We start from the raw sequence: 144,179 nt of genomic DNA, 5'->3' as shown, positions 1-144,179 counted from the left end.
GAGTGACTCCCTAAGAGAGGAGATAGCAGAGATAGTAACCCATAGTTACTGTTTCCAGGATAACAGCAACAACTATTAACGCCAATATTAATATTGGCTACAATTAGTGTTGTGATGTGTCCTAATAGTAGGTCTGTCTTATTGCTCATACTGACCTTACATTTGCTATTGAAGCAATTGCTATAATTACTACTCTGAGTTGCCTGTCAGTCACGGATCAAGTTGGAAAAGGTGAAGAAAATAATGAAACTAATCTTATTAATCCCCCTTTTGATTTGTTTTCAAGTGTTTGGTTGGTATAACTGCTTGGCCCTTCAGGTGCCATCTTAATTAGGTAACATGGTATTTTGAGCTCCTGTGACTGTCATGAAGGAATCCAAGATCTGTCGAAACTCATATAGTTACAATTGGCCTGGTGTGATATTTCTAGGAGAATTACTGCTGTGAAGCACTTAATAATTACACACACAAACAATTTGGCATCTTCCCTTTGTCTGCCCGCTTTGGAGTCAAAGAGCGCGGTAAAATGGATTCCGTGTTTCGAAGCAAAGTGACTGTAAAAGTTAATGTTCTGTTGAAGGTTACTTGGGGATGAAGATGCGTACGTGTGCACTTCTGCCTAAGCGGTCAGACGGAAAATAAAAACAGTACGTAATGAGACAGATGCCAGGATACTGGGAAGATCGTTTCAGTAGCTCTTCCCCTCCTAAGGTGCTATGCACACTTCCTGCATCTGTGTCTTGTTGTTTAACAGCTGCCCAAACAGCAGGTAATGGCAATTTCAGACATGGTGTTTTTTTTTATAAATTCTACTGTGCCCAACCCTCCCATTCCGTGAGGTAAGGATCTGGATGAATGTTTAACACATTTGTGGCCATATCAGCATTTGTCTGCTTGTTGCTGTGGTCTAGGAGGTACGGTAACCCTCCCATTCCGTGAAGTAAGGATCTGGATGAATGTTTAACACATTTGTGGCCAGATCAGCACTCGTCTCCGCTTGTTGCAGTGGTCTAGGAGGTACGGGAGGGTTAGGGTTCATGGAAATGCCACTTGACGGGTGACAAGGGAAAGACCAGGTCATGATACACAGGGCAACTTTCTGAGCAATGTTGCTGATCAGTATTGCCCGGGAATTGTTCCGATGATATTGGCCAACAAATTTCTATTTGAAAAAACTGAGCGGCAGTGAACTACCTTTTTGCAATCATACAGACCCAGGTAAGCTGCCCTCTGTCCCACCTGGTTGGCAATTGCCCGGCAATATTGCTCAAAAAGTTACTTTGTATATCATCACTTAAAGGGTCAGTCAGGAGGTGGCAGTCGCTTCAGTGCAGCCTTCCTCCGATATTCACGTGTGCAGAGAGCACATCCTCTGCTGGCCTGCCTGTGGGGTGCTGATCGCCCCCTGCTGGTAGGCCATGGACTCCCAGCAGGCTGTCGCCTCATATGGAATGCTTTTCTTTGCTCTTGCCGGGAATGTCTTTCACTCCCTACCACTGGCATCGTGCGGCACATATTTACGCTTGTTTTTTTTTTTTACTTGCCCCAAATACATACATAATAAACACATTGCCATTTCAATAGCTTTGTGAGGTGTCATATAGTTGGCAATTAATCATGCTTAATCATTAGCAAGTAAGATTAAATAAGAAGCTAAGAATAAGTGAATAAAGGCTGTGATCACATATTCATGCATATCCCAACCACTTACCTAGAATAGGGTAACTGTCAATCTGGAAGCATAGAACTCAGGTACAGCCTTGTACATGTCCTCACGGTGCGATTCTGGGACATGACAGGAAACCCCCACTACCCAGGAAAGCATTAAATCTCGGGATACACACAGACTGAGGGTAAGATTTAAACTATAAACCCCAAAGAGCTGATGTTGCTACCGCTGTAGCCATCATACTGCCCAATGCATCAGCCAATGCAAGGGTGTTACTTAAATCCACACAAAGTTGGGAAAGTTGCTCACAAAAGTAAGCCATCACAGAGAGAGGTGGAAAGTTCAGGTCCCAGAAAGTACACATCCAGACCAAGGTTTTGTTTCAACCAACCAAGTGAGTATAAAGAGTCACAGTCAACAAAACCTTGGTCTAGATCTGTACTTTCTGGACCTGAACTTTCTACCTTTGTCTTTAATGGATCACTTTTGTGAGTAACTTCCCCAACACTGAACACACACACTTTCAAATCACCACCAGCAGCTAATCTGTCTGAAATGATTGCCTGTTTACCATTATTCCAATAATGCTAACTCCAGAAATCAGTAGCATAAGTCCGATACAATCTTCTTTCTAAACCGGAACTGCCTGGATGTAATCAGGAAAGTTCAGGAGCAGCATATGGTGCTTAAAGCTTATGACCATGCCAGCCACGTGGCCTCCATTTTATTAAAAATGAGGAACCAAGCTAAATGTGTGATTAATGTAATTGTTCATACTTTATATAGACGAACCCCTTCAGTTAATGGGCAACGCGCCTCTGTCTTGCATCTCTTGCTGTGCCAGATTCAGTCTAATATTAGCATTCTCCACTTCACTCCTTCTGCACTTTGTAATAATACTTCAGAGCCCGGATGGCCCAATATACGTTCAAGAATTTCAATAAACTGTGCTGCTCGCGGCGGAGACGGCAGATTGACAGAGGAAATAGTTCCTGAAAATGTCAGGTGGACTTTCTAAAAGACTGATGGATTTAAACAGAATGTTACCCAATATATGTGTGAAATAACACACACAAAACAATAATAAAAAGTGTCCTTGAGAGAAGCTAAGAATAAAGGTGCTAAGCTTGAAGCTAAGGCTTTCTCATCTTTATTTTAGTGTATTCCTCTGATTTATTCACCACCTTGGGGCACCATGAGGGGCTTTAAGGGTCCTTTCATTGTGGAGTAACTGGATCCAGGCCAGGAATGAAAAAGCCTTTCAGATGCCCACATTGTGAGCAAGGGCCGCTTGGATTTATGGCCCAGCTTTAGGTCCCGTTGCAGAACGGGAGCTTGGGTCCCCGCGATGGCTGCGGGCATGTGCTCCGGGAGGAGTTTACGGCAAGGCCACAGATGAAATACCGCAGTCTGTGTAAGTCACGGCCAGCCTTTTGCGAAGGGATCGACAAAAAAAGAGGCGGGATTAACCGGGGTCACGCACAAGTGCAGAAACTAGACCGGTGCCAGCATGTTTTGATTCTTTTTCTACCTTTGATCTAAGTTTGGACGGACGATTCGTAAAATAAGAGATCAAGCAGGGGGAGACGGAAATATTTCTAATGGCAATTTAAAAAATCATCTGACCCAAACGCCTCCAGGGTAAGTTTCATTACCTGTAGGATATAATTAATTGAGCAGTGACTACAAATTCACTACCAGATGTGTGCATTTCCGGTACTTTACTAAGGAATTTGTGGAGAGGGGTAGAATTTTGCATATAATCCATATTCAAATTGTAGCGCCACTGGTGTAGGACTGCATTTATGTTAAACCAGAACTTTCATGGAAAATTACATTGCCCATATGGGTCATCCATGGGGAAAATGTGAAATTATGGCTAACTAATCCTGCCCCCTCCCCAATCCCCTCTGCAGAGTTTTCAGAACTTCTCACATATCCTCAAGCAAGAGTTGATCTGGACCATAAGAAGATTACGCTAACTCTCTAACCCTTTCCTGAAGTACAGATTAAGAGGGGGGCAGGGAGACGTTGCTATAAAAGGGTTGGGGGCCTCACAGATGGAAGCCAGTAGTGCATCTCTGTCATTATCTTTATGCTTAGTTGACACTTTTATTGGACGTTCAAGTGGATGTTTTACTGAAGCGACTCAGGTTAAGCTCCCTACCCATGGATTCAGCAGCGGGCTATCTCCCTGAACCTGAACAGCTAACATGCAGCCTGTGTCTTTAACCACCCAGCCACACGCCAATCACTCAGAACGTACAAGAAAATAATCAGCTCCGTATCGGAAAAACTGGAATAATTACTCCAAGGGCTGGTCATGGGAGTTCAGCACAGCCATACAAAAACTTACTGTTTGTCATGATGTCAGTTGCCTTTATTTTTGTAGCTTTTCTTTCCCTGGTTTCAGTCCACAATCTATGATTTTTAAGCCTGTCTGTAATAACCAGTACCATCATTTCAGTACATCAAATGATTATCTGTAATAAATAGCACACGATGTTAAGGGCTACACGTGATGGATTTATAAAATGTTATCCATCGTTGTAGTGTCCTCCAAACAGAACTGCTATGTAGTTCAGCGAGTTAGGCCTCGCGGAAGGTCACTGGTTTGTATCCCATCCTCAGCATTTTCATTGGGTGCTTTAGCAAGGCCCTTAATACTCCATGGATGCCCGATTAATGGCATGTGACCCACGTGAGTCTCAAAAGACAGCATGAAGGGATATGTGGAAAGAAGCATTCTAATGTACGCATGCAAATGGAAAATAAAGCATAATTTCAAAAGTAAGCACACTCATCTTCAATATCACTAACATGGTAGAGAATTACAAATTCTTTCAGTTTAGTACAACATTGTCTGTAGTTAAAGAACAGCATACTTTAAGCAAATATATAGAAATAGCAGAAATCTTTGATTGGTTAGTTGTGATGAAGGGTCCATACATTAAAAGCAATAAAAGACAACACACTCTTCACTAGTGGGATTTCATTTGTTTTTCTAATATTTTGCATGCCCAGACATGATTGCATGAGATCCAGGCCTAGGATAGATGCAACTGTAGCACAAACTTTGGGAGAGGTATTCTGCCATTCTTCACAGATGATTCTTTTCACCTTTGTGCTTGAAGGGCTGCATTTTTTTACTTGGAGATTCTTCAGATTCGAGTTCTATAACATCCAAATCAGATGATATACTTGAACACTATATTAAAAACTCTTGTTTGCTTTGTGTGTTTAGGATCATTGCTGTGTTGGAACATTCCTTTCTTGCCTAGTGTCAAGACTGGGAATCATCTTTTCATTCAGTATTTTGGAGTACACACTAGCATTAATGCTTCCCTCTATAAAAGTAATTTCCCCTGCACCTGCTGAACTCAGGCAGGCCCATACTACCACACTCTTCCCTCCCCATGTTTTTACATTTGGCATCATGCAGTCATTGTAATAGTCTAGCCAGGGTCCAAACATAAAATGGCCTCCAAGCCAAATATGATGAAGCCCATCTGACCCAGCAAGCAGTTTATCGTAGCTTCATCTGACCAGAGAAGGTGTCGCCGATATTCACCAGGCCTCTTTTCATTTTCTTTGGCAAACCTTTATTCCTACAGTTTTGTGCCTATTTGCTAGCGACGGTTCTCCTCTTGGACGCCATCCATGGAGGTTAACTTCATGTAAGGCTTGGCGCACTGGCTGGACACTCACCGAGAGGCCAATTTCTGAAAATAAATCTTGTGCTACGCTGGAGGAATAAAAGTCGTAATGAATTCAAAGGAGCCATAAGTGAAAAATGTGGTGTTAACAGCTTGTTTTGGACACTGCGTTGGAAATTGCATCATGCGTGTAAGTCACTTTTGTTTCACTAAGTGTTATGTGTCATGTTAGTCTGTCATTTCAATATGGCCTGTCCAATCTGACTGTTTTCAAACATCCATAACAGAATCAAATGAAAATGGATGCAGTTATTCTAATATGACACTGTTTTGAATTATTTAACATTTCAATGATATCAAACAGGGCTTTACTCACTTTTGTTGTATGCTGCATATATTGTCTCATAGCAAGGTGAGAGGCAGAGGACACACACAATGATGAAGGAGAGCCAAAATTCTCAGTGTCAAATCACGTCATCTTCAGGAAATGGTTAGGAGCAAGCAACAGCAATTACTTTTGGCTCTATGATCAAGACCCACCCATGACTCAGCACCTTCGGATATGTATGTGGTACATTGTTAGGCTAATCTTTATGATTATGTATGACAGTTAACATTTGCCTGTCTGTAGATCTGCCAGTCTTACTACAACATGATCATCATCTGGGGTTTAAAAACCAGAAGTCCAACACAAGGAGTAAATGCAGTAATAATTCCACACAAATTAATTTCTAGCAAGAGCTGGAAGACATTGGAGATGCTTCTTGGAAGCATCTTTTCATCCAGATCGCAGAGAATTACCGGAATTTAATCTTGCGGTCATGCAGCTTCTCTGCATCATGCAGATTCAGCACTTTCTTGGCTATTTCTGTAGGTGAAAAAAAGGCACGGATATGTTTCTGATGTGAGCATGAAATGTATGATTCTGGTAACTTGTAACAGCAGTAAATTTAGAGCAAAATCAGCATTTAAAACGCTGTATCCATTCCCTCGGCGCCCAACAATAGGAAGTCACCCAAGCATCCCTAATGCCCTTTGTACACGCTTCCATTTGGGGGATGCCAGCAGGATGCAGCTGCCAGAGGCTAATTGTTCCAGAGGAGGATGGGATCCACTCTCCCAGCACAGTGCAAAGCCTGTGTCATGAGCAGGAGGACTGTGACTGCTGAGCTATGCTCCTGAGCTCCTCTCAGAAGCCCAGAGGATGACCGCCCAGAGGGACTGCCGCCTCCCGTCAAAACCACCAGTGACCCAGGAGACATGTCCAGCTGGCTCATCTGCCCTTACGAGTCTTTTCCCAACTTTATCTAAATAAACGCTGCCTCCCCCGGGGGTTTCATCTATGTCTCCTGTGCCTCCTCGCCTGCCACATAATCCTGTCACGTTCACCCTGAAATATGTCTTTATATACGACCTGGTTATGCAGCATATTCGCAAAGAAAAAAAGAGAGTCGGGCAGCAAGTTCACGAGCGAATTATGCAATGTGCAGCACTGTCGCGACTTGAGGGATGAAGGACTCCAGGGCAGGTATGATGACGAAACAAAAAGGGGTTTGTTGAGCTAAATAACTAAAGCCTGAAAACAAACAGGACCGCGAGGGATGCAGAACGGAAGGACAGGAAACAGGGAAGGGCACAAGCAGACTGGAGGAACAACATTAATGACCGGATTGGGGCTGACGAGACAAACAGGTACTTATATACAAGGACTAACAAGGGGTAACAAGTACCAGAAGTTGTTCATAAAGACTACATTAGGGAGGAGACAGGAGGGTCAGGCGTGGAGGACGTGAGAAGAACAAGTACCTCACATTAGTTATATGCAACTTTTTAGTGCAATGTAAGCAAGGCTCCCGCCATTAAGTCAAGATTCTGCCTACAATATTAGCCTGCTTGGTAAAACTTATTTAGAACTGGGATCTAAAAGCAGATATACGTTAAAAAAAAAATAAGATGTGACCACTAATTAGTTTGTCCTGGGTATGACGTCAAACTGCTTCCGGCCTTGCCAGTGGTCCTCCAACTTGCAGGGTTGGTGGCGGGATTGGCACTCCAGCCTCCATAAAAAAATTCACAGAGCTCCAGTAAAGCAGACAGGACTCATTTCTGTTCTCTGTGGGAGTATCTCTGCTGCAGTCGCCCACAGGAAGGCTGCACGCATCATGAAGGGGGTGGGGGGAGCCCTCGGGGGCGTCAAAACCGCCAGAGAGCCAGTGGGGTCAGGCCTGTCGGGGACTGGAACTGGTGTGATGCTGAGGCATCTCCCACTGCACAGCAGCACTTGGGTTCTAATCTGAGGTGCCCCATCAGGGTCGACACATGGATCATCTTTGTCTCTTTCAGCATGATGACCATCTTCCTCTTCCGTCAGAAGAGCTTTGTAAACTCCGCATTTCAGTGGCGGCACTCTCTCCGCCATCAGGGAGAGGCCAGATCTCTGTAGGTGGGTACACCTATTATTGGTCTGGTCACTCCGATGGCTGTCATACTTAGAGACTAGCTGTTGCTGTAGTGCATTAGGCTAAGACACTCTCCAGTACCAGTGCATGCTCCCCAATCTGACCTGACCTGATGATTGGTTTGCTAATTCTTATAAATATACATCTATATATTTTGCAGTTAGTCATTTTACAAAAATAACCAAGTCCTTCTTATTATTAGTATGGCAGACCACCACCATTTCAGTTCATTTGGTCGCGTAGACCCCTGTGCCTCCTGCATTATAATAAGACATGCTGTCAAACCGAAATTGTTGTCAGTTCATGATGGAATATTTTTCTTGGAAATGATAATAAACTAGTCAAACCTCCAGTCATTTGTTCACCATGAAGAGAAATAGTGAGAGAAATAATAAGTTCGGACCCTAGGCATGAATGCTCTACCACAATATGGAAAGGTCTGATGCAGTCTGACTCTCATGAATATATTTGTAAAAGGTCAATCTTACGCACGACAGACAGATCATACACATGTATGTGCATCAGCTGTGTTAAGTGTAATGCTGTAAAATGGAAAGAAGCTTCAGAATCAGTTGCCTTGTATGCAGCCTTAAATCTTAAGCTTTGAGATGTGATCCCCCATCAGAGGGCTGTGACATTACAAATGCATCCATTCTCTCTAACCGCTTGTCCTGTTCAGGGTCATGATGACTCTTGAATCTACAGGGACAAGGCAGGGAACAAGCCAGGATGGGGCACCAACCCATCGCCTTGCAGACTCACACACCGTTCACACATTTAGAAATTCCAAATGACCTCAGTATGTAGTTGGACTTTGGGGGCGAAACCAGACAACCTACGATAACATGGGGACAAACATGCAAAGTCTACACTGGGACCCTGGCACAGACTTTTACCCAGAGGTGCGAGGCAACAGTTCTAATCACTGCATCACCATGCCGCCCCACAAGTCCTTCTCTGGGAATTCAAAACATGAGTTGTGGGAAAAAAAATGCAGCCTGGAAATGGTAAACATCAAGTAGAGCAAGGTCATAATCATCATCATCATCATCATCATCATCATCACTGCATTTCCAACTCCTCATCGTTGTTGTTTGCTCATCAAAGGCAGAGAGAGGCAGGGCTGTCAGGTTGGGGTGCAGCCTGCACAACAGGACACTGGGCCAATGCAAGCAGCAGCGAATTGTAAGCATACCTGAAAGGCAGTGGTGGGGGTGTGTGGGGGGTGATGGATCGAGTGGTTCAGTTGAGTCCCCCTGATAATGTCAGTAGACTTACCTTTATATGTGTGACAAATACACAAAATAACTTAAGGGGATGGTGTGAGGATGTGATATTTTCAAGGGGGATGTGTTCTGCCATTTTTTTTTCCCCACGGGGGTGGGGGGGGGGACATCATCCACGAGTATCCCATGACAACTCGAGCTTGCTTGCAGGGCACATACACAAAACGACAAGCATAAACTATAAGCATTTGGGACACCCTCATAGACCTACATGTCTTTGGATTGCCGTGGGTATGGGAGTGTCCCTGGCCAGCAGGGGGCGAACATGCAAACTTCACAGAGTGTCCCTGGCCAGCAGGGGGCGAACATGCAAACTTCACTGACAGAGCAAAGGCAGGATTACAATGTCAGATTCTGAAGGTGTGAGGCAGCAGTGCTACCCACAATGCCCCAGCACCATCATTGGCGGCGTGCCACCATGCCACCACAAATCATAATACAGATGGCTGAGAACAGGCAGAAAATTAAACTTGAAATCGTATACCCCAGTCTGTGGCATTTCCAACTTCTATGGACAGAAATTATGCTGACTTATTCTAAACCTTAATATAACCCCTTTGAAAATGATATTAATATACAAAGAAAATCTGTTGACATATGCACAAGAAAATGTAATATATAGTATAATTACCTATAAATTGTAATGTCTGCCATCCACAGCTCAGAGATTGTAAGTACCTATGAGGGTCCAGGAAACTTATTCTCTGTTAATGTTCAGGGCTGGTGATTCTGATTTTTAGTAATCGTTACTTTAGGACTATCAATAATGAGATGTATATTTCATGTCCATGCAGTACTTCAGTATGAGGTAATTCATAAAAGCACTAGTTAGAAATGTAACCAGTTGAACCATTGTTTATTAGACGTTTGCCCATCCGTCCACCATCCCTGAGCACTTATCTAGGGCCATGACGTGCCTATGGGACGCACGTGACCCCAGTGCATTGCAGGCTGCACACTCACACATGATTTAGAGACAATTTCAACAGCACACACACAGAACAGGACAGCCTGCAGGTGTTAATGTGACCCCCCCTCCCCCCCCCCCAAGCTAAAATGCAGCCCATGGGAGCTGCAAACTGTTAATTTTGGATAATGATGTGTCTCTCTTCCAAACATGAGCAGGAATGTATATTCTTGGGCATTGGCTGCAGTATTATAATTAAAAGCACTTGCAGATGCAAGGGAAGGTCAGCACCTCCAATTTTTCACTGTGTCCATGGAAACAACGAGGGCTTGGGCTGTCTGTACGTTGTTATGTACTACCTTCACCATTAAACTTCCATACATAGTCTTTGGCTGTCCACCTGAAAAGGTGGCCATCAGTTTTTCTATACTGAAGTGGGGAAAAAGCAGTGGATTGCAAATGAAAATGTTTCCCAACCCTGTGGATTTCAAAGCCGACCTTGGTGCTTCTTACTCGTATTCTTAGGAGCGAAATGAGAGAAGTGAAATGGGCTTGCTTTGTGGGAACACCATGCTCAGGTTCTCTCAGGCATTTGAAAAAGAGCTGCATTGTAGCATTTTGTGTATTGCAACATGTTAACCTGAGTTGATAGTGTGGGAGATAAGAAGAGAAGAGCCGAAAGACTAAATTGACAGCTGCAGTATGAAAATTACAAATTGCCTTGTTCCTAACTGAACACGATGTTGAACATCTGAGATATTACTCATTATGTAATAGCATGCAGCTTATGCGGAGGTTGTTTATTAAGTTGCTCAGTACCTGAAAGCCAGAGTAGAAACTGAATGATATTTTATTCCCTCATGGGGAAATTCTCTATTTGCCTGTCCCATCCTGCTGTGCATTAGAGTGAAGGGCAGCCATCTACGGTGTCTGTGGGGCTGGGGGTTAAGGACCTTGCTCAAGGGCCCACGGACATCTAAGTATCTGACTGAGGTCAGGCTCCAACCAGCAACCCCCAATCACAGACGTTTGCCCACGAAGCCGCACACTGGCATCAAGGGGCAGTGGCTTTGTTCGTAAGATGCACGGCATAGTGATATTTCACTTAAGTTTATCGGAATATTATTGTAAGGAAACTGCTGCTCGGAAATGTGCAGCTTTTTTTAACACTTGTCGATGGGAATTTCAGAATTAGCAATCGCGAAATAAATGAGTGATATCAAGGGATTGTTCTGTGTAATACAGAGAAGCTGACCTCACATAAGAGCGGCCTGATGTTCAGCTGAGGGGGGCTGTCTATTTGCTCTTGCTTTTTGCATTCTGAACAACCAGAGGCATACGAATTTGGGAGGATGGGAGGTGGACCCCCAAATTTTAATTTGGCTTCATTCTATCCCCCCCCCCCCATCAATAGAACTTTGCCTTTAAATTATTACGTTGTGTCACCTCCCCCCCATATCAAATGCCCTTGGCTTTAACCCACCATAGCAAACAAACAAACACTTGGACTTGCACTGAAAAAACCTTCCCATAGGTCTGAGAGCAGGCAGATAGAGGTCAGTGTGTCTTCATGATCGGACGTTCAGCTGAAGCTGCCCTCCTCACTGTTCCTGAGATTTCTCACAGCTGAAGGCATCTTCTTACCTTTTCTCATGGACCCCTGTGGAGGTTTGAACACAATAAATCATCAGATCATCCTCACACACATAACTGAACTTGGAATGGAAGGCCCTCTCTGTTGGGTCCTCTCAGTGCTCAGTCCTGGTTTCTCTCAGGTCCTCTCAGTGCTCAGTCCTGGTTTCCCTCATCTTCTCCATATATGCTAAACTCATGGGTTCTCTCATACCTTCTTCTAGCTTTGCATGAAATTGCTATTCTGATGACATGCTATCCTGTTCCCCTACTGACCCTTACTGCGTTATTGCATTTCTCTGACAGCCCCTCCTCCGACAACAATCCAAACCCTCTAGCTGACAACAACCTGTTATCATATAACCTATCAAATGCTGCGTTTCTCTATATCCCAGCCAGTTCACCAGGTGCTGCACATTTTCTGTTTCTCAATATGCTCTTTATTTGTATTTCCACGCTGGTTATTTCATGTAAAGGCTTAGTATTTGGCTACAATAGAGCAGAGAAGTAGAGATAAAGCTGATCCATCTCTGTAGGCACAGGGCCTGAGGAATAGACTCACACATGCTCATCCTGAGAGAGCAGCATGCAGTGCAGGGAAGTCTCATATGCAGAAGGTATAAAGCCTGAATGTACATTGAATACAGCAACAAGATGGGATCTTAGTGCTTGGATGGGATACTAATGAACAGGACCTTACACCTCCGTGGGTTATACTTCAGTTACGTATGTTTATAGTTCATGTATAAGAGACAGGTCTGATTTAGTTACTATCAGTAGTATATACCAGTGTTTCTCAAATTGGTCTCCAGGGACTAGAGTTGGGTAATTCAGGTCCAGAGAGTAAAGTCCAGACTGGGATTTAGTTTCAACCAACCATGCCTTCGAATACTCAACTGGTTGGTTGAAACAAAATCTTGGTCTGGACCTTTACTCTCTGTATCTGAATTACCCAACTCTGCGAAGGACCCCCCCCCAGGTATTTGGGAGGGTGCAGAAATGTGGACTAGGTTGAGAAACACTTTTATAGACCATTAGAGATGGGTTTTTATAAATCAGAAAAAAAGGGGACTGCATGCTAACTGGGGACTGCATACTAACTAGGACTGCATCCTAACTGGGACTGCATGCTAACTAGGGACTGCATCCTAACTGGGGACTGCATGCTAACTAGGGACTGCATCCTAACTGGGACTGCATGCTAACTAGGGACTGCATCCTGACTGGGACTGCATGCTAACTGGGGACTTCATCCTAACTGGGGACTGCATGCTAACTGGGGACTGCATGCTAACTGGGGACTGCATGCTAACTTGGGACTGCATCCTAACTAGGGACTGCATCCTAACTGGGGACTTCATCCTAACTGGGGACTGCACGCTAACTAGGGACTGCAGGCTAACTGGGGACTGCATCCTAACTGGGGACTGCATGCTAACTGGGGACTGCATGCTAACTGGAGACTGCATGCTAACTGGGGACTTCATCCTAACTGGGGACTGCACGCTAACTAGGGACTGCAGGCTAACTGGGGACTGCATGCTAACTGGGGACTGCATGCTAACTAGGGACTGCATGCTAACTGGGGACTGCATGCTAACCGGGGACTGCTTCCAAAAATACATTTTGGATGAGCAAATACAGCAAATAATAATTATTCTTATTAATTCACACTAAAATATGCAATTTTTATGCATGAATTTTCATATTCTAAATAACTATATCATTCTAATGGATTACACTACGGACCCAGTCGTCCTCCCGCAGTCCAAAACATGTACTTAGGTTAAGTGGCATCTATAAATTGCCCATAATGTATGAATGTGTGTGTTTCTGTAATAGACTGGCAGTCAAGTGTCTTCATCGGTATAAACAGACTGAGCATAAATCAATTACATTATTGAAACTCTTAACAAATTAGAATACATGCAGTTTTTTTTCAACCGCAGACATTTTAACACGAAAGATCTCTTTTACACCACTGAAAAATCAGGGTTGGAAAGTCAAGGCACCTGTTAATGTTGCTGAAGTACTAGGCCTTAGCATGGAAATAACTCTCCAGAAAGACCTATGGTATAAACTATGAATGTAAAGGTTTCCCTTCATAGTACTGGTGTGAAATAAACATGTGTGCTAATTGAAATAAGCAAAGTTATCCTTACAAGGTCTTAGCAGTACACTGAATGCGAGCTGCTGTGTACACATGCTGGCGTACCGACGCAGCCGCTGCCTAAATACCAGGACCTTTTTACAGCCAGGCAGTCTGCACTCGCAGCCAGGCAGTCTGCACTCGCAGCCAGGCAGTCTGCACTTCCACGCCGCTGCTGGAAAGGTCATGCCATAAGTCCACAAATTCTCCGCATGCACTCCCTCCATTCTGCTGTGAATCACAGCTCCTGCTGCCCCCACAGTAGTCCCCTTTTTTCCTGTCCTTTTTCACATCTGCGTTCTGTTGCATGACGCTCCTTTGCACCGTAAATCCTCCGATATCCTTTGATGTTCAGCAGTAGAAACAGGGCACCGGCACTTTCTCATTTTCGGGGCATTCTCAGCTGGTTTAAAGTGCAGCTAATCACGGGAACCATTCGGGAAGCATGACTGCTCGACACTACACTTTAGTTACAGCTTTTGAGGATGGGACCCTGCCTGTAGGACTTCATGAAGGTTGATGACCAGCAGTGGGTTTGTCTCACGTGGATTTCACACTTGGGGTCATACCAGCCTGAATACAAATGCTGAAAGTTTATTCCATCTGGGCACAACTGATAAAACTGGCTTCTGCAATGCCTATGTATAATGCCATGCATATAGTTTACATAATATATTAAAATGCATTACGTGCATTGTTTTTCAAAACTGTTAAGACCTCTGCCAATGGCACCTCCTTACACAATGATTCATGCCTTTTTCAAACCGTTTAATTTGGGGATTGAATACTCAAAACTGCTAAAAACAAATAATGAAAAATAAATCATCATGACAGTGTGGACAACTATTCTACACATTCTTAAGAAGTTTGATTTTGGTTTTGGCTTGTGCTTGCTGCTGAAATGTGCATTTCGCCATGGAAGGTTTTCACATGCACTGTTTCTGAGGACTTCATTTCCTTTGCTTCTCTGTACAAGAAATTCACTTCCTGCTGTGAAGGGAAACTTCCACATCTCAAACCGCCTTGCATGCCAGTGCATGTGAGTGTGACTGAAAGCGAGGGCGGGGTCATGGTGGAAATGCGTCACCTGACTACCAACATGTGAGCGACCAATGAACAGAGAAGAAACAAATAAGGTAACTCAAGTAATTTATGTCAGTTGACAAATCATTGCTGCTTCAAGCTCCATCCCCACAGCCACCTGACAACAACCACACGATCCCAAGTTCAAAACACATTTGTCGTCCAAAACTAAAAAGGACGACTGAAAAAAACACAAGCTCACCCTACATAGCATTGACACAAAACATACCAAAGTGCGGCCATCTACGGTCTGTACGGTCTGCAGCACCATCAAACGATGATCCAGGGGCAGTGATATATCCATCTGGCACTGAAAAATCCATTTTAGTGAAGTTTAAAATCCATTTCAAGTTCAAAAGTACTAGCAGTAAGTATTTGCCTTAAACCCCAAGCCATTAAAGTGCAATTTTATCTGTTTTACAGACAGGGAATGAAATATTAAGCATAAATAAAGTAATATATTTACTATTATAGTTGGGATTTTCTGGGTTTTGATGTGAATACAGAATGATTGCCTTATACTCTCTGATCTTTGCAGGTCTAATTTGTTCCTCTGTACAGTTATCTCTCTGAGATACATTATCATGCTTACTGCATTTCATCCATCAAACAGCTCAGACTATCAGAAAACAGAGTTATAAGCACTGCAAAACTATACATCCATAATACATTTCCCGGCCACAAAGTGCATACATGGATAATTGCATACGTATAGAAATGCTGCTTCACTGCATTGACTGAGCATTCATAATTCATTTGAGTTCTTGCATTTTTAACTGTGTAATGTTACACAGAAAAAAAACATTTCCTGGAAGAGAACGATCAACTTCTAAAAATGGGTGGGGGAGTGAGCTCCTGTAGGGCTGTTGTCTTTGCCAAAAACAAGATTTTATGAAGCATTCAAAGTTTCCATCCAATCATCTTCCAACAGTTTATCCCTGTCAACATTGCGGTCAGCTGCAGCCTATTTAGAATTTCAAATGACTTAATTCATGTGAGTAAGTAAGTATAAACTTATCAAAGGCTAGCTGAAAGGATCGCATATCATTTGGAAACATTATATTTTTACTGAATACAAAACTAAATATTTTCATTAACCCCTGATATTAACAAAATCGGAGCTAAACTCATTATTGACTTCATATCGTGAAAAGCAATTGAAAACATTCGTCAGTCATTTTTAACGTGATTTAAATATGCACTTATAACATAACCCCAAAGCCCTGATCCAGAACCTATTTCTAACCACAATTACACTAAACAGGCCTGAAAACAGGTAATCTATTAGCACCTACGTACTTAATTTCCCAGAAGATTTAACTCTGAAGAAATACTGCTGTATTTAAATCCAGAACGGTGTCCCTAAATCTGCATGGATTTGCTGACTCTAGCTTGCTATTTGTGAGTGGCCTGCATGTAGGCAAATGGCACCCTATCCAAGGTCTGTTTCCCACTGTTTAGGCACACCATAACCTGTATTTCATAAGTAGCTGGGAATAGTAGTGTGGGATAGAAGAGGTACAAGGTGTTTTAATGTATCTAGCACCCTAAAATACATATACAGTATACACATATACAGTATTTATATATATATATATATATATATATATATATATATATGGATATATATGTATGTGTGTGTGTGTGTGCGGGTGTGTGTGTGAGTGGGTATACCTATCCTTATGGGGACACAATGTCCCCATAACGTGATAAATATCTGTTTTTTTTTCCCTTTTCCTGGTCCCCATAAGGGAAAACTCTCTTTTATAAAAATCAGTGACTGCTATGAAAAAACTAAAAATGAAAAAAAATATTTGGTTACTTGGTTACTTATGGTTATGGTTAGGGCAGGGTGGGGCTTAAGGTTGTCATAGTTAGCGTTAGCATGTTTCCCATACAAGTGAATGAGTGGGCCCATAAGGATAGGTATACCCTACATGTGTGTGTGTGTGCGTGCGTGTGTGTGTGTGTGTGTGTGTGTGTGTGTGTGTGTGTGTGTGTGTGTGTTTTTATCTATTATGTTTATATGGGGACTTGTATGATTAATTAGAAACATTTACTCATGATTGTATTAGTGACATATAAGTCCAAAGCACACACAGCAGAACTAGCAATATCAGCAGAGCTAAAATAAAATTAATGTGATGCAAACTACTCAGGCAGTTTGATTATTTTCAACATCTAAAAATAAGACTTTCTCCTCATATAAACTCTTATATTCCAATCAGTTTGCCGCAACTAACAGAACATCAGTTACCTTGACAACAGGATGCGAAGGAAGCAAATAAGAGCTGTACCCATTTCAACTCAGATTCTTTAAAAGAGAAAATGTATGAATACAGCAGCATCTATGTATGTATGTTTACAAAATGGCATTCTGTCTGTAAGAAAAATTTAAAACTAGGTTAGAAAATAAGATTCTATTTCAAGATTCGATTAATTTGCAATGAAAGCTGATTGCTGCTTTACATACCTTGGGCTGGGACTGTCTTACACCTACTGTATGACAGCGTGTTGCTGCCACTTCCACGGAGTAGGTAGAGTACAGTGTGGAGTAGCACTTTATTGGACATGCATGAAATGTAACATCATGCATTTAGACTAAAAGGTCGAATTATGCTTTATCTACCCACATGCTCCTTTGCCTCACTTTACTAGATCAGCTGAGTGATTTCTTCAAACACCCAGTGAACTTTCAGCCAGCTATATTTAACAAGACATTCTTTGTGCCAATCAGGCTCATGCTGAACACTGCAGACTGACAGACCTTTTCTTCTGTATCATTCTCTTGCAAAGTGCCTCTGACATCACTGTAAATTTTCCGTTCTCTGTCTCTATGTATTGCCGTGCTTTTAATAAAAACGCTCGTTTCATAAATGCACCCCATAACTAATGCCACAATAGACCTCAACTTTTCTTTCCGTTTTCAACTTTTAATGCTTTGGTTTTTCTCTTACCTTCACGACCCATTTGATTCATAGTTTTATTTTTTCTTTTCAAAACAAAAACCTGTGCCCAACTTTTTGCAAGCCACTACAAGGGGTGTCCACTCTTGGAAAATGTCAGATGGCTTCGTAACAGTGTATTACAGAAGCGGTACTATTATGTCTAAATGAATACTCCTACAGTGCAAAGCCCATCTCCCAGGTGAATTGGAAACTTGTAAGTGCTTGTAGGCATTTGATAATGAATGAAAGCGTCAAGTCTAATAGCACCAGTGAGAAAATTGGCAGAAAGTAAAGGAAGACACGGCAGAGCGCACAGAGTGTAATTTGGTTGCTTGTAGCTCGTTTTTAAATGGGAGAAGCCTCAGAAAGCCTGCATTGATGCCTGTCATAAAAATACTCACAGCAGCCATACTTTCTATCCACTACCTTCATGCTTGCTTTTTTCTGCTTTTTCAGTTGATTCCCCTGTGCACAAAACTTTCGCCATTGTTAGCTTTGCAGTCTGAAAGCCCCTCCGTATTCCATCCACCCTATTCCTGTAGACATTCATCACTTCCCAGAGGCAGCAACACATCGAGGGCTCCGTCAGAGACTGGCTCATGTCTTTTCTCCTTTCTTCTTCAGTCTAATGGAAAAGCGTGTGTGACGACAAGCCGTAACCCTGAATCAAGTCTATGCATCTCCCCATGGTTTCACTGGACTCACTACGGTTCTCATTAGGTTAAATGTTTCCCCTTTTAGGTTTGATTACATGTAGAAGAACAAAAACACACAACATCACTTAAGATCCGCCTTGGCATAGAAACATCAACGTAAAGAGGAAGCACTGATGTATGAAGCATATAAAATGAACAAATGTCAGTATATTCAAACTGCAGTCACTGACACTAACGCCATCACTTTGCAACTCTGAACTGATTAAATTGATGCGAGTAAAAGGGCACGTAGAAGAATCTATAACACTGTGCAGTCAGGAGGTACCTAATAAAGAGCAGTAATGCTCCACAAATCTCGCAAACTGTAGTGATACTGAAGATCTTACTCTCAGTGTCCACCTAAAGATCTTAGAGCGATTGACATTCCTCGCTTTGCATCCCTATGTGCGGTAAAAGGCAGCAGCAAATGAAATCACCACCATCTATGTAATAATGCAGCACTACGTCACATGATTCAGGGCACAGTGATCTGGCAAAAATCACTGCTTGGCTTTTCACCTGTCCAGATACAAATAAATAATGGAAGCTATTTTCAGTGCATGATTTTCCGTGCTATTACATTTCAAAAAAAGCAAAACTGCACAGACAGATCTGTTGCTTTGTTTTACACATAATTTTCATCAGTTTTTGCCCATTGTCTATGAGAAAAGCATTTTGGCTTTGAAATGAAGAATAAAACCAGTACAGTGAACAGATAACCGACTATCATAAGCGAGGGACTGAATTAAGGCTCCGCAGGAAACTATGAATGCTTGAAGGAAGAGCAGGTGTTTATGTGTCTGAGGGAGAGAATAAGATTGGGAGAGTTTTCCAGTTTTCCGCAAAGTTGTGCCAAACCTCTCCATTAGTATTAAATTATATCCTGTTTGATTAGGACTCTGTCCCGAGGATATTTCAGGGGCTGGTGCTAACAGCTAAAATGCAGCAGGAATTCATCTGCTTAAAGAAATGTACATTGTCTCACGGATGGGAAAGTGGTTGCCATGTAGACATTTTAATCCTCTTTAATGCATTTTCAGAAGCATTGTCGGAAGATAAAGTAATTATTTACAGTTATTAACCACGATTACCACTGGTGCTGAAACATCCACTTTACATGTTTATTTACTTGTGAAATTTGAGTTTATACTAACTAATATGTTTATAAGAAAAGAATTTGCAGGCTCTTTCAAGGCTTACCAGGATGTGAGACAGTAAGGAGTGTGATAATCCACCCCGTCTGCCCAAGCGCACACAGACACAGCATGTAATTTCGCTGTCTTTGTTCATCACTTCCTCCTAATGCGTCTCGCTGTGAGCCCTCATCACCTTCCTGAGACAGTCCGCGCCTCCTGCCACGTCCCGATTCTTTGTACCTGCCTCCGTGTCCCCGGGGAACTTAGAGATCCGCTCACGGCCAGAACCGGGGTTTTTGGTTCACGTCGGGCGTGAAGGCCCCCGTAATGCCCCTTTGTGCCGGGTACTGCTAATGACCAGCACCAAGTCGGGCCCCAGCGCTGTGAACAAAGCCCCCCACGCCGCCCGTCTCGCTGGGCCCCTCTCTGAGGCCCACGTCTACTTTCTGTCACGCTCCACCAGGAGTCCACGTTTCTCATTTGGCTTTGCGCTCCGTGGACCAGCTCGGATACACGGCCATCCTGCCTATAATGAGATTTAAGGAACATCAAAGTATCTTTCCTTAAAGGGGTATAAAAAATAAGGGGTTTGAAATGCAAATCCATTACCGCAAAAAGACGTGCGGGCGAGTCATCCTCCCTAAAAGGAATTCGATAAACACGTCAGCGAGGGTAAAAAAAAAAAACAAATGATGCTCACCAATGACTTTGATAAATTTGAATGAAGAATTTCATCACAATGCTAGATTATGGACCTGAAGTGGCATACTGGGGTTAAAACATGAAAGTGTCAGAGTTGGTGATGGACTAATGCGAGAGTGATTCTCTGCGTGATGCAGGCTGGCATTGCTGGTAGGCAACATCCACGAGGAAATTAGAATTACCAACATGTACAGTAATCCTTGACAGGCACATGGATTAAACTTCACGGTCAATTTTGCACCATCTTAAATGTGGAATTAACCTGCAAAATGGAAATCTAGGTTATTCGTTCGCAAGGTCATCTGGGAGACACCGCAGCCATGACTCACAAAAGGGAAAATAATAAATGTGAAGCTGGTTTTTGAAACTTCTTTTTATTAGAAAAATTACTCCCTTTTCGTTTTTTCAACAGTGTCTGGGCGGAACTGGAGGCAACCATAACGTGGTGGCGGCAATTCCTGCTGAGTTTTCCTTAAGAGTAGAAGACGGCTCAGCTTTGCCACTGGTCGGCGTGGGAAAGGGCCAGGCTGATGTCCGGAGGTGCTCCTGGTCTGTGTGTGTGCTCTCAGCTGAAGATATACCGTTAAGCCCGGTGTCTTCGGGGGAAAACGTCCAAGTACACATGCTCCACAATTCTTTTTCAACTCAATCTTCACTGAACAAATAGACATGTTTCCTTCTGCTCGTGCTCCGGGGTCCTTTGAAGGACTGAGGTGAATGTTGTTTAGTCCAGCAGCCTGCTAGAGCTTCAGGCTACGAGGGATTGATTATTTACTGTGGAGGTTTGGCCTGTTAACCCTATTATATGCTATTTCATCATAGGGCCGCAGACATCCTCCTCATTGCTCAAAGTTACAACTGCTGGTCTACACAGAGGCCAAGTGACATGTCCTGAATAAGAAAAATCTACAGCAAGAAATATTATAATAATGACATTTAAGTGAAGGCTGTTTACTAGTTTGGCAGATGCATCGTTCTTCTGTAAATAAGTTAATTAATTATCACTACAGCTATAAATACATAGAAACATCAAAGTTATCGCTTAAAAATTAAACAAAAATCATTTAAAACTTTTTATACTGAATTAGTCTTTCAGATGAATATGTTGGAAATTTATCTCATCGCACCAATCTTGTTTTGTTTGAATAATTATTTTGCGGAACCACTTTTTAGGTGATTTTTAATACCCTAAGCACTCGACCTTGGCAGACCAATCACAAGCTCAATTTTAGTGCCAAAACATATTAATATTTATTTAAACCTAATTTTAACCAGCCATAATCTTTTAAACATGCACTGTGACTCTAGCTACGTGTTCATTCGGCTTTCTCTGAATTACCACAGTCCGGTAAAGCCTATAGCACTATAGTAAGTCCGTATGTCTGTGTCTAATTATAGGTCTGTTTAACTTCAAAAAAAGTGACAAAGGAATGAGAAAATGACAGCCAAGTTGTGACCAGCGACACCCCACCCATGCCTCAAAACCCAGGAACTTAACAGCGACTGGAAAAGCAAAGTGCTTTGCCCAGCATGGATCTGACAAGCAACAAAGCAATGCTATTACAGGGAAATAAAGGTCACTAGAATTACTTCCCTCAAAACTGAAACTCTATGTAAGAGCACATGCCTGTCATTTATATTTCCTATAACTGACTCCCTTTCAAAAATCACATGCTTCAAGTCCAACTTAAGCAGGTCTGACCTGACTTCCAGGTTCGTCTGACCCAGACTTCCACCAGGTATCGGATCTGAGGGAGCCCCCACGTGCAGCTAAATCTGAGCAGCAACATGCATTAAGCAGTCACTGCCTAACAAACAAAGCTAGGCCATTGTTTGACTGGAAGAAGCATCAAAGATTCTTAAACGATCAATAATTAAATAAAAACATTTATCTAGGAACTAGTTTCAACTTCATTTGGATAAACAGGAGGTAGGTTTAAGCTGCATTAACTGCATGTAATGGGAAACAAGATTTACCTAATACACAGCAACCACAGGTAGCATTTAAACGGAAAACAGCAATGCAAGAGATTGAATCAAGGCCAGATCAAAGTGATTAAATCCACAAACATGTTGATGCAAATTAAAGTCAAAAGCTGACACGTATTCCAAAGCTTCCATGAAAAGTGCATCTGTGTATTTTAACGCCTGCATTCTTGTTATGTTTTTCAAGAAAAACTGTTAATCATTCAAAGAGTGGAAATCAACATGTCACTGAAGTCCTGCTGCATTTCTCACAATTTTATCTAAATGTAAATAATGAAACAATTACCTTGCTTCAGGAAATGGTCTTACCACAGACTTATCACATGGCCATTGACTGTCCAATGCAAAGCCTGGCCCAAAATCTGATCAGTTAATCAGCTATTTGCCTAATTAATATACACTAGCACAACAATTTGTTATATGAAAAACATAGTTTCATTTGGGTCTATGCCTGGTCTGAAATGTAAGTGCAGAGTTAATGTTTAACAAATAAACTGATAACACTTTAATTGGGCGGCACAGATATTCACTGTAGTAGTAACTGAGTTACTACTGAAGTACAAATCGTGAACAAATATAGTAGTTACTTGATATAAAAGATGCATCACGATTCATTAATAATGAACAAACATGAGATCAGTATTTCACTTGTGTTGTTCATTACTTGTTCCTTCAGTCGTTCATAAATGTTTACAGAATTAACAAACACATTAACAAATACAGTAATCACCTGAAATAAATAATGCTATAGCTACAAATATTATACAAAATAATAAATATAATAACTGCTTGATTCATAAATGAAAGACTAACATGAGATTAGTATGTACCTTACACTTAGTTTGTGGTTAATTAATTCATTAGTAATAGTTTAATAGTACAATATGTGTGCCCCCTCAAGAAAAGTGTTACCAATTTACTTAATTCTTCTTAATGGATCTCCGTCAGGGGCGGCATGGTGGTGCAGTGGTTAGCACTGTTGCCTCACACCTCTGGGACCTGGGTCTCCTCCTGAGTCCCATGTGTGTGGAGTTTGCATCTTCTCCCCATGTCGTCGTGGGGTTTCCTCCGGGTACTCCGGTTTCCCCTCGCAGTCCAAAAACATGCCGAGGCTAATTGGACTTGCTAAATTGCCCGTAGGTGTGCGTGTGTGAGTGTGCCCTGCGATGGACTGGCTCCCCATCCTGGGTTGTTCCCTGCCACGTGCCCATTGCTTTCGGGATAGGCTCCGGATCCCCTGTAGGATAAGCGGTTTGGATGGATGGATGGATGGATGGATGGATCTTTGTGCCATTGATCACAAATCATGTCATCAGCTGACTAGTTGCCCTTGGGCCCTTGATCAAGGCCTTTAAATCCCCCTAAAAAATGTTACATAAGCCCCTGCATTATGATTGTGGCCCTGCATTGTATATGTATATGTATGTCCCATGTGTATATATGTTTATGTGTCTCCTGTATGGTAACTTCAATTATTAAGTACTCCCTCAGGGCAGGAAATGTTCCGCCTGCTTTCAGAACTGCAGTCATCACCCCTGCTCTTAAGAAACCCACACTGGATCTAGACATTCTCACTAACTACACGTCCGTCTCCCACCACTCTTCTCTTTCTAAGACAAAGGAAAATGTGGTTGCTGCCCAGCTCCAGGAACATCTCTAGTTCAACAGTCTCTTTCAGAAGTTTCAGCTTGGCTTCTGGTAGGTCCACTGTATCGAAACAGCGCTGCTCCAGGTCACAAATGACCTACTGATGTCTGCTGATTCTAATTCCCCCTCTTTTCTAATCTCACTTGATTTGACAGCTGCATCTGACACCTTTGATCATAAAATCCTCATCAACATGCGGACCCTCTGGATCGGCACTGAGTTGCTTTCAGTCCTACCTGTCAGAATGATCTGAGTATGTAGCCCTGGGAGGATGCAAGTTTGACACGCATACTGTCACCTATGTGGTTCCTCAAGGATCAGTTCTCGGCCTCATTCCATTTAGCATTTTCATGCTGCCGCTTGGTTAACATTGGGATTTCTTTCCATTGTTAAGGTGATGACACTATAATCTATATGATGACTGCCTCTAGCTCATCTGCAGCAACATCGTCTCTAACCACCTGCCTTGAGGAGATCAAAGCCTGGATGAAACTCGACTTTCTGCAGTTAAACAGTTCAGAAACAGAAGTTTCTTTCTATAAATCATGTCACATTTTCTGGTCACGACATTCCCATATCCTCTTCAGTAACCAACTAGGGCGTCAGGTTTGACCCCCACTTCACATTCCACAACAATATAAGATATCTTTGAAAAATCTCCTTCCTTCCTCTTAAGAATATAGCCAAGCTTTGCCATACCCTCAACTGCAGATTCTGAGAAAGTCACCCATGCCTTTATCTCTTCAACCTGGACTATTGTAATGCTCCTCTCTTCGAGATCTTTGACTACAGGATTCAGAAGCTCCAATACACCCAAAACAATGCAGCCAGAATTCCGATCAGAGTGCAATAGCACCACCATATCACTCCAGTGTTGCAACAACTTCATTGGCTTCCTGTTTCCTTTAGGACAGATTATAAAATTCTATACTTAACCCACCAGTGCATCCATGGGACAGCACCCCCCCCCCCCCCCCCCATACCTCATAGAACTTCTCACTAAGAAAACTTGCTATCGAAACCGCAGGACCCACAACGGTTGACGCCTCCCTGCTCCCAGGACCAAACTCATCTCTACGGGGGACAGAGCATTTTGTTCTGCTGCATGCTCCCCACCTGCGGAACTCCCTCCCAGATCACTTACCGTCTCCTCAGTCTCTGCCCGTTTTCGAATCTTAAAACCTTTTTACTAAGGATTTCTGATTTCATTTATTTATTTGTTTGCTTGTGTTTTCCTTTTTTTTAATGAATTATCTTATCTATTATTTTATTTTAACTTTATGTCAGCACTTTGAGATTTTGTTCTTTATAAATTGAATGTATTATTATTATAATAATTATTAATATGTGTCAAAAGGAAAGCAGGATGGAATTCCTATGAAGAATTTCAATGCACCTATATGCATACTTTGGCACCATTGCCTTCCTTTGAGCATTGCATGGCTAGAGGGAGCTGCACCCAATCACAGGAACAGCTGCTTCTAGTGTGATGACTAATGGGACCAGCGGATCCTTCCTCCGCCCACACTGATGGCAGATACAGTAAATGGAAGCCTGCACTCATTACTTCCACACAGGTCTGGTTGTGCTGCCTGGTGATTGAAAACATCGTTCCCCATTCATGCACAAGAGCAAAGTGTGTTTTGAGACTCGTTTCCAAATGCACCGACAGAGAAACATGCCTTACAGTCTATCAGCCACATTCACAAATAGGGAGGATATGGACAGTCGCATGGGAGGAAAGAGTGATACATAGACTGACATGAAAACATATTCAGGGCTGACATCATTTTAAACCCAACTTTGAGACATTGTAAGAAACTCTGAAGGCTGTATTTCTGAGATTTCTGTTTTCTTCTTCTTTGATAAAAATGCACATATTCCCCTGGAACAAATACAGAGGAAAAATAAATTAGCCTCAGTTCTGGCTGAGAAAGAATTTCAGAAAAGTTGTCAGTGTTTCGCCTGACTTACGCTCGCTCACTGCTTTGCTCCATCACACTGCTGTGTGCAAAATAATTACGAGCACCAAGCAGGGTACAAACAAGGGTGTCAGCATGAATCCCTATGGGAGAAAATTTACCTTTAGAACCTCGCACAGAAAAAGGAACATTCTCACCGAAGGATGCAAAAATAGAGCACCTTTTTTGGCAGGGTTCAGAGGTGGGTGAATTTTATCTGGATTGCATCCTTGTCAAAGCTTGACAAACAGGAGTTCATGACCCAGTGATAGAAAGGAAAACCGTGAATGTGATCCAATCATCCTCATCCAAAACATCCATCCAACTACTTATGCAGTGGAAGATCACGGTAACAGCCAAAACGAATATTATTTTAAGGTAATTTGCCATGTGGAGTATTTTACATAAAATGTGCTTTCATAATATACAGCATTGACTTTCCACAACTATGTTTATTAAAAGTTAATCACTTACTGTTAGATGGAAAATTTAATAGCCTGTTATATATTTGTTCTGCCTTAGGCATTATCTATTTTTTCAGATTCCCTCATCTACTGCTGGGTCACCCTGAATGTTATGGTAGCCTGTCACAGGGCACATGCATATGTAACAAGGGCAATTTACACACACTTATCCTACTTTTAACCCACATGGGCAGTGAGAGGAAACCAGAGCTCACAGGGGAAGCCCACACACAACTGCAGCAGGAATTGAACCCTTAACCCTGAAGGCATAAGACCACAATAAACAAACACAGCAAATTGCAATTTTTCCCTTCTTCGTCATGCCGGTGACTGAATTGCCATGGACACTTCTGTTTTGATCACTCCAAGGATGATGAGGGTGGTTCCCGTGACCTAACCCTGACCCAGACGTACGGGGCTGACTCCTATATAATGAAAACAGCACGCCTTGCCTGGGGCTCCATGTGAATGGGGTTTTGTGAGATCGGTCCATCGGTCGTGTTTCCATTTTCCTGTCTTTAGACTGCTGGAATGCTTTGTGCCCATGCAGCATTTTGAATGAGACTTTAGCGTCATGTAATTCTTAAAACACTGCAGAGACACGACACTGGGCTTCCTGACAGTGACATTTTCCTATGTGCCCTCACCCAGCCAGTTTTGTTTTTTTGTGAATCCCTGAGGGTGACTTTGCCTGATTCAGAGACAAAGCAGCCGCATCTCTAACCAACGAAGAAAGACTGTTGTGACTCTTTCGGAATGCAGATGAGACTGGAAGGAGGTTTACAGGCAGAAACGTGTTGAGATGAAGCACTTTTACCTTCGCATGTCTTTTTCTGTAGATGAATCCTAGTGTTTATATCAATCATAGAGTACATGTTTGGATTTTCAAAGTACCAAATTAGTGGAATTTGACTGCATATTGTTCTGTATGCTATGTCCCCCCTGTCCCACCCACCTGACCCTCCTGTCTTCACCCTGACGTGCCCCTCATGAGCCATGCTTGTTGCTTGTTACCCCTCGTTGGCCTTTGTATTTAAATACCTGTATGTCTCGTCAGTTAATTTAGTCCACGAACATGTTGGCTTCAAATGATGTATATCAGTTTAACCAAGAGCAATTCAAATGCCTACCTCAAATTTTATTATAAACTTCAAACATCAGCGCTATACAGGACAAAAAAAAATCACCACTGTTATTAAGCAGAGGCTCAGTGATCTCTCGTTGTAGGTCATACGTCACCTTGTCTTTCAGCTGTAGTCACAAATGTTTCCATGGATGTGATATTTCAAGCAACCAAGGAACAAATTCTCACAAGGAAAAAAATCAGTCGTGCGGTTGTCATAAGCACAATTTCTTAAGAACGTGATTGATAATTGGGACCTGATGTAATTGTATCTCTCTACAGTAACATGTTATGACATTTATCACCTTAGTTCTCCCATCAAAATAAGTTCCCCCGTCAGCAAGAACTAAAACGCCTCAGGGTTCCGTCTTAGCAACTCAAAGTACATTGACTATAGTATGATCTCAACCCACCCTTAAAGCAATCTTGATTACTCCATTAGCAGATAATTGAGCATATGGTAAAAAGGAGGATATCCAGTCAGTGTAATGATTAAGGCCTGGGGTTGTTGTAATACCCTTGAGATTCTTACCTTCCTTACAGCTTGGGTAAAATATTTTAGTTGTCTGAACAAATTGTTTTCCGACTACTGCTTCATACTGCACCGCTGGGGAAGATGGTAGTGCAGGAGGTAGTGCTATCATTCGGCAACTGGAGGGTTGCAGGTTCAAGCCCTGGTTCCTCCTGACCCCATCCAAGTGTCCTTGAGCAAGACACTGAACCCCAAATTGCTCCCGGTGAGCTGGTTGGCTCCTTGCGTGGCAGCCTCCGCTACCGGTGTTTGTGTATGGATGGGTGAATGTGAGGCATGAAATGTAAAGCCCTTTGAGTACTCGTAAGAGTATAAAAGCGCTATACCTGTATAGAATGCAGTTCATTTACCAGACCACAGTCATGTAGTTAATGATTTTAACGAAACGAAAAAGATCCCATATGATTCTCTTATCTTAATATGGTCTCATTTTTACATTTAGTAGAATATCTTTGGTCCCTTAATGAATCTTTTCTAAATGTGTATGAAGAAAAATCCACTTTTTTCTATTTGTTCGTGGGCTGCACAATAGCATACACCGTGGAACTGCACAATGGCGACACATATTGATTTAATAAAGTGATCACTGTTCTCTTACTCTTTTTATCATTGTGTAATTTGTCCAGAAAACTATGCTGGTTAACTGTAAAGGGACTGTTGTTTATATGCCCAAAGTGTTTCTTCATTTCTGTTCCTGATAAAAATTAATAACTCAATAGAAACAAATAATTGCTATTGTGCAGCCAGTTTGTTACTCACTCCTGTACTGCTCCTTGTTCTGGCCCATGTAAAGAATATTACTGTATTTTATAACTAAAGGGTGCCTTAGCGGCTCAATAGTTATTCCTGTCTCCTATTTGGCATGGAAATCGTCAAGTGAATTGGTGCCTCTAAAAGTCCAACAGTGAGTTACTTTGTGTATGAATGTATATGCCTGTGATAGACTGGCTTCCCACGGACGACACCCTTTCATATATTTCTGTGTCATCACAAATGAAACCCCGGTACAAAGTCAAGAACATATTGAAGGTCTTTTAACAGAAACATTAATTAATTATTAAAATAATTATTCAATTAAATTTATTATTAAATTAAATGTTAATATGTTATACATACATCAGTGTTTCCTAACCTCCTTGGGAACCCACAGGCAGTCCATGTTTTTGCTCCCTCCCAGCTCCCTGCCAGACAGTCCATGTTTTTGCTCCCTCCCAGCTCCCTGCCAGACAGTCCATGTTTTTGCTCCCTCCCAGCTCCCTGCCAGACAGTCCATGTTTTTGCTCCCTCCCAGCTCCCTGCCAGACAGTCCATGTTTTTGCTCCCTCCCAGCTCCCTGCCAGACAGTCCATGTTTTTGCTCCCTCCCAGCTCCCTGCCAGACAGTCCACATTTCTGAATCCTTCCCAGTTCCCTTTCAGGAGCAAAAACATGGCCTGTCGGAGGGTGTCCCCGAGGACTGTGTTGAGAAACACTGGTCTATAATACTGATAGTAAATATATCAGACCTGAACTATGAATATACCTAACTGCAGTAAACACTGTCATACATCATGCACAGCATTATTGTAGCATGGTGGCTCAGTGGGCAGCACAGTGGTCTCATGCTTCCAGGTTGTGGATTTGACTCCCACCCCCTCACTGTGTATGCGGAGTTTGCGTTTTCTCCCACTATTCATGCTGGCTTCAGGCACTCCAGTTTTCCGCCAGTACCGCAGCATAACTATGCCCTGTGCTGGACCAGCATCCCGTCCAGTGTCCCCACTGCCTTTGGCACTGTCTTTCCTGGAATACACACCAAGGTCACTGTGACCCTATATGGACCGTAAATGCTTATGAACTATGGATCTATGGCAGGCAGCATAGGGTGGAAGGCTGGGGTACACCTCAGATGGAATAGCAGTCAGATGGATGGATATTTACATAAAATATCGTAAACAGCTAAAATACAATAGCTGGACTTGAAAATTCTGTCTTTAAATAATAGTTTCTTGTCTTAGGGATATTTGTGGGTTGTCTTGAATCTATGCACTTGTGAAGGTGAGACTGTGGAGGAGACACCATCTGAACGTTTAGTTCTCTGAAAATGTCATGGTGGGGGGGGTTTTATTAGAGTTAGCACTGCGAGAGACTGAAGGATCAGACATAACCCTTTACCTTCTTACCTTCCTGTAAGTGGTAACTGCAGTCAGTTCCACTCTCCGCATGACACCTACCTTCAGTCTGTCATAGACCCCTCCAGTTTGACTCAGCTGCCGTTCCCCCCCCCCAGTCCGCTGCAGATGGCTGACTGCCCAGACAACAGGAAACCCCCCAGGCTCAAGTCCGGACCCAGCCCTCTCAGCCTCTGACTCCTCCCTTCCTCTCTTGTGACATCACAGACTTGCTCCTCCCTCCTGCACATCTCATTATATTTTCTTGCATTCTTGTTAGGAATTCCCCTCTACTCCTTCCTTTTGTCCCCACTTTGTTACCTAGGCAACTCCATACACAACCTTAGTGGAGTTGGGGCAGGCAGGCCACTCTTCAGGAAGCAGTTCTTAATCAGTATGGCTATATGCCAATCTTGCCCTACTGTCTTTCCCCGGCACAGCAATGACATACTGGCTACTGGCGCAAGTACAAATGGCTCAGTCTTTCTGGGATAGTTTCTTGTTCATTAAGGTAGCATGGGAAATATGGATAAATTAGTAGAGGTTTCTATTTGGATTATTAATCTACATTTGAAACGGATTCAAAACTTAAACTGCTTCCTTTGTCATTAAGCTGTCTATATACAGGCAGGCCCCAGATTGAGAATGTCCGTATTTACAAATGGACCACCATAAAGCCTATTCTATTAAAATCTGAGTTATATACAATGGCTCATAATGGTGAATGCGTGCACAGCTTTGTGAATTAAACAGCTTCAGCGATCTCTTGGTTCGAAGTCCGGTACAGTACAGTACCATATCAGAATCAGAACACGCTTTATTTCCATTATGTACAAATATACCAGAATTGTTTGTGGCGCAGTGCCCAGCATGAAGTACAGGACACGAATTACCAGACGTACAGCAGGAACGCTTCACAGAACGCTGTAAAAACAGGAACGCAAATAAGAGTGCAAGACACCTTAAAAGAATAAGTTAAGATAATGCAATTGTATGTAGTTACTTTTATTATTATTGTATTATTATTACTGTCATTATGTGTTTTATTATTATTGTTCTGACCGACACACAAATTCAACAAAGTGAGACTTAGGGAACGGATTTCATTTGTAACCTGGGAACTGTCTGTATTGGGCTACCAAGATGCAAAATTTATCTTTGCAGAATAAGAGAGCAATCCTGCAGCTATTGAGGGAGACAAGCCTAACAGTCAATTCTTACTGTATAAGTATTCTAAACAGGTAGAGGGATATTCTAAGATTCAGCTTGAAAGATAAATAGTCAATTCCAAATCAAATAAATTCCACCGCAGCAGTGAGTCCAAAGTCCAAAACACAGGAGAGTCTGTCTCTAATTAAGATCAGTAATAGCTCTTCACACTGGTCATCCAAAACAGACTCCAACAACTGGTCAGACGTGGAGCGGTTTTACTGCCCCCAAGAACTGAGCCGTACCTAAGCCATACTGCGAAGAGACAATTTTCCATTGTAAATTATGCAAGCCGTACCTTTGCTATAACTACGCTGACATGGCCCTACTTACTAGCATGACCAAACTTGATCACCCCCATCTGATTGGTCGAAATGCACAGAGAGATCAGTGATCTGTGGCGATATGCATGGATTATCTGAAGGGGAAAAGGGCATATTCTATATATTATTTGGTAACGCTCAACACTAACTGCACATTCATAGTGCATTCATTAGTAAGTATAATGTAACATCCTAACTTACAGTACAGCTTTAATATACATTAATAAAAACATTATATGATTATACGATTATAATGTCTGTTATTAATACTATAATTGTGTTATTAATGTATATTAAAGCTGTTAAGGTATGTTAGGAAGTTAAGCAGCATGAATGTTCTCTGAATGCATAATTAATGCATTATGAAGGTGCAGTTAATGTAAAGTGTCACCTATTATTCATTATTAGTAGTATCGCACAATGCGACGTATTGATGCATTCCTGATAAAGTTTGCATATTTGCAACCTCCTACCTTGCAATGCAAATTTACAAAAGTTAATCCTAATTCCCTTAGCATTTGATGCTAACACAAGACAGCGATTCTCGCAGACTTGCTAGTGGAAATTAGCACATACTGTAGTAAATAATGATCTTCACCGTGTAAACAGTAAAGCATCTCTTCGGTTTTACGTCACTGTCACTCTCCAAACCCAGCCACGCCTCTACCGAGCCGACCTTTCTGCAGTGGAAAACTAAAGCAAGATGAAACTGTGCTGTAACTAGCATCTCTTCACAGTACGGGTGGCCACATTTACATTGATTGCATTAGATGAAGGTACTGTATGGCGGTGCTCCTCTCCCAGGAGAGGTGGAGGATAAGGAATGCCTGGTGCTGTGTATTAGTCTCAGTCTCTCCACTAGGAATGCTTGGCCCTCCAGATGACATTACTCACCCTTGGGTATTGCTTCTAGTTTAGGCCATTTACCCTGTGGTTTGACCACAGACCCTTTTAGTTGTTACATTGAATGAGGACACCAACAAATGCATCACCTGGTGGTATTTGACACTACAGTCCTCCGACTTCAGGGTGGTCCGCTAGCTGGGGATGTCCAGGGCTGCTGTTTGTCTTGGAAGAAGAATCTGGTAGCTACGTGCATTGGACCCAATTCAGATCATTTCCACTGTACATATAAATGAGCATAATTGAAGTTGTTCACTGTTGCTGTCACTCCTGACTCCTGTATTTTCATTTTTGTTTGAACTGATGTTTCAGTTACATTTATCTCAATTTCCCCCTACCCATGAATCCCTGAGGAGGGGCTGAAATACAGTGCCCTGTTTCACTGGATATTCTCACAGTGACCACTTTCTATTAGGAATGTAGCGTGGCAAAGTGGCACGGTGCCCAGATAGCAAAATTGATTCGAGCTTCAATCGGCCAGGGTAGGATCAGCCGACATCCGTTTTGAATCTAGGTCCGATTCCGGCACAAGCACTCAAATCAAAATTGGGCCAAGAGTCTCTCACCTTCCGGCCCAATGGGTCAGATCGCCTTTAGTCCAGTGAGTTGGAGCAACACAGGCTGCCATGCAATTCATTACGTTCTGCTGTGCATTTCTCTGGTGAAATATATAACCTACATTTGAAAATTTGCAATTGAATTGCTCCCACAAACGTCAGAAAGACTATTTAACTGCTTCTAGAAATATTTTATATTATAATAAATGTTAACAAAATTGTTAGACCATTTACTATTTTTATAAATAATATTTGAATAACAAAAAAAATAAAAAAGAAATCTTGTTAAATTTTGAGTCAGCTTATATAACAGCTTTTCATAAAAATATCATAAAGTATAATAACAGCATGTTATTGACACAAATATGGTCTATAGACTCTTCTTTTGAATACTGGGTCATTAAAAAAATGGAAGAGCACAATCTATGTTGCCTTGTGAATTGCCACCATCAATCTGAGCGTACTCGAGCCAATGGTGGCATAAATGAATTGACCAAACAGCCTGGTTGCCTTGCGTAATTCACACTCGGTCCAATTTTGGTAGCTCAATGCCAAGTGAAAGCTGACACTGCCACCCATGAACCGAGCCTAACCCGAGCCTTCGTGCGGTCTGGGTGGATTCTCTGGGTGACTGAGCATGTGCCCTGCGATTGGCTGGTACATTCTGCTCCCACGCATGGGCCCTGACTGCAGCTCTGCACCAGACAAGATGTGTGGAACACAGCAAAGAAGAAAGGCTTTAGAATATTTAGCAAAATACATTTTTGGCAAGAAATCTGAAGATTGTCTCTAATGCAGTTTGAATGTACAGTAAGCAAAGTTTGAAATATAAAGCAGTTTTGCCTATTTAAGAAACAGAACACAATATCAAATAACCATGAGTACTCTTAACAGCTGCACTATACAGAATACACAAAACCATACAGTACTTTCCAAGTGCTCTTTCATTACCACTACATTCACATCATGGCACTTCAAGACCATTGATTGTTTTCGGCCAGTAACAATGTTCTCAGTCCTCCAACCAATCCTCATTAAACTTACGGTTCGCATCTGCAGCCATCAGCAGTTCTGATCTACTATGTTTTCATGGCAAGGGAGCGAAACACAATCAAATTGTTTGCTCTGAGTCCACAGAATGCTATTGCTTTATAATTTTGCTGTGCGTAGCTCAGAAATGAAAGCTCAGTGCCTGTGATTGGAAGGTTGTCAGTTTGATCCCTGGTCTCGACAGAGCAGTGACATCTCCACTGGGACCTTGAGCAAGACCCCACCAACATGCTCCATGGGGGTCAAATAAATAGCCTGACTCTGTGGTCAGACCCCAGTTTTGCTCTCAGCTATATATGGATGTGTGTGTCTCTCAAGGGAAGAGTGCGATGAGATATGTGGAAATTAGAATTTTAATGTACCTGTACTCATACTGGAATGGAAAACAAAGGTTCACTTTAAAAAGTGAACCTTTTCATCAGGCCACATTTAAGATTGCAGAATATATTTAAACCCTAAAACAAATTGTATCATTTGACTCCGTGCTGTCATCCAATTCCATTTCTGTTACTGATTCTCAGTTGATACATCAGAATTTCCTCCTTACCCAAAATAACATGTCCACACATCCCAAGCATGCAGGCTAAATCAGCAGAAACTATCAGGAGGCCACTAAACACACAGTGCGGCTTTGACACTTGTTTGCTGTTTTTCAGCAGTGGCCTGGAAAGAAATGCAAATAGTCGTTTTTTTTTTTTTTTAAGTGTTAGGTGCTTGCAGAACCATGCTGTCTGGCTGTAAGAATCCAACATTCTATGGCAGATTTTCCAGCCCAGATGGCAAATGAATGGCGGCATGGCTCCTGGAGGTCTATATGACTTTCCTTCTTGAGCCAGCTTCAGCAAAATCACCAGCAGGGCCAGGAAACCTTTGATGATTAATTCAAGGACATATGCAGGCTGTACTGGCTCCAGAGCAGGTTAGCATAGTGCTGCCAGGGATGAATTGTGAAGAGGTTGTGGAGTTTGGGAGATGGCCAGCAGACTGAGGGTATGTGAGCGTGACTGCCGCATTTTCTGGAAAGTTATATACAGCTGTGCAGACCGACCAAAATATGGACATGCAAATACCTATCCAATGAAAATATTACTTATTATTTATATTAGGTAGTCAATCATATTCTGGTTTTAAATGTAATTATTGAAGATCCGTTTTTACAGGAGTAGGCAGGTAGCAGGTAGAGAATGCTTCATCACACAGACGAGCTGTGAGAAACTTTCATAAGATTAAGATGAAAAGAGAAGTTACTACGCACTTTGGCTGGTATAGAGAGGTCAATTAAAGTAAAGGTAAAACCGCAAAACCTTCACGTTTTAGACTTGGGGTGGATGTCAGTGTTTGGGAATCTGGTCATGATTGAACATCGTTCTTCTTTTAAAATATTTTTAATTTAACGTGTTTAGGTCTAACATGCATGAGCCATTTAACTGGCGAGTTGGTAAACAGCACAAAATTGGGCACATCTGCAACTCGGTCCCAGCAAAGCTGTACATTGTGAGCTTTCCAGAAGCTGGACTTCATGGTAGGGATGGTGAGGAGAACCTCCTTGCATCTACAGCCAATGCACGAAGGTACATAACATGGCATACAGAGCACAAAACCTGGACTTCTGAACAATGTCAGATCTGATACGTTATCTGCCCTGCGGAGATGTACCAAAGCTGTGGAAAATCAAGATTTACACCTTCAACTTTGGATTAACAAAACGAAATGATCTTTTTTTCTTAAAAGTCATTAATGGAACCATCAACAATACTTGCACTTTGCCACTGTTGTCAGCCCCTGAGCGGCTGGTTATTATGTCTGAATTTAGTGCTATTGACTGCAAAACTCTTGAGAAGTTTGTTCCGTACCTTAAACCATCCCCCTGCTCTTTCGATGTTTAGCCTTCCAGCTTCCTAAAAAATGTCTTAGTTGCTTAGCATAGGATTTGTTGATTGGCTCACTACCATCCGGAGTTAAGGCCCTCCTGACAAAGAGAAATCAGGACCGTAAATAGTTACAGGCTTATTTCAAATCTGCCATTCATAGGCAATGCTACTGAGAAAGTTCTCGTTTTTCAATCAAATGAACGGTTTTTTAAACCTGAATGGGTCTTTGACAACCCTCAGGTTTCTGGCCAGATCACAGTTTTGAAACTGCTACAGTATAACAAAAGTACTAAATGACACTGGCCTGAACACTGATACAGTCCTGGTGTTAATGGACCTTGGTACAGCCTATGATACCATTGACCATAAAATGTACCCAAACTGGTTGGAAAAAATAGGCCCTTTGGTGGTTCAGGACTTCTTTAGAAATCAGGAGTTATTTTGTCACTGCAGGCACTTATGGATCTTAGTGAACTTTAATGTCGTATGGAGCCCCCCAGGGATCAGTTCTTGGGCTTTATTATTCAACCTTCATATGCTTCCGCCTGACTGAATTCTGCAGCCAGAATGGCTATTATAGTTATGCAGATGACACCCAGTGTTCAGGGCTTTCATCTGATGACTATAGACTCACTGTATCGATGCCTGGAGCAAATAAACTGGATGCAACTAAACTTTCTTCAATTAAACAAAGAAGAGACTGAGATCATTCTTTTTGGTAACAAAGATGAAAGGCTTAGATTTGAAGCACATATTGGCTTTACAGCACTAATGACAACAACCCAGAACAAACATCTTGTGTAATACTAGATTGGGATCTGAATTTCAGCTGCCACACTAAAGGAATAATAAAAAAACGGGAGTTTTACCATCCGAAAAATGTAGTTAAATTCAGAAGCTTAATTTGCAAACCTTTACTTCCTGTAGGGTGGACTGTTGGCAGGGTCTCCTGACTTGTCTTGCCAAAAAGCCCATTAATCAGCAACGACTGATTCAAAATTCTAATACTAGAATTTTGTCAAATACCTAGAAAAAAAAAACACTTTAAAATCACAGCACTGCTTCCCATTTACTTTTAGAATTGATTTTACAGTACATTTAAAATTTAAAATAGCTTAGACCCAAAATATGTCTCTGACCTGGAAGGTCTGATTGATCTTATAGATCCTTGGGAACTGTTCAGCTTGTGGTTCCTTGAATTGAAACTCAAAGTAATTAAATGGCTTTTAGCCAATATATGACCCGCAGGTTGAAAACAGCTCCCCAAAGTGTGCCCCAGCCTCACTCAATTTTAAATCTTAACGTTAAAAATTATTTTCATTTCTGCTTCTTTTATTTAATTTTATTGTGCTTGCATTAGTTTTATATTCTTTTGTGAACTATTGCGGTAATCTTTCAAAATATCTTTTACTTTATATTACATGTTTTTTCAATTTTTTTTTCCCTATTTTATTTTGTCTGTTTCTTTCATGAATAGGACTTCACGAAAATGTGCTTTATAAATAAACTTGTCTAGAAAACTGCAAATTCTTAACTCCACTGACGGCTTTGCTTTACCAGCACAATTAATAAGCAAATATTGGAGTGGTACCTTTATTGCTTGACAGCTTGTAAACACTATATGCATCACGGGAAAAATGCAACTCAGTTTTGAAAAAAATTTTGAATCTCATGTATTGGATAAGATATATAAAGGGGTCTTTTTTCAGAAACAAGTCTAGGACACCAAATCAAAAATATTCAATTGCAATGCTGGCTTTTCCAGTTATTGCTGCCATTTCAAACTTGCCAACTGTGAAAATAAAAACAGATTGTCTAATTAAAGGGTTCGGGTGGTGGAGCCAAGTTCAGAACATTTAGCAAATTTGTTTAAAATTCTAAAATGTTTTGCACTCGGCTATTTACATGAATATGCCCAGTGATGGATGGCATCCCACTGAGGGTATAGCTTGTGTCCTATGCTTCCTAGAATGGGCTCCAGGTCCCTGGATAAGCAACTAGAAGATGAATATATATTTACTTAAAAAATACATAAATAAATTACAATCATAATTAGAACCAGTCTGGATTGTTTTTCAGCTTATTAAAAGTCTTCATCCCTTAAAGTTTTCTGTGACTGATTAGGAACTATCGTGATGAGCAATTATCATGTAATTTAACAGTGCATGATTAAGTATTACAAGGAAATATAATTTGCATTTTCAAGTGCAAGTTTTGCTTTCCTGACCATCAGGTCTGTCGAAACTGCCTTTCCCCTGTTTCAGGAAGCTGTACCTATAGGAGCCCCATGTTTAATTACCATTTGACATACATACCATGACAGAGATAACTAATTACACAATTATCTAAAGAATGTGTGTTAATGCTGTGGTATCATCTTGTTTTCATTCATTGAACATTACTGGATTATGACTGCCATCCACGTATCTATTGATAACCTTATTTACGACGCAAATACGTACAAAAATATTTCTTTACAGGGTTGCTTCCCATCCTGGGTTGTTCCCTGCCTTGTGCACATAGGTTCTTTGTCTCCCACCCCCCCAATTCTGAATAGGATTAGAAGGTATAGAAAATGGATGGATGGACAGATGGATGGAACTAAGAAATTTCTGCCGCAATTATTACATTCTCTCTTCTTCATTCGGTGATAGTAGTTGACATACGCTTGTGTGAGAAAAACAATCAGTACTGTACATCCCTCCAGTTCTTTGCTGGATACCACTATGGGCAATTCAGAAATGCCAATTCACCTAATGACATGTGTGAAACATGGGAGGGTGTGGATGTTTCTGGGGCGGCTTGAGGAAAAGTCCTGCTACTCACCTGTGAGTAATTGAGTATAAAGCAAGTTTAGAGCAATTGGTTGGTTCTCGTGGTTTTGCACGTTGGCTACATTAAGTTAAAAGCCAAATGATTTTTGTATGCTGCTTGGTTCATGTTCCCTAAGTGTGCCAGTGAAATCTCCCAGTGCCATCCGCCTGTCCCTGAGTGTCTGTTCTCTCTCCAGAACAGCCAGGCTTTCACTGCAGTCTATGGGCTGTGGAAAGCCGTTGGAAGAAATCTCTGGAAGATACTGACTGCACACACAGAGCAGTGTCGATTCATACACAGTATAGATTGATAGATAATTTTTAAGAACTTAAATTTATTTAAGGGTTATTGTAGCAGGTATAACTCAGCAGTTTGTGGACCTGTACCTGTATGTGGGGCATCAATGCCAATGGCTGCAGGGCAGGGACGGATTATGGGTTGTGTGGGCCACAAAACGTTCGCGAGGGCCCCCCCTCCCCCTCCCCCCCACCATCAGCACCACCACCACAACCACCACAATTCAAGGGCCCTTGGCAGCCAAACACCCTCCCTATAGGGTCAAGGGCCCTTGTAGGCAGAGGATCAAAGAATGTTGGCCCTCTAAAATAGACAAACGAAAACACATTGTTGATAAGCGTTGCAAATTGTTTTGGGCTAGGGGCCCCACGGGCCCCCTGCACCCCAAGGGCCCCTGGGCAGCGGCCCCGCTGGCCCAGTCCGTAATCCGTCCCTGCTGCAGGGGTGCTGGGCGTCGACTGAACCTGCTGCAGGGGTGCTGAACCTGCCAAACCTGAACTCAAACTCAATTCTCATCTGTACATACACATGTATGCCTGTGAGAGCAGGATAGGCTACATAAAAATCAACCATTTCCAGTAGTGAGATGAATAGTACAAAAAGGTACAGAACAACCTTTTTTTGGAGGGAAAGAGATAAAAAATATATAAGGCAGGTAAAGGGCATCAGATCACTGTCTACTTATACACAGAAATGAATTACTTCATGATGCCAAAGAAAGGATGTCACTCTAAACCCAACAAGGGGAATTCTGTTTTGATACTCTTTCCTGCCAATTTAAGCCCCCCTGTGGTCCTGTGGTCCCTGAAACCTCCCTCTTGTGTAATGGCACCTATTACATTGAAGATTATGGATTCCAGTAACAAGACCCTCCATATTGACCCAAGTCAGAAAACCTACCAAAGAAGACCCACACGCATCCTTGAGCACCACTCATGCAGGTACAAGGCATCTATCTCCTAGCTATTGATAAGAACGTTCTGGTAACCTAACAGTCTTCTCCTGTCTTGTCTCCTGTCTTGTCTGTGCCCATGTCCAAGCCAGTGCACTCACTAACTCTGTGGAGCTTGCTGAATGTGTGTTCAGGCTCATTTAGGATGCTTGGGATAAAGAAAGACAACATTTCCCATTATGGGCCACAAGTCATGTCCCAGGAAGTAGGAGTGTTCTCTGATTGGTTAGGAATCACCCTCAGACTCTCCTCCGGATATCATCTACAAGCTAATGGCCATACTACATGATTAAACATACAGTAGGAACTTCTGATCGGTATCTTGTCATTACATTAGCACTGCCACAGAAATGACCACTCAGAGAAAGCATCAGTTCATGACAGGATAAGATAAAGAGGAAGACGAAAACAGGTAATGAGAAAGAAGTGGCATTTGCTTATATAACTTGTAGAATATATAAATATGAGGGAAAAACTGCAGTGAGTGACTGGGCATGTGCATCATCATCAGGAGATAATTAGACAACTGGTTTTTTAGCACAGAACAAAAATCGTAGCTGACTGGCTTCAGCACAAGCTTCCAGTTTACAGGCATTGCTGAAAATCTTAAATTATGTAGGTAAATATGCAGACTTTGTTCCCTGTGAAAGGTGGCCGCCACCCTGGGTTGTTCCCTGCCTTGCGCCTTTAGCCTCTGGGATTGGCTCCGGACCCCCCACAACACCGAATATGACAAGCAGTTACAGAAAATGAATGGATGGACATGTAGACATATAGAAATTATTTGGATACTAAATAATTATATCGCGTTGTATATGTCTTTAAATAATGTTGCACGTAATCGCATCATTATATTATATTGGCAACTTGTTTTATTGTGCAGCTGAGACAACAAGACATTATATCATTTATGTAAGGTACGACACCACCATAAAAATTAAGAAACACTCCTCACATTTACAGAAACGGTATCATAACATTTATTTTGGCGTGTATCTAGTCCTACAGCTGTGCTATATAACCACGACTTGCAAATAGGCAGAAGAATTGTATTACCTCTGTAATCATCCATTGCCAATGTCCAGTGCTTATGTGGCATAAGCCTCCAGTTTTTTTTGCTCTGGGCTTGTAAGGAAAACTATAGAAGACAGTGGTGCCATTTTTTGAATGGAGCAAAGCATTATGTGGGGATGCCCTTCTAGAAGCGAATGGGTGTAAGACGGTAACGGGAAACAGGCAGAGGTGAAGAACTACACACAGAGGCGCAGTGACAGGACAGGCAGGGCAGGCAATGGCCAGGGGGCCCCAGCCTTGGAGGGGGGGGGGGCAGCCTGGGAGGGGGCCCTCGGGGGCGGCCGATTACATACAGTAGTACATTACGTCAAGAAATCTGCTCTCTTGGTGTTTTCTGTTTTTCACAGAAGCGAAAATATTGAGAAAAACAGTGGGGGGGGGAGGTGTTAGAGAGCCCCACGGCTTATGGCCCCCAAAGTCCCTACAATTACCTCTGACTGCACACTCAAGCAGCTTTTCACAATCAATTTTTGGGACAGAGGCACTGGTCACAGGTTCCTGTCAAAGCAAAGGTAAAGTACACAAACACATCTGGACACCGAGAATGGCCAAGAGGCCGAACAGATCCATGCAAGCAGCCAGTTACCTGTGGGTCTGTCCTGATATGGTCTCAATCTGGGCCCTTTCACACACTGTTCTCTTATGTAGTTTCAGACTATAATGTGTAATATTATATTGACTGAGTATTATATAGCTTGCGACACCATGACATTCCTCCCACAGTCTGTGTGATTCTGCAGGTAAATGTGTGTCTGTCTGAATGCCTTATATTGGGGCCCAGCTGTAGGGAGGACCCAAAGATTCCCTGGGGTGGCTGTTTGAGGGAAAACGTTCACACAGCCAGCCATTAAAGTAGTCTTCCTTCCCTCCTATTTACAACAATAATAAAAATGTGATTGGTTGGCAAGTGTCCAGCCCCGAGAGGGGCCCAGCCTATCCTAGCCTCCCCAAGTCCCTGGGTCTGCTTGTGATGGACTGAAATACCTTCTAAAGTGTAAAATGTAAAGTGTAAAGTGTAAAGTATAAAGTGTAAAGTGTACCCCTGTCATGAGCACATGCTGCCAATACCAGTGCAAACATGCGCAGGTACAGTAAATGGTTCAAGAAAACACAAACCCTCCTCCCTCCCATGACTTCAAAAAGTTACGAAAGGGTGGATAATTGGTTTAAAAAATAACAACATGTATCTTGCAATGCGTGCATTTTTTATTTAATGAAGAAGTGATATAAATGTATTTGTCAGGTGGTATAGTATACTGTCTTGGGTTGCATTAATCTCACTTGATGGTGTCTGTTGACTCATTGACCGTATTACTCATACTCCATCTTCAAAAGCATTGTGTACTCTCTTCTAAGTATCCTGGAAAATACAAAAAAGAAAAGAGAAACAAAATGTTCTTATTTGTTAAATAAGAAAAATGCATGACCAGCCCCCATAATGATAAACGCTGCCTCTGAACTAGTGTTTTCCAATTAGTGTTTTGAAACAAATCTTAAAACCTGCTTGCGAATATGCAGGTCTGTGTTCACTAAAAGTAATCGGTTAGACGCTGCAGTTGTAAACAAAACAGGAGCTTTTCAGGTCCTAACCCACTGCACCTGATCTTCTTCAGCTGCACCCAGAACAAGGACTCGAAACCGCAAAATTGTTTCCCTTGTATCATTTGTGTAAAATCTGCAAATAATACTTAACATTCACAAATAGGCTAAAGAGACTTACTGCTTTTCTGTTAACAAGTATACAAATACCCCATATCTCTCCTGAAGTAAGGGAATAATGGCGCTCCTAACATGGGCCCCAAGATTATAAGATGGATAAGACATCTGCTTAAAATCTGTGGTTTTATGTTCATGCAAAATAACAGATGAATGCTTTTAAATAATACCTTCATGCAGGGCTTTTAAGCTTGTAGTTAGACAAAAAGTTACCTCTACAACCATATTATTAAACCTGCAGCAAAGCAACAGGGTGGCTGAACCATTTGTGCAAATGCTAACAGACAAATTAGTCGACCTGTAGTCTATAGTATCACCATAGGCAGGGTGTATGGTGTATCGGGAATCTGATTATCCATCTTCCATAGTCACCTGTTGAGAAGATTGTCAAGGTCTGAAGTCAATGGGGCAGAAAGTAAGTGATATGAAGGGAACAGTTTTATCTGATTTTAGCAAAAAAAAACTCTGTGTGTGTGAATATAGGGGACGGCATGGTGCTGCAGTGGTTAGCACTGTTGCGTCACACCTCTGGGACCCGGGTTCGAGTCTCTGCCTGGGTTACATGTGTGTGGAGTTTGCATGTTCTCCCCATGTTGTCGTGGGGTTTCCTCCGGGTACTCCGGTTTCCCCCCACAGTCCAAAAACATGCTGAGGCTGATTGGAGTTGCTAAATTGCCTGTAGGTGTGCATGTGTGGGTGAATGGTGTGTGAGTGTGCCCTGCGATGGGCTGGCCCCCCATCCTGGGTTGTTCCCTGCCTCTTGCCCATTGCTTCCGGGATGGGCTCCGGACCCCCCGCGACCTAGTAGGATAAGCAGTTTGGAAAATGGATGGATGGATGGATGGCTATATATTATATACATACGCGGGAATAATTACACATTACATTGCGATGAAATAAGCATGATATTTATGAGGGGTGAAATCGGAGGTGTTTGGGCAGAAGTTGAAGATGAATAATAAAATACTCTGATTTCTGATTGAGGTACATTGATTTTCCTTTGAAATGTAATGGAGGAAGATGCAACAAAAGTGGTAAAAAAAAAGAAAACACTACCATGCTAGTAAGCCTAAGTATCACTATTCAATGGGGTCAAAGCAATGCACCAGTTTGTCAGTGTTGTTAAAACCATGCAGTTTCGACCCTTGTATAATTTTTAATTTCATTTAATTTAATTTTTTTTTAACCATCAGACCAGAATAAATCTTGAGATACAAATGTAACAATAATTTTTACTGAAGGAGTACATGCATATGACTGAAAGAAGTGATGAAGAGCTGACCTCACTTCTCCAAGCAGGACTGGGGACATGTGTTGATCAGACAAGAGATTAAGCTGAATAAGGTGCATATAGGTAATGAGAAATACATGCTCCTCTTTTCTGGAAAAAAAAACCTTTGCACATGCAGAAATATTCTGCTGACTATAGCTCAGGATTTCATGCAGTAAATCTTTGCAATTCCCTTTTGCAATGTTATATTTTATCAGCTTACATTTGGGAGATGTTTGTAAACCTAAGAATTTCTACAATGTCTTATGCTGGATTAATTCAACTAAATGAAGTATTGAGACTGCAGAAATTCAGCATTTGGGTTAAGACGTCTGTCGAAGAAGTCATCCAACGGTCATCTGTAGCAACAGAAGTTCATCCTCTCATCATAAAAGGGCAAAACCAACAGCACTACCGAGAGAAAAAAGCAGGCAATGCGGAACACAGCTGTGGTGAAAAGGGTGAAGAGGAGCAGGGGATAAGTGATTGGGATGGGAACAGGATTTGAGTTTGGGGAAATGAGTCTCCTTTTCAGCTCTTATGAGGGTTGGGTAGGAACAAGGTCGACACCAAACACAGGGAGCATGTGAATTACACAGTGAGGGAGAGACAGGAAAGCTTCTCCATATACTGTTACTTAGCAGTAATGTCGGGGCTTTGGGTGACTGGAGGCAGAACACACCAGTTTATATGCATCGTATCGTGTGAAGGATAATCTGAACTAATCGACATGCCGAATCGTGGGCACCTGCGCCCCCCCCCCCCCCCCCCCCCCCAGGACTGCATGCATCCCAGCCCCTCTCACACTTTGGCTTCTTCTGCAGTATCCGTTTCCCTTTGTCATCTTACAGCACAGGACCTTTTTCCATAACACCTCAAACAGCCCAGCTGAAAACAAGTATCAGCGGATCCTGTGTAAGTATTAATTTGTCATATATCCCCTTCTGCTTCCCCTCCTCACCAGTGTTTTATCCAGCGACTTTCTAAATACGCAGTTGCTGGTTTGTGCGTTTGTTATTATCGCGGGTGAAAACCTGTCAGCGAGTTTATCTGGTCCTGATCAGACATAAACATGCACGGATGTGTTTTTCCACAAGAGCCGTGTCTCCCGGCCAGTTTGCACGATTTCCTAGACCAGCACAGAAATCGGCATCTCAAGCTGCTGGTGACATCGTGCCGTCGACAGCCAGCGACCGGCGGAAACGTGACGGCCCCCGGCTGAGTAGGAAGTGATTAGGAAGAGCCCAGCTTGTGATCACCATGTGGTATGTGGTTGTCATTGTGTGACCCTCTCAAAGACCGTAGTATCTAGAACTGTGACTCGAGATGACTTATCAAAGCGCTGCTTCAAGTGCTGCTGTCAGATGGTGATCTTGTGACCAGTGCATGTGCGGGAATGATGCTGCTTTGGCCCACAGCTAGCCTAGAGGGGGTAAAAGCCCAGAGCCAATCATGAGGGACACTGGAGATGTGCTTGTGATGAAGTGTTGTGTAGCTCTGTAACACAACATCATCCGGAAGGTCACACCAGAAACAACCTTAAAAGCTGTGATGCTCTACTAAAATGTGCGCTTCTCTGCCTATCCGGTGCCTGAAGAGCATGGCTTACGTTTACAAACCATCAAAGAGGAGGGGGCTCATTTTCACTAGTCACTAATTATTTTCAGCTCCAAGCTTGCAAATCGGGGATTGTAGGGAGGAAAATTCAGCCACTTTCATCATCACATGATATGTCACCATACGACAGACATGTCTTTTCGTTCTCTTTACATGAGCTGCCAATTCCCAGTAACCCTTTAAACCAGTATTGCTATGCTGCATCATCACTGTAACGGGCTACTGTAACTACACAGTGAATATAACAATCATCAAGGGATTGTCTGCTGAGAGAGCAGATGAGAAACTGTATGACAATTAGTTACTAGCCATCAGCTTAAAAATGTTGGCAAGACTGGAAAAAAAAAATGCAGAGTCTTAGATGTACGTTTAACTGGCCTCTGAAAAACAATAGTGACCTTCTGTGAGTTTATGCTGTATGTAATTCTGTATAATTCTGCTGTATGTACATCTTTTGGGATATTAGTATGTATGCATAGAGGTTAACAAACTCTCACAACCAAGGCCATAGTCTCCCTCAACTTCCCCCTCATTTTTTTGCAGAGTAAGTTGTCTGTGAAGGGCTGCCCCTGTAGAGACACCTGGGAAGCTGCTGGTTAAGGGCCTCACTCAAGGACCTGCAGATGTACTGAGGAGGGCTTTAAACTGGCAACCTTCTGATTACAAGCAAATAGGCTTATAAGACTGATAAGAATGGATACTACACTTGATCTTAGCCTAAAGGCCGAGAAGCGATGATGAATACTGGGCTGGGGTGGGGGGCATAGGTGTCCTCTGAGAGTGCCGGGGGGCCGTCGGCAGCGGTGCTCACCTCAGGCATCACATGGGCTAGGCAATGCCTAACACAGCCCGAAGCCATGCAGGCAGTAAAATAATACCGCAAAACTGACAACAATGTGTGTATGTCTGTGGGAAAGTATGTCTGTGCCCCGTTAAGGTCTGGCATCCCATCTAGGACACCCCCTGCCTTATACCCTGTGTTCCATGTACCCAGGTGATCATTCTGCAAAGTTATCAAAATGTTTATCTTGAAACATGGAAGAAGGTGGCAAAGGGGCAGTAGTTTAAAATACACCTCATTCTATAGCTGCACTAATGAATGGCCAACTGTTCTGTTGTGTGGTATAATAACCAGGGATTGACATAACTTGTATTCAAGTATGCGTGTGCGGTATGCATGATTAAATGTGTGGTCATTTCTTGTCATAAAAATGCAAATACGAATAAAATAAGTACATATTTGCATTTTTATGATGAAAGATTACTGCGCTTTTAATCTTTTATACCGCAAATGTGTACTTGAGGACTGGTTATGTCAATCCCTGGTAATAATAATTAATTCTGCAACATTATGGGCCCTATGATTGCCATACCCCCATTCTCTTAATAGGAATACCAACAACTTAAGTTGTTTCTATGTATATGAGATTTGTAATGTTTAGTCAAGATGAGGTCATAGCTAGCAATTCAGATACTGTAGTGCTTTTTGTAATATATATATATATATATATATATATATATATATATATATATATATACACATAAACAAATCAGCTTTTTTTTTGCTTGAGTCTTCTGTGGGATTTGGACAGATTTTTCTTGAAAGTAATATGAGAAATGTGCTTTGAAGCAGTAAGAACTCTGTAATGCAGGGATCTGGATTGTATCATGGCAGAATAGAACATCGAGTGCATTTTAATTTCATAAAGTGTTGCTTATGCTTATGTTATATTGCGTGGTAAATTTAATACTGCTCTGTAAAGGGTCTTCATCTCGCTCATTCCACGTACAACTGCAGTCTAAAATCAGTTATACGTCCTCTTCCAACTGTTAAAACCTTTACAGAGGGCAAATGGCTAGTGACTGCACCTATTATGTATAATTACATGCTGATGAAATGCAGGTGTCTGAGAACAACCAACACCATATTACCTATGTCTAGCATGATGTTCTATATGAAAATATTAAATCTCAGGTTATATAAAGTTATATAAATTCGGGAACTGTGTCCTAATGCCTCGGGGGCCACAGCTTCGGTTTCTGCCCCAGACCCAAGCGGAGTTTGCATATACTTCCTGCACGTGTCCTGGGTTGGACTGACATCTAGCCCAAGGCTCTGTGCTTACTGGGATAGACCTACATTGAATAAGCAGGTCAAGGAAAACGGACGGATGGATTATCGACAGGCTGCAAGCCTTTTTATGGCTTTGTTACGGAGTTTTCGAAAGAGATTTTTGCTATAGAACTGTCAAAACAAAATAGAACAGTAAAAAGCCCTGGCTTACAGCCGACGAAAGCTATGTTTGCTCTTTGCTGCGTTGGTACAGGAGGTTGATTAATAGACTTTTTTAAAAAATCAAAGTGCTAGCTGCTGTTCCTTCAAACTAGATATTCTATCTATCTATCTATCTATCTATCTATCTATCTATCTATCTATCTATCTAGCTAGCTAGCTGGGGAAGCATTTCAGGTGGCTACATCTGGAAGCTGTCTGAAAGAATGCCAAGAGCCTGCAATGTTGTCATAGAAGCAAAAGAAGGGTATTGTGAATAATTTGTTTTGGTCATTACGCTTCCTCAAATACTTTCATGAAGTTTCATGAAGCTATCCCGGAAGCAATGGGCACGAGGCAGGGAACAACCCAGGATGGGGGGCCAGTCCATCGCAGGGCTCACTCACACACCATGCACTCACACATGCACACCTACGGGCAATTTAACAAGTCCAATTAGCCTCAGCATGTTTTTGGACTGTGGGGGGAAACCGGAGTACCCGGAGGAAACCCCACGACGACATGGGGAGAACATGCAAACTCCACACACATGTGACCCAGGCGGAGACTCAAACCCGGGTCCCAGAGGTGTGAAGCAACAGTGCTAACCACTGCACCACCATGCCGCCCCTGAATTGCATATATGAATCAAAAAACTTTGACAGCCATGTGGCACATACTGTATGGCTATGAATAGACATTTGGTCATCCTTTGGCCCCAATGACTGCAGCAGTGTGACTTTTCACTTACATGCTGGAGAAAGATGGTGGTATCCTGCTGCTCTAATGCAGCTTCAAGACATTCTGTTAGCTCCTCACACTCTGCGATAAATCCAATAGACAACAAAGACGACACACGTGAGCCACCAACTGGGACTGCCAGTGAAGCAACTCTGAGCAGTACTTTCTGTTTTTCCTGTGCTGAACATGTGCACCCCCCCCCCCCCGCCCATTTACTGTAAGATTAGCCACATTCAGGGCATTTTGCTGGCTGGTTTCTTTGTGTATCTGTAACCTGGCTTTACAGACACTGTAAAGTTCCCAGTGGCAGACTGGAGACGTGCGTCCACTAAGGACAGTGATTCTGTTACAGGGTCTCAGGGATTCAAAAGCTAATGGAAAAAGCTGGTTTTGATTGGTTCCCTCCCTCTCTCTCTCTCTCTCTCTCTCTCTCTCTCTCTCTCTATATATATATATATATATATATATATATATATATATATATATATACTGGACTGCCTACATTTCAGACATAATTCACACATCTCATGTACTCATGATTTCTACATTTATTTAATAATTGCATCCATATATTCCCATCGTCCTCTCAGCAATTTTAGCCTTCTCCATATTTCATGGAAAAGGTTTGTCATCCTCCTTTTGCCATGACTACAGCCAAAGCGACGACGTAAAGGCATTGCACTCAGTGGCAGAGTCGTTGCTGGTGTTAGTGCCTTTATTCAGAAATGAAAATGTTTTTCCAATCGTTGCACTGAATGAATCAAGGAAATCCATTTGTAAATATACATACGGAATACATGGGAGCTTCCTGTTAATGTAACTGTACTAACCTTAAAGAGTATTTAAGGAGACAGTTCAGAAAATGGTAATGATGAAGGACCCTAAGTGTGTTTACATCCTGGTACTGAGTGGCATCTCAGGCACTTAGAGTCCCACACTGAAGCTGTTAACGTACTTCGTGAGCTTCTGTCATTCATAGCTGACCACTTCTCACTGGAGTCAGTCCTACGGGAGGCATAGGCGTCCTCTGAGCGTGCCGGGTCCCTCCCTCTGTGGCCGGAAACTCGGATGAACTTGACCACAAGCGCAATTTGGGGCATCATTTCCAAATAAGACAGCGAGGGCATGTCATCTTCGGTGTTCAGGGAGCACTAACTTACATGCAACTGCAGGGGTGATATCTGAGCCAGAAGTGCCCCTCCCCAGTCATACTACCCCCCAAATCAATAAACCAGCACCATGTCCATGATGCAAGTGTAGGACCTGCACCCAGTGTGGCTCCGGCCTACTGAGGCCTGCGTCTGGTACCTTGGGTGGGTGTGGCATAAAGAGTCTAATCTTCGGGTTTGAGGGCGTTGATGACTATAAAACTACGCTGAACTAAAATAATCTTGCCTTTAAGTAAAAGGTGATTAAATATTTATAAGAAAAAGTGTTTAAGATATCTTTAATGAGAGTTAAATAGCTCACAGTCTTAGCCTTTTATTTTCATTTAGGCAGTTAAGATTATTAACTTGCTGAAGGGTATAACAGTGTTACTTCTCTCTCACGAAAGCACTTGGGTCATAACTCCAGCTATTACATTCCCTGCTGCCCATTAAAATGTACACAACTGAGAAACCAATGGATGTAAAATGATAATACAAAACGAGAGGTGTAAATAGGCTCTTAAAAGAGTTTGGTTTATGACAAAAAAAAAAAACCATTTAACATATATCTTTACAACCCAGTTCATCTTTAAAACAGCGCTAACTATTTTGGCAGTTCTTATAAGATTTTCTCAGAGGGCAACTGTAACCAAAAGGAAAAAAAATCACGACATATATTTCTTCTTTGTTATTCTGTTTAACATATGAACAAGTACACCCTAAAGAGGAAACACTCAGCCAGGGTTGAGGGGAAAAAATCAGAACAATTTAAGTACAATACACAGCAGGGATGACATATAATGGTTGCAAAGACTAATCATACAAAATAAGAAGATAAGTAATGATCAGGACACATATGCAGTCCGTCATAGGCGGCCAGGGTACAGTAAGCGCTTTACGGCGTCGTCCTGTAGAGTGCAGTAGATAGTTTGATTAAATTCTTTTATACAGGCCTCTAGCTGTGCGCGCCCACATACTGTACATAGGCGAGGGGAGGGAGGGAGGAGCGATCGTAGTATTTTGTTGATTTCCATTTCCCTGTCGTGGCAGGCGAAGAACACGGCCGGGGAGCATTTTTATTTTTCCCAGAGATATAGAATAAAGCCGCATGGTGTGCGACTCGCCTAAAACGCCATCGCGAAGCATTAATTTGACTGCAAGTCGCGGCCGGCGGAGGATTTTTGCTCGAATATACCTTTACTGTGCAGTGTGCGTAACTATTGCGCTTAGCGAGGATACGGCCGCTGCCTGGACTTTTTCCCCTTCTTTCTGCTTTTTTTTTTTTTTAATCGCCTTTAATTGCGATAAAAAGCAGCAGATCGCAGTGATCGCGGACGAGGGGACCGCACGGTGAGTGCCGCTGCAAAGTACGTACTTTGAACATATCTATCTCAGCGGGGGCATTCTGCGTTTCGTGTGCTGGGATCTGTCCGGTGAAAGCGCCGCCAGTTTGCATCAGATAGCTAAGTGCTTTTGACAGATCCAGTGCGCTACATCGTGACATTACTTGCGGATCGGCTGCGACGCAGCTCGGATGCGGGGTCACTTTTGTATTCCGGCCATGTTCATGCACCTATATTTGTCATTTTTTGAATTATCAACCTACATTTAGCGGCGTTTTTAGCCAGAATCATAAAATGTAGAATCACGCTGTGTCGCCCAGTTTTTGAGCTAGTGAGCGAACTATTTGTACGAATGTGTATTAAGTAAGGATATATTTCTGCACTTCTTTCTGTACACTGTCTGCTTAATGAAAATGTGTTTCTGATTTGCGCAGTTACTGTAAAGATTCCTTTTCAATGACATATTCTCCCTGTAGCTTTCACTGCTGAGTTTGTAAACATCGTAAAAAATTTTCTGCTGCATCCGGACGGGCCACTGTAAAATGCCTGCGTCCACCATAGCTGAAGTACCAATTAGAAATTTAACTAATGCATTTATTAACGTTAATCCCACACTCTGCTTTTTCTATATTAATCCAGAAATTGTAGTAATCTGTGTAAAATGTAATAAGGGAGGAATGGTTGTGCAAAAATTATTTGAGGGGGTCTGCAGCAGAGTTTCGTAATTCGCTGTTTTTAGTTTTAATTCCCATGCGTATTGCTCTGCAGAAAGCCATGATTGCACAGCTAAACAATAACATTGCTCAATTGATACTCTGATGCACGATTTTTCTGAATTATTCGGGAAAGGGGGTGCATTTGCTCGTTTCTCCTGGTTTGTATACATTTAATTCATTAGACTGCACTAGAGAAAGTTTAGATCGGGTCTCCCTCTTTCTCTAGGTAGGAAGACGGAGCTGAACAGGTGCGTCCCGTTAGCTTCCGCGAACCGCTTCATACTTCTGCCTCCAGCCCAGATTTATGAACGAAATTTTGGGCCCATTGTATATGACCAGCCAACATTATTACCTCTTTCTCGTATGAAAACAGTTGAGGAATGACAATTTTGTTTAATGTGTATGTGGTTATTTGTAAATGATTATTAAATGCAAACAGTAGTTTTCAAAACATCACTGCAGGAATAAACAACAAACAGATCTCTTATTCCAGATTGTAGTTTACAACTGATATCTGAATGAGCTCATGGAAAATCAATTTCAGGCGCCCCTTAAAAGTCAGCTGGCCTCTCCCTTAATCATTATCTGATCTTTAGTTGCTTAACGCTGTATGGCCTGTACTTTTTGTTTGTAACTTAGCCTTGTTATTGGTTATGAGTTAGCAGCTCAGAGTATCCCTTGAGTTAGGGAAACCCCTGGTGCATAATATGAATGGAGCTGGTAGAAGCGGAGGGTAACTTTGTGTAAAAGAGCCTCTTGTCATTAGTGGACTAATGAGCAGCTGAATGAATGGGACACAAAGGGTGCCGTTGTCAGCAGCGACGTCCGTGTCCTCGATACCGCCGTGGGAGGTAGCCGGTGCGCTCTCCTCGCTTTGGCCGGACCCAGGTCCGCTTCTGCCAAGTTTTTGGAATGGCTGAACTCCTTTGGAAGGAAACCGGTGCCGTTCTCTGGGTTTTTCTCCTGGTTCCTCCCCGCCGTCCTGCCCTGGGATTGCAGCACAGCTTGACGTTCGAAGAATGCGAGTTTGCTTATATAACCTGGCAATGCAGCTGATGTCCTGCTCTGAATTCACTGTATTATGATGTCACAGGCTGGAAGGAGCGGGCCTGATATTTAACCCTGCATCATCCCTGCATGCCTATGGGGGTAAGCGGCACTTTGCACTGTCAATCTTGGGTGGTTCTCACTCTGTGTTTTATGAATGACTTTTCCTTGAGGTTACTGCTGCAAAAATGAATACACTTTTGCTGCAAACAGCAATTTAGTTCTGCGGGTTAAATGAATAAGGTAAAAGGGATGCCAACAAAATATTACGTTTGCATTAGTTTAAACAGCCAGTACTTTTATCTGAAGTGGTGTATCACTGTTATTTGTGCAAATAAATAAAAGGCGTATTACACACGTACAGAGTACTTGTGAGTGTGGCAAAAATATTAATTAATATTCCATAATTTGTACTTCACTCTTAGTACAGTACTTTTGTTTCGCTTTTGATTTTCTGTCAGTAATTGAAAGACTGTTTCAGTGGTTGCTTTATATTGGTCTTTTGTTCTTCTTGGGACGCTCCCAGTTCATAATAAAAGAAAAAGTGGAAGGTGTATATATATCAGAAATGCCATTTCAAAATTCATGCTATCTTAATAATATTCCCTGCCACATCTGATGACTGTGTCTTTCGGAAGCGATATGGCCGACATTAAAGGCCTCGGGACCTACCAAGGGCATCCTGCTAATACGGTAACTGTAATTGAAGAACTATTAAAAAGCGCTTTTCGCAGCTACATAAGGAAGTTTTACCTGTTAATTGCAGATTCTGGGAGTGAGGTCATCTGCGCTCAGGCCAACGTCATTTTCTGTAGCGACTCACTCAGTTCATTCTTTACTTTTTATAATTGACTTTAATATTTTTTTCACCTCACATTAGAAAAAAGGAAAACTTTTTGCTTGACATTTTTTGCTTTGGTGTATCTGGGATGTATGACATCATTTATTAACGTGGCCCAGTGCTGGAATTCAGTGGATTCCCTTAGAGCACGTTCTTTAGGTGAAATGGAGCACATTAAAATAAGCAGTCAGATTCTAAGGCAGAGGTGCTGATCAGCACGCCATTCTGTTGAACAACACTGTATTTATCGCCTCCCGCTTGATCCCCTCATCTCCACCTACTCACGTCCTGCTCCCTTAAAGATAACACATCTGCTTTCACACACACCTTTCTCTCATGCCACACTCTGCAACTTTCCCAGAATGGGTTTCTGCAGCCCCACAAGTGCCAAGTAGCTGTGTGCTTCTCCAGCCTTCTTGGATATCCGTAGTTCGGGTTGTGGTTTTTCTGCCTAGATTGTTCTCAGCACCTGCCTTCAGCTGTGATCAGAGCTGTTGAGGGCCGACGTTGCTCCTTTAAACTGGAATCAAGTTCAAAAAGCATTTAAAAAAATCTATTTTTGCCTGTGTATGAAGACACTCATATTCTGGCAGCTCTTTGCCTGTTCAGGTCCTCCTTATTCATGCAAGAACATCTAATAGAGCTGTCCTGCACACAGGGGATTTTCCATAATGGTCTAACGGTTCTGACTGTGCTTGGCTTCGCTAACGTGAATGTTTTCCCCAGGCCTGATGTGCAGCATGTAGTGTGGTGCTTGGCGGTTAGGAGCTGTCGTTATACTCACTGTCAGCATGAAGAGGCGACTTGGGGGATTGTTTACTGCATGTGGCATAGTGAAAACCAATTTGCACGTCCAGTGAAATATCATTCATTTACTTAATACCATATACAAAAATCCCCCCCCCCCCTCCAAAATTTTATTGACTGCATAGGTGAAAAGTGAAATCAAACCTGTATTTATTCCAGATGCATTTTCAATACAGAAGTAAAAATTAAGCGCACTGCCAACTGGAAACAGTTTGTCCTGTGGATTTAAACCTATATTTAGAGCTATTTAAATAAATGCAGGCATCTGCAGCACGACAAGCCTAGGAGTCAAGCTGCATGCAGTTTTAAAAGTGGTGAACTGCAGGCTCTTTTATGCACATTTTCCGTGAGATTTTCAAGTTTTATCTAAGCTGTCTTTCATTTCACTCATGTATACAGTAAGATGTATAACTGCTTGCCATGACTGATGTAATTATGTCTCTTAGTATATGTTTTACCATCTTGCAGTTTTTTACAGTTTATTCAGTAACAAACAGACAAATGCAGATGTAAATATATCTATTTTGTAACTGAAACAGTTTCTGGGCATCTGCCCTAGTCGATAGATTTTTTTGGATTCAGCAGCAGAGCCGCTGGTGGGAGTTAAACAGAAACTGCTGAAGTTTACTGTGATTTTTCAATTCCCCAGTAAAAAAAAAAAAAAATAAAAAATAAGTTGTATTACAAACCGTTTGACGTGTAAAACATTTTTATTTGGCATTCCTAAATTGTTATTGTTTGTTTAAGCTGTGTGAAGAAACACATGGCCTCGTGACACATTTTAGGAAATTGTTGGACGGATTTCAGGATTGTGAAAGATCCCGGTTTTTTTTGAGCCAGCCTTTAACATTACCACAGACTGCTTTTTAAGACGATGGCTGAAGTTTCAAGGCTAAGAGACATCCACGTTGGCTGGGCTTGCATAACACCAAACAGCGTTGCATAAGAATATTTTGACGACCTGAATCAGTCCAGAACAGGAGTGGAAGAGCATGACGCAGTCTGTAGACAGTGTGGTTATGCTAATTCTAGTGGGAAAATGGTCACAGTACTTCTGAAAGCCTTAAAGATTCCCTGAATAGCACATTCCTCTGCTGGCTTCTTCCTACTTCAGACACTCATTGACAAACTCAAAGGTGGTCACGACCGTGAAATAACATGTAAGGACCTGTTTGCATCTCAGGTGCTAATTCGTATCAGTGGTTGTACACCTGCTTCACCTTCACAATTACTCGAGTGAGCGATTGATTCAACGTTGGAAATTTCAGTTCGAATTTGAACAAATGGAGTACAAGAAAAAAATAACAATCTGCTTCAAATCAATGCAGCATGTTGATGAAGCTTGATATTTTAAAGACTATTTTAAGTCTAATTATCACATCCAAAATATAGATTGACAATTAAACGTTAATTAAGCATTAGGGGGCTGCATGCTGATATGGCTTTTGATTCTGAAGGACAACGAGATGCATTACATTAGTGGGCAATCTGAAGTATGCATGGGCCTTATGTTAGCCTGCTGCTCTAGGAAATCCTGTCACCGTTGGCGATGCAGCCCCCCCCGGTCTGAGTGGTCATGTGTCAGTCCTTAATGACCCTGTCGGAGGTTGCTGTGATAATCTCTAGGCCTGCTTTCGTTTCGCAGGGGCGGCTGATGGCAGGCTCCTCTGATCCTTTTTGTGTTCTAATAGCCGCTAATGTTTTTTCCTACGATATTTATCTTCGCCGGTAAATTTTTGACTAATAGCTAATAGCTACGTCAAGCCAAACTCCGCAATGCAAGTCAGCATAAATCCTGCAAGATCCCACACCAGCAGTCAAATTAAGTATTTCGTTTGTGTATGTAAAATAGGAACATGTCCAGCGAGGCTTCCCAAAACACATTTGCATGAAATGCTATAAGTACTACCCTCAATTTGTGATTACAGTTGCCCTCTTAGTTTCGCAAATTTAAATGTTTGTGGTTTTGGTTATTCGAGAGTTGGTCGTGAACAATTAAATGGGGATATTTTTGGAACTTTCTGGAATTTGCCCACAATCGGTTAACCAAGAGCAATACAAAAAATAATTGAAATTGGATAAAATATATAAATGCTACACACATTATATACACATTACATACATGTAATATATAAATGTTGCTGTTATGTAATATTTGTTAGTTTTAGTGCATGCTGTAGCTTTAATATTAAAAGTTATTTTTGGTAAAAAAAAAATTAAAAGAATTATGGGATGTGTGCGTGTCGGCTTGGGTATGCTGCCTCACCAACCGGCCACACTCAGGTGCCAGTTGTATCTGTGTCTTTGGAATGTCATGCTTCTTGTAGTCAGTTTTAAACTGATTGTGCTCTTAATTTTGCATTTTTATAATGGGCCCAAGTATTATTTTTGAGTTTTCACATTTGCGTGGATCTTCCGCCCCTAATGCTAATGAATGTGCATGGGTGACTGTGTTTGTTTTGTATGGTAGCTGCTGTTTTAATAATGTTCATAACGTTTTCTGGTTAACCGGTGGAATGGTGTATGTCATGGTGTATGAGCACAGGTTGTTCTCTCTGCCCCCTACAGGTTAGGAGGCTTAGAGCAGTTTCCATGAGGGCTCATGTTTGCGTATTTGTCTGAGTTTGACACAACAGTGATAAATGATATCTGCAATATATCCAGACTGAAACTGTGAAGCTGCGATAAATTTATGAAGATATAAGAACTTGGTGCTGGATTCTGAATTTTAGCCTAGCTGACGGTTTCCTTGGTTGGCATCCTGGCATTGAATGGGTTAGTGCCATTTGGACCATGTTCATGCAATAGGAAGAGTGTTGTCATCGCTTCAGGTACACAGTTAGTGCATGCTTACCTACACTTGTCAACGCCTACTGATTGTTATCTTCCTTTGCACACCTGTATGCTCTACCTCCCCTCCCCCCTATACCCCCAACCCCACCCTGGGCGAGAAAATTACCCTGGAGTTCTCCGTACATGTCACACAGAGTTACAATGTGATATTTAAACGCCGTGTGGTGGGATCACTGCTGGCTGGGTAAGGGGTACTATAATTTACACATGCCCAACCCCATTGACGTCAATGCAATTAGAATTGTTTTACGCTCAAGTTCAAAATAGCGATGCGTGTAATGAATTTTATAAAAGCAGAAGCAGGTTACTGTCTATAATATTTTTGGGAAGATGCCATCCCCAAAAAAAAAAAAAAGGAATGAAAAGCGTTATAAAGGCGTAGAGACGCCCTCCGGCTGTAATCAGATAGACGAGAGGCTGATGACATGCATGCATTTAAATCAGGGTTGAGCAGGAACCTGGAGTTTCAGATTAAATCCACATCCCAACGGGTGTGGCATAGCGAAAGCCATTTGACTGCGCTCCTCCGCGGACGACAGTGACGTGGTCATGTGCTGTCTCCTTGGTTTTTCTCAACATCAGACCTGTTGAGCGAGCTGTTGGTTCAATTTTCTGCTGAAACGGTTTCCACTCTGTGAATGAATGAATGAGATGCAGGCGACTAGAGGGTCTTTAAGCAGCTGGAAAGGAATTTCTGTTTGTGCGCTTGACTTCTGACGGCATTCTACGGGAAATATCGGGGTTAACGGCTTAGTCCTGGAAAAGGTCACCCTTTTTGGCTGATCTCATCGTTTTTTTTTTTTTGTGACAATGTGGGTTTTTGTCCATATGTGCTGGAAATTCCTTCACTGACTGTAAGATTTTTCATCTTTACACATCCAACCTCCCAAGCATATCCCTGTTCACCAATCAAGGGACGTGTTTGTGTTCGATACTGAGAGTCTCTCAGACACGAAGGCAGCAACGTGTGTGCAGTCTTATATACAGTACCAGTCACAAGGCTGGACACACCTACCCACAGAAAGGTTCATTTGTACTATTCTCTGCATTTTCGAATAATTATAAAGACATTGACACTATAAAATAACACACATGGATTAGTTGCTAACCAAAAAATATAAAATAAATTAAAAAAAAGTATTGGGGGAGGGGTGAGGCTGCTCTGTGGGTTGGGACTCAGAAGGTTGCCGGTTCAAATCCCTGGGTCAACAGAGTGATCCCACCATTGGGCCCTTGAGCAAGACCCTAAACCCCAATTGCTCCAGAGACTGGCTGACCCTACTGTCTCCCCTACCCCAGTTCCATGAGGTGGCCTCCTGGGATGCTTTTCCAGCTGTCTTGAAGGAGGTCTTACATATATGCTGAGCTCTCATTGGCCGGTTTTCCTTCCCTCTCTGGTCAACCTTCTCCAAAACCATCTCTACTGTGTTCAGCTCAGGTGGTCAGGTCATGTGATGTGACACTCTTTCACTGTCTTTGCAGTAGACAGTTGTCAGTAAGCTGGTCTTTTACTGTAAGTATGGGGAAGCTGGGGTGACTCAGTGAGGGGGGGGGGACGTCCGGACAAACAGAGCCGCTATTAGCTGCGGCGTTTGCAGCCTCTATGGCGGAACACAAATGGGTCTAATATACAAGAATGATACTTCACGAGTAAGTGTCTCCTCTAGTGGAAATTTGGGTCCGACAAAAAAAATGAGGCCTCTGGTCCAGTGTTCCTGTCAAACCAATAGACAACATACAATACATGCCGTCATTGGGAACTGCGAAAAGGTGCAGTGAATCACACAAATAGCTACGAGCCTTTTGATTCACCTTCCCTTCCTCTACGTACCTAATAAAAAATAAACTGGCATAAAACAATGAATCAGGAGCGAGCTGGAAATTTATGGCTGATTTCGAGGTTTTAAAATAACATCACAGTCCTCAGTTCGGATCATAACTTGCACGAGTGACTGTTCTTTGGCCCTGTAACATGGTACGGTGGAAAAAAACCTACACTATATAGAATATAAAGTAAATATTGGAAGTTGCTTTCTCAACCATTTCTCAGACCACCTGTGATTGAACATTTCTAGCCGGGTGTATTTTAGTAGAACCTGAGGGTGTTTTCCTTGCAGTCCTGTGTTGTCTGAGTCTTTGCTGAACACTGCGATGTGACGTTTCTTCAGAGGATTGATGTGAAATGTTTTGTCCTTGTTGGGGCTTCACTACGCAAGTCCTGGTGTCGACTCTGATCTCTCTGGGCACCATCAGTTCGTTCCTTCCCTCCTCTGTGAATGCATCAGCCCAGTCTTTCAATGCAGTCCGCAGAGTGGTGGTGGCATGAGTGGGGGGGGTTTCGCATATTCGGTATATTCTGTATATTATCCTGTACTTCTCCATATTATGCATATATTTTAGTTAGTATTGTAACTTTGGTTATTGTAACTGTTTTACGTCACTCAAATTCTAGTTTTGTCTTGCGCGGTCTAAGGGTCGTTCGGGGTACATTTCACTACATGTTGTACATGTATAACCATGTATGTGACGAATAAAGTATCTTGTGTCTTATATCTTGTATCGTGTATCTTGCAGTGCCTCTAGCAACTGTACATTTAGTTTAAGAAAAAGTGATGAGTCATGGGGCCTCCTGGTTTAATGTCACTGTAAAGCAGACAGACATGCTAGGCGCCACGACCACGAGAGGATAGACCGAGGGCCGTGGGGGAGGATCATGAAAGCGATATCACTTACATTGAAAAGAAGCAGAACAAGGAGATGTGTTGTTTTCCGTGTCATGACCGCATATGATTTTATGTGATCTGATATCACATAAAGCTAATTCCTGGTTCTCCGTATTGCTATGCTATGGCAGCGTAGCGCCCATCTGTGCAGACTGTCGGTCCCCCTGCTGGGCAGCACGGAAGCACCGCGCTGTGATTTACAGACCTCCCAGGTCCTGCCAAAAATGCAGGAAGGCAAGAAGCTGACGTGGGGAGGAGTTGGGGGGGTGGGCAGTGAAAGCAGTGATAATCTGTGGGTTATCACTGCAGGGCAAGAAGCTTCAGGTCAATGTGCACGGAGTGCAAACTTATTTTCTCCACCGGTGACACGTAAAACTACGGCATGCGATTCAGTGTGTAGCTCTATACGCCAAAAGCAACCGCTTCAGCGATCACTGCTTTTCTGGTCTTGGTCTGGAGGCCACCAATAGCACAAGAGATAATAGATATTACAGGGCTGCCATTAATCAGCAGATCGCCCTGTAACCGCAGAACGAGCAACATCGTCGGCGGAGTAGGACGAACTTTGATTTTGGGGGGAGGGGGGCATAACTTAATAATTCTAATACAAAAGTCAGTTTTTGTAGGGGATGAATGAATCCAAAATTAATTTTGGGGGGTACTTAACCTTCCCCTCTCTCTCTTTACCCCCCACCCCCCTCACTGCATCCCTTCTGTAGGGTGTCAGAGAGTTTTAGTTACGGAAGCTGCTGTGAAATGCTGCCGGTTAAAAGAAACTGTACCAGCAGCCATGAAAGGCAGACGTTAAAATGACAGTGTCTATACCTACTGGCCGACGCTGAAGACTGAAGAACTGTATGAGCGTTATGAAAAGGCGGCTGTGTCAGCTGGTAGCCAAGACTGTAAGCAGGGCCTTATAACGAGGATGGTGATGCTCTTCAGCCTGTTCACTCTGCGTGTTGGGATGTATGTGGCTGTCAGGACGCCCGGCTATATTAGGGCAAACCCACCCTAAGATAACCTCATTGTGACCTCGCATGGCTCCTTGCTGCTGTCCATGTCGCAACATTTACCCCTGGGTGACTGCTCTACGTCAGGCTAGCCTCAGAACCACACGTGACTCTAGCCTAAAATTGCCCGGGGGTCTCCAGCTGACAAGCATGCTTGTGAGTCTCTGGGGAGGTTGTCTGAATTGGACATTCCTGCACCCCCCCGGGACTAATTTACTGTTAGAGGGTTTAACCAGGCCCGCCCCCAGAACAGCCTACCGTCTCTACTTAATCCTTTATGATTTTTGTTTTTTTTAAAAAAAAAAGCTTCATTGTTTCGTATATGACTACGTGTTTTCTATGCTGGCAAAGAGCGCTATATATAAATAAATTGAACTGAATCAAGCTTTTTGTTATTGAAGTTTGGAAGCAGAAGGCCTTTATTCTTTCGTATCCTGTGCCGCCGCGAGCGTCCTGTAGGCGTGGTTCCCGATCAAAGAGCAGCGTCCGCGGCTTTACCCTCTGTGTTCGGGCTGTCGTTCACCAGCTGCCTCACCGAAGGCTTCTGAGGGCTGCATTCCTGCTGCATGTCCTTCCCTCCCCCCACCGCATGCAAACCCAGATATGTAGCCACGCTGGGGCAGTCGGCCAGATGGAGGGCACTTTGGGAATAGGTCACCCCGGGTGCCAAAGCTGCGGGACGTAAGCGGGAGGAGAGCAGAGGAGGACGGAGCCGGTCCCTCTTCGTGCTGCCGCCCTGCCATCGCGCTGTTTTAACGTTCCCGTGGAAGGCAGAAGTGCTGCGAATCCCTGCAGTCGCCATGGAATTGTTTAGTTACGCCCCTTTACAACCGTGGGAATGGGGAGTTTGACCGAAAGGTAAACTGAGTGCATTTGCATGCCCATGCAGGGCCCACCTAGAGTTAAAATGGTCCTTTATTTCTGCTGTAGAACGTAGAGTACAGAAAGAGTGATTTTTTCCAGGTTTGAGCCAAGAAGGGGCCCATCTTGGCTTACAGCCAGTTGATCAATCCACATATTGGCTCAGTTAGTGTGTGCAGGAGTCTATTACGAGCCCCACTGTAAGAGCCTGTCTGATGTTTATCAGTATAACTGGATCGAAGAAGGACTATTTTTCAGGAGAAAAGTAACGCTGGTGTCCTGCTCTGTGGAATTAGTCCCCGCACAGAATCACGCAGTACATCTTTCTCTAACCCCCAGTTAGTAATAACAACATTATGAAGGAGAAACTCTTATGAGTTCATGCCTGGCGAGAACCAAAAATTAGTTTAATCTCTGATTTTAAATTGTTTCATCTTAAAGCAAATTATTTTGACTTCAGTTTTAGAAAGCAGATGTGACTGGCGTAAAATGGAGCATGACACGGTGCTACCGTCCGCATGTCTGTGGCTGACAGCGTGCTCGTCATTCTGCAGTGGGGGCAGTGTGTTGTACACAGGGCTCCAGTTGTCATGGCGTGCGTGTGGGTAGCCTGCCCCTCCTCCTGTGGGAGAAAATGACAAGAACTAACCTCTTTGAAAATATCACCTCCCCACCGTCTCCCTAAATTGTTTTCTCTAATTGTCACACACGCAAAGGTAAATCTACTGACTATATAAGGGCTACTCAACCTGTGGACTCCACAACACAATTTAATCTGGACCACACGATCCCCCCCCCCCCCTTGCGAGCCTCAGCAAATTTTATCGTGCCCCCATCCCCCTTGACCCCCACCATCCCCCTTGAAATATTTTTACAACTCGACGCCTGGTTGTACATTTATACCTCGACCGCACCCCTCCCTAGGGCACCTTTGAAGCGTTTCACCAGACATGCCCCTGTACAGTTTTCACTGTTAGGTTGCAGTGCTAAGAAAAGTACTAATTAAAACACTGAATATATATTAAACTCTCTGCGGCCACTTTATTAGATATACCTGCTCATTAGTGCAAACAGCCTGCTCCTACAGACGGAGAATTTTGCTAAAGCTAAAGCAGACGGGGTCAAGAGGTTCAGTTACTGTTTGGCTGAGCGTTACGACGGCTAAGACGTGTGATCTAAGCAGTTTTTAAACGTGGTGCCATTATTGGTGCCAGACGTAGCGGTGCAGTGTGTGATTTCCACATACTGCAGAGTCTAGGTTTTACAGAACCGTGTACAAAAAAACAAACAGACAAATAATCGTCTGCATTTCTGTGACTGAAAACATAATGTTAATGAGGGACGTCAGAGGCGATTGGGCAGACTTGTTAAAACTGACAAGAAGGCCACAAGTGCAAAAATAACAGCCCAGTACGACTAGCGGTGTGTAGGACAGCTTTACTGAAACCACACTCGGCCCGCATAGTGCTTCTGATACTACGTGGGGTTACCTAAAATAGTGGCCACTGAGCATATGCTGAAGTGATTCTCTGGTGATGTGACTTTCCCTTGACTTGTGTGTTAGCATGAAGTGTTAGCATGAAGTGTTAGCGTGAAACTTGCACCCGCTGTTTCATTTGTGGTCGGATCTTGTACTGAAGGGAAGCGGACGCTGTTTATCTCTGCAACGGCAAGATAGTTGGGGTGGGGGCTGTTGTCTCCGCGCCCCTGTCATGCTCAGGTACAAAACCCCGCCATCAGCAGATCACGCAACGCGCGGAGCGGTGGGAGATGCTAGTGGGACGGTACAGACTCTTGCGGTTACACTGTCCCTTGCCCGCCTGCTCCTTCTGTGTGCTGCAGCATGGATTCCCAGGCTGCCTTTCTGATTGGCTCCCAGCAATGAATGACATGGTATCACCAGCCAACAGGAGCGCCACACTGTCCTGGGTCCCAGTGAGGGTGGGTCTAACAGCAATGGCTCCATTCATTAGGACGGCTTGTTCACCTCTGGCTGCTGTGACCCTGTTTCCTACGCACGCCGTACCACAGGAAGCATGTTGCTCAAGTAGCAAGCATGTAGTAAGTGTCTTACTGCTGTCAGGTTTAGTAGATGTGTGCGGGGGTGTTTACCATTTTCGTTTATATAGTCCTGGCTGTGCTATAGTCTTGGTAGAGTCACTTGTTTTGAAATGTTTTCCTGTTGCTTGAACTGTATAGAATTATTACTTAGTTGTTAATGAGGAGTTCATTGTTCATGCTGTCAGTAAAACCCCAATTATACATGACCTGTACGGTAGCATTTCCTGTGGGGAAACAGGATGTTGTGATCCTAGGCATGCATAGTTCACTGCGATGGTCATTTTCCGTTTTTTTCTCTGCTCACATGAGAGCGACACAGATCATCAAGCTGCCAGCTCTCTGTAGAAAGTGTAAATGTCACCACGCGTTTTCAGTAATGCCTCTGCGATTAACTTGATTGATATCAAAGTGCTACCCTTCTGTCTCCCTGCTCTGCCGGCGGTGCTCAGATAACTGGCTCCTGACCACATGGTGCCTCGCCGTCTCCGTGCTCGGAGCACTGCACCTTGGCAGCTGTCACGACTGCACGCTTCAGGTTGCAGGTTTGATGCGTGGGTGGGACTCTGCCACCCTGCCTCTGGTAAACGCGTGCACGCATTCGCTGAAGTCAGAAGCCAGGCACTCAGATATGGCCTTTTAAAGCATTCCAGCCAAATGGCTTTTTCAAAGCTTCTGGGGGAGTCAGAGTTAGCGGCAGGAGGAGTGTGCTGCTATCATGTTGTTATAGCCTCTGGGGAGCGTCGTTAATGTCAGACTGAAGGCCGGAGAAGCAAAATCAATGTTTTCCAGGTGTGTCCTGTGGTTTAAAGCCTTCAGGAGCTAAAGATTGTCAGTTTTGTCCAGCTGAGTTAAGAAAAAAAAACAAGAAGTTAATGGACGTATTGTTCATCAGGGATGCCTTCAGCCATCAGGAAAGGTCTTCATCAGAATATCATGCACCTCAAAGCGTGAGATGCTGAAAGTAGAGAATGTCGTCCCCCTCCCACGCAAATTTCAAAATGCTGCTTTATACTCAGCTGAATTACCCTGTTTAATTGCGTTATATCTTGGATTAGCTGCCACCTTGGTTGTTTAAGCGGAGACCTACAGCAGTGCGGCGTTGTGTCGCAGAACTAGACAGCAGACCGTTTTGCTTCGTAGGTTGCTGCCGTGTCAAACAGCGCACTGTTATCGTTGCACTCGGGAAATTAGATATTTTTTGCACATGAACGTCTCATTTTTCTAGAGATTGGATGTTGTTGCGCCTATTTGTTGCCTTCAGACTAAGCACTCGATTGCATGTGAGTCAGAGCTTGGACTGGGAGGAGTTTGACCGGCATGTGTGCAAATCTCCCCGCCTTGAAAAAAACTCGTCTCTGTCATTAGCTGTTCCCGCCACTGCCAGGTTTGTGAATGGCAGAGGACATGCCTCGTGCGTCCTAGCGCAGTGTGGTTTGTCTCACTCACAGGGGCACGAGCGAACCCACTGCCACTGCTATAAGAGACCTAGAGCTGAGTTAATGTTGTCTGGCTTTGAGCGCAGGGCAGCTCCTGCACTGACTAAAATATGATACCGTGTAAGAATTCTTTGTGCACGGTTGGCAGTTTTGGCTTAGTTATTGACGTGGGTGCAGACCTGTAGGGAGGGCCTGCTTACGTGTGTTTGAAGAGCCAGGCGATTGCATCACTGTGGTAATTGCTGAACCCGCTGAGCTCAGGGATTTCACTTTTTCAAGAAAAAGTATCAGTCGAGACTCATGTAATATTCACTGACAAAACATTATCACGCTTCATAAAAACGGCTTTCGTAAAGTAAACAGATTACTATCCTTCAGTTTATATTGTGGTACCGGCATCCTCAGTTGGTTAGTAGCATCCATCACCACTTAATTTGCCACGCAAAAATTAGGCTCTGTTGCCTCTTCTGAAGTCCTTAGTTACTAATTTCTCTAACTGTGTTGTGATGATTTCCTCTGAAACTCATTCTGGATCTTCTGTGACGTGATTTTATTCTCATGCCTGGGAAATCCAGTTAGGACCTTGACCCTTTTGCCAGGAATTATCTAGGACAACTGGGATGGCGCGGGTTGGTAATCAGCCGCAGGATTTACTCCCGCTGGGTGTGAGGAGCGGTGTCCACTGAGCATGTGCGAGGCGGAAGCCAGCAGACTGCAGAAACGCTGTGTGCCCTGCTTTCATGGCAGTGTGTGGCTAAATACTGAGCCCAGACGCCGAATCTCTGCAAGCTTTCTGCCCTAAGAAAGGCACGTCCAGCCCTTTTTATTCTGCGAACACCCAAAATTCGCCAGATATCATAGACATTGTTTCAGCAACGAGGAACAGACACCAGTCACAGAAGGACTTTTATTTTGCAGCTTTTCACTCACTTTGATACTGGAGGAGAATTATTTTCTGGGTATTTAACTTCAGCTCTGGAAAAAAAACCCTTGAATTATGTATGCTACCTTTTCTTCCTGAACTTGTGATTTAACTGCTAATGGTGATTTACTGATTCCGGAACTTACGGTTTTCACGACACAGAAGGAAACAGTAGATCTGACAATGGTGCGAGAAACCATGCTAATTGTGGAGGTGTTAAGGAGACTAATTAGAAAAGTACAGAAGAAAGTGTGGAGTAACTTCCCAACATTGATTTCATAATCATTTTAATAAAGGTTTTTCGAAGGGCGGTTGAGAAATAAGACCTTGCCTTGTCTCGTCTTGTCCCATTCGGCCTCGGCATGCGTTTGTTTCGCTTCTTTATTTGACTGTTGCCCCAGGTATATAATTTAGGAGTCAGCAGCATCCATATAGTGCTTCACTGTGCTGTAGTTTCCAAATGCAGTCAGAAGTTCCTTTGAAGTTTGAGTGACTCAACTCCGGGGTCCCCAGGAACACCATGTTCTCTGATTATTACAACACGCGGTTTCATATAATTCTGTATTCCTTCCTTTACGAAGGCAGTTCCTGTTTAGGTTTAGCATGGGAGGTCAAAGACAGGGTGAATCGCTGCTTCCTGAGAGTGTTGCTTTGTGACGTAATGAGAGCAGAAACAGCCAGAGCTCAGACGGCTCGGGATCCTCAGTGAAGGTGTTGAAGGCAGGTAAGGTCAGTTCACTTTACTTTAACGTTGACAGAAGTCTTATACATGCCTGTTTATTTCTGGTCTGAAGTGGCAAATTGCCTTGGGTGAGGCAGCTGCTTTGGAGTTCAGTGCCTTCTGAGTGACCAAAACAAAAGCGCACCCATGACCCTCTGCCCAATAGGCACTGTTTCCTTTATACAGTGCTTGATTAAAATGGCACTATCGTCATTGCGTGTCGTTGATCTAATTGTTCGAAGGCAGTTTAATTTCAGAAAACGACTGCGACTTTTGTCGTTATCGTACTGTGTTCCATCTGTACTGAATATTAACATGTAAACAGACACCGGTTTAGACTGGTCTTTTAACATTTCTGGTGCATTTATTCAAGTGACAGATGTTACGGCCCATACCAATCTGCAACGTATTCAAGGGAAATGCACGTTAATACAAAACAAAATGCCTAACGTCTGTGTAAAACTATTTAAAATAAATTTTGTTATGCTAAAACCAGAACTCAAACTAACTCCTTAACGTTCTTCAGGTGTTTTAAATTTCTTATAAAACTGATGTTAAACTGAGGAACAGGAACTGGGGTTAAGGCCAAACCAGCAAAAGCAGACGGAGAAACTGGAATTGATGCTGATGCTTTTGGTAAAAGTGTCCAGTAAATAAAATGATTGATGATAGTTAACATTGGCCCCCCTAGATCTATCTGAAGGTAACATGAGCAGTCAGGCAAAGTGATACCAGACTGTGCCATGAGAGTCTTATTGAGCTCCTTGAAATACAGGATTGCTTTGTTTCTCCTTGGCATCTATCCTCAAGTTTACCATTGTTAGTTCTGGATTTCATCTTTGATTGTACGCATTATAAAAGCAACATACAGCATACTTAGCTGGGTAGCTTGTCTGACAGCTTCATTTTGTTTTGTGTTTTTATTTTGTCTAATTAGCTGTGCTTAATTAGAATGGACTATTTGAAATTGAACAGTACAATACTCGGTGTGTTCAGTTGTCTGTTGATTGCAGTTGCTGTCTGATTGAAGTATTGTAGTATTGTTTGTGTGCAAAACAATGGTGGAAAACAAACAAAACAATTACAAAACAAACATTAATTAACGTAACTTTCCCAATTTCTGTGTTCTGAAAATATGTCAGAGCTGAACCGTGAAATATAATAACATCATTGCAAGATTGTATTCATGACACACTGTTCTTAACATTCTTTTTATACAATCGTTGTCCTGGAAAACAATTTTACTATCTATCTGTATGATATTTTTTTCTGGAATATAATCTTACTCACAGATACTGATCATGATTGTAGCTGCCAATGAGATACATTGCGAAAAGTCAAATGTGTAAGTTTTCCGGAGACAGAGAAACAGCTCAGAAGTGGGTTTGGGTGATCTGTCACGTTACTGTGTAGACTGATTACCAACCCCATTCGTACAGACACTTCAGGTAATAAAACCCATCTGGGCCTGATTGGACTAAGTGCCTTGTTAGGGTTTAAATGGGGTCACCCGGATGGACTGCGGGAGTCTGCGAGGTGTGCCTTGGGACGAGGCTAATGTGACCGTGTGCTTGGAGACAAGTGCTTTTTTTGCCTCATAGTTTCTGTTTCATTAGCTTCCCAACAATAGCCTGTGTTAATCTTTACAAGGGCTTTGTTCTTCATTGTGATCATTTTTGGTGAATATCGATGAGATAATTAGTCCGTATTTACAAAGATCTGATTCCAGTTGCAGTGCAGGAAATCAGTCCAGTGATTGATGCCCTGGTTAGGATCAAGTGAGGGTCATTTAAAGAAAAGAGGACAGTTCGGGTCAGGACACACACTGTGGAAGAGTGCTTGAGCTCCTGGGTATCCTGTGATGAAAGGCATGATCTTCTTAGCAGTTTTGTCTGTCTGAACCATGCTTCGGTAAGACATCTTCGTATTTTTAGTCAGACTGCAGGATACCGCATGTGTTGGGTTGCTGTCCCTGCAAGCCCGTCATGTGCTTTATGCCCTATTCGTGCGCCAGTAGGCTATAATCTCACTATGCCTTGCTTTGTATATGTGGTTATAATGGCTGGAACGATACATGACACTGAAAAACACACAATCTCTTTATGCACTGGCCACATGGAGTTATACATAATGGAAAATGCAAAAAGCAAAGCAGACACAAGGTTAGAAGGATGTTTATGTGTGGCCCTGCTACACATCCATGACCGGAGTGCAGACTGCGTCTCGAGTCCTGTTAGGCGGCAGTGGATGTAAGATGATAGCTCGGTGGCCTTGGGTTGACTGATGTGCTGTTGTCAGGCATTTCAGCGACTTCGGGACTTTGCCTTTGCAGGGATATCAGAAGGAGCTCTGTAAAAAGTGATGGCAGGAAGACTAGGTCAAGGAAGCGTGTCATTATCGAACTAAGCTACGGTCAAACGAAAAAACAGCGAATGCTGGTATGGCAAATTCGCAGGCTCGAATGGCGCGCTCCACATTTCCGAAATGAATCGTGGTCTTATTTCCTCCCAGACACCAGCAGAGACCAACTCTCACACATCTGGTGTGACGCTCGTGCTTTCAGACTCTCACGCTCATGGATGAGATTGCGGCGAATCTATATTATTCCATTGTAGACCTAAAATTAGCTACATGAAAAGTGTTGGGTAGTTAGAAAACACCTACAGACTAAGGCAATTAACTTGTTGCATACATGTGAATGCGTGTGCAGACTTGTCTGCGAGTGAAAATCTCACGTCAGCCGGCGCCGGAGACATACAATCAGATGAATTTACTTTCCAGATAAATAATTCACAACGTTGAGGACTGTCCCAGTCATTCATGGTAGCATTTCGATCGCTATACTAATGAGGAATTTACTGGTTTCCTGAAAAGTAAGCGTGCACTGCGACTTGCAATGTGTCTCAGGAAGGAGTGACACCCATAAAGTGTCTTGGGATTTCTGAGAAAACCAGCCCCCCTCTTCCACTTTCGCAGTTTCCTGGGCAGGTCTTGCTTTGGCGATGAGTAACACCCCATACCATGTAGCAAGAACCTTGAAATTGCGTCATTACTTTATGGGCAGTGGTTCATATTCTTGAAGTCTGAGTTTTCTTGAAGTTTGCTTTCTGTGTCTCCCTGCTTTACGTTTGATTTTAATACATCTTGGATGCACTGTGGCTTTCGGTAGCACACGCCACATAAACCCCGATTACGCGCATGCTGGCCAGTCTGGCGGTGTTGGGTGTTTCAGCGTCCATCAGATGAATTCTGTCAGATAGGTGCCAGAGACTGCATACCAGGCGAGTATCTCCAGCATTAGACTGTCATTATTTCAAGGCACGATTATGGGTTATCACATGTCTTTAGGAGGCTAGACAGCAAGCCTGAATTTTATGAATTAATTAATGTGTGAAAGTCAAGTAATTACTTGTACAATTTTATATTCTATGGCTTTTAAGATAATTTTACATTTTCAGAAACCCCCCAGAACTCATGTTAAATAGTAACATGGAACATGTCTTATTAAAAACCTGACTTCAGTAAAAGTAACTGTGTAGTTAGGTGGCACGTTTCGTTATAGTGATTTCTGTTGTCATTTATTGTAATATTAAATGCTTGAGTGATTGCAAAATTAAACCCTATTTAACCCTTTTGTTGGGATGACTGACATCGTATTCCAGTTCATTACAATGTGATGCTTTGTGTTGCTGGTTCATTGGGTAAATAATTTTGGAAATTACATTCAAATTAATTTCAATATAAGACATAATGGCTGTTTTAGAGCCGTGTCCCACCTGTTTGTGTGACAAAATGACAAACAATCCTCAAGTAATTCACTTTTTGCGAACCACCCAAATGCAAGACTGGGCCAGTATGCATGGATATAATGTGAATGATGACGCTAAACATTGTCTGGGGGCAGGGCAGGTGGAATTCGTGTATTTAATCAAGGATAGTTTGGGATTATATTTTTGTATCAGTTTCTGTAATTGCTGTCACTGACTAAGTGATATTCATTTAGTCTAACAACAAACTGCTCTCTTCCAAAAAATAAATCAGTCACTTAAAACAGTGAACTCAGCTAAATGCAGAGTCTGTTTTTTTGGCCAAGTGAGTTCAAGTGTGAAGCAGAAAGTGAAGCAGTGAAGCAGAAAGTGAGATCGACTCGAAACCTGCTTCAGATAATTAATGAGCCATGATTCCATCATTTTGAATTTTATTTTTCAGCCCTTGACAGGAATGGGAAGTGTGCTTATGTTACAGTGCCTAGGTACAGTATACCAGCCTACAGATAACAGACCCAATTACACCAGGACTCAGAGCGTCTTGTTGCTGAGTGCTAGTAATGCTTAATGAACAACTGAGCTCTTTGCAGTTTCGCCTCCTTAATGGCTTTCATATCTAAAGCAAAACATTTGAATGACTGTGTTTGATACACACTTTGTTCCAGTGTTAATTATAAAGACAATCAGTGACTGAGTAGAAGTGAATGGGGGGGGGTGTTATAGATAGGCCTAGCGACGAAACACGTTTGCTGTTTCATTCTTAAGTCCTCTGTTGGGTTCAGAGAGAGCCGGTCGGCTTTGACGGAATCCACCCCAGAATAACTGCTATTAATCAATTCCAGACATCCTTCTTAACAGACTAAAGAGAGGGATTGAAACGAGTGTAACGACACTGGGGAAATGCTGAGGGGGCTGGAACGGGACCCGTCTTTCCTTGTTGACCACAAATATTTGGATCCCTGGGCCCTCATTTATAATCGTCCAAGAACGTGTCAGAGTTAAAACGTACACATGTTCGCACAAATGAAAAAAATCCATTGCCACGTGTAGCTGCAGTCGTGTCAGTATTTGTTCAGGTCTAAGTACAGCACAGGCTGCAGGGTATGCAGGCCGGTGTTTTCCTTTTGCACAGTATAAGAGGAAGAAGTGAGTCCCGGCAACACGAGGGCTCACCCGTCCAACGGCACTATTCAGACGCGATTACGCGTGCCACACCTCCTTGTGTGTCCTTACACCTCAGTAATCGGATTTCTTATCTCCTCCTCCATTGCGTTTTTGGCTACTCGAGTGTAATCTCCATTGCATAACGCGGCAGCTATAAAAAGTGTCTGGGTGCCGTTTGGCAAAGCGCTGTTTTGATCTCCAGCTAAGGTTAGCCGAGAATAATCAGTGCAAAGGCCAAAGTCACGGTGCGTCCCCATGTGCAGGCAGGCTGTCAGACCCATGCTGGTCAGTCGCTGACTTCTGTAACGCCACGTCCATTCTGTCCGGCTGATCTCTGACCCGCATACCACACATGCATCCGGGACTCGCGCTTTCTCCCTCTTGCGTCCTGCGCTGTGAGCTTTTTGGGAAACCCCCCCCCCCCAAGGTCACCTCTGGTCAGAGTTGTGCTCCCCAGTGCAATTTGTTACCGCCGTTTGGTTGCGCAGCCTGCACAGACTGGGACAGGTGCAGCAAGCGCAGCGATGACAGGTGCAGTCACGTCAATCACACGTGGAAGGTGCTATTAATAGATACTGCTGAAAAAGCAAGCAGAGGCCCTTTGTAGATCTAGCTGGGCAGGTTTTGTGAATCATAAATGGATTCCGGTGTGTTGTAACTGGACACATGTGACTTTAGACGCGGTTGCTGCCATTGGCTTGGGATGTCTCTGTCGTCGAGCCTGCATGAGGTCAGCATTGCGGCCGTAGCGGTATCGATCTGTCAGAGGTCTATGGGGTGTCCAGAGCTCCAAAGTGAAAGTCCACTGGCGGGAAGAAGCGGCGAACAGCATGGCGCTGCCGGCCAGGCGTGGGTGAGTCGGCGCTGGGTGCGTTCGCTGTTTGGTTTCCTTTTTCTTTCAGCCATTTCCAGCCAAGCATGGTTACTGCTGGAGAGGCCCAGACCTTTGGCTGACATCCAGGTCCTTTTAACTGCACTCTAATCCCATTTTATGATCGCGTTTCCCTATTTTCCTTTTCTCTCTCTCTCTCTCTCTCTCTCTCTCTCTCTCTCCCTCCCTCCCTCTCTCTCTTTCTCACATTTTCTCACTGTACTTTTCTACCTTTCCTTCTGCCTGTTTTTCTTCCTCTACCTTCAGGAGTTCTACTGAATGTTTTTTTTTTACTCTGCAGATCTTTTACTGGACTTTCAGTGTTTTAGATTGGAATTTGTTGAAACACGGTGCTTAATACTGGTCCTTAACACACACACACACACACACACACACACACACACACACACACACACAGGTTTGTATATATATATCTTTGTGAGGACTCCCCATTCATTTCTATGGGCAAAACCGTAATCACAACATGACGATCTTGACCCCAGCCCTATCCTTAGCCATAAGTAAACTTTGAGACTTTGAGCAGTTTTAGTTTTTTCACATTCACAGATTTTCACAGATTCACAGACTTTTTTTATTTTCCCCTGCAGGTAGCAAAAAATGATCCCCATAACATCAAAAGGGTTTTTATTATATTGTTGTGGATCATTTGTTAAATAAACGTAATCCACACACACAGAAACGCACACACACACACACAAAAACACACACACACAAACACACACACAAAACACACACACAAAACACACACACACAAAACACACACACACAAACACACACACACACATGCACGCGCACACACACACACAAAACACACACACACACAAACGCACACACACAAACGCACACACACACACGCACACACACTCACACAAAACACACACACAAACGCACACACACGCACACACACTTACACAAAACACACACGCACACACACACACACACTCACACAAAACACACACACAAACGCACACACACACACTCACTCACACAAAACACACACACAAATGCACACACACACACTCACACAAAACACACACGCACACACAATCACACAAAACACACACACAAACGCACACACACGCACACACTCACACTTACACAAAACACAAAGGCACACACACGCACACACACACAAAACACACACACAAACGCACACACACACACTCACACAAAACACACACACAAATGCACACACACGCACACACACACAAAACACACACACAAACGCACACACACAAACGCACACACACACACACACTCACACAAAACACACACACAAATGCACACACACACTCACACAAAACACACACGCACACACAATCACACTCACACATACAGGCATCCTTTTCTTTTTTCCGCTTCTGCATAGCGCTTTATAGCGCGCTTTTGTATTCACCTCAGGAATTTTTGGCCAAAGTTCAAAAACTCCTAAATCAGCCCCAGTGCACACAGGCTTGCAGGGTCCCCCTCTCTTTGTGCCCGTCGCTAAGGAGATGTGAGCTGAAACGCTGCTGGGGCCGACCCTCGGATGAGCAGGGCCTTCCCTGAATCCCTTCCCTCACCGGCTCGCTGCCGTTAGCGCAGGCCTAGGCGGCCCTGTCCCCGCCGCCGCTCGCCCCTGCCACTCCCGCTCTCATCCGCTCCTACCCTTAACTCCATGGCACTCCGTCCTGTTCATTCGCAGCCGTTCGTCCTTCCGTCTCTCCCTTCCTCTCACTTACTGCCTTTGAAATGGGATCTGTTTTTGTTTCTCTTCACTTCAGGCCTCCCCCGTCATGGTCTCGGCCCCCCTCCTTCTCGCTTTCCCCGCCTTTACCCTCAGCTAACCTTGAGTGAGAGGCCCAGGTTAGGGTTCCACGCAGTTTGTGTCCTTCTCGGGGCCTGCCTTACTGTCTCACCATGTGGAGGAGGGGAAATAGAAAAGTTTTTTGTACTTATAGCTTTTAGATTGAAGTATTCTCTCTTGTTCGAGTTTCAGAGACGGCGGTGAGCTGCGATAGATGAGGGTAGTACCCTTCAGGCATGCCAGGAATCAACATCAGTGCAGTGGGTTAAAAGACGCACAGATGTACATATACTGTACACCAATCAGCCACAACGTTAAAATCACTGACAGGTGAAGTGAATAACATTTATTATATCATACAAAGGCACCTGTCATGGGTGTCATTATATATTAAACAAGTGAACAGTTAGTTCTTGAGGTTGATGTGCTGAAAGCAGGAAAAATGGACACGTGTAAAGATCTGAGAGACTTTGTCAACGGCCAAATTGTGGTGATTAGAGGACTGGGTCAGAGCTTCTCCAAAATGGTGGGCTGTTCCTGGTATGCAGTGGTCAGTACCTACCAAAAGTTGTCTCATGAAGGCCAACTGGTGAATCAGCGACGGGGTCATAGGTGCCCAAGGCTCATTGATGTGCGTGGGGAGCCTGTTTGGTCCAATCCCACAAGAGAGCTACTATAGCACAAATTACTAAAAAAGTTAATGCTGGTTATGATAGAGGTGTCAGAACACAGGGCATCGCAGCTTGCTGGGTATGGGGCTGTATAGTCGCAGACTCTTAAGACCCCTGTCCACCACAGAAAGTACCAACAAGGGGCACGTAAGAATCAGCACTGGACCATGGAGCAATGGAAGAAGGTGGCCTGGTCTGATGAGACACCTTTTCTGTTACGTCTAGTGGACAGTCCGGTGCGTGGGCATTGTTTACCTGGGGAGCGGATGGCACCATGATGTGGGAGTGGCCAGTATGACCTAAAATTATTATCACGGTATATTTTATGTATACACTTCAATTGCTATTACAGCTGGGTATGAGCGGTCTAACTTTGAAACGATATAAGAAGTAACATAACTATGTTTTTTTCATATTAATTTCATAATTGTCAGAGTAACAGTGAATGATAAGCCATTTCAGCCGAAAACAGTGAAGTTTTGTATAGTTCATTTTAAATAAAACGCAAGGTTTCCAACTTTGGTGAGCTGGCTGGAGTGAGATTTTCAATTCAAAACCACACACACATTCACAAGCATAACGGTTTCATTACCTTGTAAATAGTCTTCAGGATTTGTAAATTACCCCAGCACTTTTGATGTTGCTGATTTTGGGTTTATAGTGGAATAAAATAGATTTGCTGTAAGATTTCCTGCGTGAGCGTGGGAATCTGAAAGCGTGTGTCATGCCAGATACTGTACATGACAGCTGGCAACCCAGAAAACGTCCATTTTTTGATTCACCTGAGTTGATTTGTATAAAAAATATCATTGCTTTATACAGTTGTTTAAAAAACATAAACTTTGATAAACATGAAGTCACCAATAGACTACGTCTACTTATCCAAAATTTTATAAAATACTGCAATTAAAAACTTTTAAGCTGTATGATCGATCTCAGGACAGAGCAGTCGCACAACTTGGTTGAGGGCATTAGATTCGCTTCTGTTATTAACACTAATGGCACATTAACGCAAACAAAACTGCAACATATTCTGAAGTATGTCTTGCTTGGAGGTTAAAGGAGTTTGACGTTCATTGGCGTGGGAAACAGCGGTTTTATCGTTAACTGGGCAGTTGTGCCTTTTACCACATACCTTGCATGAAGGCCGTGGTGCATATATATGCTGATTTAGCAAATATGTTTAATTTGCTACTATACATATATGTAACCGGGTTATTATTGTTTAACGTGTATAATTACACAATATCTGTTTGAAATCTGTTTTTGAATTTGTTAATGTGCTATCAGGATACGGCCTCGGAGTATTTTTAACAGAAAATTTACCCAATGCAGATAAACTGGTTACATATACTATATAAGAACAAATATTCAGATTATAACTGAAGCCTGGAAGAAAATAAAATGCTTTATTTTTATTAATAGGCTGTTATATAGTTGGGCTGTTGACTTCTCGCAGTGTTAACAGTATTCTGCAAATCTGTATCGTAATGCACAATTACACCGGTAATAACTATGATACTGGTGTACCGCCCACCTCTATCAGGGTGCATTGTGGGAAGATGGCAAGCCAGTGCAGGCAGTGTGTGGCTCTGGGCAATGTTCTGCTGGGAAACCTTGAATTCTGGCATTAATATGGATGTTACTTTGACATGTTTGAGGAACATGAAAATAAGTTCAAGGTGTCGATTTGGCCTCCCAATTCCCCACATTTCAATCCGATCGAGTATCTGTAGGATGTGCTGGACAAACAAGTGTGATCCTTGGAGGTGCCACCTTGCATCTTATAGCGCTTAAAGGATCTGCTGCTAACGTCTTGGTGTCAGATACCACAGAACATCTTCAGAGGTCGTGTGGAGTCCAGGTCAGAGCTGCGTTGGTGGCACAAGGGGGACCCACATAATATTAGGCAGGTGGTTTTTATGTTATGGCTGATTGGTGTTTAATATGCAGCACCAGTCAAAGGTCTAGACACACCTGTTTATAGTGCATGTGTCTCTCATTTAGCTGTTATTCACCTTATAGTAAAAGGCCTCAAGGCAGTGAAGTGATACATATGAAGTATTGCAACGACCATCTCAAACATCTCAAAATTTACTCAAATTGTAGACTTGTAAAAATAGCTCCCTTTTGCTTCTATGACAACGTTGCAGACTCCTGACATTCTTTCAACCAGCTTCCAGATGTAGCCACCTGGAATGCTTCTTCAGCAGTCCTGTAGGAGTTTCCACAAGTTCCGGCCACAAGTTGGATACCTTGCGCTTACTCTTGAGTCCAACTCATCCCAAACCAGCTGTGTATGATTTAGGTTAGGGGATTGTGGGGGCCAGGTCATCTATCGCAATACTGCATCTCTTTCCTCGTGCACAACATGATATTGCATGGAGTCTCGGAACTCATGATCCAAACGTTGCCGGTTTGAGCCCTGACCATGACAGAACAGTCACATGTCTGTGGGCCCTCGAGTAAGGCCCTTAAGCCTGACCTCTAGGTGTGCCACACAATGGTTGACCCTGTGCTGTGACTCTGAGCTACGAAGAGCAAGATGGGGTAGAGATGAATTCCTATATACCACTCCTCACACTTGCAACATGCAATGACTAGTAAAGGGTTATTCATACTACATAATCTCGAGGTATGCTTAGATTCGATAGCTTGTTGAAAAACGCATGATTTTCAGTAAGTGTTTCCAGACTTTTCATTAGTACTGTTTGTGGGTACATCCATCTATGAGAACAAAGATTTGTTCAGAATATGGATTTTTCTTTGACTCTTTATGTTTTTTAACGATAGACAGTGAAGCAGCAGTACAGGAAGAGTGTTGATGCCTTTGTACTTCAGTGCAGGCATGGAGCACAATCATCACAAGAAAGGAAATGCCAATGGGGTGCCTGAAGAGGCAGACGGAACATTCTGAACAGTGTAGCGGGGTGTATGTATGGTATCGTCAAAATTGTATAGTTACTTCTTGCTGTCATGAAAAGACTAACTCAACTCTGCTGGCATCCTCTTTTGTTAACGCATGGATTTTCCTGCAGCACTAAACCCAGACTTCGTACCCGAGATATTATCAAATGCCATTTTTCAGCAGTCCACTTTGTTTAATATTTTAGCGATTTCCAGTGTTACAAATCAGGAACATGTGCCTGGCCATCAGCCTCGAAGTCAGTGCACCGGTGTTCGACTTCTTCGCCAGCTTAAGACAGCAGCTGAATATGGCCCTTTGGTAAACATATCCGAAAAAAATCGTAATGAAGGTTTAACAATGTGTGTACCTGAGGTTGTATTTTCTCATTTGATGTGTGCACTCATTCAACACTGTCCAACCGGGTCAAATTAAGGTTTCGCCCCTAGTTGGCATGCTGACTTGGCATCCTGCAAAAAACAAAGTCCAGGTGGAAACCAGTTGTGTCGGGTATCAGCAAAGAACCTCCCAATGACAGCTGCCTCAGATTTTGCTTTTATTGCTTTGGCAGAAAGTAGCTAGTAGTAGCTAGTCAGATTGGCAATGCGGATGGGTTGTGATAGCTATCAGAGTGGTGTCATCTCTGCGTATGTCCCAGAAATGTTGTCATGGCAAGTGTTGCAGGATGCCTGTGGAGGGCGGTTGTTGTGTCTGGTGGACCTGAGTGCAAACGGCGCCAAAGGTGCTTCCTTTAAAACTGCGATGAAGCTGGCCATTGTTAGCAACAGTGACTGAGCGATTCAACGTTGTTTGTTGTTTTTAATTGTAAACAAAGCATTGTTTGTAGCTTATGATTGCCCACATAGCCCCTGCGTCTCTATGTTCGGGTTCATTAGGTGCGGGGATGTATCATATAGAAGAATAGAGGAGCAATCATTCCTTGAGGTTATGACACATGTCTGACATGCTACGAAAAGCCCCACCTGTCCACATAAGGCTCTGGGTGGGCAATTGTTTGAAAGTGCCCTCATTTTTCAGATTGTCTTTTTTTAGTCAGCTTGGCTGGCTGGTGTTGCCGTATAATCTCTGTGGCCTGGTTTTGGAGCGAGCACCCACACGTGTGTAGTTGGGAGTATCTGGCATTCAGATCGTGGGAGAGGGCCAATGTTGACGTTGTGCTGCTGGGTGTGTGTTTGTTCTCCTGCCAACCTACTTGACTGTTGTTGTGGTTATATAGTGGGGGGGGGGGCTGTGTGTGAAGGCTGTGTCTTCTCTTTGATTAAGCCCGTTCAGATCTACTATAAAAAGTTGGCTGCCGTGGCTACACTGAGGCCAAATCGCATACTGTAGTAACCCAAACTGGGAGTCACCGCCGCCTGGAGATAAGGGCCCTGATCCCCCCCCCCCCCCCTTATAACTACATGGTTAAGTGTATCATGTGTTACTGGTAGGTTGCATTCTCACTGTGCACAGTTCTCCACTATGTAGTGCACTGTGTTAGTTATTGTTACGTAGAATTGAGTGCTTCCCTAAAGTAGTCATTTCATTTGCTGGAAAAGTTAAGTGAGTAATACTGGCAAGGGAGTCTAGATGTGTTAGCCTCAAGTGGTCTGGAGGAAATTAAAAACACTGAAGATTAAGGAAAGAACAACATAGACTTTATTTCCCACTTGAAATATGGCAGGGAACCAAAAACCCAACAGTAAAATCTTCCAAATGTGGTGGATCCATATTCAAGCAGGCTGTTGCTATGGCGGCCCGGTTAAGCAGCTGCGCTTCTCCCGTTAGAGATCATCAGTTATTGCCTGTACCCTAGGGCAGTCCTTTCCTAGGTTGTTGTTACAACATTTCAAGATTGAAACAGAAAGTATGGATGAAATTAGCAAGTCACACATCTGAGGAGTCAGCCAGCATCGAAACCAGGTAAGGAGGTCCGTAAACGAGCAGTTTCAGCTTTAATGCTATTATGCCCAAATTGTTGGCTTCATATCAGACCACACCCCCCCCGGCCTCCCAGCCAGTACAGCTAAACAGGCTTGAACCCGGAAAACAAAGAGAGTCTTGTAATGGGACACGGTAGGATTCTCCCCTCCCCTTTTGCGTTACGTATCCAATGGTGTGGCCTCTCTTCCAGGCCCATATATTATAAGTAATATACCACAAACACGGAAATTAGGTTATGTTTATGCTTGTCTTCTGAATCGCAGGAATATGGCTAAACGTCTTGGAATTGTATGTTATGCTTGTGCAAAGTAAATGAGATGAATGCATCAATAAATAATGAAACTTACATCGACATAGTCGCTGCTACTTCTGGGAAAGTGTGGAAAACTGCCTCTCTTAAACTCGAGGTACCCAGCAAACGCAGCATTTTGTATTTTTCCTATCTGGCTTCAAGGGCCATAGATAAAATGCTTTATTTCCTGAAGTGCAGCTGTTCCTGTCGCTGTCCCCCCACCATGCTTGACAGAAAAGAACCACCCATCCCACCTTCCAAAATGGCCATGTTTATAGGGAAGTGGGGAGTCTGTGAGGACATTTCTCTCTCCTTGCCTGTCGATTACTCGGGGGGGTGTCATGTGGGTCGGTACAGGGCCGATCGCTCGCTCGCTCTCCGTGTCTGTGAGTGTCATGTGACTGGTATGTCACGTTGAGGAGCAGCGGACCTGCTGACCTGCGAAGGGTGACAGGACTCGGTGTGCATGAATGCACACGCATACACACGCATGCACATACACGCACACGCATGCAAACTCCATGTCCATGCAGCCTTGGTGGTGTGGGGGCTACAATTTCTGTTCACTTTCCGGCTCTTTCGGGCCAGCACCAGTTGGAGGGGGGGGCACCATGCATAAGGAGGGGGCAGCTTCCTCGCATCCCAGGTAGTCATTCATTAATTTGCCTGGTTTAAAGTTGCAGATGGAGATGCTGCTGTTTTCGCTGTTTGAACTTCTGCAGTGCCTGAGAAAGGCTCGGGGTGGAGGGAATATGCCCAGACCCCCGGGCAAAGCAGAGAGGCCCAGCCAGCATGCAGGACAGCCCCCATGACACTCCCACTCCAACGTTACTCCTCCCTGGACCACGCTGCAGGATGCCAAGCTTTGGGTCTAGATTTTGATTATTTGGCACCATTTTGGTGATCTCTTCCATTCTGTTCACCACGTATCTTCATTTAATCTTGCAGTGCTCGGAAAGTGCCCGGTCCAATTTACTGTGCCCCCCCCACAGTCGGTGCAGTGGCTCTTTTCCTTTTTTTCGGCATGGGGATTTTTCAAGCTGTGCTAACATCTCCAGTGGGCCGCGGTCCAAAGCCCTTAGCTGTGTAGTGAGTCCTGGGGAGCGAGGCCTTGTTTTAATGGCATGACTGCACACAGCAGCCATCTGTTTTAATTATGTAAGAATGCTGTCCCGGAATGCTGGACTGCTCCGTTTTGCTCTTTGATTTAGCCCCCCCCACCCCCCCCCACATTTGAGGGCTAACTTCAGAGGAGCTTTGATTCGATTTTCTGTTTGGCCGCTGAGTGATGCACATTTCGTTCTTGTCACCTCCGTTAAGGGCCAGGTCATGGTAGATGAAGGCTTTGGTTTAGACGCATCTTGGTTTAGATGCATCCAGAGCCAACCGGTGTGGTGCTTTCTATGATTCTTTTGTGGTTGGGGGCATAAGAAGGGCCAGAATTTATACAGAGGGACTAACTTTATCACCAGCTGATGATTTGAAATAGGTGAGATGGGAAACTCTGGGAGCCAACCAGCTTTCAGCTGGGGCCTTTTTGACCCTAATTCAAGCCCGTCTACAGGCCTTGCTGGATGGGGGTGTGGCCTGTATGGGCTTCTGGCAGCCGCCTGCATCATCACATTCCTGTTAGAAAATGATAAGTAACAGCCATATTGGTGTGTCAGGACTGTGATGTCACCGCCGTGAGCGCGGGGAAATCCCCATGGGGAAGAATATAAGGCATGGCTAAAGATGTCATTGCCTTACATTCCCCTTGGTATTTATTATCCGGTGCCAAAGTGGCGGCCAAAATGGCAGCCATAGTGCAGGATCATGTAACCGCACATGTGTGTTTTCGCCGGGTGCTTCGGGAGGGGAGGGGGTGGCAGCTGGGGCATGGCTGTGAGCCGCTCCGATGGACCGTCCAGCTGCATGACGCTTGTTTTGGAAAAGCCTCTTCCTCAGTTACACAACAACAATAAGAACCAGGAAAGGGTCCCCCTACTCCCCGTGCCACGGATTCGAATCCGACGCGTGTGGCCAGCGGAGAATTCCCATCTGCGCGCCTGGCGGCGGGAAGCGAACGCGGCTGCATGGCGCATCAGGATGCCCTGCCGTCCCTCAGAAGATGGACGCTTGGAGGTGTCCTTAACGATCGCGCTCGGTTATCATCGACTGTTGTCACACTGGCGGATAGCCGGGTTTCCCTGCCCATTGTCGCACGGTGCTTATTGAAAATCTCCGCTAAATCATAAGCCTTGATAATCCCAGAAACTCCATCGAGTGTTTGTGCAGTAATTCAGCGTGTGAGCTTTCGGCTGCAGGAATTAGGCTCGGCTGCACCGCGCAGGTTCACTCGTGAGTCAGGCTTATAAGGATTTATTTCGTCAGATACATCCGGCCCTAAAAGAAACTTGATCAAGGCCACTCAAACCCCATATGCGAGCCAATGGGATATTCGAACCATTAAAACTTTCAAAAATCACAAGCCCATTATTGTTAGGAGAAGCTGAAAGGCATCAAACTTTGATCTAATGGTGCTGCTAAGCCGTTCCTCCGCCTTGGAATGTCTTTATCTCTTTTGATGTAGTCATGTATTTAAGGTTAGCAGACATGCAGAACCCGCACCGGGGCCTTCCAAGATATGTGTACAAATCGTTCTGGCTCAGCTAACGCTGTTGCATGGAGCCACACTTTGGCATCCTCTGATCGATGCAAAAATTGGTGCATTTCAAAATAGGTTGACCATGGTGCTTCCTTGCTAACAAACAAACTGCAGACTGGCGAGCTCTTCTGGTGTTTCGCTGCTGGACTGGCAATAAATCCTGAGTTTTGACAAGGCCTGCCGCATTGTTTTCTGGGCTCGGGGCTGAGGGTGTCGCACAGCTGCGCCGTATATTATCAGCCTGGCCTTGTCCTAACCCCCCCCCTGCCAGGACAGGGCTGCTCTCTGTGCGCTGTGCTTCGCGCCGTGCCCTGTCAAGGGAATCGCCCATTTTGCTCTGCAAAAACGGCACCATGGTAAGAACAACACTCCCAATATGCTTTCTGCACGACGACCTGGGGGCCTGCCTGTTGCTTTTGGGCATGCTATATGATTTCAAAACCTGTTCTCTTAACTATCACCTGGGGAGGGTTGGTGGGGGGGGCGGAAGAAAAGGCCTCTTTTGTGTACAGGGGTGTGTGACTGCGATCGAAGGCCGACAGATTGAAGATTTAGTGAGCTCTGACACTTTCCAGCTGCGAAGATCGGACAGGACGGGAATTACTGCTGTGGCGCCATGATGCCCAACACAGGTCATCCAGCACGGTGAATTCTTTACAGCTCAAAGTCACGTCCATGTCGGGGCCCTAGACTTGGTCGGTCTCTTTAAAACCCCCTTTAATTGTCCTCATGCATAGGAGTTCTGGGTATCTTTGGAAGCAGATGATGTCATCTCAGCAGGGTGGTACCGCTCTACACCGACACCGAACCTGCAGTCCCACCCATCACAGATAATGCGAGTGCCGGACTTTTCGCCGAGACCCCCCCAGAATACTCAGTGAGACTCGCACTGAAGTTTCGCACCCAATCGCTAGGGCACACAGCAGCCATTAATCATCCAGAGCCGGCCTCAGTTTTATTTACACCTCGTCTCTACATCGGGGCAGGGCTAGATTCAGGCCTCTATATTAAATCCCTGCAGTCTGTATATAGATGGGGCACCGACTGACTGATTGCACGCTCCTGTTTACGGTATGCCGGAACAGCCCAGTTAGTCGTTCAAGGTCATCTGTCGCCCTGACAAAAGAGTCCGGTAAACCGGCACTTCTCACGTCTGTGAAAACGCACGCGCTTGTATTTCTGGAAAACTGGCAAATATTTCTTTTCTGAGTCTCGAGGTGCCAGTGCAGCGCGTCTTCTGTGGCGTTTCCGTTTGTGGGTGTATGCAGTGTCCTATTTTATAATCTAAATAATCAGGCTACTATTACTGGCAGTGCTGGCGTAGCGTGTGCGTGTGAGCACGCGTGCGTGTGTGGCTCTGTATACAGTAATGTCTAACGGGCTTGTTGCTGCGGGTGCCAAGGTGGCAGATGGGGACGCTGTGCTCACGCACGTGCGCTCACACGTGAGGCCGCTACCGCCGCCATCGTTACCAGCGTGGGGCAGAACGGCGCTGCTGGGGAGGGTGACGATGGGGGCAGCGCAGGCTTCCCCTCTCTGTCTGTTCTGCCTCCCACCAGTTCTTCCCCTCTTTATGGCACCTCCCCTGCTAACTTCGCCCCTCTACTAGTCACTGGTATTTACTACCACCGAGTGCCACATCCCCACAGTGTAGCTGCAAATAACCGTTTAGGGCCGATTTGGGGTGAGGGGTGATTATAGCCACCCTGTGTGAAATAACGTGCAGCAGCGGTGGGAGGGGGTGGCCTCCCATCTATCCATTGGTGGGGCAGTTATGGGAAGGGGGTAGGTTTTCCTTTGCTGGAGTCTTTGGCCTCTTCCTGATAGGGATTGTGTTTCTAACCTTAACTCAACTGTTGGGAAGTGGAAACATATAACAGACCGGCGCTATATTTCTTTCAGTTTATATATTTGTATGTATATAAGAGGAGCCCCGATTGTTATGAGGGAGCAGGTTTGTTTATAGTTTGCTGGTATATAATGTGACTAAACGGCACGTGAACGTGGGAGGGGCTGTCACACGCGTCTCAGTGACGTGTAGAGCTGGTAGTATCTCACATGGTCCTCGGTGTGGATCTCGTAACTCCTCAAATCAAAATGGGGGGAGAGTGAAAGCTAATAATGCTAATAACTGATGAGGGTCTGCTTGGTGTGACTGTGGAGGATCGTCAGGGGATTGACAGAGGCGCATGTAGCCCCACCGTCCCCTGGGCGATATTCCCCCGGTTCTGAAGGCAGTTTCATTTCTTGTAGTTGTTGATTTACAGCACGCAGCAGGAGAACCCTGGCTAGGGTCCCAGTCCAGTCTTACCTTCTTTCTGTGTTGGGGACAGCAGTTTCTTCATTTCACAGTCTAGCAGCTCCTCACCAGCATTATCACCCCAGTGCAGAAATGCCAAGCAGGGGCTGGAATCTAGAGCTGCACCGGAGTTTCCTTGGAGGCTGTCCTCCGGCCCTCACGTTTCCTGCTGTCTGCTCATTTCACATGGTGCCACGGACAGGGGAAAGTGGGGGTCCTCTAACCGCTTACATGAATGGCCGCTTTGCGCCTGTGTCATTGCTGTGAACGGGGTTCACTGTGTGGTCGAACTAAGCTGCAAGCCGTACAGTTGTTGGACGTCTCTGAGAGCACTGCTGCACTCCATCATCTTTTCAGGCATTTTTGTGCTCTTTCAGTCGCCACCCATGTCCTGATTTCCGCACAAATTCGGGCCACAGATCATTTTGTGCGGAGGAATCTATGTTATTGTTTGCTGCCTGGCCTGGGGCCTGCCAATGGTTACTGTAGTTAGCACGGTTTGCGCAGTTATCACAGACAGTTAGCATGGTTAGCACAGTTATCACAAACAGCACGGTTAGTGCAGTTATAACAGACAGTGGGCACAGTTACCACAGTTATCACAGGCGGTTAGCATGGTTAGCACAGTTTCCACGATTAGCACAGCGAGCACACTTATCATACTTAGCGCAGTTAACACAGTTTGCAGATATTGCTCAGTTAGCGCATGAGCTAGCCTCGGCTCTCTGGCTCGCAGGCCTCGGCGGCAGCATCGGCTCGTGACAGGAAGCCTGGTCACAGCCAGGGAGGCCTTGTAAATGTATTAGCACTGCTCTGACCCCGAGCAGTCATAATTTACATTGTTATGTGCTTTCGGGGAGGGAGGGCGGCTGGGGAGGGTGTTGGTTACTCTCTTTTGTGGAAAAGCTGGGGGCTGCTTTTGATTCAGTCCCTGACGTTTCATCGAATCGTGGGATTAGCTAAGCGGGATATGGGGGCGGGGGGCCAGTCGGGGGGATGGCGCGCTTCAGAGCAGATCTCTGTATGATCCGTCTCGTGTTGCACAATGACTCAGAGCAGAAGACTGATTGCCTGTGGATGGGGCGTCTTGCCCGACCGCACTGTCCTGTGGCTTCTGATTGGCTTACCTGGCACACATCCTGCAGCCTCGCTTACCCCCAGAGCGGTGACCAAGGAAAGCGATCCAGTCTAAGCCCGTTCCAGTTTCCATCTGATCTCCTGTATGTGTCCCTGCCCCTGTTGTCGTGTTCCTTCTCGCACTGCGTGCGCCAGTGCACCGGGGCCACCGTCCGGCTTGCAGGCCCCGGAATTAGCAAGCGTCTGGAACGTTCCTGTCTATTCCTGTTTTGTTCCCTGATGCAAGCACTAAATCCGGCACTATGGCTACTGAGGGGGGAAGGGGCTTCCTTGTTTATGAACTGAGGAGGCAGGGGAGGGCGTCTGTCGCTTAGGACGGCGGGGGCCGTGGGCGGCAGTGTCAGCCGTCTTTGGCATGGGCATTTGAGCAGTGGCCCGTGTCTCCGTGACCCCACAGAGGTATCCCGCTCCCCACTCTTACGCCAAACTGGCTCTGAGAGGCAGCGCCCTCTTTGGTCATAACAACCAATTGCAGGCACTAACCCCATGGGTTTAATCATTTGTGCTTCTGAAGATGCTTCTTTCCCTACCAAACAACACACACACACACACACACACACACTCCCCCAACATGAGTTATTGCTGGGAAAAAAACAACACATAGTGCTAAAAATACAAATCAAAAACTCTGAACATAAAAGAGCCAAATATATAATAGGTATAATTTACTCCAATTGTAATGAAAACTTACCCCTATTGGGCAAGATTTTTTTTTTTTTTACCTGTTTCCTTCTTAATTGCACTATGGCAAGTTCAAAGCCTGTACATTAGTGACTGTAATCAAAGAGCCACTAGCCTCCGCTACACGTTTTAGCTGCAGGCGGTCTTTAGGGACTCCTAAATTAGCCCGATGAAAGACCTACATCGTTCACATCACGCAGAAGACATGTGTCAGCCTTGAGTGGCCTGCCGGCCTCCTTTAGCGGCTGCTGGCTCCGTTTGCCTCGTCGTTGTTGTGGTTTGATGCCGTTGTTGCCCGTCGCTCGGGGGCAGAACCATTTTTGTATCCCCTTACTCCATGTCTGAACCCCCCCCCCCCCCCCCCCAGATGCGTAAATAACTCAGGCAGTACAGAGAGGCAAAGGAAACAGTGGTTTGGGCTCTAGAGGTGAGGCACTCTGTAAAGATTGCGAAGATTTTGGCCGCTGTGAAGATATATGGTGAAAATATTTCATAATAAACCTAGAAAGCAGTGGTACTGCTTGAAGCTGGCTTGCGATGGATATGCAAGTAAACGGTTGCCTGTTCTGTATTATCCATTTGTTTTTATTATTCCGGATAATTATCAAGAAAAAACGCATGTTGTATTAGTTATGGCCTGCTTGGGGAAATCAAATGGCAAACTGTTAGTCGAATGTACTAAATAGTTAAATTGTTCGAAACTTTGACTTGGAAATAGCCACTTATGAGGAGTGTAGCAGCTTGTGCCCTGATCCCTGGCAGCACAGGACATGAGGCAGGGGACACCCTGGAAGTGATGTCAGCACCACAGGGCATAAACGCATGCGCACACACGCGCGCACATACACACACACACACACACACACACAGGCGCAGGTCGGGTATACCTATCCTCATGGGGCCCGCTCATTCACTTCTATGGGATAAATGCTAATGCTAACTATGACAACCTTAACCCCCACCCAGCCCTAACCATAACCGTAAGTAACCAAGCAAAATATAAGAGTTTTTGCATTTTTAGTTTTTTCATAGCAGTCACTGATTTTTAAAAAATAGAGTTTTCCCTTATGGGGACCAGGAAACCGGTCCCCATAAAGGTAAAAAATGGATATTTATCACGTTACGGGGCCATTGTGTCCCCATAAGGATATGTATACCCGCTCGTACACACACACACACACACACACACACACACACACACACACACACACACACACACACACACAGATACGCATGCACGTACATAAACACGCACGCATGAACGCACGCACATACACACACACACATGCATGCATGCAGGCACACACACACAATGGGCAGTTTAGACACACCAGTTTGCTTTTTTTGAGCCAGGGGAGAAAAACACACCACTCATAGGAAGCCCACACAAACAGAGGGAACATTCACACACGCAGAACTGGGGGCAGGAATCAAACCTGCTGAGGTTCCACACTACTCCTTAGTAATACTTTGCATAAACTATTTTTCTCATCCTTTATTAATAAAGCCTCTTTATGTATTGCTGTTAGAAGATTTTAGTAAGAAAATGAATGAAGAGTTGAATTTACCGATTAAGTACGTCATATTTAAAGAATGTTAGCAAGTGGAATGGCAAGAAATATGAGTTTAGGGGTCAGCCAGGGGTCAGAAATACCTTGCGAAGATCCCGGTCTATCCAGACTCTTTTCCGGAAGTTCTGCGAAAATGCTGGTGGCGTATCTGGGCATCAGATAGGCTGTTCCATCTCATTACACAGATGCTTAGCTGGTTTGAGGTCTGCCGATCATGCAGGCCTCCACAGGATCCTAAATTCATGGCCATGTTCCAGGAGCTGCCCTTGGAAAGTCCTGCGCTGAATAAGCTTTCAGAGAATGGAAGGAAAGACGAATCGTAAAGCCATCTTGTTGATATCTTGTTTTGCATGGCTGAGTCAAAATTCCTTATTGTTACTCAAGCGGCAAGCAACAGTATCTCAAATACTTTTCGGTTCTGTTTAGCACCATGGCTACTTACAGTATGAGGAGTAGTATGAGGAGTTGTACAGTAGGAGGAGTGCAGCAGCTTGTGCCCTGATCCCTGGCAGCACAGGACATGAGGCAGGGGACACCCTGGAAGTGATGTAAGCACCACAGGGCATAAACGCAAGCACACATCTGAACACATACTGAAAGCTAAAATTTATTAGCATAATCTGCTTAAAACCCGTAACGTTTTTTAAAAAATGTTTACACTTTTACAGCCGGGGCCTGCCTTTCCCTTTAAGAGCTGAAATACAGGAAAGGAATTTCCTCTTTGAAAGTCCTCAACAGGAAGTGCAAACCCCACAGAGGGCTGTCCTAAGCAGTGCCTGCCTGTACCATCTGCTTATGTTACTGTACCTTTGGTAGACAGTATAACATGCTCATGCAAACCCCCTCCTCCATATGAATGTAAAATACATGTGTGCGTCCATCAGCTTTCATTACCGTAATTTGCTTTTTATCCTCAGTCCTTTGTTGCTTTGAGTACAAACGGTACATTTACATTTGTGGCGATTTGCCCACGAATGATCCACAGTGAGCAAACCTATGAATGCACTCGAAATGCCGACACACAAAGACGATGTAGTAATTACAGGGCATGAGCCTCAGTATAAACTTGATTCAATATGGCATCGCTTTGCGTGTTTGAAATGCACTGCTTGCATGTTTGAGTAATTTTTGGCAACACTCCCGGCCACAAAGGAAATAATAACCTAAAACAGAAGTATTTATGATAACTGGCTTTAGTAGTGCTGCAATACAAGGTATAAATTACGAAGCAGGTGATAGGCCATGTATTAATGATTTAATTGATAATGACAAACACATATGCACATAAATTCTGCCGGGCTGCAAGGGTGGTGGCTGTCTGCTGATTTGCAGTGAGGGTGAATCCCGGGACAGTAACATGGATAGCACACATGAAAGTGTAGGTTTCTGGAAACAGACGAGTCTGTGGAAATCCACCTCCTCCTTCTTAAATGCATTGCAGATTCAAGCCGAACTTGAGGAATACGGCTGAGAGGAAACGGAACACTTCACAGGGTCCTCATTTCTTACATGTGGATCGTCTGTGGTTATTATTCTGAGAGAGTGTCCCAGATTTTTTTTTCATGTTTTTACAATGCCTGCAAGGGAAGAACATTCAATTTAATCATTGTAGAGATAATTTGGAAGTAGGATTTCTGTGACAAGACACAAAGAGACTCGTTCACCCACTACCCACCAGGGGTGGGAACCTTCCTAAATATAATGCATCTGGAATCTGCTGAGCATGATTTCTGTTAAAAAATATCCCTTTGCATCAAACAATTTAGCTACGAAAACAAATAAGACTAATTTGAAAGTTAGGCTGATTTAATAAAGTCTCTGAGTGGTATGTAAAATGAGAAGGAGCTTTTGATCATTACAAACACGTGCCTCTAAACGAAAGACCAGTAAGTCTTTATTCTGTGGAGAAGAACAGTCACCATTATCTTGTGTAAGACGTCGTGATTTTTTCTACAATATCTACTTGCGATCATTATCCAAGCTAACTCTAATTCCATGTTTCTGTTGGTGCGGCAAGGGTTGGAGTTTGCTTTGGATTTTCCCAAGAGAAGAAGTACACATGTAATCCCGGATCAGCCCCCAAAACCGCCTCGGGACACCCCATGTACAAACTCTGAGTCCCACAGGAACGAGTTGGTCTTTGACCCGGCCTGACCAGGCAAATGCTGGTATACATGCCCCTAGTGGCTCAAATGTGCGTTTGCTTAGCATTTCAGAACATTGTGTTTGCCCAGGGGTCCCATCTCCGCCTACACTCTGACCCCCTTCACACTCCCCCGACCCCCCCCCCCCCTTATGGAAAGATAACTTCATTACTGGCTCCTTGTGTGAGCACATCACAGTTTTACAAGAGAGGAAATTGTTTCATTAACTTGCTGAACAGAAAAAGAAAATTACAAAGGCCCGCTGAGAGTTGATTAGATAACTAGTTTAACCCTGTACATTACCATCTAGTTGCTGGCCAGACTCTTGCAGTTTATAGCCACGCAAAAGCAGACAGGAATGTCTATTTCTGAGCTGCTGTATTTCGGTTTTGGGAGGCAGCCATGCGTGGCTGCGATGTTACTTCTTCCTCAGAAAGGCCGTGCTTGAAGATTCAGGTGGTAGAATTCAAATATAGCTAGATGGGGTTCTCTCTGCAGGCAAAGGAGCAGCAAACAAGCAGGTTTTAACCTGCTGCCGATTTTGGAATGTTTCAACCACGGGATGCCTCACTGACAAGGCATCTTCTGGAGGTACCCCGAGGGCGACGTGCGGGACTAGCGATTCGTGTTTGTAAGAAGTGCGTCCGCGATCACAGGGGCATCAGGAATTGCCCTGTAGCTGCCCCAGATCTCCTTGCCGATATCGCATTCTCTGGACGATCCTCTGTTTGTTCCCCGTTGGCCAGGGTTCAGCCGGGGCTGTGAGAGGCAGACCTGGAAAATCATTAACGAGCAGCAGAGTACAGGACACCAGCAAGTTACTCCAGTTTCTCTTTTTCTTCTGTATGTACAGTAGGCACCGTAGCCCAAAGCCCTCCGCAGGGAGGATCGTGTCCCTATTAAAGTATATAGGTGACCACAAGGACGAATCCGCATCTGCTCTCTTGGAATAAATGCTCCTAAAGTGGGTCTTATCCCACACCCAACTGTGGAAATATTCTCTCCCTTCTTTCTGTTTGTCTGTTTTTCTTTTCTTTTTTTTGTCTGTCGGTCATGCTCTGTCTGGCAGTGAAGCAGGCCAGCACTATTACCGCCGCGCTTCCCGCCGGCGCAGGGCAGGAAATCAGAGACGCGCATTCCCAGAATTCCAGTCTGAGTCCCTGAGCAAGGCCTTGTGTCTGTTGACATCCAGTTGTCTCGATCTACAGTCCATGATCCATGGATCTACATTAGGGGTATGAAAACTGCTTGTGTAAAGAACAAATCTGATTTTTTGACGGAGTGAGTGGACAGTTTGTTGTGATCGCTCGAGACGAAGGGCATCCATCGGGTTGTCATGGGGACTATTTCGCTTGCACACATCCTGTTTCCATCTCATCCTTTTAATTGGTCCTTCTTCTCCTCTGTCCTTTTTCTTGTGCCTGTCTGAAGTCTCTTAAGGACAGAGACTGTGATTAAACCCCAATCAGAGGCGATACCAGAAAAGGCACTGTTGGTCATGGCTAAACACAGCACTCAGTGGGAGAAGACATGCGAAATGCTGAAAATGTAGCAGAAAATAACGCTTGTGTTATCCTCATTTTCTGAAGGATTCCTGAATGTCTGGATGAAGCAAAGTAGCATAAGAGGGTGAGTAATGCGTGGAGGATTCTTAATAGTAACAAATATTTTTTTCTTGCTATTCAGTGCTACATAAATTTGTTCAGCAGGCCTAGAATATTTGACGTCAAGGCAAAAGTTGAGAACTTAGTTAATGTATTACAAGCTGCTTTATTTTAGCATTATGTAGTGTTGCCCCTTTAGCATTATGTAGTGTTGCCCCTTTAGCATTATGTAGTGTTGCCCCTTGTCGTGGTTGTGTTGGTCTGCTCATGGAGAAGCAAGCTACAAGGATTACCACTATTAAAAGGTACAGCTTCTCTAGGCCTGCAGTCATTACGTATTTCTAACAAAGAAATATTTCTAAATGTTGTAAATAACAGCACGTACATTTCCCAACAGGCAAATTATTTGTAGTCATTAACCTCATTAACATAAACTTAATTAGCGTTGTAGTGAATATTGTACATGTAGAGTATTTTCTGTTAACTGCTGTTCAGATTTGTTGTTAACACAGTGCATCTAGCTTTACGTTTAGTTATTATTTATTTAAAAAAAATGTCCTTTTGACCAATAAGATGACAGAATTGCATTTGAAAGTGTTTTGTGTCTAAAAGAGGAGGAGCCCTGAAACATTATCTAAGCTCTTGTGAAGCTTATAAGGTTACGGGCCACCATTAGGAGGTCAGCATATATTTTACAGCTTTACATTTACAGCTAGCTGGCTAATGGCGAGTAGCTGAGGAGGGAAACTCTGCCAGCAACATCCGGGGCACGGAAACCGCCGAACGATCAAGCTGAAAACTGGTCAAGCTGTTTGTCCCCAAAATAGGAATAGCTACTGCGGGCCATGAAGTGTAGTGGGACAGTGTAGCTGTCAGTGTCAGTCCAGCATATCGGAATAATCAGTAGCTTATAGTCATTAATTAAAAAATGCCCACACACACATACACCAAAGGAGATTAAATAGATTAGTCTAGCTGTGAAAAGTTAAATGCCCAGAACAAGTGTTGCCATTATGGTGCTAAGCTAAAGGTCATTCCTTTGCAGTGACCCAAGAGCGCTCTTCGAGATGAAGGACAATTAATAACTCGTTACGTCTGGCCACGAGGCTGAAGGAAACGGATTTTCAGATAAGGCCGGAAGAGGCAGTGACTCTATGCGATTGTCGTATAATGTCATGCGAGCCGTCGTACAGTCCAAAAGGGGCAGGGGTGAGAATCAGCTTAATACGTAGCTCCAGAACGTCGACACTCAATTGGAGCGTCACAAACTTGACAGCATCTGCTGTGTAAAAATACAAAGTTGTTTTTATTTTTTTTTTAAATGTTAATAAAGCTATAAGAAATGCGGCTCATTCTAGATGTTAGTGAGCGTTAATTATATAAGCAATTTGACACAACAGCTAAGCTGCGTATTCATGCATATGCCATGCATGACCCCGTCCCTCCCACACGCTGCACTGAAGCTCAGCGCCGCAGTGTTCTGTTAATTAATATTCTCGTGAAGTCCTGTCCGGGCAAAGGAGCCTCAGTCGCCGTTGTTCCTGAGCTGTATTTTCAGTTGGGGGCCAGAGGCCCAACCAGTGTGTATGGGAAAGAGTTTCGGAAGCGGGAATGTCTGGTGGGACCCGTCTGGCAGTTTAAGTATCGGAGGCCCTTGTGATTTAGTTTGAGCGAGGGCAGGATGTAGACGCAGGCTACTCCATACGGACACACATTTTTAACACTTGGTAAAGCCCACCTGGTGCACCATTGATGAGGTCTGTTTACCCCCCTCCCAGTCACTGGACACGTCTTCTTTGTCTCGTGGTTTGATTCATGTTACATTTCAGATCGGTATAACACTGGCTTTTCTGCCTGAGTGCAGCTGGACGATAGCTGCACATTAAGCGAGACAGAGGGGGTAAATGACCGGGGACTGAGCTGTGAGCTCATTGTAGGACACGCCATGGTGAAGGAAGAGGCAAGTTTCTCATTTTAATGGATGGCAGAGCGTTAGATGTGACTGTCATCGGCTCCATTGAAGTGTTCCATCTTTCCTTGTTATTGTTGTTAGTTTGGAAGTAAAAAATAAAAAAAGAAAAATGCGAGGAAGGCAGTGATGGCATCTTGGCAGAAACGTTGCTGGTTTATGGCCAAGAAATTTCCGGTAACCCGTGTCATTTCTTGGGCGAGTGCAGCAGCAGAGTAATAAACGGCTGACTGTTTAAAGACATAAATACCCTTCATCCATCTAGTGGTATTCAAAAGGTGGAACATTATTTTGTATCCAGTTCGTTCCTCCTCATTTTTCTCAAAGTTCAGAAATTACTTGAAAATTATTTCAAAGGTCAAGCTGTTCTCGGTATTTGTGTTTATCACCCTGAAGAAGCAGATAAATGTTTTGAAAATATTGTGATTGCTTCATGTGGAGCCTCTGAGAGAGTTTAGATAATATTGCGGTGAAATAAGTATCACAACCCCATGTGCTGTCCTGTCCCACCCACCTGATTGATTTGCCAATGTCTCGTTCACTGCTCAAACCACTCATTAAAAGATGAACTCTTCATTTTTTTCCTTTAATTTATGACATACACTAATTTCATGACTGTGGCCTATTTATTTTACCAGTTAGTCCATTCTCCACCCCACTTGGCCACTTCAGGGTCACAGTGACTAATGTATTTGAAAAATAAAATGTCAGTTGAAGTCTAAGTATTGTCCATTTTTGGATTTCCATTTCGATTTCCGTTCTCATTAATTCAACCAGGCAGTTGCAGAGACTCTTAAAGACCAGGTAACATTTGATCCAGAATAAAAACTGGGGACTGGGTTAGAGTTTTTAAGAATATGCCGGAAATTGCTATCCTCCCTGTCATTCCACTGTGTGGTGGCGAGCTTCACCCATGCTGTCTAACCGCTAACCATTTCATTGGATGTAACCTATGAAAAGGATAGCAAGTGTGCAAATGGGATTTAATCTCCGTTTTTGCTTGCTAAGCATATGTGGAGTCCAGAACAAGGCCAAACTGATATAATTTATTGCATTCTTTTTGCTGCTACATCACAATATTGTGGGTTTAGAAAGATAAAAAAGCAGTAATTGATTTGGCCGTGGGGGGTGGCATGGTGGTACAGTGGTTAGCATTGTTGCCTCACACCTAGGACCCGGGTTCGAGTCTCCGTCTGGGTAACATGTGTGTGGAGTTTGCATGTTCTCCCCATGTCGTTGGGAGGTTTCCTCCAGGTATTCTAGTTCCCCCCCCACCATCCAAAGACATGCTGAGGTTAATTGGAGGTAGTAGATTGCCTGTAGGTGTGCATATGTGCATGAATGGGGGGAGGGCTGGCCCCCCATCCTGGGTTGTTCCCTGCCTCATGCCCATAGCTGCTGGATTAGGCTCCGGACCCCCTGCGATCCAGTAGGATAAGCAGTTTGGAAAATGGATGGATGATTTAGCCATTCTGAGAGACTCTGGAAGCCAGTACCAGCAGTGGGAGGCGCTTGCTGAGATGAGCTGTGATCTACATACTGACTTCCTGCAGACAGCAAGGCTTTGCTGCTGCCCTCGTATGACAGCACCTCATGGTCTCGAGTCACAGGGCGAGATGTGCGTGCTGGTGATCTGTGACGGCAAACGTGTTTATGAAAAACGAGCTGTGACTGCCGGTGAGCAGAGCACTTCTCAGCAGCCGGACGCAAGTCAGAGTGTGCGATTGTGAAAAACGACAACCTAAGAGGCACAAAGTTACTGCGAAAAGCAGGCCAGCCCGACCCAAAGGATTCCGCCGCAGTCACGATGTCGTGTTTGTATTACGTATTACGTTACAATTCCCAGAGCTTACGATTTCAAAGGTATTTTATTTGTGATGCTCTTAGACGAGAAGTAGGACTCGGCAGTGCGAATTTCACGTGGGGTGCTCTAAAATTAATTTCCCGTGCTTATTCCGAGCACCGTTTCATCTTCACTGCCGGTAAGGGCTTTGCGGCTTTTATTGCAGCCTCTTCCATAAGCGATCGACTCATTGGTTCGTGGCTTCATGCCAGACCAGACTGGTCTTCAAAGCCCGACGTTCACCGCTTGTCACATCCAGCTCTGGTCTGGCTCACATCCCTGCCGGACTGTTTCTGTGCCCCTCGAATGTTCCTGTTAGTGGGTGGGACTGCCGCCGCCCCCCTCCGCAGTCCATCACTGTCTGGTGGTGTGACACCATGTGACAGGCAATCCAAGTTTTTGCTCCTGGCAGGGAACTGGGAGGGAGCAAAAATATGGACCGACTGTGGGTCCCAGAGGACCGGATTGTGCTAAAAGCTCACGTAGGGACACTGCCGGCACCCAGGGTCGGGTGTCTGGGCAGGGAAACTCGCCTCTACCCCTTTGCTCATCCTCCCTACCTGTCTCGCATGTTACTTATATTTAAGGTTAGGGCTGGGTAGGGATTAAGGGTGTCATGATTGGGATTAAGCTTTTTTCCATAGAAATAATTGGGAGGTTCCCATTTAGATAGGTACACCAACGTGTGTGTGTGTGTGTGTGTGTCAGAGAGAGAGAGAGTGTGTGAGGTCATTTTCAAGGTCTGTCTTAGCGCCTCTCTGCTGACCCCCACGTTCTGTCGTAGACGCGCCCCGCTGCTCTCCATGATCACGCCTGTGGATGCCTCGTACAATGAGCAAGATCATCATCGCTGTGCCAGTAGATTGCGGTTGTGGTGTCAGCCTGGGAGATGATTCATCTCCCCACTACGTGTGGCGAGAGGCAGCCGATGTGATAGGCTGGAATGGCTTCTAGCAGTGGTTTGCACGGTTGCGTAAAAACATCCACCAAGCGAGGGCTTTATCAATGGTGGAATTGTGTGTCAGATGGATGAGAGCATGTCGATCTCAGATTAAATGCAGTATTCATATGAGTCTTTTTATCGAGGGGGCCACATTGCACGCTGGTGTTCGGAATTTAACGCCGGGTGACAGAGGTGGGGGTAGCCAGGGAGTGTTCCTCCCACCCCCAGCCTGCTACATTTCCACAGTTTTGCTTTTGTAACTAACAGCCACCCCTTAAACTCCATGAATTTGAGTCATGGTTCCCATTAATCAAACTGTCTGACGCCCTTACCTTTTTCTCATTGTGAAGCCATCCATCCATCCATCCATTCATCCATCCATCCATCCATCAGTCTATCCATCTATTTTAGTGAAATGTGGAAAATTAGCACAATGACGATACATTTTATTTTTATTCCATTGAAAACAAAAGATTATTCTGTGGGCCACATTTAATAATGAATTATAAACATTTTGATGGCCGGTACTTAGAGCTGAAGAAATCCCTGGTCTGACTGGCTGACTGTCACATGCAATAATCTCCATTATTTTAGTAGTTTTGTCTTTAGCTCTAGTGCTGTTAACTTTGAATATTGATTAAGTTACCTACCTTTGCAGATAATCACAGGGATTAAAGTTAGCCTAGCCTCCCCTTATCAGTCACATTAAAAGTCTATTTCTCTAATCAGGTAACTATTGGTTAAGATTCACTCACCAGACTGATGCGGGTATCCTGATTTTTAACGAATATCAGCGGTTACCAATATTTTAAACAATATATTGTGTGTCTTATTGTACAGTACATGTAAAAATGAAATTTGTATGTGTATTTTATACATATAAGGTTATACTATTTTATAGCTTTTTAGAATTCTGTGAAAAAAAGAATTCAGCAAAGCTCAAACGGTCCATTTCTACGACGATTAGCCATGTGGACAATAAGCATCCCGCACACAGCACGCTGTCGCACCTCTAAAACCCCGGAGCGGTCTAATGTCACCTTATTCCCCAGGCCCTGACCTCCCCCCAGCAGAGACCTCCCCCGGGAGACCACATTCATATGAATAATCACTGTAAATGTCAGGCGGACTGTGGCGATGTGTCCGATAAGACAGGCGCTCGGGTTCCGTGAAGACCGGGTTGCCGGCGAGCCGCTAGAGCCGAGCTGAGCCCCGGATCCCCGGCCTGGTAGCGCCGCGATTAGCTTCCCTGGCGCTGCCAGGTGGGCGCCACCCTTCTGTTGCTACAGCAGATAATCACAGGGATTAAAGTTAGCCTAGCCTCCCCTTATCAGTCACATTAAAAGTCTATTTCTCTAATCAGGTAATTACAGTGATTACGGCCTCCTTCCCGCACGCTGTGGCAGAGGCAGCCCGAATCAAACCATCCGCACCCCCCGCCCCCCACAACCCCCCCATGTTCTGCTTTCAAATTAGGAACACATTTCCTTTCTAATTACTGTAATCAATGACTACAGCTGCTCTGTTACCAATGTACTCCCAGCATGCACCGTGGCCCCATCTCAGGGAAATAAGTTTACAGTTTGCTGAACTGAAATGTTACTCGTAGGAAGGATTCACTTCCATTGTGGTTGTAAATATTAGCACAAAACAATTATCGGTGACAATTATTTGTTGAGTTATCACTATTTAGTTTTTCTTGTTCATCTTAAACAGCCCAAAAAAGTTGCAATATTAGTTCAGATTTCTCTGAAAACTCACTTCACATATGCCTCAATGCAGGATACATTTTTTTGTTGATTTAGAACATTCTTCACTTTCAAAGGAGATCACATGTTCACAATATGTTACCCGTATTTTAACTTCCAGATTCCAGTCGAGATTCCACAGAGAACACCCGCATTCCGCTGAGCGTTTAATGTGAGCAGAGACACCGTTTCTCACTGAAATGCCATGATGGAGCTTTCATGACTGCAGTATTTAATAATTAATACACCAAACACATTACAGATTTGCAGAATTCGACTCTGCTTTTTCAGCCATCTTCCGTAGCCACTTATCTGGTTTATGAGTCGCTAGATGCGGTGGCAGTTTGGGGTTTCGCACAGTGTGAGTCATTTGGAAACATCATTTCTGTGTGTTTCTGGAGAATGCGATGGACGCACAGAGCTGGGGTGGAAATGGGAACCACAGCCCTGGGAGGTGTGAGGCCGCTCTGCCACCCTCTTCCGTTCTTTCCCTTAATTTGTGTGATTGAGGTGGAGGTTACTGGGAACTGCTGTTGGCAGATTGGGCTTGTGGAGCATCAGAGTCCTTCTGGGTAATCTTCGCCAGGGCGATTGGGACCCCGTTCCGTCCTCCGGGGCCCCTGCTGTCACTCATCGGCGGAACGCCCTCCCAGGGGCTGCGTGCTGGGACACAGCCGGCTGCTCCTTCCCAGGGAGCGCTGCCTTTGGGAGGAGCAGCGGTCGACTTGTGAGGAGCAGAATCTGGGGAGTCAAACCCTAATGCCGCAGCGTCACTCGAGCCTCTGGATCCTGCTCCCTTTTTAATCGATTACGTAAGAGGAGATTACAAGCAGCTTTGCCAGGGGGGAAGAGCGTTATCTTACAGACTGCAATATCCCGAAACAGCATTAATATAGCGGGCAGCTTGTCGTCTGAAGGGCCACTGCACAGCCACTATGTTTTGGAATAGCTTTTGCAGCTACACCTCGACACCCACTGCCCGCTTCGCTGCCGTTTATCAAAGCCTCTCGCCATCGCTGTGCCAGAACAGTCTGTTCTCTTCAATGTCCTGAGTCATACCGCAACTACGTGACGTGTTTGTGTACGAGACGCTCTGTTTTGGTTTTGCCTCGGCAGTGACGGCGATGCTTATCGCCCCGTGCCTGTTTGTGAATGGTTCTGTGCCGGAAGGAGCTGCGAAGGCAGTCCATCTGCCACTGCAGCAGCGACTGCGGGAAAGCATGCATGTTTCAGGGGCCAGGCGGGGTTCTGGCAGCACCCATGCATTCCTGAGCACGTCGAGGGTGCTTCTGCTAAGTATGCGTGACGGCGATGGCCTGTCGGCATGCGGGAGTGCCGAAACGTGTGCCACGCTGAACCAGTCAGGCACTGACTATACCTGTACTGCAGCTGCGCTGTGGGCAGCTACTGTCTTTCATTGTCATGTAAATAATGTACTTAATAATGTAACTTAAAGAAATGGCAGCAGGTCCTGAATCTGTGGATGAACTTCCGGACAGAAAAGGGACGTGTAATCGAATGAAATTGTTTATATGTATTCAACAGCTACTCGTGCTGGTACAAGCATAATCACCCTGTCACCATTGCGAAGGACCAGTGTGTGTGTGTGTGTGTGTGTGTGTGCGTGTGTGAACATGTTTATATTACACTGTGGGGACCAAATGTAACATATTTTGTTTGTAATAAGAGTTTTCCACATATAAATGAATGTATGGTCCCCACAAAGATATTTACGAGACTGTGTCTGTGTGTGTGTGTGTTGGGCCTCAGGTAAAGTGAAACGACCTAGCAGGGCAGACAGAGGTCAGCTGGAGTGGGGTGTTTGGGGGGGGGAGTCTGATGCTCTGAGGCTATTCCTGCCTCAGACTGCTCTGATATGGAGCCAGTGCCCCCCCCCTCCCCAAACCCCTTCCGCGCCTCTCCCTGAAAGAGAAGTCTCCCGGCTTATCAGATTCTCCTCGGCCCTGGCTTTGCATGTGGCCACAAAGGCTGCCTTTCTCCCGGGCCCTGGCCGCCTCTGGTATTTCCTGCTCTGTGCCAGCTCTGCCCTGATTAGAGGAAATTGAGTTAATGGGCTCACCTCTGAGGCTCGAGAGGCGATGCCTAGGTTGCTGTGGCTCTGCAGCCGAAAAGCAGGATCGGTGGGGGGTTCAGAATGTCTGCTCTGATGCCCAACATCCATCCTTCTGTTCATCCAATGCAGGAAGCACAGTGTGCAAGGTGGGGGACAGCCTGGCCTGGATGACTGTCCATCTCGGGGCTAAAACGGGGGGACAGCCTGGCCTGGATGACTGTCCATCTCGGGGCTAAAACGGGGGTACAGCCTGGCCTGGATGACTGTCCATCTCGGGGCTAAAGCAGGGGTACAGCCTGGCCTGGGTGGCTGTCCATCTCGGGGCTAAAGCAGGGGGTACAGCCTGGCCTGGGTGGCTGTCCATCTCGGGGCTAAAACGGGGGTACAGCCTGGCCTGGGTGGCTGTCCATCTCGGGGCTAAAGCAGGGGGACAGCCTGGCCTGGATGACTGTCCATCTCGGGGCTAAAGCAGGGGTACAGCCTGGCCTGGATGACTGTCCATCTCGGGGCTAAAGCAGGGGTACAGCCTGGCCTGGATGACTGTCCATCTCGGGGCTAAAGCAGGGGGACAGCCTGGCCTGGATGACTGTCCATCTTGGGGCTAAAACGGGGGCACAGCCTCGCCAGGATGACTGTCCATCTCGGGGCTAAAGCAGGGGGACAGCCTGGCCTGGATGGCTGTCCATCTCGGGGCTAAAACGGGGGGACACCCTGGCCTGGATGACTGTCCATCTTGGGGCTATAGCAGGGGAACAGCCTGGCCTGGATGGCTGTCCATCTCGGGGCTAAAGCAGGGGTACAGCCTGGCCCGGATGACTGTCCATCTCGAGGCTAAAGCAGGGGTACAGCCTGGCCTGGGTGGCTGTCCATCTCGGGGCTAAAGCAGGGAGACAGCCTGGCCTGGATGACTGTCCATCTCGGGGCTAAAGCAGGGGGACAGCCTGGCCTGGATGACTGTCCATCTCGGGGCTAAAGCAGGGGGACAGCCTGGCCCGGATGACTGTCCATCTCAGGGCTAAAGCAGGGGGACAGTCTGAGCTGGATGACTGTCCATCTCGGGGCTACAGCGGGGGGAACAGCCTGGCCTGGATGGGGCTTGATGCGACGACGCACGCTCTCTGTCCGCTGGTGGTAGTGTGCTCACCTGTGTGCACACGTGTCTATGCACGCGCATCGGGGCGGAACTCTGTCATGCGTGATACAGATAGCAGAGGGGAACTGTAAACGCACGACCGTGAAGAGACAAAAATGACAAGCTGTTGTGTAAATAAGATAAATAACATAAGGCAAACATTTAGTTTGTTTAATAAAAGGACAATGTATAGACCTGTTCTATAGGAAAGGTAACCTTAAATGACTTCTGTTGTGAGCTGCCGCTATATAGAAAATAAAATTAAATAAAATTAACTTGACCTTCAAGGGTGCCATTAGGGGGGCGGAGCACCCCCCTAATATAATGGTAGGGGAAACACTGCTTTTGTAAGAAGGGATGTACATTCAGTTTTCAGACTGACTGACTGCTGGATAATGAGCATGGCCCTCTGGTAACCTCACTATAGACCTGCACCTCCACGATAAACCAGTCAGCAGTCAGCTTAGGGGCACTAAGTTGACCAGAGGGGAGCCAAACTGATTGGGATTCTGTCTGGACAGCCCTTGGTTTTCTGGACTTGTGCTTCCTGGGTGAACTTGCTGATGCCCCTAGATTCAAACATCGCCCTCGGCAGCTCGGTGTCGGTACTTTGGGCGGTGAGACTCAGTGTGAGCGACGGTATGTGAAGTACGGGCAGCATGTCAGCTTGAGTGGACGCGGAAAACACTCTGACAGCTGCAACTTCAGCGCGATGCATTTAAATGTGATTGGTGGAGAAATGCAAAGGGCTGGCGGAGGGAAACGTAATCATTTTTGCCATTTTAAATCAAGAGCATTTCAAAGTATGGAGAAGAGCATGTCAACATATGTCATCAGCAAATATATATATGCCAAGTATGTAAATGTGTATTATGGATGGATGGATGGATGGATGGATGGATGGATGGATGGATGGATGATTTCCCAAGGGAAAATTAAAATGAAGGGTGTGGGGGCATAAAACATCCAATTATGCAGTCTCAAAATGAAAACCAAGTACCAGAAGGTCAGAAATGAATAAAGGATAAACTTTGCAGAGATTTGAAAGTACTTTCCTGTAATGTTACAGTTTTACAAAACATTATGATGTCATATTTTGAGTAAGTTACACTTTGAAGCCTTACTTTGCCATTTTGTGACTGCATTACATTTGCCTGCACTACGTGACAAAATTGCATGTATTCCTCCATCCATCCTTCCATACTCTAGCTGTGTATCAGGCTCGCCTGGGGCCTGTTCCAGGCAGCATGGAGCACAGACCCCTCCAATGGACAGATACACCACAGATGGGAGGGCGGTGCATCGTGGGGCACATACAGGCACCCGCCCGCATACCGTGGCCTTGTTAGAGGTCCCACATAGCTGGACTGCATGTTTTGGAGCATAGGAAGAGAAGCTCACACCTCAGCCCAGGAGAGATGAGGCAGCAGTTACCCAATTCGCCACAGTGCCACCCTTTGTCTGTGGCATATTTAAATGAAATATTAATAACATTACTGAAACACATACGCTGAAGCTAAAACAGTGGAGCACCTTAAATTTCAGCTGTTAGCTGTCAGGTTGCTTAACTGTGACTCCCATGGTGGTGACAAGAATACTACTGGTTGTTAGGGGATGATGTTTCTCCTTATAAACCGTCACGTTCAGCTTACCCGACTCGCTGCCGGTTACTTATGTATATGTACGTCCTCGCGTTTTAAATATGCTTTATCTATGTATAGATGTTATCGAGCTGTTGACTGCGAAGTGATCTTTTTATCGTTAGTGTCAGTAGCATTTAGGATCTGGCAGTACAGACGTGCTGCCGCTTTGTCAGACGTGGGAAATTTCGAATGCTTCAGGGCTTAGTGCCAGCCAGCTGCCAGCCACCGGCTACCCTGAACAGCCCCCTGAACGACGGGGTATGAAGAAGGAACAGAGTCACTTAGACTTTTCCTAAACTATCAGGTCTGGTACTTCCAGCGCCTGCTCAGCACCCCTGCCCCTGACGAAGCTGATTAAGTCAGCCATCTCTAATGATCTGCAGTGTTTTCATTTAGCGTTTTTATAGCGTTAGGATGCTGATATTCTAATATGGTCGCATGTGAACAAAACAAGAAGCACCATTGTGAAAATGTATTCAGTTGCGTTCTGCTTTAATATAATTTGTTGGCCAGGGTAGGTGTGCGTGCGTTAGTGAATGCTGTGTGTGTGTGTGTGTGTGTGTGTGTGTGTGTGTGTGTGTGTGTGTGCCCTGGGTTGTTCCATGCCTTGTGCCTGTAGCCTCCGAGACCCTGAATAGGACAAGCAGGTACAGAAAAAGTCTGGATGAATGGATGGATGGATGATGGATGGATGGATGGATGGATGGATGTTTCCCAGGGTGTCTTTATGATTCCATAACACCATCCAAGGTGTCCCCTGCCTTGTGCCGCCTCTGGTAGGCTTGTGGTCCCATACTGAATGGACAGTCAGAAGATCAATGAATAGATTCATGGATGGATGGATTTTTTTTACTAGCAATGCTTAGTGGGGTTTGGTCATCCTGCACAGGATAAGTGGATAGAAGATGAATGGAAAGTTTATTGCGGGTGTTTAATTCTTCACCATTAAATGGTGTCAGTTACTGTACGTCTGGTATATGGCATTGCCTGATTTGTGTGTCTCTCACATGCGCGTTAATTGTGACACTTGTAAAAGCCATATTTCCACAAAACAAAATTATGTGGCAGGTCTATAAAGCTCCGCTTCAAGGCAGTGTTGCAGAGTCGTCCTTGAGCCTGTTGCGGGAAGAGAGTAGCATTAACATGAGATTGCAAACATTGCTGTACTTTTTTCCCTCTTTAAAAACTGTAACACTTTCAAACAGCAGCTGTAATTTATTGATTTCTGCTAGCGCTCCGTACGTAGACGGTGTCGTGTCAGGAGAATAGGGTGGTGTGTTACTGCTCAGTGGAAAATATTCATTTTTTCAGTATAGCGACACCAGCATAGGCGTCAGGGTGGATTATTGTGGAGTTTAGCAAGGACATGCAATTGCAAAGGTACAGCATAGAGCATGGCCACCTCCTGATTTTTATTATATTCCTGAAGCTGTGCTGATTTAGTTCTACAGTTTCTCAGTGTACGGTTCATTCCTTTAAGGAAGCTCCACCTTGAAGTCGTCAAGCTAACGACTTTTACCTGAAAGTTACCTGAAACTCTTTAGATGCAGCGAGCCGTATGTGCCGAGCCAACGGGATCTGCTCTTGTCCCAGAGGAGAGAGGAGCGGCTTAGGGTGTGGAGCATGTGTTTACCAGTGGTAACCCCCTCCCTCGGTGGCCTGTGGCGACTCCTTAGGGATGCGATGCGTCGCGTGTTGCCATGGCAGTAGCTGGGGGGGGGGTGCCAGGCAGTCGGGGACGACTGGCATGAAGCATCATCACTGCCAGTTCTGGAATATCCTTCCACCCAGGAGAATTATGTTTTGCTATCAGACTGATTTTGTTTGTTCTTCAAAGCAAACTGATGAGCTTGCAGGACGATAAGGAGAATGGCGGTGGCTGTACGCTCCCTAAGAATGGGACGGGTAGAGTTTGCTGGATCGCATCGCTGCAGCTTTTAATTGCTGTAATTTATACTATTGTTATTTACTGATGTCACTACGACTAGTATTTCTTTAATTAAAAAGGTTGTGAAACTGAAAGTGAGTGCTGGGGTCGCAGACGTCACCGTGAGTCCAGGCCTGTCCCTGCGGCCCCCCCGACCGACGTGGCACCGTGACGTGCAGCTCGGAGTGTGTGGCGCTCCGGTGCCGCGGCGATGAATGAATGACAGCGCCTGTGTCGCCGTCCCGACCGTGGGCCTGCTCCAGAGGCCACTGGGAACCCACGGCCGGCGGCCAGCCAAGCTTTCCGCCAGTTTCTGGGCGACTGTACAAAGGCAGGGATGTGAGGCAGAGCGCCCGTCCTTCCTCTGCCCCTGCTGCCTTTATTCTGCGGCCAAGCTTTAGCCCCCTCCAAACTCCGGCTTCCCATGTTCTGCCACCTGTTGGGGGGGGGGGGGGGTCAGACAAGGTCACAAAAAAGACAAAGGCCTAAATAAATATCTTTCCATAAATATCTCTTGGACGGGAGTCGACGGACGACACGTCTGCTCGTCCCGTGTTGGGAGGGCAGCGAAGATCGTCTGCCGGCTTCACCACAGCCTGGCGTGTTTAGGTGGTATTTTAGGCGTGAAGGTGTGAAACGCGTGAAGGTGTGAAACGCCATGCTGCGTCGCGACACTCTCCGCGTCGGCTACTTAATGAAGGACAAGGTGGCGGCCATGTGGGATCAGGGTGGGTGTCTCATGGGGTTTAGGCCGATGCTCATTCTGGGCTGGACGGCGTTTTAAGACGGACCAACACCGCTGTCCGTGTATCTCAGCATAACGCAGAGTGAACTCACCCACCTCCCCATCCCCGTCTCTGATGAACCAGCACTTTGCATGGCGGTTAAGGAGCTGGCCAGATAAAAACATGCAGATTTTTAGGAGGAGGGGGGAGCATGATCGCCACGGTGACGGAAGGAGGAGGCTGGTATCTACATATCAGAGAAGCAAGCCTCCCTGGCATTGTCAGGAAGCCTCTGCCAGCGTGCATTTCTCCCAGCTGCCCCATGGCAGTGCCCGGGATTTAAATGCGTTTTCCTGGGCGGCTCAGAGCTACACGCGCCTTACAGAAGCCTCATTCCCTGCCATTAATGCCATTACCCCAGGCTGCCACAAATCTGAGTAGCGGAATCATCTCCTAACGGCATTTATCTATAAAGAGGTACCAGTGCCTCTTTACAAATGTTTATTCATTACTGTCACTATTACAGGCAACTGGTAGCTGCTTTAGGTTATTATGAGATTTGCTTATTAAAATGCCCATTCATTTTCAGTGTAAGAGTGTTTCGTGCATTTTGCAGTGGGATGTGTGCCCCCCCCCTCTGCCCTTGACACAATATAGCAACCCGAAGGTGTGTACTTCTGGGACAGTGTGCCGTACCCGACATGCTCACTGATAGTCGCCATTTCCGCTCTGGTCGTCCCGACACTCTCTACCTCACGATGAACTGCACATGTGATTGACAGCTGAGCTCCTCCTGAGCTGCAGTGACCCCTACTGGTCGGGTCGAGGTATGGCACTTACACAGCTGGACTCCTGGTGGCGTCTTGCCCCTCATTCCTGACAAAGCGGCACAATTGTGGCCACCATGCAGCTGGAACATCGAGAGAGCATGTGTCAACTCGGTGATAACTCATGTAGTCCGCTGTCCTTCATTCGACAGCTTCTTCCTCGCCTGACAAATCTGCGATTTAGCTTAGCCTTTAGCTGTGATCTGTACTAAGGGGATTGGTTGTTTTGGCCCTAAGCCCGAGTCTGTCTCTCTGCCTCTGTCTTTGTGCTATATCAGCCCACTAAGAGCTCAAACAGTGAAACCAGTACAGTCAATATGAAAAATGTATTAAAGGGAAGGAACTGGAGAGGACATGACTTCCTAGCTTCCTGCACTGCTCTTTCGATTGAACGTGTTTCATGCTGAACATCCAGCTTGCATTGGCCTCTGAGTGTCGTGTTCAGTGCTCATGCGTGTTTTCCTAACCTTCTGTGAAGTACCCACGTGGAACAGACATTATGGGGTGGGGGAGGGGTGGAATGAATACTGCCGTATGAAGAGAAGGCCAGGTCTGTGGGTGTTTGGCTGTGCCTGTCTCCTTCAATAGCTCAGTTGGCACAGCATAAGACTGTAATGGAATATGAACTGTGATCCTTAGGTTTTTGGTTCAAATCCAGCTTGAAGGTTGTAGGTTTTGGGGGCCTGGTGCGTGGCTTGATAGGTTAGGATGTTGGGATCAGAAGGTTGCTGGTTTAAATCCCAGGGTTGGCAGAGTGACTTCACTGTTGTGAGAAAGGCCCTTAATCCTAGTTGCTCCAAGAACTGTTTGACTGTTTGCACGTACAGTATCTTTGGACGTAAGCATCTGCAAGATAAATGCGATGTGACCGTGTTCATGTATGGTGACACCGGCATGGCCCTCAGACAGCTCCCTCTGCTGCCTCAGCGCCTGGTGGGATCCAGCATCTCTTATCGATCGCCGATGAGTGCTGCTTCTCGTTAATGCTGACAGACTCTCCACGGAGGCCTGCCCAACATGCATCTTTAAAGCTTCTCCAGTGTTTAAAAGACTCCCCCCCCCCCATCTGCCCGACTCTTGGATAGGGGGAGGTGCAGAGGGAGGTGCAGAGGGAGGTGCAGAGGGAGGTGCAGAAGGAGGTGCAGCGTGGTGGTGAGCTGGCGCCCGTTTGGTTTTTCGCGGCGGACCTTACTATCGCTCTCTGGCTCCCCAAAGAGCCCCACTGGATTATTCACGTCACTGAATTGAGGACCACGGCTGGTAGCCGGATCATTGATTTCTGCTGAGATTCCTTCAGGTACGGCTGTAAGGAAGATCCCGTGTCAGTCGTATACCTTCTTGTGGCAGGGGGCAGCCCAAGTGTGCCACACAGCTGCCCAGATATGGCAGGTTGAGCAGCGAAGCTGGATTTCAGCTACCGGTTCTCCGGCAAGCTGAGTTCAAAGGTCATGCTGAGGACTTTGGCATGGTCACAGTCACAGGTTTGGCAGAAAGCTGTTAATTTTTGTCCCCATTCTGAAGGGGCCTATAGGGGCCGTGGTCAGCTGGGAGAGTGAGGGCCTGAGAACATATATGATTACCTGCAACTGCTGCACGCCTGGTACAGTAATGATTACCCCCAGAATCTGTGCCTGTTCAGGATTTGCACCTCGGGATTTGTGCCAAAGGTCTCACTGCGGTTTCACCATAGTTCCATCCTCCTGCTGCAAAGGCCACACCTGCATTTCAGCTGCTGTGTGAATGTGTGGTCCGGCACAGTGGGGGAGGAGTAAGAGCCAATCAGAGGAGCCAGTCGAAGGAGGAGGTACGGCCCAGCCTTGCACCCTGAACCTGAAAGCAACCTCTTCATCAAGAGACCCGCAGGGGAGGGTCTGCACTTCAACATGCCACACTTCTTATCGCAGGGAGACCGCAGAGCCGGTGCAGGGAGGCTGAGCAAACAGCCAGCACTGCACATATGCCCAGCACATGCGCATATGTCTCCCCCCAAGAACAGGCACACCGGAGGGGCCCCCACTGAGGCGGGGGCTGGCCTGGCCCTCATTCCTGCTCCGGAGCTCACAGTGCAGAGTGGGGGGGGGGGGGGGGGGGGGGGCGGGGGGGACTGGAGGAAGAAGATGAAATGAAAACAAGAAAAAAAAAAGATTAAGGAGCTATTCGATGTTATAGTTGAGGGCAGCTCGCCATGCAAATACATCCTGAACCCCCCTCCCCCCTTTCTGTCTGCTCTCCCCTCCTTTCTTCTCACCCATCCCCTCCTATCCTCCCCTCCTCTCCTCTTCCTTCTCCTTTATCCCCTCTCCTCCCCTTCTCTCCTCCACTTTATTTTCTCCCTTCCTGTTTTATCTTCTCGTCGCCGTATTATTCAGTTGAAGATGTTCTAGACCGGTATGTGGGGGAACACAGAGGGTAGCGGCGGGCTGGAGATAGGCCGGAGTAGGGGGGGTTTGCAGACTTGGGGGCCCATAATTGGATCCAGGACCACACAGGCGCCTGGGATTGGTCCGCCGCAGTCCGGGCCAGTGCCAAGAAAATCACCTACCTTCTACTGATGCTCTCTGCCAAGTCAGTCCTTCATCTCCACTTTCGCTGCACGCAACATGTGCTCTGGGGAGGATAGGAGCCCTGCCCACGGATCTCGAAACGTGAGCTCTGAGGAGGATGGGAGCCAATCCATGAGCTGCAGATCATGAGCGCTCTGTAGAGGATAGTAGCCCTACTGCGTGTCACAGACCATGGGAACTCTGAGGAGGATAGGAACCCGATCTGCCAGCCTAAGAACATGGGAACTCTGGGGAGGACAGGAACCTGACCCATGGGCTGCAGAACATTTGAGTTCCAGGGAGGACGGGAGTCCCCACCCACAGGCCTTGAAACATGGAAGCTCTGGCGAGGACAGAAGCCCGACCTATGGTCTTCGAAACATGGGAGCACAGGAGAGGATGGCAGCCCGACCTGCAGGCCGTGGAACATGGAAGCTCTGGCGAGGACAGAAGCCTGACCTATGGGCCTTGAAACATGGGACCTCTTCAGACTTTCCATCTCTGATGCCCAAGCTGAGTATAGAGAATGCACACAAGGCTGTTGACCTTGAAGACATCCCCGGGCGTGGGCTTAAGGTATGCGCTGGACAATTGTCCAGCATCTTTACTGACATCTTCAACCTTTCATTGGCCCAGGCTGTTGTTTCGATGTGTCTCAAAACCACAGCCATTGTGCCCATGCCTAAGCTATCCGCTCCAGGGTGTCTGAATGACTTCCGTGCAGTAGCACTCGCCCCCATCATCACCAAGTGCTTTGAAAGCCTGGTTTTCACACACCTCAAGTCCAGCCGACTTCCACCAGTTTGCTACCAGTTTGCCAACCGCTCCAACAGGATGCTGTATCCTCAGCTCTGCCCTGACCCTTCTGGACAAGAACAACTCAGAATGTCAGAATGTTATTTATTGATTTTAGCATCACATTTAATACAGCCATCCTCACTAACCCGATCAACAAACTCAAGGACCTGAGCATCAACAGCTCCCTCTGCAATTGAACAATTGACTTTCTGACTAACAGACCCCAGTCTGTTCGATTAAACAGCCTCAACTCATTCACTCTGACCCTGAAGACTGGTGTCAAACAGGCCTGTGTGCTCAGCCCTCTTCTCTGTTCCCTTTACACCCATGACTGCATTTCCACACATGGCTCAAATACTGTCATCATATCCGTGGTAGGTGGTAGGAACGGTGGTAGGACTGATAAATGATAATGATGAATCTACCTACAGGAGGAAGTCCAACATCTGGCAGTATGGTGTACTGACAACAACCTTGTCCTCAACACCAAGAATACCAAAGAGCTCATTGTGGATTAGTGGAAGAACAAAAGCAGTGGACATGCCCCCATTGACATTAATGGTACTGAGATGGACCATGTTCACATCTCTGAGGATCTTGGTACCTTAATTCTTCCAGCCTGGTTAAAGAGGGGCAGCAGTGCCTCTGAGGAGGCTAAAGAAAGCCGGCCTGTCTCCTCAGGTCCTGGTGAAATTCTACAGATGCACTATTGAAAGCATCCTGACCTACTCTATTAAGCTGCTCCAAAGGTGACAGGAAGGCTCTGCAACAGGTGGTGAAAACTGCCCAGCAGGTCATCAGCACCCTGCTCCCAGCCATCTCTGACCTCCAGCTTCTGCTCTGTCTGAGGCCGGCCTGCTCTGTTATCGGAGATCCTTCACACCCCAACCATGGACTGTTTGGTCTCCTCCCGACAGGAAGACGGTACTGGACTCCGAAGTCTCTTACCAGCAGGTTCAGGAGCAGCATTTAACATAAAATCATCACCATGCTTACCTCCGAAACCCATCTCAAACAGTACATTTTTTTTTGTCTGTACATACTTCATGTTGCAACAAAAAATGGATATCGTCCTATACACTCCAACGTGTAAATATTGCCTCAACAACACCTTTTTCTACTTTGTAAATTGTAAATGTTGCCTTGCCAGGCATTTTCTTCCAGTCTGTATGTATTTTATGTTTACGGATGACTGTGCCCCAGTGCACAAAGCAAGGTCCGTAAAGACCTAGTTGGTGTGGAAGAATTTGACTGGCCCATACAGAGTCCTGACCTCAACATTAAACACCTTCGGGATGAGCTAAACAGGAGATTGTGTGCCAAGCTTTTACGTCCAACATCAGTGCCTGACCTCACAAATACTCTTCTGCATGAATGGGCAAAAATTCTCATAGACACACTCCAAAATCTTGTGGAAAGGCTTCCAAAAAGAGTGGCAGCTGTAATTGCTGCACAGTGGGGACCAACTCCATATCGATGCCAAATGGATTTAGAATGGGATGTCGTAAAAGTTCCTGTAGGTGTAATGGCCAGATGTCCCCGTACTTTTGTCAATGTTGTGTATTTTACTACATATTTCATTTACCTTAAGCGCCAAGGCAGCCTCTTTCCTTAGAAAATGGGAAAATGAAGTTCACAAATAAAATTACATATTTTATTAAGTATTTTAGATATTTTAAATACATCAAATATATCTGTTTTGTTACAAATTACATCATGTTTTTTTCTGTCTAGCAAAATCCATCCATCCATCCATTTTCCAAACCGCTTATCCTATTGGGTCATGGGGGGTCCGGAGCCTATCCCGGAAGCAATGGGCACGAGGCAGGGAACAACCCAGGATGGGGGGCCAGCCCATCGCACTCTCACACCAGTCTAGCAAAATACAAATACAAAATACTCAAAAGTAATTAAATGTACCTTTGAAATACATTTAATGGAGATTCTGCTCGTGTGCAGCTGGGCAAGCAGAGGAAGTTGAATTACAGTGCATGCTTTACACATGCTGTTTTGCAAAAGGAGAGTAACAGCAGTGGTGGTCTGACCGGCAGTCCAGCCAAACCCCCCCCCCCCGCTGCCGATTCCGAGCACTTGGTTGTGATTGAGCCGGAGCTTCGGAGCAGACGGTGCAGGCCCCGTGTGCGAGGAAGCGCTGAGCCTCCCCAGGCTGGAGTGCTGCCAGGCCAAACCCGGTGAACCCGGCCTCTTTTCCCCTTTTTTGCATAAACATGCCTCTCCTTATTTCCTTGCCTGTATTTGCCAGCATGCTTGTGCGTCTGCCAGGCCGTGCTTGAGTTTGTTTGTGCCGCTGCGCTCAGCCCTTGGCCACTTGCAGCGTTTGTACGCAGAGCGAACAATCACTGGCACTGCGGCTGCTAACTTGACGAGTCGCCCGTCAACCTCCTTTTTTCCCTGGTCTGTGACTGCCAGCAATAAACTAAAAATCAATGAACTAAAAAAGTCTTGTATTTTGTTTCGTTGCTTATGGTTAAGAACTGGGTAGGGGTTAGTTGTTGGGATTAGGGTTATGCCCATAGAAATGAATGGAGAGTCCCCACTAAGATATGAATACATGGTTTCTGTGTGTGTCTGTCTGTCTGTCTGTCTGTCTATCAGAGCAAAGAGGGTTTGGTCATCATCAGCCCCAGTCTTTCCCTCTCTCGCTTTCTAGGGGGGAGGGGGGTGTCACTTGAGAGAGCTGAGCCACCCTGGCTCTGATGTCAGCGAGGGCCTCCCCCGTCTGTGACATCACAGCACAGCTGGGGATTCCCTCGCCTTTGTCCGCACAGCTGTGTGGCTTGGCGGCTGCTGCAGTAATCATAGTGTACCTGGCAGCCTGAGCCCCTGCCAAGGCTCCCCCCCCCCGGGGAGGGCTGGGCCAAATCACTCATTCCCCACCACGCGGCCAAGACTCTGTGCTCGCCGCAAGTGATGCCTTCCCTCACCGAAATGGAGACAGATTAGCTTTTCTTAATCAGTCATGGAAGGCGGAAGTGGAGATCTGCATGCCCTGCAGGGGGGGCATCCATATGCTGCAGAAATGGCCCTTCAGTCAGCAGCCTGCGCACGTGCCGATGGCAGTCAGGTGCTGCCTGTTCGCAATCAGAAACGAATGAGTCGGTGGGAAAGAGCGTCAGGAAGGCAGCTTCTCCCGAGCGAAGGCCGGGGAGCACGACCTGCTGCTTAAGGGGCCGCGGGAGAGAGCGAAGGCTCCCGGATGGTGCTTGCTGTGCCAGGGGAGGATAGCTGTCATACCTTATGAGAGGGAGGGGGACCAGCACAGCCGAGAGGGGTCTAATTTGTTTTTCAGGCACGGTCACATTCTTGGCACTGTCTAGGCTCGCTTTTGCCGGAGGGGGGGGTTGAATGGGGAGGGGGGGCTTCATTCGGGTTTTGACAAATATGCTCAGTGTTTTGAGGCTGACCTTTCCCCTCCATGTTAACCTATTTGCCCCCCCCCCCCCCGCATACACACCTTTTTTATTATTGCCCTCCATGGCCCTATCACAGTTTTCCTTTTCTGCCTGTGCCTGCCAGCTTCAGGATGTGGAATGCATACTTCCCATGATGCCTTGCAGATGAACTCCACACGGCCTTGACTCCCACGACGGGAGCGTCACGGATCAATAGCCTTGGCTTATGTTTAGGCTGCTTTCGTTCTCTGGATCTTGGGGGGGGGGGGGAATGCAGACTTTGCTTTTAGTTTCTGGCCCAGCGTAGAGGTTTAATGGGACAGGAGACCACCTTAAGGTGTGAGTGGCTCCAGTTTATTTGATCACACACATCAGCACTTCTTGAAGGATGGGCAACGTAAGCTGGTGGCAACGTGAACGTGAGATGCTGGCAGTCCCCCCACCCCCAGAATAATTCCACACGGCTCTGTCTCCCCGCGACAAAACAGGCTCATATTTTCAGAGCAACTTGCATATCTGGGGAGCTGGGTTAGCCCCAAGCGTTCCCTTGGAGACGGGCCAGAAGCCGTTGTCTGACTGCCTGTTAGCTGGCCGGCGGAGCGGAGGATGGTGGGAAATGGTGTGAACAGATGCTTCTGGCCTCCACATGGAGAAACAGTGCTGCTTGACAGTCCACTGTTGCAACATCTGGGTCTAACCTCCATACGGGGGAATCGATAAAGCGGCAGGCGAAAGCTTGGTGTGTGATAGCTGCATAAAAATAAACAAGCACATCGCTTTCTCTCTGCTCTATACAAGTAAACATGTGAGAACTTTTACAGCAGTAGTGCTTGTGTGCACTAACCCTAACCCTAACCCCATCCTGGGTTATCCCATACCTTGTGCCCATAGCTTATGGGATAGGCTCTGGACCTCTGTGATCGTGAAAAGGACGAGAAGATGGATGGATGGATGGATGGATGGATGGATGGATGGATGTTTGTGTGCAATGAATCCTACAAAACTCACCAATAAGAACACACGAAAAAGCAGCATAAATTTCTATTTGGTATGTCATGTGGGTGTTTTAATTCTTTTTTTATTGCAAGAATGTGGTAGTTATAGAATTTTTCAGGTCATAAATATTGAGAGTTTTTGGCAGATGCATACAGTTGGGGTTAGATGTACATATCCACCATAATTATTGTCTTCAGACCAGGTGCAGTTGGAATACGGGACAAGATTCGATATTACGTTTGCATAAGTTTTTAATTAAATTTCCTGGCCATCAGGTTGGAGAGTTTCTGATTTTTATAGAGAAATTTGTAGAAGTTCAGCAGAGGCTACTGGCGCTGCCCACTTCCTGCTGGAGAGGGATGTTTAATTCACTCCCGACCCACACCGCAGAGCGCCACGCACGAGGTGCCACTTCCCTCTATGCATTTTTAAAAATGCAATTAAGCAGCGCTTCGGCGGAGGGAAGCAAAGCTATTTAAGAGAGCAGAGTGAACCAAGTGGCGATGGAGGGGGGGTGATGTGTTGTGGCCCTGGGCATGTTCGGACTCTGGCTTTGCAGGATGTTATGGTTGTAGATTTCTGCATTGTTAGACCTCGGAAATGACCCCCCGCCCCCCACCTCCCCCAGCGGGGTTCAGCAGTTAGCAGGGAATCTCTACATTTGTCTTCGTCGGTTTTTCACATTCTCCCCTTCACCTCCTTATTTACTTTCTGTTCCTAATGAGACACAAATGAGCTCTGTTCTCCAGCAAACAGGAGGTACCTGACAGCCGCCCGGGTTCTTGTGGATGCCGCCAGTTGGGCCTAGGCATCCGGCTCTGCTTACCCACATGTGTTGGCTCTGGTCTTCATTTTTGCCGACCTAATTTTGTTAAGGTTTTTCATGCCTCACTTACAATCGGCATCTCTTATCTCCGTCCTCCTTCCGTGATTCCTATCCTGCTCCGGGCAGCAGAGCCCCTAACCAAGGCTGCAGCTGTCAGCCGCTGTCTTCCCAGGGCTGTTTCAGTACCTCCGTGTGATTGGCCACTCCTGTTCATGCCCCGCCCCTGACTCCAACTCGGTCGTTTCTGTACCGCCGTGCCCGTTCACAACATGCACACTTTATCTGGGTCCCTGGGAAGGCGAGGCTACAGTCGCAAAGTTGCTCGGGTGTGTGTGTGGGGTGGTGGGGGAGGGGGGGGGAGTTTTATAGCATCCTGGGGGAGTGGGACATTCTATCTCCTTCACAGATGGCGCTTTGTCACGATGTGAAACAAAGGTTTCACTCAAAATGGCAGATAAAAGGGGGGTATTTGTTAGGAGTTAGTCGCCCCTTTGCCTCGCCGATGGCGAGCTCCGGTCAGGGGCGGTAGAACACGCTCTTCTTTGATCAGGGAGTCTTCGTTACCCCGGGTTACCCCTCTCCTGCTGGGAGTCACGGTAACACAAACCCCCAGATGCGGCGAGGATGCCGCATGAGTAATGGCACAGTACTCAGCATACGTTCGGGCCCCGAAAGGGGGGCGGGAGCCACCGCGGGGCCTCCCAGGATGCACTTAATTCAGGCCCGCACATCTGTGGCTGTGAATGGAAGGGAATCAAAGCTTGTTGGAGACATTCAAAACAGTGCAAGAGTAGGGCTGAGCCGGACTTAGCTCTCAGAGTCGCCCACAGGCCATTTGAAAAGCTCATAGGGGACGACAGAAAAAGATGATTTTTTTAATCATTTGCCACCAAAGAATAAAAAAAAAATCTGCATTGTGTAATTTGACTTTGTGGGGCCATTATTATATTTAAATATTTTTTGAATTATAAATATATTTATACAGTTCAATATTGAAATACGTGTGAGGAGAACCTACAATATATAGAGGTTATAACTTTAATAGTTTAAAAGCATAATTAGTTAAAACATCATTAGCAAAAAGAAAGCATTGACTAACCTACTGCTTTGGCTATGTCCTCCACCAAAAAGTTCGTTTGAAGGCATGGGTTTTATGAAGTAAGCTGTGATGGACATATGAGGGTCTAAGCCACCTGTCCATCTTTAGTAATAGATAGTCTGCCTTCCTGCTACCCTTCTCTACCTCTGAGCAAAGCTTCGTTCCAGTAGCTGGTGTCGGCAATTTTCACAGAGTACTTTGTAGCCTCACGTGTCACATGATGCTCAAACGTGCCAAAGCTCGACTTTGCGCGAACTTGCGATTTCTATTGCAGTCTTGTGTCTCATAATCGCGTTTGTGCATCGCCTCCATCTTAAACACTCGTGTTCTCCGTCGGTGATTTGATTTTTAAAGGTTTAATGGCTGGCTGTATCTGCATTGGCTGACCTGAGTACTGCTCACTTTAAAGCAGGCTTACTTATTTTTGTGACGTGAGATGGGTTATGAGAGTAAAGATGTGTGTTGTCGTCCTCTGTCCACACGTCCTCTATGCACAACGTGACGTGTTACTTTAGCTGGCTCCTACGCTTGAGCGGTGTCTGATTATTCATACCATCATACCATCCGGACATCATGCGGAATTTTCACCGTATCTTCAAAAACAACTCTCTTCCAGTATTTTGAAATCTTAGCGATAAACATTTGCCGAGCGGAGGGGCACGATACTGTTTGTTGCCAAGATTTCAAAATACCGCAGTATATCACATTACCATGACGGTGCCCGAACCTATTGCCGGAAACCAAAAAACGGCCACATGACTGCAGTAATCTACTTCTTCTTAACCAGGTCACTCATCTTCGCTGTAGAAATTAAGCTAATTGCTTCACTAATTAATGAAGTGAATGTGAGCTCCAGTAGGTCTGGATGTAGGCTGCCTTTTCCTGAGCGCACATGCCATTTCTTTTGGTGCCATTACATACAGGAGTGTAGTTTGATGGCGGAGTAATCAATTATCGTTTTGAAGCAAGAAAGGGGTAAATATTGCCGTGTTATCCTGGAATCGACTGAGCCCGGTGGGGGGGGGGGGGGGGGTCCATACCACGTGCAATTACGACCTGCCAGATCACAGGAATACAGCAGAGGAAGTTTCTTCACAGCTGCAGTGATTGGGCGCCATTTTGCCGTATTCTTTGTTGGTCTCTACAGTTTTTCACTCATTAGCAATATGAAAGTGTCGAAAACCCAGAGCTAGACGTCTCAATAAAAACTTGTGTGGTGGCTGGATCATGTGGGTCTGCGTTCTCCAAGACACTCCTACCTCTATGCTTTACTGCCATGTGCCAAGACATAGCGCTGATGACATAATCGCCTCCATTGTTTCTGGAAAGATCCACAGTGAACTGCACGGTGCAATGGATGTAGACTTAAGAACTTAAGAGGCATTGAGAAATGATGACTGGATTTATCATGAGTAAATAAAGGTAACATCTGTAGATCAGCAGGACTGTAAACAGCGCGGGTAACTGTACAGGCGTCGTAAAACTCGCACCAGTGCATCAGTCTGCCAAGTCGTAGAAAAGTTCTGGTGCTGGGACTGTGTAGCTGAATTCCTTCTTTGATGACCTCGGGAAGGTCAGCGAGGTTGTTACCCATGGAGGCATAAAAGCCTTATTTTTAGCAAGTCACTGACAAATTTCTCCACTTTAGTATTTGTGCAGCACCGCAGGGAATCCAAAACATCACCACCACCCCCCCCCCCCCCCTCACTCGTCTTGACTTTTAAGACAGACGGTGCCCTTGTAAACCTCACACAAAAAAAAAGAGCGTCTGGCAGACTTCGCCGCTGCTATCCAAGTGTGATTCCTCCCTCAAAGTCAGGGAATCAGCCAGCTCTCATCTGCATTTCGTCCTCGAAATGCAGGTTGTGTTCAGGTTTACCCCCCCCTGCAGGATGGGAGCGATGCAGTCTAAGCACTCTTATCACCTGCACGTGCTCCGGGCACATGACGCAGCCTGCCGGAGTCGCCCCCCCTTGACGGGAGCCGCAAATGTGTTGATGCGAAGGATCGCAGGGCTGACACTCTTGGCGGTATCGCGTTTCCTTTTGCGTGGCTGCTGAGGTGGGTCTGTGAGCAGCGCCTTGGCTTCACACCTCTGGGGCTCAGCCTTTGATTCCCACCTCTGGCTCTGCGTGTGTGAAGTCTGCATGTAGCTGGAACTCATGTCTTCTCATGGTCACAGAAAATTTTAGCCAGGTGAACCGGTGTCTCTGAACTGATATCTTTTGTGTGTGAGTGTGTGCCCTGTGACAGACTGCCATGCTGTCCAGGGTGTCCCCTTCCCAACGCCTGTCCTGGGACAGCCTCCTGGCTGGGGATGTCGTGACACCAGACGTTTAGTAGTTGGTATCAATACCACGGAAATCTTCCAGTTCTTGATACCTAATTCTATGCCATAACGAAAACAAAATTTCTATTCAACGCACATTTCACTTTATTAAAACTAAGAGAATCGACAGAAGAATATAAATAACAAATTAACAATAAAAGAATTAAAACTATTTACATGGATGGATGGATGGTCTGTCTTTCATATGCTTAGTGAGGTTTGACGTATTGTTTGCTTTAGTTTGAAAAGAATACTGACATCAAATAGGATTTTAGTGACTATGATACGTCCCTGAAGTATTTCCAAATGTAACTTTTGCTGTGTTTTTTATCAACAAATGTTTGTTGTGGTGCAGCTGCTGAATCACAGCTCTCTGCCATTTTGAAAGTTTGTTTATCGTCTGGTGTTGGTGGACAACGACAAATTTGTCAGACTCAGTGCGTTTGCAATATGCAGTGGCTGCTCAGTCTAAAATCACAAACTAGATATAGTTTTCTGCTAAAGATTATTATTTTAAAATCTTATTATTTTTTTAAATATTATTTTAAAAGTGTGATCTAGTACGGGGGCGGCATGGTGGTGCAGTGGTTAGCACTGTTGCCTCACACCTCTGGGACCCGGGTTCGAGTCTCCGCCTGGGTCACATGTGTGTGGAGTTTGCATGTTCTCCCCATGTCGTCGTGGGGTTTCCTCCGGGTACTCCGGTTTCCCCCCACAGTCCAAAAACATGCTGAGGCTAATTGGAGTCGCTGAATTGCCCATAGGTGTGCATGTGTGAGTGCATGGTGTGTGAGTGTGCCCTGCGATGGGCTGGCCCCCCATCCTGGGTTGTTCCCTGCCTCGTGCCCATTGCTTCCGGGATGGGCTCCGGACCCCCCGCGACCCAATAGGATAAGCGGTTTGGAAAATGGATGGATGGATGGATCTAGTACGGTAACAGGTACCGACTTTTGATTGGATACTACCGACACTGCAGAAAAAATTGGTACGTTGTGTGTTTTTTGTTTCTGATTTGGTACCGGATTTTGTGACGACATGATTCCAGGCTCACCGCAAAGCTGTGCTGCATAATAGCTGTCTGAGAAATTTTTAAACCTGTTACGAAAAGCACCTCGGCGTCATCTAGCCATCCAGAGTTTTCAAAGCTACCCTCAGTTACTCAGTTTTTTTTCCAGTACACTACAATACGATATTCAGCCATTCATATAAAGCATAAAATAAAGAAAACTAATTTAAAAACAGTCATGGCCATCTACAGTACCAGTCAAAAGTTTGGACACAAATATCCTATAAAGGTATATTTGCACTATACTCTAGATTTTAGAATAATTATAAAGACATCACAACTGTAAAATAACTTATATGAGATTAAGTTTTGACCAAAAACAGTATTAAAGAATATATATTTGTTTGGGTGGCAACATGGTGGTGCAGTGGTTAGCACTGTTGCCTCACACCTCTGGGACCCGGGTTTGAGTCTCCGCCTGGGTCACATGTGTGTGGAGTTTGCATGTTCTCCCCATGTCGTCGTGGGGTTTCCTCCGGGTACTCCGGTTTTCCCCCACAGTCCAAAGACATACTGAGGCAAATTGGACTTGCTAAATTGCCAGTAGTTATACGCATGTGTGAGTGAATGGTGTGTGAGTGTCTTGACGTATCCAGACTTTTGGCTGCTACTATATGTTCACCTACAGAAGTCTTGCCTTAACATTTCAGTACACTAACATCAGTTACTCCTTTTTCAGGCGCCTCTCCATTCTCTCTGAACCCCTGAGCACTAGAAGTCAGAGTCAAAGCATCCGTCTGATGTCACCGGGAAGGGTTGCCGCGGAGACCTTGGCCGCTGCATGATGGCCGACTGACTCGGCGCGACCTGCGAATGCCAAGTACGCATCCGAGGGTGGGGCCTGCCTCAGTCTCGAACGATTGCCTGCTGGATGGAATTGAGGTGAATGGAACACATGCCCAAGGAGCAGGACCCTAACTTATCAGAGGGGGAAGAAAAACGGTATGTCCTGCCTATTGCCTGTCCAAAAAACAAAAAGAATCAGCTGGCTTGCAGATATGATTAGTTAAGCCTGTCCATCATTAGTCTGACTTGTCTGTCGTCTTCATTTGATCAGCCTCAGTGCTCACCTTCACCCCGCTCGCTTTTAGCTAATGACTGCATTAACCGCTACTGCATAATTCATTTGCTTTTTCAGCATTACCAGGCACATATTTCATTTAGATGGTAGCCGCTTTCCGTTTTTTGCATGGCTTGGCCTAATTGAGGAACATGACAACAGCGGCTCCTATTCAGGACGCGATCAAGATCACGTGGGATCAGCCTCTTTCCCACTGGCCAGTCATAATTCCTGACGCAGACATGATAAGCCTCACTGCAGTGAGAACAGTGATATGGGAGATTTTAAAAACCTGCACAGTGAGGTGGGAACCCATCAAAGAAAAATGGGGGGGGGTCCTTAACCTTGTCACCTGGGGGTCAGATTGTGGTAAAAGTCGTTGACCGGAGAGAGGGGAGGTTGCGACAGTGAAACTTGCCGACCTGATTGATTCTCCTTTCATGTCCACTCAACAGCATGTCGTCATTTTGTCTTTGTATGGTTTGGGCTCCTGGCAACCCATGATATTTACCTCACAGAGCTACGAGCGTTGAAAGACGTGAACCTCAGGGGTAAATCATGAGACTTGACACCTATGCCGACAAGTAACCAATGACGACGTCCAAGCACCCGCTACCGCTGGCCTGATGTACTGGCTATCCATCCAAGCAGTTACTGAACCATACCCTAGTCAGCACATTCACAATGACAGTCAGTCTGTTCAGCAACAAGTAGACTCCATTTGATTTTCCCCGGTACAGTCATTTGTATGCCAGACAGTGTTCTCCTTTATGTTTGTTGCTGCATAGAGTCAACGATGACACTGATGAGGTGTTTCAGTCAGCAGGGCCGACACACACATGCAGACTTAAGCCAACTTGAGCCACTATACTGCCTTGGTCCTATCGTACTTGTCAAAATCCTGAACATATATTGTTCATGGGTAGCTGCTTCATTAAGGAGTGTGAGCACTCTTTGTGTAGACTGTCAACCCCCCTCCCCCAACTTAATTTCCTCTCTCCTTTCTTCTTCTTGCATATTCTTTCTTATCTCCTTCTTTCATCTCCCTCCCATTCCCTTTTCTTACCGCTCCACTGCCAGGTCTCTCAGGCTGTCCTACCCTCCTTGTCACATCAGCATAGCATCTCCATTTCTCCCTTATCTCTGTTTTCTACTGGCCCCATTTATGCACTTCAGGAGATGTTTGGATGCTCCCAATTTGTCCCAGCATTGTGTGGTACCTGTTCCCCCCCCCCCCCCCCCGCCCCCAATATTTGGCCGATGAGTCTTTCTCTTCTAAAATTCTTCAACTTAGCCCTTGCTAGGTTCTCCACACAGGAGATAAGCCCTACCTTATAATTCATGTTGCACGTCAGCTTCTTCTGAATAGCCTATAGTTTTCTTGATAGCTGATGTTAAAACCCATTTTCTTGGAACATTCTTTGATCACAAAGCTGGAGATGGGGTCGCCTGATTGAACGGGTGAAAATGCTTGTTGCATAATAATTTTCGGACTCTTCCTGCAGAACAGCTCTTCACTGCCTAATGCTAATGCAAACAGCGTCTGGCAAAGTGGAGTCTTAGGAGAGCTTATCGGTCTTGGTAAGCAGCATGGGGTCAGTCACCTCTTCAAGTCTGGAGCAAGACGCATGCAGGCCACCTGCTCCACAGTGGCTTCATTAGCGTAGTATTTGTTGGCAGCGCCTCCTTCAGGCTGGAGGACTACTAGTGGTGATATGGAAGGTGTGGTTCATCCTGTAGAAATGGGGAGTCCCATATTTTGCTGTATGAGCTGGTCCTCTGCCAAGGCATTGACAAGTCAAACTCTGTTAGCACTGACCAACCAACCAGGGTGAAAGCAGATCCGGTGAGGCTTACTTTGATTACGCTGCAGCAACGGACACCTGCCACCAGATCAGTGGTGCCCCCGTGGGATCGGTGACTGGAACGAGTCTCCTAAATCAAGACCGCTGTCGTCCGGTGGCACCACGCACAGTAACATCTTCCTGCTGATCATTCAGGGGTTACCAAGCAGTAATTAATCCGTGCTGTCTGCACTCAGCTAGACTCAGGAACCCCATTTTTTTTTTTGTTGCCAAGACGGCAATCAAAATGACATAAAAGATAAATGAGTTTTAAAAATTATTCAGAATTCATATACATATTTTGCAACACTGTGCAAAATTCTGATGCAGTTAAAGAAAATATTTAAATGATCTTCATGTTGGTGGAAAACTACATTACATCTGTCAAAAACGTGAGTCTGATTAGTCAGTTCAACACTCCTGAAATCGCACAAGGACGTGCAGACACCGTCCGATATTTAAACCCATGTATTTGTTGACTCGACTGCTAGCACACTGTGTTTGGCTAATCAGTACTTCATCAAATAATTTAACCGATTGATTTAATTAATCCAGAGAGCTGGGTTAGGTGGTAGCTGAAGTGGTTACTGCGGTCGTCCGACAAAGTATCGGTAACTTGTGGGGAACAATAAATTAATATTTTTTGTTACATTCAGAATATATACTCTGTTTATGAGTAAATATACCCGTAATTATCCATGCTGATAAATGGCTTCCAGCATTTAATTTGACTGTCTAAGACTTTTACACAGCATTGTTTATATAGGTTAGTTGATCACTGAAGGGCTTCTGTCCTCTGCAGTGATGCTGATCCTCCGCAGCGTGATGGTCGGACCAAATGGACAGAGAGGTTAGGGATGGAGGGAGGATCACAGGCGACTGTGATCAGTGCAGCTTGGGCCCCCTCCCTGCCATGAGGCACGTGTTCCCGCCGGGCGCCTGAGACCAGTGCGTATGGCAGCTGACAGAGGCTCCAGTCTGAATCTGCCACTTTGTCCCAAACAGATTTCCCAGTTCACAAGGCAACAGCGGACAGGGAGGGGGGCTTGGAGAAAGTCTGGCTGTTCAGCGCAAGCAAGTGGCTCTTTTGAACACCACCATCCCCCATTTAGCTTTGCAAGCTGAAAACAGCAATAAATGTCAGATGAAGCAGCTTGTGAAAACAACATATTTGTTTAGCTTTTTCTTGAAATTAAAAGCCCCATCCATCCATCCATCCATTTTCCAAACTGCTTATCCTTCTGGGTCACGGGGGGGGTCCGGAGCCTATCCTGGAAGCAATGGGCACGAGGCAGGGAACAACCCAGGATGGGGGGCAGCCCATCGCAGGGCACACTCACACACCATTCACAAACACATGCACACCTACGGGCAATTTAGCAAGTCCAATTAGCCTCAGCATGTTTTTTGGACCCGTCGACGACATGGGGAGAACATGCAAACTCCACACACATGCAACCCTGGTCCCAGAGGTGCGAGGCAGCAGTGCTAACCACCATAGCACCACGCCGCCCCTAAAAGCAGCCCCCTCAGCACATAAACACAGTGGGCATGTCGAATATTGAAGTTCAGGTGTTTTCATCCTGAGCATCAGGTCAGTGTTCCTGAGAGATCAACACCCGTAGTCATTTGAGCATTTGTTGTGGACACTGAGAGCGCAGCGAGGGGATCTCTTCTGTCCGACGGATCCTCCGTGACACTCTATCTATATCCAGGCGGCCTCGTCTTATCGGCGGAAAGCAGGTGTAAAAGCGGCACAGCTGCCATCCGGGGGGCAGCTCTGTTTCTTATCCGGCGAATCCATCTCTGGGAATGACGTCTGCTAATTATATGTCAGGGAGCAGGGAGACGGCTTAGCCTTGGCGACCGGGCCTTTGTGTGCAGCCCTGTGCTTCCAGGCCTATAAAGATATATTGTTGCCTCATGGAGTTATATAATAATATCATAAATAAATAAAAATGGTTAAAATATTTTGACTCTTTGCAACAAACATAATGTTAAAAATCCATCCATCCATCCACTCACTCAGCCAGCTATCCATCCATCCATCCATCCCAACATTTTCTATATCAGATTGTCCTATGCAGGGTCACAGGGGTCTGGAAACTATATTAAAAAGTCATGTTTTATATTGCATATTATAGAAATGTAATATAAAAATGTATATTGTATATTTTAAGCTCTGAACCCCCCGTGACCCTGAATAAGACAAGTGGTTTTATAAAATGGATGGATGGATGTTTTATATTTTAAAAAGTTTAACGTATTTAAATAATACGGTCTCTGCAACGTCATACGGATATGGTTGTTGTTGGTGTCATTGGTGGTGCTGCCGCTGCTATTGCTGCTTCTGCGTGCTGACAGTGAAAGCAGGCCTGCCCAGTGAAAGCAGGCCTGCCCAGTGAAAGCAGGCCTGCCTGCTTCCGGTCTTGGCCAGCCCAGGCAGCACACGGTCCATGATGTCATGGCAGCTGTGTGGAGGATTTAGCCCAAGCCTGAAGTGGGACATTTAGAGCAGGGAAAAAGAAACTCCAGCGGGCAACTCTCTGGTGAAATTAATTCATTGCAGGCTGATCTGTTTATTCAATTCATCAAATTTAATTAATAGATCCGAGCTCTAATAATCAGGATGTTGTTATGCAAGACCTTCCAGCAACGTAGATGCAGTGAAATACTTTAAAGCATTCTTAGATTTACTTAGCAATTCCTAGGGTCACCTGGGGATAAGGCTGTCATTGCTGTGATTAGGGCTTTTCCCATATAAATGAATGGACAGTCCCCACAAGGATATGATTACAGATGTGTGTGTGGGGGGGCGGGGGGGGGGGGGATGGGCAAATTATGTTTATATTACATTCTGGGGACTAAATGTAATAAAAACCTGTTATTATTTTGATGGGATGGGGGCCATTTTTCAGGTCCCCACAAAGATATGTGACTGCAATCAAAAAACTAAAAATGCAAAAGTGTCGTATTTAGTTTGGTTACTTGTGTTAGGGCTGGGTGGGGATTAAGGTCGCCATGTTGGGATTAGAATTTTCCCCACAAAATGATTGGAGAGTCCCCACAAAGATATAATTACAAACCTGTGTGTGTGTGTGTGTATGTATAGGTGTATATATATATATATACACACACAGACATATTTGTGGGTGGGGACAGACGGTCATCGTGAGAGTTAGCTGGTGATTTTAAAACGGCGCAGGGTCACTCGTGAGAGCCGGCATTCCGGCTGGCGTGGCGTTCGAATGCTGGTGGGGTGAGAGGAGGTGGAGGAGCAGACAGAGGAGGAATCGGGGGGCAAAGATGAGAGCGAGAGAGAGAGAGGTGGTGAGAGATGCGGGGACAGTTTTTATGGACAAGGGGGGCGATTGGAGGAGGGACCAGAGCGGGATAGAGAGATCGGTGATGAGGGAGGGAGAGAGAGAGTGAGAGGCTCAGAACAAAAGCAGCCCGACTCTGGTGGAGCTGTCAGAGAACTCGGCGGGCGCAAGAGCTCAGGGCGAGTGGAGAGGTGTGGGCGACTCACCTCAGCATGCACATCCTCCAGTCCCACTGCGTCATCAGGTCAGCTTCCCTGCACCTTCCAGAGCGTCTTCCAGTCTCGTCCCGTCCTGTGCCGTCCTGCACACGTGTTTGTCTGTGCTTCTGTGCGTCTGTCTGTGCATGTTTTGTCATGAGGACGAACCTCGCGATGCTTTGCTGTGCCATGTGTGTTTCTCGTGTGCCACTGGGAAGTCAGGTGACCTCACTCTTCCTGCTGACCCTGTGGAATTGCATGCTAACCAAAGCCAGAATGAGTAACAAAATGTTATGACTTTTTTCTAGAAATTCTGGCATTCAAGCTGGCAATTAAACGAATGTGAATGAAGCATCTTTTCTTATTATATATTGAACACAGTTTTTAGACAAAAAATACTGTTTTGTCCTCTGTCAATAATAATGCTATTATTGCTACATTTCAAGCATTATTTTGATTCGTGAAATAAAATCCTCAAGTAAAAACAAAAAGTGTTTATTCCTGCCAGAAATACTCTTTGGATCACTTGATCTTAATGAGCAGGAGAGAATGTCTGTTTTGTTCGCCATTTAGAATCACCAACCTGTAAAGAATTATATAGTTTCCTAAAGTGAACCATAAATAGCATCCACGGATAGCTGCTTGCTGATAAAAAAAAAAAGACTGTATAATTTATACCTCTACACCTTGTGGGAGTCTGATATAACGCTGCCCTAACCTTAAACGCTGTGCTCCTCCACTTTTCAATTACACTGTAATCCAGGGCAAGCAGCCACACAGGGCATGAGCACAAAACAGCCGGCTTGGCCAATTTTAAAATGACTGTCTTAGAAAAGACGGTGCAGACGCCGGCTGAATCCTCGCACCCGAGGTGGCGGGGTGAGACCCGCCCCCCGCTCTCGCCTACCCCTACACGTAGATTTGCTCACACTCTAATTTTCACGAGCCTGATGCCGCTGCACTCATCACAGTTCATTTTAATATTGTTAATTAAAATTAAATTAAATTAAAAATTTGTTGTGTCTGTCGCGACAGTGCTGATGTAGACCTGCACGTATAATGAAGCACATCAGTGGCACATGAAGCCGGTCCGCACGCCTCCCTCAAACCCGACCTCCCACCGCGGCGCAGAAGTGAGGCGCTACCGCCTCCTAATGTCGGTCCTCTGTAGCTGGTCCGTCCCTGTGAGGAATAATCGACGCTTCGGAGCGCAGGGATCTGCTGCTGTGCCCTGCTGGCTCTTCAGCGGCCGTCTCCCATGGCGGGAGTGGGGGTCATCATTTAGATCGGCCCCTTATTTCCTCATTTCTTCGTTAATTACCTGGACGCGCTGTAGTTTAACGCACTGTGGCTCCGCTGGGAGCCCCAGCTGGAACTGGTGTGAGTTTGACACTCATTTAATACGCCTGTGTTACATAAGGGGCTGGTCGGGGTCGCATCCCCGTCACGCAGCCGCTGTGTTTGCGATTAAGCCATGCCCCGCTAACTCAATTAGGGGGTGGTGTGGCTCGTGTCCTGAGATTAAAGTGTGACAGATAGAACAGCTGATAACTGACCCAGTGAGCCCCCTACCCCATGGATAGGTCTATGTCCCCCTCTATTCTGGTCTAGGTAGCAGAACACACAGTGATGCTTATAAGTACCTAGGAGCTTCAAACACGTTGCAGAGATTCATAGGGAGGTTGATCGAAATGTGTTTGATGTGACACCAGTTCACCATGGGGGGGGGGGGTGGGGGGTGGCTGGCTTCTCCTGTGTCCCCTGAATGGTGGACAGCTGCCATACAGCTCCGATGGCCAGGAGGCGAGATCCCGGGCGCTGATCCGGTCTGAGCCTCCTTCTGAGAGCTGTCTGAGGTGCTGAAGCAGACGCGTGGGAGCCGGGCTGAGCTGGGCTCTCGCAGAGCTGGGCTCTCGCAGAGCTGCAGCGCTGACCTGGCACTCCCCAGCCATCCCCCCGGCGCCCGGCGTCAGGCCTCTCACGGGAAATCCTGCTTCTGCCACTTTCTGAGGTCGGGATTATGAATGACATAGGAGCGACATAGACGTCCTGTTATTACTGCAGTAGCTGTAACTGCAGCACTGTCAACTGACATGTGGCCTTGGGTTGGTTCAGTCGTCTGCTCGACTTGATTGTGATTCAATGTGCCGTTTATGAGACTGCAGTGCAGCGCAATCAGTCTGGCTAATCTAGGATGCTACATCTGTATTTAGTTGCAATTTGTTTTGACAGTAAGCCTCAAAATTCTTATCAAGCTTGGCCCACGTGAGCTGTTTGTGCACTTAAACCCTTAAGTCAGGGTTGTCAAACTCCCGTCCTGGGGGGGCGGAGCCCTGTGTAGCTTAGTTCTTTCCCTGTTCCACCAATTATTCAGCTCAAGAGCTGTGTGGTAATTAACTAGCACAAGGAGTTGAATCAGGTGTGTTAAATGAGAGGAAACCAAAAATGTGCAATGGACTGTAATTGATATAATCTTATTGCATAAAAGGGCATGAAAACAAAGGTTGCTGTCATAAAGAGATGCACTGCATCCAAAAACGAGTAGTGTGTCGGCTAAGTGGGTAGCACTGTTGCTTCAGATTTGTGAGTACAATTCCCTCCCCATTCTGTGTGTCTGCATGGTCAGTCTATGTCAATGTAGGTCTCTCTTGGGCATTCCTGTTGTACCTATAGTAAAAAAAAATGCAGGTAGGTGAATTGTTGTCTTGTGTGCCCTGCGATAGACTGCCGGCCTCCTGCTCTGTGCATCCTGGGAGAAGCTGCAGGCTCACCAGGGTCCTGTATTAGGCAGGCGCTGATGGAAAATGAAAGTCCACTGTTATGGAAGAACGTCCAAGCACTCAGGAGATTTACTGCTTTTGTCTGAATCTGATGGAAAATGGATGGCTGATTGTATCTGTCTAACTGCCCGTGACGTCACACTCTTTTGTTTTTCAATTCATTGTGCCACTGGCTGTGTTCAAAATAATTTATTTTTTATTTTAAAAATGTGCTTACATTTTTGCCATCTATTTTATGAACAGTGACTTGTTAACAGACATCACCTTCTCACTAAAGTATGGTATACATCTGTACCCTACGATTTGCACTGCATTGTGGGTATTTCGTAATGCACTTAGATCGGCTCTTGAGATTCTGAACAACACAACAAAACGACTGATGCTTCTTATAGTGCCCTATTTTTGTTATAGGGTGCAATCTCAAAAACAGTCGTAATAAACATTCATTAATCAGTATTTATTTTGAGCTTTGTGTCAATTCGCGATGAGAAACCAGTGAACAAGGGCGATTCTCTCGAGGAATTATATTTAGTGCGTGGTGAATTTTTAGGACGCTTTCTGTTACGTAAAGGTTGCTTGCAGCCATCCCCAAGGACTACAGGGCTAGCAAACTACTTTTAGCAGCACGTTAGCTAAAGGCTTATCACTCTCACAGAACCAGTGTCCCCATTTGCCTTTTGTCCCCCCCCCCATTCTGAGACCCCCATTGAGTGACACAATACTTGTGGAGCACTTAGCTAGACTCCTGCTTTTCAAAATCACAGTTAAAGGCTGTATATCACTGCATCACATACTTACAGTGGGATACAGTGTCTGGTAGTGATGGGGACAAAACCACGTATATCCAAAACAAGACTAATACAAGACGAAGACGTTGAGAGTCCAAGTCAAGACCAAGACTTTGGAGGGATTGAAACTGAGTGAAGACTGAGACTTTGGGGAGGTCGAGATTGATGCTTTGGGGGATGTGAGACCATTTTCAAGAATATGGTTTAATTGCACACATTTACTATCATCATCACCCCCCTCCCCCCCGACAATATTAGAAAGTAAAAACATAGTTAGTATGGTTGCCATTTTCAGTCTAAAGAAATAACGCATACCACCGACTCCCAGGACGCCCTCCCACTCCTCTCTGTCCCTGACAATAAAATTTGCTAGGGGGGTTGAGGGTTACGAAATGTGTACGAAAAATATGTAAATTGAATCTTGTATTTTTTCAAAAGCTGTCAGAGCTTGTTATTTATTTACAGTCTTTCTTTTCGACGCTGTAATATATGGGACAGGTGGCAATTCTAATGGTGGTAAAGACTGTTAAGAGAAACACCAGTGTTAATCTGATCAAATATTCATGTGAGTCACTCAAAGCTGTATCGAAAAGTTCTCATACAAATAAATCAAAGACAGTTTTCATTGGTTGTACTGGTTGTTTTGTGGTTAATGTACCCAAACCTATTAACGAACAAATTAACTGATATCTTGTCTGTTCTGAGGAATTTCCAGGGTTGTGTTGCACTATGGGACAGTCTTTTCAAAAATAAATAAGATAACATCAGTATATAGCCAATGCGATAAAGGTGAATAAGATCAATTTTAATAGAAGTAGTAGAAGAAGGAGTTTAAGACATCAGAAAGTTTATTACTGTGGTGGGAAAAAGAGATCTTGCATCTCCTTCTAAAATTAAGTCCAAATCATAGATACTTTTGTCGGAAACCGATTCGAGATCAAGTAGAAATGCTTTCAATTTCTAGACATTACAGAGTAAGTGAAAATGGGGTCCTCTGCAGTATGATGTACATAACTGACTTTGTTTGTCGCTTCTACCTGTTTCTCCTGCTGCAGGTGGCTCGATGGCCCAAAAAGGAAGAGGAAAAACAGCCAGTGTTCGGTGAAGGGCATGTCTGGTAAGCGCCCACGTGCCGCTCTCACAGGCAGCAGGGAGGGAGATGGGAAGCCTTATAACATCCTTGAGTTCCATGACTCCCACTAGAAGCTCATTGTTGGATGCTCAAGACCATTTTGAGGCCTTCGACAAGATCGCTTTGTATCCCAAACAAGATTTTTGAAGGGCGAGGATTTGTGGAGGAAGACAAAAGAAAGTAGAAGGAGGAAGAGACTGTCTGCTTAGTGGCTGTAAGACGTCTGAAAAGCGTGGCAACCAAGGACCATTTGGACCAGATTGCATGTAGAGGCTTCACTTATACAGGAAAATGTGTATTTTGGCATTTATGATGGAATACGTAAGGTATTCCCTAGTGCTACATTGCAGCCTAATTTCGTGTTGTGGTTGTCAGCAGGGCAGATAAGTGCCATAATCTTGTTGAGCAGGTTCAAAAGTCGATATCTAGAGGCAGGGTGCTGAGCTCTGTTTATCAGACGAAAGTAGAATGGTGCTGGAAGACTGCTGATGATCTCCAGAAGACCTCAGAGTTCATTATTAAAGCGATACTGACGATAATGAGCAACAACTGTTCGCAAAATATTAGGGAGCCTTTGCTCTACTTGAAGACCAACGAGGCAAAATCCCAGCAGGGTGAAGGATGAGTTTGTGCTCATTTTACAGCCAGAAATATAATCCTATCTCATTAGTATCAGCTCAGTTTTTTTGTTCTGTGACATCTCTGTCTTTGTAATCTGCCTCGCTTTTGATTGATTCTACATATTACATTCAATAAGAGGGTCAATGTGTCCTTCATGTTTTCTACTTCAGATGGAGAAATTGTGGGTTTAATACAGTATGTTTTTTTTGTACTTTAACCTGCAAACATAAAACCGTCTTCAAGGTCTCCTGATGTTCTCTTTTAATGGTATAAAGAGGAAAGACAGATAGATTGCTCTGAATAGAGAAGACACACACTTACTTTCTCTATCCCAAGTGTCTATTTGCACTCTAGTTGATTGCTTTAGGTTGGCTCACTTTTCTTAATCATAGTCTAGTGCTGTTTCTCCATTGGCTGATCAGCTGTTCATTTTTTGAGCCCTGGTGGAACTGGAATGAGGCTTCAGCCCCCAGTTTCCAGTAAGGGGGCCTTTACCTGTTCTGTGGGAGACGTGCTGAGGTGTCTGCCAATGAAGGACCTTGTCCACAGCCTTGAAAGTGCACCAAAGTCCACTGTCATGAAAGAACGTGGGATAAGAAGTTTGTAATAAGTTTGCTGAGTTTCTGAGCTCGATTTGGCCCTGTGGGGCCGTGCCTGTCCGCCGTGCTTCCTGCATGTGCGCCACATGTGCTCCTGAGAAACCACGTGAATGTAAACGATCGCCGATTTGGAGACCACATGCTCATTTCACGTCAGGATGCCATCATTCGCTTTGCCTGAGGAATTTTTCTTGCTGCGGAATTTTGAAATGGCGTCTGTTTTGATTTGTGAGATGTATTTAACCCCTCAAGTCCCTCCTTATGTGACCTTAATTTGTTCCACCAACACTTGCTCCTACGTTTTTACATTTACATTACATGTTGATTATATTACCCATTTCATCCCATGATAGAAGAGGTCAGACACCTCATATAACCCAATTGCACAGTAAACAATGGGAAATTAATGTATATTGATTAATGATCTGATCTGATATGATCTGATATGATATGATATGATATAAATACAGTTTATTGGTAGATTTCAAATGTGGGTTTGTGCACTAGCTGTGCAGCGTGTGCAGGGAAAAATCTTCAGTCTTGTGTCACATGCCCGCAGACAGGTGGCCATATTGGTGCATAGAAGCCCCTCCTTTCTTCGCTGTCTGTCAGGTGCTGCTGCCCACTAGCGCTGAGTCTCTCTGTTGCAGGGTACATCCCCAGTTACCTGGAGAAGGATGAGCCATGCGTGGTATGTGGGGACAAGGCCACTGGGTACCACTACCGCTGCATCACCTGCGAGGGCTGCAAGGTGGGTCACTCCCTGCACAGACAGACAATCTGGGGGGGGGGGGGGGGGGAGGGAATGGCCGGGAAGAGCAGACTGATGCACCAGCACTCATCTCTTAGTGCCTGTGATCTCGAGGTGGGGTAACTGACCACAGGAACGGGAGGATGCGGCTGGTGCATTTAGAAACCAATTCAGTAGATTTGGAGATTCGTTCTCCGGGGAACATATGGTGAGAGCCGTGTCAGAGGAAGGCAAGAACACGGAGAGCTCCATATGAACTGAGGACTGTTCTACCATCTCCAACATCAAGCCCCATCTCTGCTCCATCAAGGCGTCGAGGCAGAAGCAGTCAGACAGCCCCTGCCGCTTGCTCTCTGACATGTCGGCATATATTTCCGACCGCCTCTGCTCCCCGTCGTCTCTCTCCGGCCCTTGATCGCCCCTCACTGCCAGCTCTTCTGTAGCTCTGCCTGTGCTGCTAGATGGCATGTAAAACAAACCCAAAAATATGCATCGTTCCCTGAAAAGAGGGTATCAGGTGGAAAACCAGAAAACACAAATGTTCCCCCGCATGAGGTGCTGGTCTGTGTCACTGTGCCCAGACGCTGACTGGATGCAGCGCTCAGTCCCCCTCGCCCTCTCTCATCTCGCTTTAATCCTCTCTTCCTCTCCTCCTTCCTGGCCTCTAGGGCTTCTTCCGCCGCACCATCCAGAAGAACCTGCATCCCTCTTACTCCTGCAAGTATGACGGCTGCTGCATCATCGATAAGATCACGCGGAACCAGTGCCAGCTGTGCCGCTTCAAGAAGTGCATCGGAGTGGGCATGGCCATGGACCGTGAGTCGGCACACCCGCGCATGGGCGTCAGCTCTGTCACATCTGTCCAACACGCAAGCATATCAGCGCAGCACAGACGCAGCAGCCTGACCCGCGCTCTTTGTCCCTGGTGCCATGTGCTGAGTCCTCCACCTTTGTAATCCCGACCGTACGGACCCGCGAGTGGCCACACTGCACTGCAAAATGCTGTGGTGCCACAGCCGAAAGCCCGACTCCCACTGCATTGTCGTAGATAATGAGAAAGTAAAGCAGTTTTTTTGACTACAACTAAAAATACTTGGTAACACTTGATAGTACACAATTGCTTAGTAGTTATTACTGAAGTACAAATTATGAACAAATATAGTTCATAATTGAGATAAGATCACGATTCATTAATGATGAACAAACATGAGGTCGATATTTCACTTGTTATTTATTACTTGTACGTTCAGTAGTTTCTTCAGTAGCTAACAAAGGTTTACAGAATATCGCATAGTGACTGCTTGCTATATGATTCGCGATTCACAATTCATTAATGATGAATTACAGTATGTAACTACGACTTTTGTTTTGTTTGTTGTTAATTAATACATACATAATTGCTTAATACTACATTATTCTGTCCTTCCCAAGTACAGTGTTACCAAATACTTTTGTAATTAACCAAGTTCTTTCTATTTGATTACTAATCAGAGTACAGGGCACAGTTAGAGAGTCTGTATTTGGACAGGATGGATTTCTCTTCCTGTATATCCTTTCTCTTTTGGTATATTATAGTGACATAGACTGCTTAGCAATTTTGGAATTTAGTGATTAATTGTCATTGTTGACACACCACAGCACACAACAATGAAATGTCTTCTCTGCATTTAACCCATATGTGACAGTGTGACATAGCAAGAGCTAATTCAGCACCCGGGGAGCAGGGCTTGGGGGTGGTACCTTGCTCAGGGTACCTCAGTGGTGTCTTGTTGGTCGGGATTCAAACCTTCAATCTTTCAATTACAAGTGCGCGTCCCTAACCATTAAGCCACCACTGCCCACACTTTGCTGCATTGTGCCGGTGTTTCAGATTTTGATTTAGTCACAATTCCATTTTCATCATTCTGGATTTACATTTTCCATTTACAGATAAAGCAAAGAAGCAAATACCATTCATTTATATGGGGAAAAAAATGAGCAAAAAAATAAGCTACTGAATCATACCAAATAACACGTAAAAGCTCAAATTTGACTAACATATATTAACAACAGGAATTATATGATAAATGCAGAGCCTATCTAATGTACAAATAATGTATGTGCAGTGTAGTTTCACGTACCAGAATCAATATAGTAATGCATAGCTTAAAAACAGGGATATGTTCTAAGAAATGCGTTGTTAGGCGATTTCGCCGTCGTGAGCACACCAACCTAGGTAGTATAGCCTACCACACACTTACAAGTATTATGTACTGTACATAAATGTGCTATACTTTTATACAACTGGCAGAGCAGTAGCTTTGATTACCCCAGTGTCCCCACAGTGACACCATCTTGTGGGACCACTGTCGTAAATGTGCTCCATCCTTGACCGAAATGTTATTTTGCGATGCATGACTGTATATTTTTAATGTTTTCACTGGTAAACAAATGCTAAATGCTATTTTTGCTTTTCTCCGTTTTCGTAAAAGTGAATATCCTCTTTGGATTTTTTTTCGGTTAGCAAAACCCAGGCACTTTTGTAAAAGCGAAGTGGCTCAATGCAAAAATCTGTAAAGAACAGAGGATACCCGTACAATTATCTTCAAAATGTCCATTTTGCCATATTACAATAATATGCATTGGGTTATTATTGTCCATTGATTCAAAGAATCTTACCAGGGCTGCAATAGGCAGGACCTCTGTTAGAAGTGCAACACACACTCTTTCTGAACCATTTGATTTCTGGGTGATACCTGCGGCCTACTGTACGTACCAAATCCGGCTTTGCATAAGACGTTTCAGGCAGGGCTTTAATCAGTTTTCTCTGTCTCTGTCACAGTGGTGCTGGACGACTCCAAGCGAGTGGCTAAGCGGCGGCTCATCGAGGAGAACAGGGAGCGCCGGAGGAAGGAGGAGATGGTGAAGAACCTACAGAACCGACCCGAGCCCTCCAGCACCGAGTGGGAACTGATCCGCTTGGTAACAGAGGCCCATCGCCACACCAATGCCCAGGGTTCCCACTGGAAACAGAAACGCAAGTTTCTGGTGAGCAGGGACTCTTGTCCATCTGTCTGTCATCCCCTGATTAGCTGATTTAGGGAACGTTTACCTGTCTCAACTGAAGTAAGATTTGAGGCTTGCTGTTTCTCTACAGTGTCCTCTGTCCCTCACCTTTGATTGTTTCATTTGCTCATCCCTTTGTTTTCCGAAACTGTGTGCCTCACAGTACGGTACAAGTGCCTGAGCTCAATCAATAGCCCAAGATTTAGGTAGGAGCTCTGAGAAGAGGTAAGGTTAGGGAGCTTGGATAGAGGTTGGGTACGTTTGGAAAACTTAGGTAAAACTTAGGTTTGGTGAACTTGGGTAGGTTTAGTGAACTTGGGTAGGTTTAGGGAATTTGGGTAGGTTTAAGAGACTTGGGTAGGTTTGGTGAACTTGGGTAGGTTTACGGAACTTTTGTAGGTGTAGAGAGCTCAGGTAAGTCTGAAGACCTGGGATGGCTTACTTTCGGATAGCTTCAGTACTTTTTTGGAATAATTCCAGTTTAAATGTGCTACAGTAAATAATATCTAATGTCCTAAATGACCTTTTGTGTACTTAGGTTCATTCATTTAGTTTTTTTTCCTATCACTTTTCTTATTAGTAAGGTTACTAATACTTTTTACTTTGTGTGAAACAAAGACTGATATATAACAGAGGTTCATATTTTGTATAACTTTTAACACAATCCCATGTGCTGTATATTGTCTTTTTAGTAGATGTTTTCAGCTGAGTTGTTACATTTGATTAGTAGGACTTCAGTTTACAGACCTGGATTTATTTTCCTGGGCATGTTTGCATTTTTTTATTAACGTTTTGTATAAAGCACAGCTACACAGACACGACTGCATAAAGCGGTGGAGCTTTAGCTGAAGGTTAATTAATGCAGGCTGTCAAAATTGTGCTTGCTAATTAAACATTGTAATGCTCTCTTTTGCATTTAAGTGGCAGGTTCATCCGCATTTAACATTTTGGGACCATTAAGAAATGCCACTTGAAGTTCTGATCTTCCTTCTGTCTTTTAAATCACATAAAGCTAAATTATTAACTGATACTGATAGATAGTTTATTAATCCTAAAGGAAATTGCAGGCTTACACATATTTAGATGGAAAAACACAATAAGGCATTAATGTAGCACAGTACTGGAGGAAAATAGGATAAATAATCATGAGATGTGGTATCCATTACGTGTGGTTTCTGTATGTGTGTGTGTGTGTGTGTGTGTGTGTGTGTGTGTGTGTGTGTGTGTGTGTGTGTGAGTGTGTGTGTGTGTGGTCCAGGTATGTCTTACCTTGCGGGGACTAAATGTCCCCACAATGTGATGAATACCTGTTTCCTGGTCCACATAAGGGAAAACTCTGTTTTATAAAAGTCTGTGACTGCATTGAAAAAACTAAAAATGCAATAACTCCTGCATTTTGTTGGGTTACTTATGGTTATGGTTAGGGCTGGGTTGGGGTTAAGGTTGTCATAGTTAGCATTAGCAGTGGTCCCCAAAAAGATATGATTACATGACTGTGTGTGTGTGGGTGTCTGTCTGTCTGTGCGTGTGTGTCTGTGTGTTTTTAAAGACATTTACAGACACGCTATGGCAAGACGTTTTGTCATAGGCTTCACGTTTGGGTGGTGATGCTATGGACAGAGAGACCTTAAAGTAACTTTATAATTAGACGGGAAATAAGCTCTTTTTCAGCAAAGGACGCCAGTAGGCTGACTGACCTGAATAGTGGTATCACTGCCCTGCACCTTGGGCCAGCAATTTGTGTCGATTTAAATAAAGCCATGAGCTGCTAGACGTTTCAAGATCGGCTCTGTCAGGCAAGAATGTCAATGAGGTAACTCTGCAGCACGCATTGTGTTTGCAGTAAAGCACTCCATGGCAGTAAGGTAATAACGGCCCAGAATGTTGTGAGGAAGGAAGTGGTGGAGGAATGGTCAGCGTTACCATGGTGACAAAAAAAAGTATGAGTCAACGACTAATGTGTAGCCAGACCGTCGGTTTCAACAGACGTGGGGAAGCCTCATTGGCCGATCCTGCAGTTTTAAAGTGCCGTTTTACGTCACCACAGCCTATGCTTCGCGAATGTCGCGGGTCTGCCTGAGCGCAGGCAGAAGCAGGCACCTGCACTTAGCTCTCTCACCTGTCCTGGCGGAAACACAGGCAGCCTCTACAGACTCACATAAACCAGTGGGTGAAAAATCATCTTCAGCTGTGCCCTTATGCTCCAGAAGGAGATAAACAAAACAACTGCAGCCCTCAGCACAAAGCCACAGTCCATGTGCTTATTTAAATGGTCATGACCATTTAGGTTGTATCTAAGCACCCAAAACCATAAACCAAATATTTGCAATAGACTTCTCTAATTAGCTCAGCCAGTGCCGCAATAACAGCTCCATAAATCAATAAATAGTCTAAAAAGTACCATAAATGCCTTGCTTGACAATGATAACCTGCAGCAGTGTGACATGCTGGCTGGCCTTAATGTGCTCTGTTATTTTGAGCGAAGGCCCAAAGGTTACATTTTACAGTTTTTTGTTTTTTCAAAATTATACATTAAGCCAACGATTCCCAAACTTCCCGGGGCACGTTCTAGTAGGCCGTTTACCCCAAGAAGCGCCAGGAAGTGGCAGGTGTGAGCGCCGGCTGCATTTGTGACATCAGAGGAAGGGGTTGGGAACTCCGCGCCAGCCAATGAGAGCGCAGGAGTGCAGAGACCCTGCAGCGAACCACAGTACTTGCATCGCTGCTTGTGCACAAATACTTAGATACCCTTGGAAATGCTTGGTTTGTTGCACGGTTTGATACATTTAATGCTGCTCTAAATGCTCAAATGCCCTTTCCAAAGCCATTTTCTCGATGTTTACCAGAACTGCTTAATGAATACAGCTTATGGAGTTCCGATGGCCATACGGCAGGATGCGGGATGTGAAGGTGGTCCTTCACAGTGCTCTGGTACATAAACGTAGTCATATGAGGCATTTTTTCACTAATTCAATTGAACCCCCTGCCTTTACACTGAGGAAACCCAAGTGCCCTGGAGAAAGCCTAGAGAAACACAGCCGGAAAGTGCTAACTGAACGACCAAAGCAGGCTGAGCACAGCCCGCGCCTTTAACCGGGCCATGTGACGCCCCTCCCACTACGTCATCTGTTACTCCGCCCCGTATGATGAGTTCCAGTCAAGACCTACATCTGGCATATTCAACTATATGTAAACATTTACATTTCAATTACATTCCAGACTGTTTTGTCCAAAGTGACGTAGATTACAATCATGCAGCACAATACAAACAAAAATGGATTACAAATTTATTATAGCCATCTGTGCTATACTTTTTTTCCACTCATATAGACGTTTTAAAACCAGACTGCCTTTGAGACAAGTATTCGGTCATTTTTTCCTAATTCAAGTCAGATATTTAAGCTGATAGTTAAATGATGCGAAATTGTCATTAATACTAAGGCAATTTGTAAAATTTAATGCAGTAAGAGGTTGATAGTGTACCATCTCCTTTAGCGGAGTTGAAGATGCTGGAGTCATTAAAGTCATTATGCAGCATTTCTGTCAAGGAGAGCTTCCCAATGTCTGCCACAGCCTTCACCTCTTATCGCTGCAGTATACTTCAGTCTTTCATCTCTTTCTGCTGGTTTATTATCCTTTAAAACTTTTCTGTTTTGAATGGGCAGTCCTGCTGACCCATGACCACTCTCTCGCTTTGTGTAGCCGGAAGATATCGGCCAGTCCCCCGTGGCGCCCACGTCCGACGGGGATAAGGTGGACCTGGAGGCCTTCAGCGAGTTCACCAAGATCATCACCCCCGCCATCACCCGCGTTGTCGATTTTGCCAAAAAACTGCCCATGTTCTCTGAGGTACGCCTGTGCTGGACCACAGGGCCACATGTGGGTGCTTTTTCCTTGGCCGTTTCTTTTAGAGAGGCTGTGTGAATCCGGAGAAGCTTATCATTCCTTGCTGGCGTGTGCCTGTTTCAGTCCGTCAGCATATTCCCCTGAGCCTAATTGACTAATTACTGTTTGCTTTGATTTCATATTGTAATCATCTTGATGGTTTCATATCTTTCTGGGCCTGTAATTACTTTTCTTCCGGAGCTCTAACACCTCAGCAAGGACGGCTCTGCTTTCCTGAGTGGAGCGAATGAGAGGCTCAGACTCAGTCTGCTTGAATCATTTCACAGTTCATGACGCTGAGGACCCAATGCATATTCTTACAGTGTAGTTTGTTTATGTAGGTGCTTTACACATTTTCCTAGCAGATGTTTTCATCCAAAGCAGCTTGAACATTTTATGGTTTCATTGTTTTTGCGAAGTGGCACAGAGACTCGGTGGATTGAGGACTGAGGGTTTGAATCCTGCCCCCAACTTTGTGTGTGTGTGTGTGGAATTTGCATATTCCCTGTATGTCCCCTTCCACGGTCCAGCGACATGAGGTTAGCTGACTTGGTGCCTCTAAGTTGCCTGTAGTGCGTGATTGTGCCCCCTGTTGGACTGGCAGCCTATCCAGGGTGTCTCCCTGCCTCATGGCATAAGCTTCAGACAGTGTTGGGCAATTCAGGTCCATAAGCTGCAAATCCAGACCAGGATTTTATTTCTACCAACCAGTTGACTGACTGTGATTCTTTGTGCTCAACTGGTTGGTAGAAACAGTATCTCATTCTGGATTTGTAGCTTCTGGATCTGAAATGTCAGGTTCCCCATGACCCTGCACTAGAAAATTAGCTAGGGAAGGTGGGTGTAGATGTACATTTTTGGTGCACTTTCTTCAGCTGTTCATCTCTCCTGCCGTGTCTCCTAGCTGCCTTGTGAAGACCAGATCATTCTGCTCAAAGGCTGCTGCATGGAGATCATGTCCCTGCGGGCGGCTGTACGCTACGACCCCGAGAGCGAGACGCTCACCCTCAGCGGCGAGATGGCGGTCAAGCGCGAGCAGCTGAAGAACGGTGGCCTGGGTGTGGTGTCTGATGCCATCTTTGACCTGGGCAAGAGCCTGGCGCAGTTCAACCTGGACGACACAGAGGTGGCTCTGCTGCAGGCTGTACTTCTCATGAGTTCCGGTGAGGGACGTGGGGGGGGCGTATGGGGGGGGCGTGCGGGCAGTCCTGAAATGGTATGGCCGTGGAAGACCCTTCTTCGTAGTTTGGAGTCATCAGTGAAGTGATCAAGCCAGGAGATGCCTAACAATTTGTACTCTCTGTATTTGTACTCTCTGTAACCCCCACACATTATTGCATGCTTTTAATAAGATAAGGTAATATATACTTTATAGTTCCCGGGGGGAAATTCCTTTGCAAGTAGCAGCGAGGAACATTCGTGTATGTGGATTATGTATATATTACATTGTGGGGACCAAATGTGATAAAACCCCTGTTAATTTGATCATTTTTTAGTCCCCACAAGGGGAAACTCAATTTTATAAAAATCTGTGATTGCAATCTAAAAATTAAATATGCCACTTTGTTTGGTTACTTATGGTTAAGGTTAGGTCTGGGTGGGGGTTAAGGTCGTCATGATGGGATTAGAGTTTTCCCCATAGAAATTAATGGAGAGTCCCCACAAAGATATAATTACAAACCAGCTATCTACCCCTACATCTTTTTCTGTTTGCATTGTTTACTATGGAACAGTGCTGCATAGTGATAGCAAAAAATCTTTGACAGCTGATACTCTTAGTCTGATAACTCGAAAACTATTTGAAGGCTCTTTTTCAAACTTCACAGACTTATTGTATGGATGAACAACTGGTACTGATCAAATTTTGAGACAAATCACCCCAAATGTCCTTGATCCAGGGTACTTGATCCAACCTTCGACCTTGTGAATGTGACAAATTCAAAAGTATTTGATGGATCTTATTCTATTTACTGTGTTACTGCACATGCATCTTAACTTTCACCTTAATCTGTACTTCTGATCTGTTTTTATGTATTAATTTGTGTTCTGCAGGAGGACACATAGAGTAAGATTTTCTTCACATAGTGAAACCCATGTTTACTGCGCACGTGACAAGTAAACTCATGAATTTTGAATACAATGCAAAAACACAGACAAAGTGCAAAGACAGTATGCATACTGCAAACAGATCTGGAAGGTATAGTACACGACCAGAATATTGTGCAGAAAGAAATAAACATAAATAAGTATGAAGTATTTCCCTCTCGCTGTTAGCGATCAGTAGACTTTCACCTCACACCAATGCCCCCCAATAACCCCTCCCCCAATGCCCTTCTGCCCCAGTGCTACCCCAACTCCAATGCCTCCCCATGCTAATCCCCCCACCCCAATGCCCCCCATTCCTAATGCCCTCCCCTGGCAGCGCCTTTCTGCATTGTCTGTCCTGTCAGTTCATTGATGACATCTCACCTCCCCCCCCCAGATCGCTCTGGCCTCACCTGCACAGAGAAGATCGAGAAATGCCAGGAGACGTACCTGCTGGCTTTCGAACACTACATCAACTACCGCAAGCACAACATTCCTCACTTCTGGCCCAAGCTGCTGATGAAGGTGACGGACCTGCGAATGATTGGGGCCTGTCACGCCAGCCGCTTCCTGCACATGAAGGTGGAGTGTCCCACCGAGCTCTTCCCCCCACTCTTCCTGGAGGTCTTTGAGGACCAGGAGGTCTGAACCAGGGAAGCTGGGGGGGGCGGAACGTGGGTGGCAGGGGGGGTGGGGTCCGAGGGGATCGGGGAGAACTCACCCCTTGAACATCAGATGTCAAAACACACCAGCAGCAGTGCTCATTGGGAAAAAAACGGCCTCTTATTATTCGATTCAGTCAGGCTGCCCTTCTGTCTTAATGTTTCACCTCAATCCAAGCCAGCCAACCACCCTCAGATACACACGCACACACACACACACACACACATGCCCACTATGGCCTCAGTTCTCGTTTCAGCATGCTCATCCCATTCATATGTATTTCATTGTAACCAGCTGTAGTTCACTGCAGCTTTGAAGTCATTTCTCCATGACAACGCCCCTGTCATTTCCCAGAAGCGCAGTGCTCCGGTTTCAAAGCTGGACATTAATAACATCCTGGGAGGTGTATTGGGTGCTATAGATGCGTACACCCTACAGATGTGAAGACACGACATAAGCCCCGTCGACGGGCCCCCCAGCGTGGCGGTATAGCAGAGCTCTCAGCCCCCTCATGGAGAGCAAATGCGTTGACAGACCCGCTAATGTCATCCCGCTATTTTTTAATTAACGTGATATTCGACTGGGGATGCGGGGTTTTTTAAAGACAGGTCTATAGTGGAGTTTACAGAAAGCCAATCCCGCGAGCCGTTCCTCAGGTTTGG

General features: G+C 45.0%; 1 protein-coding gene and 1 pseudogene across 4 annotated transcripts; one reads left to right on the top strand and one right to left on the bottom strand.

Moving 5' to 3' along the window:
- Positions 1-46,470: 46,470 nt before the first annotated feature.
- On the bottom strand, positions 46,471-46,573 carry LOC125743196 (U2 spliceosomal RNA; annotated as a pseudogene).
- A 4,450-nt stretch (positions 46,574-51,023) lies between these two features.
- LOC125742831 (thyroid hormone receptor alpha) lies at positions 51,024-143,527 on the top strand. 4 transcript variants are annotated; one of them, XM_049015220.1, is made up of 10 exons: positions 51,024-51,348; positions 92,829-92,868; positions 121,424-121,686; positions 131,792-131,853; positions 133,739-133,839; positions 134,508-134,655; positions 136,661-136,866; positions 140,587-140,733; positions 141,674-141,932; positions 143,252-143,527. In XM_049015220.1, the coding sequence occupies exons 3-10, from the start codon at positions 121,631-121,633 to the stop codon at positions 143,500-143,502; spliced, it is 1,230 nt and encodes a 409-aa protein (XP_048871177.1). In that variant the 5' UTR covers positions 51,024-51,348; positions 92,829-92,868; positions 121,424-121,630; the 3' UTR covers positions 143,503-143,527. The 4 variants fall into 4 exon arrangements, with proteins under 4 accessions (XP_048871177.1, XP_048871176.1, XP_048871178.1 ...); XM_049015219.1 differs by lacking the exon at positions 92,829-92,868; XM_049015221.1 differs by lacking the exon at positions 92,829-92,868 and having other exon boundaries at positions 51,024-51,365.
- Positions 143,528-144,179: the final 652 nt, after the last annotated feature.

This window comes from Brienomyrus brachyistius, chromosome 5 (assembly GCF_023856365.1).
Source record: "Brienomyrus brachyistius isolate T26 chromosome 5, BBRACH_0.4, whole genome shotgun sequence".
Lineage (NCBI taxonomy): Eukaryota > Metazoa > Chordata > Actinopteri > Osteoglossiformes > Mormyridae > Brienomyrus > Brienomyrus brachyistius.
This window is presented reverse-complemented; position numbering and strand designations above follow the sequence as displayed.

Bases quoted from the DNA above. Each gene is read 5' to 3' on its own strand.
- LOC125742831 (XM_049015219.1), top strand. From the start codon at position 121,631: ATGGAACACATGCCCAAGGAGCAGGACCCTAACTTATCAGAGGGGGAA. The intron at 131,854-133,738 runs GTAAGCGCCCAC...TCTCTGTTGCAG, and splicing joins TTCGGTGAAGGGCATGTCTG to GGTACATCCCCAGTTACCTG. The intron at 133,840-134,507 runs GTGGGTCACTCC...CCTGGCCTCTAG, and splicing joins TCACCTGCGAGGGCTGCAAG to GGCTTCTTCCGCCGCACCAT.